Below are 144,179 nucleotides of genomic sequence, written 5' to 3' on the forward strand. Positions count from 1 at the left end.
AAAAACATGTGAGTTTTGCACCATTTGTTTTGAAAAATATCTTCTGTTACACTAAAGGTGTTATTTTTAGGAAACATGAGGTGTCAATATACACAGTTTTGACTAAGCTTTGTCTAGTGACAACTGGATGTTAAAAAGAAAGGTAGTTGAAGTGGGATATAAAATGATGAGGTTAAAATGATGCAGTACAATAAAACCACAGTTTTTTTTATTGCAAAAGTCACTTTTGACTTTGAGTTGAATTTTAGTTGACAATTATATTTATTGGGAAGGAATTGTGTGCTTTTATAAATGGATCCATATATTGGCACAATGGAACTTTCTGTATATTTGTCTACACTGAAAGATGAACTTAAGACTGCCATGTTTGTTTAGCAGTCATAAAGTGACAGAGCATATGTGGTTCAGTCAATCATACTGTATGAATGGTTCAGAAAAATAAGTGTACTTCAACATGATTAAGTGTCTTTCAGAAAAAAAATATTTAGGAAAGCCCAACCTAAATTAATGTTCTTTTGCAAAATTAAAGTGTTTATAATTAAAAATGTGGTAAAAGAAAAATACAATAATCTGGTAAGATTATTACTTTTACAAAATTTAATTAGTCACAGGATAAAGAGGGGAACAATGAAAATGTTGTCCTATTTAGAATCAATACAGACTAATAATGGAGATAAAATTAATTGAAAAAATAATTGATTCCAAAAGTAATGGATGGAATTATTTTTAAGTGAAAATACTTATGTTAGCATATCCAGGTACCTGACAGATTGACTAATTAATTGATCAATTGATTTGTTTTGTTTATAGAGCAATTCAAAAGGGAAAGAGTAACCTGATACTAAAAAGTATTGAGAGATTTGGCAATCTATGTAGATTGATTATATTAGTTTTTTCACCTGCTAAAGGAGGATACAAGAATGTTTTTTCCTTTAGTTAATTTTTTGATAAATTAATTGAGGTAATTCTAGAAAAATGTATATATTTTTAATGAAAGCTAAGTTGTGAACTTTGTCATATTCCATTGGGGTTGGATTTCAAACCATGGAATCAGATAATGATTTTTTTCATTTTTATAGGACAGGTAATGAAGCACATGTATGCAATTTTAGTTATTTGAATTTTTTTTTTCAACTCAGAGAACACAAACCGGAGACATAATCAATTTTGCGTTCATACGCTGTCTCCATCCTGGTTCACATCATGGTAGGAAGTTGCTTTTTTCTCTTTTTTTATTCTTTTTATTTTTTTGCTTTGTTTGTTATATCCATATATAGGTATAGGCAAACTGAGCCTATATGGCCATAGAATAGAAAAATACAAATAATGCTAGAGTTCACATGGTGATAAAAAAAAGAGAGAGTGCCCCTACCCAAATCATCAAACCCAAGCCCCCCCGTCCCTCCCCCCATATCTGAGCCCGCCCCACCCCCACCCCCTTACCCAAACCCACCCTCTTCTCTCCGAACTTCAGTCTCTTAACTTATCAACTTTTACTAAAAATGCGCTTCCTGCTCTATACCATCTTAACTAGGTAACTCTGTGGTGCCTTTTAATCGAGGCACAACAAAAAGAAGGTGCCCTAGGGAGACCCCCAGAGGGGAGGTATCCCAAGAGCAAGAGGGCTACTACAGGTAATGGCAGGCTAAACTCAAGACACAATAATTTACAAAAAATATATATTTTAATTGAGAAAAAGTCGCTACAAAATGTGGGTAAATTAGCAGTAAAAATTGCAAGTGCAACTAATTGAGCAAGCAATTGATCCAATTAGATGAGCAGCATGCACCAGCTAGGTAGCTGTGTGCTGTGTAAACAACAAACATGAAGGACAATAACGAACATAAAACAAGTATAGACAAACAGTCTGGACGCACAGAAAATCACCCTTGCTGTGTTCTCCAATCGGAAATATCCGAATATGATGAGTAAAAAACCTGAACAAAGTAAGGAGGTATGATTACTGTAGCGCAAGACAGCAGAGGTGACCCCACGGGGGGTTGGAAAAGATGTGGCACTACAAAAATTAGGGAAAGGGGATGTCTATATATATTGAAGGTCAGATAGGTCAGATGAAAGAGCCCGCCCCTTAGGGTGAATTATGCTCTGAGCTTCTAACTGAACCTTATACCTGTTGCAGGCAGTAGGGTATACCCTGATAAAATTGGAAATGACACGACTGTAGACATGGGTTAATCAAAATAGAAATGTCAATTCAGATGATCAATTCCAGCACATGATGGTTTGATAGGTCTATTTAGTGTCACTGACAGCCGCGGCCATGAATAGTTGTAACTAGACAGTTCCCATAAACTTTGATTGATTAGTATGTCCTCTTCACTGATATGAAGGTGCAAAGTCAAATAAAGGAATGGGCGTCAAGTCATCAAAACAATTGTAGGTAATGGTCTTACCAGCTCCTCAGTTGAAATCACAGCCGCATCAATGTAAAGCGGGTGTGGCGAATCTGGGGTAAGACCCACCTGTTGCTCTCCTGGTGTGGAAGAAGCATCGGCGACCCTCTAATCCTCGGGCACGTAGTGCCAATAGTGTACACGGAATAGCGTGCGTGGATACATACGCGCTGTTTAGGAGTCAATCGGTGATTGTAGCAGTGATTCGAGGCTGTTTCAAAACTGGCGCCGTACCATCACATCGTATCTCCAGCCCAGAATAGCGGGGGGTGTGACCAGCGTCCGGAGGCTGTGACGTCAACGCGTTTCGCAACGGAGTCACGTAGCTTCGTCTGGATGGAATTATTTTTAAGTGAAAATACTTATTTTAGCATATCCAGGTACCTGACAGATTGACTAATTAATTGATCAATTGATTTGTTTTGTTTATAGAGCAATTCAAAAGGGAAAGAGTAACCTGATACTACAAAGCAGCCCTCAAAATTTTCACTCGCCTACTAGCATTTGGCGAGTGGATTTAAGCTGGGGGCGAGTGATGACAGGGCTGCATGACCAATCTCCCTCCAATCTGTGCCTACACTTAGAGTCCCGATAAGATTGGCGGCCGAAGAGGAAAGGTGCATGCTCGAGAAAAGTAGTCTGGTGAGCCGCGCACAGGCAGAGCAGTACACAGGTGCTCTCCTTACAATTCTCATTAAGCCATGGGACCCAACAGTATGACCTCTCTGAGCCTGCCCCCCTCCCCCGGGCCCTGACCAATGTAGCTGGAGAGCAGAAAGTAATGAGTGAGGTGGAGGATTGGAAAAATTACCACTCCGGTGCAGCGCTCACTGAAAGTTGCCCTGACATGAGAGCAGCAACCTTCTAGTTTGTGCAGTTTTCTTCTCCTTGTGCTCTATGTAAGTGTCCAACAGTTTAGCCTGAGCACTGTGAACAGACTGGTCTCAATGTGTGCTATGCGCTGTCAGTGTGCGATGTGCTATGGTGTCAATGGCTGTGCAGTTGTGTGGATCTCAGCGCTGGATTGTACTCCCTCCCGCTGTGCTGCAGCTCCTCTCCTCTCTGCCAGCCTGAATAAAAGGGGGAAGTGGGGACATGCAAGCGTGGAGCCGCACACACAGGCTCCTGATGATGAGATGAATGGGAGAGAGAGGATGGATGGGAGTTGCAGAGGAGACAGGAAGAGAATGGGGAAGAGACCCAGTTCTAGTGCCCTGTCCCTCTGGTCTGCCCCCAGTGCCCTGTCCCTCTGGTCTGCCCCCAGTGCCCTGTCCCTCTGGTCTGCCCCCAGTGCCCTGTCCCTCTGGTCTGCCCCCAGTGCCCTGTCCCATTTTGTTAAAGTTGTTGTTGGTAATATTTAATTTTGTAACTTGATTCTGCATAAAACATTGTCATTCCATGAGATAATCTACGAGGGCGTGTTAACGGGTGCAATTAGGCGCAGGGCAGTGTATGAATTAGGTGGGGCAACTGGTGGCGAGTAACTCTTGAGGCCTGGCTAGTAGCTCAGGACTTGAAATTTTGAGCCCTGCTACAAAGTATTGAGAGATTTGGCAATCTATGTAGATTGATTATATTAGTTTTTTCACCTGCTAAAGGAGGATACAAGGATGTTTTTTCCTTTAGTTAATTTTTTGATAAATTAATTGAGGTAATTCTAGAAAAATGTATATATTTTTAATGAAAGCTAAGTTGTGAACTTTGTCATATTCCATTGGGGTTGGATTTCAAACCATGGAATCAGATAATGATTTTTTTCATTTTTATAGGACAGGTAATGAAGGACATGTATGCAATTTTAGTTATTTGATTATTTTTTTTTTAACTCAGAGAACACAAACCGGAGACATAATCAATTTTGCGTTCATACGCTGTCTCCATCCTGGTTCACATCATGGTAGGAAGTTGCTTTTCTCTTTTTTTATTCTTTTTTTTTTTTTGCTTTGTTTGTTATATCCATATATAGGTATAGGCAAACTGAGCCCATATGGCCATAGAATAGAAAAATACAAATAATGCTAGAGTTTACATAGTGATAAAAAAAAAGAGAGTGCCCCTACCCAAATCATCAAACCCAAGCCCCCCCCGTCCCTCCCCCCATACCCGAGCCTGCCCCACCCCCTTACCCAAACCCACCCTCTTCTCTCCGAACTTCAGTCTCTTAACTTATCAACTTTTACTAAAAATGCGCTTCCTGCTCTATACCATCTTAACTAGGTAACTCTGTGGTGACTTATAATCGACCCAATCCTGCCATTTCAGTTCAAATCCCCCTTCACCTTCCTCCCCCATAAACCTGAGCTGTTCAATATAACAGATGTCATTTATTTTGCCTAGACAATTCCTCATTGTTGGGCTCTCGGGATCTTTGCACTGTTTGGGGATCAGGCTCTTCGCAGCATTCAAGATATGGGGGAGCAAAGTTCTCATTTACTGTTTACTAGTCATGTTTGTCCCATGGAACAAGCACACCCAAGGGTCGACTGCTATTTTAATTCCAGTGATTTCCTTAATTACTGATACAACTTTGTGCCAATATATATTGATTTTGGGGCACGTCCACCAAAGGTGTGACATGGTTCCAGGTTCCATACAACCACTCCAACAGAACCCGGAAGTCTCCCCTTGGAATCGGTGTGCAATATCCGGGGTGATATACCATCGTGATAGACATTTAAAATTAATTTCTATCAACCCACAGTTAGTTGATGTAATGTGCACCATCTTCAATATTTTCCCAAAGTCTTTCTCTGTATCCCCAGTTGCCAGCTCCTCATCCCATTTTTTAATATACGGAGGTGACCCTTTACTTTTTAATCCTATCAGTATTTTATAGATCTGTGAGATCCCACCTCTTCCGTTCGGCGCAATGCACAAATACGCTCTAGTGGGAGCAGATTTCCCTCTAGCCTGATCGGATGAGGGAGGGAGTCCACAAAATGTTTCAGCTGTAGATATCTCAACCAATTCAACTCGAACATTTCTATGTCTGCCCTAAGTTCCAGATAAGTACAAATTTTACCGTCTTTCAGTATATCCCTTAATTTTACGTTGATTTTTTTAATCCAACTCCCAGACACACTTACTTTCCCTGGTGCAAAATAATTAGTATCATATAGTGGAATTAGTGGGGAATTATATCCCCATTTTTCATTTTTGTGTACCCTATCCCATATAGACATGGATGTCCGTGTAATCATGTACATGTGCTCTTTTGACTGTCTAAATTGTGCCGGAATCCAAATCTCCTTCCCTAACCTAGATTTATTTAAACTACTTTCCAATTGAACCCACAGTTTTTCTTTATTTTCTCTAACCCATTCAACCACCCGTGTCATGTGAATGGCCGTATAGTATGCCTTGATGTCTGGTAACCCCTGATTAATATAGACATACTTATACGCGCTTTCATTTAACATTTTAAAGTATGCTTCTGGTATTGCAATCGGCAACATTTGTAATTTATATAGGATCTTGGGCAAAGTTAACATTTTAAAACTATTTATTCTTCCTAATATATACCTCTGTCTAGAAGCAATTTTGTTTAAATCCGTTTTGATATCATTCAGTAATGGGATAAAATTATGTTGATAAATTGACTCGAGAGATGCTGTTATATTGACTCCTAGATATTTTAATTCCATGTCTCTCCAAATAAATGGGAAGTCTTGTTTATATCTGCTTAAATCCTGTGATTTCACACTAATATTCAAGATTTCAGGTTTTAAGGGATTAATTTTGAAATTAGATACTTCTCCGTAAACTTTAAGAGTAGGGTTGAGCGAACCCGAACTGTAAAGTTCGGGTTCGGTACGGACTTTGGTTTTTTTTTGCTCCCGAACCCGAATAATTGGAAAAAGTTTGGGTTCGGAGTTCGGCTATTTTATGGCGCGCTGCACGGCAGCCAATCGCCATTTGTTATACTAGAGTTACTAGGAAGCCATCACAGCCATGCCTACTAATAGCATGGCTGTGATTGGCCAGTGCAGCATGTGACCCAGCATGTGACCAGCCTCTATATTAGATAGAGGCACACAGCACAGGTCGTCACTCTGCATTAGCTAGTGTAGGGAGAGGCTGCTGCTGGTTGAGGGACAGTGTCAGAGAGGTGTATCCTGCTTCAGAAATCTACACAAGCACTCTTTATTTCTGTGAGATCTGCATCATCTTATGGTTTATGGCTCGTCACTCTGATGTAGCTATGGTAGGGACAGGCTGCTGTTTATTGAGGGACAGTGTCAGAGAGGTGTATCCTGCTTCAGAAATCTAAACAAGCACTCTTTATTTCTGTGACATCTGCTTCATATAGCTTAGGAATTTTGTTCAGCTATTTGCTATAGGCACAGGTTGCTGTTTATTGAGGGACAGTGTCAGAGAGGTGTATCTTGCTTCAGAAATCTAAACAAGCACTCTTTATTACTGTGACATCTGCTTCATATAGTTTAGGAATTTTGTTCAGCTATTTGCTATAGGGACAGCAATCTATAGGTGACTCTGTATATTTCAACAGCACTGCACCTGCCACCACCTGTGCACCTGTGATATACTGTGTGTGTCCAGTACATAGTTGAGGGAGAGGTTCCAGCTATTTCCTATAGTGACAGCAATCTATAGGTGACTTTGTATATTTCAACAGCACTGCACCTGTCACCACCTGTGCACCTGTGATATACTGTGTGTGTCCAGTACATAGTTGAGGGAGAGGTTCCATCTATTTCCTATAGGGACAGCAATCTATAGGTGACTCTGTATATTTCAACAGCACTGCACCTGCCACCACCTGTGCACCTGTGATATACGGTGTGTGTCCAGTACATAGTTGAGGGAGAGGTTCCAGCTATTTCCTATAGGGGCAGCAATCTATAGGTGACTCTGTATATTTCAACAGCACTGCACCTGTCACCACCTGTGCACCTGTGATATACTGTGTGTGTCCAGTACATAGTTGAGGGAGAGGTTCCAGCTATTTCCTATAGGGGCAGCAATCTATAGGTGACTCTGTATATTTCAACAGCACTGCACCTGTCACCACCTGTGCACCTGTGATATACTATGTGTGTCCAGTACATAGTTGAGGGAGAGGTTCCAGCTATTTCCTATAGGGACAGCAATCTATAGGTGACTCTGTATATGTTAACAGCACTGCACCTGCCACCACCTGTGCACCTGTGATATACTGTATGTGTCCAGTACATCGTTGAGGGAGAGGTTCCAGCTATTTCCTATAGGGACAGCAATCTATAGGTGACTCTGTATATTTCAACAGCACTGCACCTGTCACCACCTGTGCACCTGTGATATACTGTGTGTGTCCAGTACATAGTTGAGGGAGAGGTTCCAGCTATTTCCTATAGGGACAGCAATTTATAGGTGACTCTGTATATTTCAACAGCACTGCACCTGCCACCACCTGTGCACCTGTGATATACCGTGTGTGTCCAGTACATAGTTGAGGGAGAGGTTCCAGCTATTTCCTATAGAGACAGCAATCTATAGGTGACTCTCTGTATATTTCAACAGCACTGCACCTGCCACCACCTGTGCACCTGTGATATACTGTGTGTGTCCAGTACATAGTTGAGGGAGAGGTTCCAGCTGTTTCCTATAGGGACAGCAATCTATAGGTCACTCTCTGTATATTTCACCAGCACTGCACCTGCCACCACCTGTGATATACTGTGTGTGTCCAGTACATAGTTGAGGGAGAGGTTCCAGCTATTTGCTATAGGGACAGCAATCTGTAGGTGACTCTCTGCATATTTCACCAGCACTCCACCTGTCCCCTGTGATATACTGTATGTGCAGTACATTGTTTAGGGCTAGGTTCCTGCTTCTTGCTATAGGTAGAGAAATATATAGGTGAATCTCTGCCTATTTCACCAGCACTCCACCTGTCCCCTGTGATATACTGTCTGTGCAGTACATTGTTTAGGGCTATGTTCCTGCTTCTTGCTATAGGTAGAGAAATATATAGGTGAATCTCTGCCTATTTCACCAGCACTCTACCTGTCCCCTGTGATATACTGTCTGTGCACTACATTGTTTAGGGCTAGGTTCCTGCTTCTTGCCATAGGTAGAGAAATATATAGGTGAATCTCTGCAAATTTCACCAGCACTCTACATGTCCCCTGTGACATACTGTCTGTGCAGTACATTGTTTAGGGATAGGTTCCTGCTTCTTGCTATAGGTAGAGAAATATATAGGTGAATCTCTGCCTATTTCACCAGCACTCCACCTGTCCCCTGTGATATACTGTCTGTGCAGTACATTGTTTAGGGCTAGGTTCCTGCTTCTTGCTATAGGTAGAGAAATATATAGGTGAATCTCTGCCTATTTCACCAGCACTCTACCTGTCCCCTGTGATATACTGTCTGTGCACTACATTGTTTAGGGCTAGGTTCCTGCTTCTTGCCATAGGTAGAGAATCATATAGGTGAATCTCTGCAAATTTCACCAGCACTCTACCTGTCCCCTGTGACATACTGTCTGTGCAGTACATTGTTTAGGGCTAGGTTCCTGCTTCTTGCTATAGGTAGAGAAATATATAGGTGAATCTCTGCCTATTTCACCATATTACACTATTGTTGTATTTAAAAAACACCCATTTAGGGCAAGATCCATATTTTGAGAAATATGAGGAAAATGTCAAATAAGGGACCTGGCCGCGGTCGTGGTGCTGCTGGTGGAGCTCCTGTTACAGGGAGAGGACGTGGTCGATCTGTGCCAGCTACACGCACAAGTGAAACACCTTTCTCAGGTGCGAGTAGCCGACAGAGCCTGCAGCGGTATTTGGTTGGGCCTAATCCAGCTCTACGAATGTTGAGGCCAGGAGCAGAACAGGCGGTAGTAGATTGGGTTGCTGACAGTGCCTCCAGTTCCTTCACATTGTTTTCCAACCAGTCTTGTGCTGAAAGTTCAGAGTTGGTGCCTGCAGCCGATGTCCACCATCAGTCTTTCACCTCACCCCCTTGCAAATCAGCCAAGCAGTCTGAGCCCCAAATCATGCAGCAGTCTCTTCTTCTTTTTGATGAGTCTGTTAGCATGTGTTCCCAGGGCCATCCACCTAGCCCAGCCCCAGAAGTGGAAGAGATTGAGTGCACCGATGCCCAACCACTTATATTTCAAGATGAGTACATGGGGGGACCATCACAGCACGTCTTGGATGATGATGAAACACAGTTGCCAACTGCTGGTGCTTTTGCAATTGTGCAGACCGACAAGGAGGGCAGTGGTGAAGACTGGGTGGAAGATGATGTGGAGGACGATGAGGTCCTCGACACGACATGGAATCAACCTCATGCTGGTGACCCATGTAGTTCGGAGGAAGAGGCGGTGGTCGCACAGAGCCACCAGCACAGCAGAAGAGGGAGCAGGGTGCCAAAGCAGAGCGTCCGTCCCCTAGACAGTACGCCTGCTACTGCCCAACAAAGCAAGGGACCGAGCACACCAAAGCCAGGTCCAAGGAGTTCCCTAGCGTGGCAGTTCTTCACACAATGTGCTGATGACAAGACACGCGTGGTTTGCACGTTGTGCAATCAGAGCCTGAAGCGAGGCATAAACGTTCTCAACCTGAGCACAACCTGCATGACCAGGCATCTAAGTGCAAAGCACGAGCTGCAGTGGAGTAGACACCTCAAAAACCAAGAAAGGTCTCTGGCTCCTCCTGCTTCCTCTTCTGCATCAGTCTCGGGCCTCTCGGCCTCTTAATCCACCTCTGTAGTGACAGTGCCACCTGCCACCCCTCAATTAGAGGACCGGCAAGCAATACTACCACCTGGGTCCCCAAACATCTCCACAATGTCCCATGGAAGCATTCAGCTCTCTATCTCCCAAACACTGGAGCGGAAGAGGAAGTACCCCCCTACCCACCCGCGATCCCTGGCCCTGAATGCCAGCATTTCAAAATTACTGGCCTTTGAAATGCTGTCATTCCGTCTGGTGGAGACGCAGAGTTTTAAAAGCCTGATGGCATTGGCTGCCCCACAGTACGTCGTGCCCAGCCGCCACTACTTTTCCAGGCAAGCCATCCCTTCCCTGCACAACCAAGTGGGTGACAAAATCAGGTGTGCACTGCGCAACGCCATCTGTGCCAAGGTCCACCTAACTACGGATACGTGGACCAGTAAGCACGGTCAGGGACATTATATCTCCCTAACAGCGCACTGGGTAAATGCAGTGGCGGCTGGGCCTGAGGCGGATTGCAGTTTGGCGCATGTCCTTCCACCACCGAGGATTGCAGGGCGCTTCAGTTTGCCTCCTGTTCCTAACTCCTCCTACTCCGCTTCCTCATCCTCTACCGCCTCCTCATCCAGTCAGCGTAACAAATTCACCACCAACTTCAGCACAGCCATGGTTAAACGCCAGCAGGCAGTTTTAAAACTTTCCTGTTTGGGGGAAAAACCACACACCGCGCAGGAGTTGTGGAGGGACATGGAACAACAGACCGATGAGTGGTTGGCGTCAGTGAGCCTCAAGCCGGGCCTGGTGGTGTGCGATAACGGGCGAAATCTCGTAGCAGCTCTGGGCCTAGCCGGTTTGACGCACATCCCTTGCCTGGCGCATGTGCTGAATTTGGTGGTGCAGAGTTTCCTGAAAACTTACCCCGATATGCCACAGCTGCTGCAGAAAGTGTGGTCCGTCTGTGCGCACTTTCGGCGTTCTCACCCTGTTGCTGCTCGCCTGGCAGCGCTGCAGCGTAACTTCTGCCTTCCCGCTTACCCCCTAATATGTGATGTGCCCACAAGGTGGAACTCCACCTTGCACATGCTGGCCAGACTGTGCGAGCAGCAGGCGATAGTGGAGTTTCAGCTGCAGCACGCACGTGTGAGTCGCTCTGCGGAACAGAACCACTTCACCACCAATAACTGGGCCTCCATGCGAGACCTGTGTGCCTTGTTGCGCTGTTTCGAGTACTCCACCAACATGACCAGTGCCGATGACGCCGCTCTCAGCGTGACTATCCCAGTTCTATGCCTCCTTGAAAAAACGCTACGGGCGATGATGGAAGAGGATGTGGCACAGGAGGAGGAGGAGGAGGAATCGGGATCATTTCCAAGGCTTTCAGGGCAGTCATTCAAAAGTGGCTCCGAGGGTGGGTTCGTGCACCAACAAAGGCCAGGTACACAATTGTCCAGCAAGGGCACAGTTCTGGAGGATGACGCGGTGGAGGATGAGGAGGAGGAAGACATGGAGGAGGAGGAGGAACCATGTTCACAGCAGGATGGCATCCAGACCAGCTCATGGCCATTACTGGTGCGTGGCTGGGGGGATACAGAGGACACAGATGATACACCTCCCACAGAGGACAGCTTTTCGTTGCCTCTGGGCAGCCTGGCACACATGAGCAATTACATGCTGCAGTGTCTCCGCAACGGCATGTTTCGCACATTATAACAGGTGCTGATTACTGGGTGGCCACGCTGCTGGATCCCCGTTACAAGGACAATGTACCGTCCTCAATTCCCTCACTGGAGCTTGAACGCAAGATGCGTGAGTACAAGCGCACGCTGGTAGACGCGCTGCTGGTGCAATTCCCACCTGGCAGCGGGGGCACAGTGGAAGCAGAAGGCGAAGGCAGAGGAGGAGGAAGAGGTCGCCAACGCAGGGGCACCACCAGCACCTCAGAAGGCAGGGTTAGCATGGTCGAAATGTGGAAAAGCTTTGTCAGCACGCCACAACAAACTGCACCACCAGCTGATATGGAACGTTTTAGCAGGAGGCAGCATTTCAGCAACATGGTGGAGCAGTATGTGTGCACACGCCTACACGTACTGAATGACGGCTATGCCCCCTTAAACTTCTGGGTCTCCAAATTGGGCACATGGCCTGAGCTTGCCCTTTACGCCTTGGAGGTGCTGGCCTGCCCTGCGGCCAGTGTATTGTCTGATTGTGTATTTAGCACGGCAGGGGACGTTATCACAGACAAGCGCAGCTGCCTGTCCAGAGCCAATGTGGACAAGCTCACGTTCATTAAAATGAACCAGGCATGGATCCCAGAGGACTTGTCCGTACCTTGTGCAGAATAGACACCGGGCCGGCCTTACCCAGCCATTGTTTTTTTTCTGATCTTTCTAGGGTTACCATCTCATCCCTTTAAAAGCAAAAACATATTAATTACACAGGTTCTCTGGCTGATTAAGGTGCTGCTAATTAAACACACTTGGTGCCTTATCGACATTAAATTAGCCCCAGAACCTGTGTAATTACTCTGTGTTCAGGTTTAAAGGGATGAGGTAGCAACCCTAGATCTTTCTCACTGTTTTGATGTTTACCCTAATTTAAAAAATAAATCAATTAAAAACCAAAACCTGCTGTGTTGGCTACCTCCTCCTCCTTCACCGCCGCTTCCACCTTCAGTCACATTCTTAGGCTTGCGCACTGCAACTGCTTTCTTTAAGTCCCACCAGAGGTTCTCAATCGGATTTAAGTCTGGTGACTGCGATGGCCACTCCAAAATGTTCCAGCCTTTAATCTGCAACCATGCTCTAGTGGACTTGGAGGTATGCTTGGGATCATTGTCCTGTTGAAAGGTCCAACGTCTCCCAAGCCTCAGGTTTGTGACGGACTGCATCACATTGTCATCCAATATCTCCTGGTACTGAAGAGAATTGATGGTATCTTGCACACGCTGCTGCTTCCCTGTACCTGCAGAAGCAAAACAGCTCCAAAGCATGATTGACCCCCCGCCATGCTTCACAGTAGGCAAGGTGTTCTTTTCATCATAGGCCTTGTTCTTCCTTCTCCAAACATAGCTTTGATCCATGGGCCCAAACCGTTCTAATTTTGTTTCAGCAGTCCACAGAACACAATCCCAAAACTTCTGTGGTTTGTCCACATGACTTTTGGCATACTGCAGTCGACTCTTCTTATTCTTTGGAGACAGCAAGGGGGTGCGCCTGGGAGTTCTGGCATGGAGGCCTTCATTACGCAGTGTGCGCCGTATTGTCTGAGCAGACACTTCAGTACCCACATCTGACAAATCTTTTCTCAGTTCCTCAGCAGTCACACGGGGACTTTTCTCCACTCTACGCTTCAGGTAGCGCACAGCAGTCGAAGTCAGCATCTTCTTTCTGCCACGACCAGGTAGCGTTTCAACAGTGCCCTTTGCCTTGAATTTGCGAATGATGCTTCCTATGGTGTCTCTTGGTATGTTTAACATCTTTGCAATCTTCTTATAGCCATTGCCCTTCCTGTGAAGAGTAATCACCTATTCTCTTGTCTTCCTGGTGCTTATTAGGCTTTATTGCCGCTCCCTGACATCCACAGTTGTTTTCAATACCTGATTGAAAACACTTCAATGAACCTCTGTTCTTCAGAGTGGTAGTCTTTAAGGGGTTGAATAATTGTGTAAATGAAGAATTCACAAAATAAACATTTACTACTGTATTACAAAACCAATTGATGTCATTTTAGTTGCATATGGTTCTTTAAGAAGTCCTTGTATTATTTCATTCTGAATACAATTACAAATGTACACTAAACTCCCTAAAACCCTTTACAGCATTGGGGGGTTGAATAATTTTGAACAAAACTGTATGGACCTCGTCGTCCTAGGCCAAAATGATTATATATTTATTTTTTAATGTTATTTTAAGTTATTTCCCTATCCACATTTATTTCCAGAGTACTTGCCATGCTCTTCCCGACATTTTGCTGCCATTTGCAGCCCTCCAGTCCTTTCCCTTAGTTTTTTAGAGACATTTTTGTAGTCAAAAGTCCGGGTCCCCATTGACTTCAATGGGGTTCGGGTTTGGGTCGGATTCGGTCCCGAACTAGAACTTTTTTTTCAAAGTCCGGGTTCGGGTCCGAACCCGAACATCCAGGTGTCCGCTCAACTCTATTTAAGAGTTTTTAAAAGGTTAGGGAGAGATGTGGTTGGATTCACTATGTATAACAGAATATCATCGGCATATGCCGCGATTTTGTGTTCCCCGTCATCTGTCTGTATCCCCTCAATGTCGGGGTTGTTTCTAATCCCAGACAGTAAAGGTTCTAGAAACAGGATAAACAATAAGGGTGACAAGGGACAACCCTGTCGGGTCCCGTTAAACATCTCGAAAAGCCCAGATACCGTCCAATTTACCTTAACCCTGGCAGTTGGGTGGTTATAAAGAGCTTTTATCCACCCCAATATCTGGGCCTACCCCATAGAACTCTAGAGTATTCTGAAGAAATCCCCAGTCTACTCTGTCGAAAGCTTTTTCGGCATCTATTGACAGAAGTAGACCTGGGGACTTACCCTCTTTTATTTTCTGTATCAGTAAAAGTGTCTTAATACTGTTATCTCTACTTTCCCTACCTCGGATAAACCCCACTTGATCATTATATACCAGTTTATTCATAATATTCTTCATCCTTCCAGCTAAGATTTTAGCGAACAGCTTTACGTCCGCATTTAATAGAGAGATAGGTCTATAACTGAAACACAATAAGGGATCTTTACCTACTTTGGGGATAATCGTAATCGTGGCCTCCAGTGTCTCGCGGCAGATGTTCCAATTGGTGCCGATGCCGTTCATACTGTATAAGAACACATCCTAGGGACTAAGATGTCACTAAATTTCCTATAATACGTGGTTGTTAACCCATTAGGGCCTGGGCTTTGCCCTGTTGGGGACTCACTTAGATTTTTCCTAATTTCCGTTTCTGTTATAGGATCCTCTAAAAAGTGGAGTTTATCTGCTGGTATTTTTTTTAAACCTGCTTCATTTAGAATTTTTTTGTAATATACTGCTCTCCTTTTCACGTTCTCAGGGGGATTGTTTTGAGATATTGAGTACAGCCTCCCATAGTATTCTTGGAATACTCCCACAATTTCAGGGGTTGTGTATACCTTGTTGCCTTTACTCGTTTGTATACTTTCAATAAAGTTTCCTTTAGATTCGTTTTTTAACATTTTAGCTAGATATTTACTCAACAAATCCCCCCATTGGTACCTCTCTTTCTTAACTCTGTAACAGGCTGTTCTATTTTCTTGTTCATTGAGGTCCCTTAGTTCCTCCCTTTTCAGGATAACCGAGCGTCCAGCTACACAATCACCTGTTTGTTTATGTCTCGATTCGAGGTCAAGAATTGATTTATGTAACTCATCTCGTTTCCTCCTACTTTCTTTTTTTTTAGCTGTTCCAATTGCGATCAAAATGTCCCTGATATAGGCCTTGTGAGCTTCCCATACTAATGCTTCTGACAGATGTTCTGAACTATTTTCTTTAAAATACAGTTCTAATTCCCTTTTAATCTTATCTACAACCTCTTCATCTTGCATTAGATCTTCATTAATTTTTCAATTTTAGTTATTTGATAAAGTTTTTATGTTTCTTATCATCTTTAGTGCCCAGATATAGTAGAATGAATCAATAGTATTTTAAAGTCTAAGATGATTCAAGAAAAAGTAAATACTAGGTGACTTATTTACCTGTTATATTTTTTCGTTTAAAAACTCTTCTAAACATACAGTAGGTGTTTGTGATATTGTGTTTTTAGCACGACAGCATCGCGCTGATTCTCGGCGACATGGGGGCGCTTCGCTATACTGGCGGCGGTCAGTCCGCTCTTCTGTAACGTCATCTTCTTCTCTTCTCGTCTTCCGTCTTCTCCAGATGTTGACACGCCGGCCGGCTCTTCTCGCTGCAATGACGTGTGCCTGGCTTGCGTCGGATTTATATAGGCCTCACAGTCCCATCATGCTCTGTACCTACCCATGTGATACCGTATATAAATCCGACGCAAGCCGGGCACACGTCATTGCAGCGAGAAGAGCCGGCCGGCGTGTCAACATCTGGAGAAGACGGAAGACGAGAAGAGAAGAAGATGACGTTACAGAAGAGCGGACTGACCGCTGCCAGTATAGCGGCGGCCAGCCCTGAAGGAGAAGGAACCGGACAGCGGGAGGAAGAACCGGGGTGCGCCGAGTCAAGAGCGGAGAGCGGCGAATATAGAAGAAGACCCCCCCCAGAGCTGAGAAGACCCCCGGAGCGGAGAAGACGTCACAGAAGAGCTGAAAAGACCCCCGGAGCGGAGAAGACGTCACAGAAGAGCGGTGAAGACCCCGGAGAGCAGGAGAAGACCCCCGGAAATCGGAAGAAGAAGCCTACCCTGGTAAAAGAGCTAAAGAAGACAGGGGAGGCCTCCGGAGCAGACTAATAAAATATTTAAATACCCTGTGTGGTTTATTTGTGTTTTTACCACTTTTCTTGCAGGTGAATGGGTAGGGGTACGATGTACCCCATACTCATTCACTTAGGGTGGGGGGCCGGTATCTGGGGGCCCCCTTATTAAAGGGGGCTCCCAGATTCCGATAAGCCTCCCGCCCGCATACCCCGACAACCAACGGCCAGGGTTGTCGGGAAGGGGCCCTGTCCTCATCAACATGGGGACAGGGTGCTCTGAGGTGGGGGGGCCGCAGTGCGCCCCCCTGCCCCAGAGCACCCAACCCCCCCATGTTGAGGGCATGCAGCCTGGTACGGCTCAGGAGGGGGGGGCGCTCGCTCGTCCCCACTCCCTTCCTGGCTGGCCGGGTAGCGTGCTTTGGATACGGGTCTGGTATGGATTGTAGGGGGACCCCCTACGCTGTTTTTTTTCGGCGTAGGGGGGCTCTCCTTACAACCCATAACAGACCTAAGGGCCCGGTATGCTCCTGAGGGGGAACCCATGCTGGATTTTTATTTAAAATCCGGCGGGGACTTCCCCCTCAGGATTCATAACAAACGCTGCACACGTGTAGAATTGGCGGGAATCCAAGTCGGATCTCCCGTCGCTTCTATGACGGCTCTGTCTCCATCGCGGCAAGCCAGCTCGGCGCTGGCTCCCGCGATGGGGCTCGTAGGTGCTCAATCTCGCCGAGAAGGGGAGCGAGATTGACACAATATCGAGTTCACCTTCTGTAGGGTTTGTTAATTTTTTGGAGTTAATGACAGGATGAAGAATGTCTGTTCTTCTATGTCTTTTGAGATTAGCATACATAGTTATTTGCAATCGGTTGTATAGGACAAAGTACAGGTATAGGAATTTCAGAAGTTTGTTCACAAAACATAGCTAGGCCTTTGCTAAATTTGAATGGAAATTATGTTTTGAATAAGATTTCTACTTCTTATGAGTATGTTTCGTAATTTATTCCAGTAGCTAAAGTTATGGTTAAGAATTATAGATCTGAAGGTACCGAGGATGCCAATAGAAATGCCAACTGAAATTTCAATTGGAATTTCAATTGGGAAGGTTATTTTATTTTTTGGATTTTTCCATGACCATGAAACAAGCTCTAAACTGAAGAAAATAAACTTCTATTTGTTACTACTTGTTTTTTTGATTATGTTATCAAGGATTATCATTTTTGGATGAACTTCAATGATTTATTCATATGGACTTACATCAAAAGTGACATATTGATCGGTCGATCATTATGTGAGGGGGAGTTGGGATGTAATTCTAATATAGGAATTTTTTGAAATATATAAAAAATCTTTGTAATAATAACTAATAGTAATGATACTAGCTTAGTTTACATAATAGTTGTTATATTTTGGTTTCTAAATATTTTATAGGAATACATATTGATACACATAGAATTATTATTTCACATAGAATAATTATTTTTTATTCATTTTTATAGAACACATAACTTGGGAAAGTTGGATGGATAGTTTGTTATTGCAAGAATGTACAATAACATGTACATTTGAGTACATACAGGCTTATGTGGAAGGAAAGGATTTTAATGTGTCTAAACAGAGTTATTGTTGAATTAAAAAATATGGAACATTGAAAAAAATAAAATAAAGAGTTGCTGCAAGGTCATGGATAGATAAACAAATTTAAATGGATAGATAAATAAATTAAATAGATAGAAAAATAAATAGAAAGATAGAATATATCAAATGGGAAAGTTATGTTTTTATGTATCCACAGACGAGTAGATTACGTATTATGTTTATAATTGTTCAGTGTCAAGGATAATGTATAAAAAAACTTATAATGTAGAAATGATTTGGTTATTTAAATTTCAAAAGAATGCAAGAAATTATATTTATTAAATTAATAATTTATATTATAGAGTAATATATTTTGATACATAAAATATATTTATATATACATCAAATATATTTATATTTTCTTCTTTATGTTAAAATAGTTATATGATATGGTTGAAGTTATAAGAAGTAAAATGTATGGAGGCAAAGGAAGAAAAATTTTAATATTACATAATTTAGATGGAGAATAAATAAAAATTAATAAATATAATAATTTATAGTTTCTTGATGGAATGAAATGGTTAAATATTTTACAGGAATATCTCAGAGTTTTAGAAAAAGTTTATCTACAATATCTTAAATGCTAAATTGTATTGTTTGTATTGGAAAAAAGAGGATCAGAAACATTTATTATTTAAGATGAATGCACTTATTTTGTTTGTTAATTATAGTGCATTGAGGGGGAATTGTTAGATTTTGAATTTATTACTATTTTATGTGATAAGAGTTTCTGACATCTTTATTGAAAACATGTTAATTTTGAAGGTTGATGAGGAAAGAGAAAGGTCATCTGTTGTAGGTTACATGTATTTTTGAAGTTCTACGTCAAGACAATGGGTGGAGTTAGGTTACTTAACCACTTAAGCCCCGGACCATATTGCTGGTCAAAGACCAGGCCACTTTTTGCGATTCGGCACTGCGTCGCTTTAACTGACAATTCCGCAGTCATGCGATGTGGCTCCCAAACAAAATTGGCGTCCTTTTTTTCCCCACAAATAGAGCTTTCTTTTGGTGGTAATTGATCACCTCTGCTGTTTTTATTTTTTGCGCTATAAACAAAAATAGAGCAACAATTTTCCAATTTTTTTATATTTTTTACTTTTTGCTATAATAAATATCCCCCAAAAATATCTAAAAAAATATATTTTTTTCCTCAGTTTAGGCCGATACGTATTCTTCTACATATTTTTCATAAAAAAATCGCAATAAGCGTTTATTGATTGGTTTGCGCAAAAGTTATAGCGTTTACAAAATAGGGGATAGTTTTATGGCATTTTAATTAATATTTTTTTTTTACTAGTAATGGCGGCGATCAGCGATTTTTATCGGTCCCGCAACATTATGGCGGACACTTTTGACACATTTTTGGGACCCCTATTGGCTGCTTGGCGAGATGACGTAGATCTACGTGATCTCGCCCAGCAGAGCCGACCTGCCGTATAACTGCGGCGGCTGGTCGGCAAGCGGTTAATATACACAAGTGGGTGTTACTTCTGAGACAGTTAATGCTACATTTTTTGGAGCTATTCTAAAAGCAAAAAATGCTTAGCTTGTCTTTAAGAACAGTATAAGAATCCATGTGGTTTGAGTAGCTAGTTAGGAAATGGGGGTTACCCGACCCTACTGGAAGGGACCCCACCCAGCAGAAAGATGATGTACCATCAAATCATTCCTCCTTCTGAAACCTTCTATATTACAATCTTGCCATGTGTAACCAGCTGTCACTATGTAAGCATTGACTTTTTGCTTGTCTATCTTGAAGAATAAACTTTGTACTTTTGAAGGAAGCCTGAGTCCTGAATATTGGGAGAACGAAACGCCTGGAAGAAGAGACTATTGACATAACACATAACATGTGTAAAAAATGTCCCCTTTTCCACATTCTTCACACAGATAGCGGATATCCCCACCGGTATGTGGCATCTCGTTAGCAGCAGCTTGGCATTGCATGCCATTGCTGAGCCTATCATCTACTAGGACCCCCAGGTCCTTTTCCATCCTAGATTCCCCCAGTGCATAAATTGCATTCATATTTTTGCCACCCAAATGCATTATTTTACATTTTTCTACATTGAACCTCATTAGGTGCCCACCTCATTTATTTCTTCAGATCTTTAGCAAGGTTTCCACATCCTGCAGAGAAGTTATTGCCCTGCTTAGCTTAGTACCATCTGAAAATACAGAGATTGCACTATAAACCCCTTTCTTCAGGTTGTTTATCAACAAATTAAATAGGTTTGGTCCCAGCACAGAACCCTGGGGTACCCCATTATCCACCCCTGACCATTCCGAGTACTCCTCCTTTATATCCACCCACTGAACTCGTCCTTGTAGCCAGTTTTCAATCCATGTACTCACCCTATGGTCCATGCTAATGGACCCTATTTTGTAAAATAAACGTTTGTGTCAAATGCTTTTGCTGCGGGTCTTCCTTTATCTAGATGGCATCTCACCTCCTCATAGAAGGTTAATAGATTGGTTTGGGAAGAAATATTCTTCATAAATCTATGCTGATTACTGCTAATGATACCGTTCTCATCAATAAAATCTTGTATATAGTCCCTTATCATCCCCTTCAAGAGCTTACATAATATTGATGTTAGCCTAATTGGTCTGTAATTCACAGGGATGTATTTTGTGCCCTTTTTAAATATTGGTGCTACATTGTCTTTTCTTCAATCAGCTGGTACCATTCCAGTCAGTAGTTATATCTATGTCCAATAGTCTGTGTGTGTGTGTTACTATCTATATACAGACTCCATACTGCAGTTCAGGGGTCCGTAATCAGAAGGCTTTCTCATTTATTATGCAATATATCAACATCAATATATCAGTATTTCAGAAAAGAAATGGAAGATGTAAGACTCATATGGGTAGGGGGAGTGGAGGAGGATTAACAGTGCAAACAGAGTAATCCAATATATTCTACCCATAAAAACCACCAGCTGGGATAATAACCATGATATGCTCAGCAGTAATAAATCTCATCACTACTGCTGAGATTCAGTGTGTGTGAGTATATGAAGTACAAAAACAGTGCTTACCAGTCAGTAAATAAGATGAAGAACAATATATTATCCAGCCTTGAAATGTGATACGTTATTGTGAATTTTGGGGATAGATTGTTATACAGTACCTGCAGATATATAGGTCAAGTGAGGGCTTATTTTAAGGCTCATTTACTGCTTCTTTAAAAAAAAAAAAAAAATATATATATATATAATGTCAATAGCCAGGCCACACATTCAATATATGGACTGAGGGGGAATGGGGGGGGGGAGCAACTAGTGGAGTTTTTTTAATGTAACTATATATATATATATATATATATATATATATATATACAGTTTAATGTAACTATATATCTCTCTCTCTCTCTATATATATATATATATATATATATATATATATATATACAGTACAGACCAAAAGTTTGGACACACCTTCTCATTCAAAGAGTTTTCTTTATTTTCATGACTATGAAAATTGTAGATTCACACTGAAGGCATCAAAACTATGAATTAACACAATTGGAATTATACATAACAAAAAAGTGTGAAACAACTGAAAATATATTTCATATTCTATGTTCTTCAAAGTAGCCACCTTTTGCAGCAGACACATCTCTAGAACTGTTAAGAGGAGACTGTGTGAATCAAGCCTTCATGGTAGAATATCTGCTAGGAAACCACTACTAAAGAAAGGCAACAAGCAGAAGAGACTTGCTTGGGCTAAAGAACACAAGGAATGGACATTAGACCAGTGGAAATCTGTGCTTTGGTCTGATGAGTCCAAACTTGAGATCTTTGGTTCCAACCCCCGTGTCTTTGTGCGACGCAGAAAAGGTGAACGGATGGACTCTACATGCCTGGTTCCCACCGTGAAGCATGGAGGAGGAGGTGTGATGGTGTGGGGGGGCTTTGCTGGTGACACTGTTGGGGATTTATTCAAAATTGAAGGCATACTGAACCAGCATGGCTACCACAGCATCTTGCAGCGGCATGCTATTCCATCCGGTTTGCGTTTAGTTGGACCATCATTTATTTTTTAACAGGACAATGACCCCAAACACACCTCCAGGCTGTGTAAGGGCTATTTGACCAAGAAGGAGAGTGATGGGGTGTTGCGCCAGGTGACTACCTCTTGAAGCTCATCAAGAGAATGCCAAGAGTGTGTCAAAGCAGTAATCAAAGCAAAAGGTGGCTACTTTGAGGAACCTAGAATATGAAATATATTTTCAGTTGTTTCACACTTTTTTGTTATGTACAATTTCACATGTGTTAATTCATAGTTTTGATGCCTTCAGTGTGAATCTACAATTTTCATAGTCATGAAAATAAAGAAAACTCTTTGAATGAGAAGGTGTGTCCAAACTTTTGGTATGTACTGTATGTATACATATATATATAAATGTCAATAGCCAGGCCACAAATTCAATATATGGACTGGGGGGTGCAACTAGTGGAGTTTTTTTTTACCTTAATGCAGGTAAGGTTTCATGTACACGGGACGTTTTTGCAATTATTATTATTATTATACAGGATTTATATAGCGCCAACAGTTTGCGCAGCGCTTTACATCAGGGAAGACAGTACAGTCACAATACAAAGCAATACAGGAGGGATCAGAGGGCCCTGCTCGTTAGAGCTTACAATCTAGAAATTGCTCCTGAACGATTTAACTTGACAGATAGTAACCCACGTTTAAAACTTCAGTTTTGGCGCGTTTGCATTTCGATTTTTTTTATTAACCAAAATGCAGCTAAAGGCCCAGGCCAGGTTTTGCGATTCAGCACTGCGTCGCTTTAACAGACAATTGCTCGGGCTTCCGACGTGGCTCCCAAAAATTGACGTCCTTTTTTTCCCACAAATAGAGCTTTCTTTTGGTGGTATTTGATCACCTCTGTTGTTTTTATTTTTTGCGCTATAAACAAAAATAGAGCGACAGTTTTGAAAAAAATGCAATATTTTTTACTTTTTTCTATAATAAATATCCCCCAAAAATATATAAAAAAAATTTTTTTCCTCAGTTTAGGCCGATACGTATTCTTCTACATATTTTTGGTAAAAAAATCGCAATAAGCGTTTATCGGTTGGTTTGCGCAAAATTTATAGCGTTTACAAAATAGGGAATAGTTTTATTGCATTTTTATTAATTTTTTTTTTTTACTACTAATGGCGGCGATCAGCGATTTTTTTCGTGACTGCGACATTATGGCGGACTCTTCGGACAATTTTGACACATTTTTGGGACCATTGTCATTTTCACAGCAAAAAATGCATTTAAATTGCATTGTTTATTGTGAAAATGACAGTTGCAGTTTGGGAGTTAACCACAGGGGGCACTGAAGGAGTTATGTTTCACCTAATGTGTGTTTACAACTGTAGGGGGGTGTGGCTGTAGGTCTGACATCATCGATTGTGTCTCCCTATAAAAGGGATGACACGATCGATGCAGCCGCCACAGTGAAGCCCGGGAAAGCCGTGTTTACATATGGCTCTCCCCATTCTTCAGCTTCGGGGAGCGATCGGGAGGGGGTGGCTAGAAACAAATAGCCTCCCCCTCATCCCGGATCACTCCCACGGAAGAACCGACTGCCGCATGTACCGGGGGGGGGGGTCCCGATCGGACCCCCGACCCGCAGAAAGGCAGGGACGTACATGTACGCCCATCTGCCTGTACGTGCCATTCTGTGGACGTATATATACATGCGGCGGTCGTTAAGTGGTTAAACGGCAAAAACGAAAAACAACTATAAACGAAACGCTGCTAAACGCGGGTTACAGCGTTTAGTCGCGTTTGTCGTCTGAAACGTGGAAATCTTCGGTGTCTGAACCCATTTTTTTTTCATTCAAAGAAACGCTGTTAAACGCAACTGCCTAAAAATGGCAATAAACAAGACTGTGTTCATGGTCACATAGGATAACATTGAATGAGTTCAGGGGCAGTTGAAATAAGCATCCAAGTGCCTCTGAACATACGTTTAGCAGAGTCCCGTGTACATGGGGCCTAATGCATTAAAGCGGTTCTTCCATCAATTCTGCAAAAAGTTTAAGTCAGCAGCTGCAAAAACTGCAGCTGCTGACTTTTAATAAATAGACACTCACCAGTCCAATAATTTAGTGCTGCCTGGTTCTTCATTGGTCTTTGGGTCCCCGGCATCAGCATGTTAGCTGTGGACAACCAGCTGTGACTCCTTTCCGCTTCATAGCTGGCTGCCCACAGTGCATGTGTGAGCCACACAGGCCTTTGTTATTGGTCCTGCAGCCTTCTGGGACCTGTGATGTGTCCTAGAAGGCTGCTAATGGGGGGGGGGGGGCAGATTGAAGGTAAATTCCTGCAATCCAAATGGAAGTTAGGAGATGGTACCTGTCAAAAACAAAGTATCCACCCCCCCCCCCCCCAAAGAATAGTTTCAAATATGGCAGGGGAAGGAGGAGTGGAGAGAAGGAGAAAGAGTGAAACGTCCCTTTTTGGATGAAGTTCCACTTTTGACAACCCCATATTCCCACATAGAAATATGCAACATCTTAGATGAAAATTGTATTTAGACTAGACTACGCAATGCAATAATACATAGAAAATATAATTCCAACAGTATCTGCTATGCAATGCTCTAAAAATATATTTTATTTACAGTATAATTTTATTTGAGGCTTTATTAAGATAGATTTATAAACTCACTAGAGATTAAAAATATATCTGTGTTATGTTGGCCAAACATAGGAGAGTTTATTGTAACACCACTCTAGATGATATGCCCACCATATAGTACACTAGTTAGCATGTACTGTACTAGAAACCTGTGAAGAAGGAACATTCTACCATATGACTTTCACTCAAAACAGTGAAAAATAGAAAATCATCTTTACATTTTTCAAAACGTTGGGTAGACTGTTTCCACTGTTCTTTTCAAGAAACATCTAAATTATTTTAATGGGACATTCACCTTAAACTTCAGATTTGACTTGCTTTAACCACTTTACAACCGGAGGCCATCTTTTAACGTCCTCGACTTTGTTCGGTGATATCTGAATGATGCCTGCATCATTCAGATATCACGTCTTCAGCTGCCGATTCTGTGTATAAGAATGATCAAAGTGGCAGTTCCGCCGTTTGATCGTTCTTATAGGCGGCGGGAGGGGACGTCCCCCCCTCCCACCGCCATCCGGTGCCGGCCGGCGCTGTCTGGGAAGCATAGAGATGACTGGTGACCAGATGGTCATCAGTCATCTCTATGACCGTTGGAGGCCCTGGCGCGACGTTATGACGTCACGCCCGGTACCCGCAAGTAAACAAAGCCGCAATTGCAGCTGTCGGCATGTGATCGGTGAATTTTTTTTTCACCGATTTCATGCATGTAAGCCTGGAGGAGAGATGTGGGGTCTTATTGACCCCACATCTTTCCATAAAGAGGACCTGTCACAGTGATTCCTATTACAATGGATGTTTACATTCCTTGTAATAGGAATAAAAGTGATAAAAAAAATGGAAAAAGTGTAAAAATAAAAAAATGAAGTAAAATAAAAATAAAATAATTTTTTTTTTTAAATGCCCCAGTAGCTCTTGCGCAGAAGCGAACACACATGCAGGTCCCACCCACATATGTAAACGCCATTCAAACCCCACATGTGAGGTATCGTCGCGTGCGTTAGAGCGTGTGCAACAGTTCTAGCACTAGACCTCCTCTGTAACTCGATAATAGTAACCTGTAAAAAAATTGAAAGCGTCGCCTATGGAGATTTTTAAGTACCAAAGTTTGGCGCCATTCCATGAGTGTGCGCAATTTTAAAGTGTGACATGTTAGGTATATATTTACTCAGCGAAACATCATCTTTCACATTATACAAAAAAATTGGGCTAACTTTACTGTTTTGTTATTTTTTAATTCATGAAAGGTGTTTGAAAAATTATTGCGCAAATACCGTGCGAGAGATAAAAGTTGCAATGACCGCCATTTTATTCCCTAGGGTGTCTGCTAAAAAATATATATAATGTTTGGGGGTTCTGATTAATTTTCTAGCAAAAAATTGTGATTTTTACATGAAGGAGAGTGCCAAACGAAGTGCCAAAATAGGCCCGGTTGTCAAGTGGTTAAACAATTTTGTTGCAAAAATGAATGCCAGAATTAAAGCTTTACCTGCAAAAAAATGTAAATAAAAATGTTTACCCTTCCCACTGCCTGCACCAACAAACACTGCTTCCAGTTGAAAAAATGCCCATGAAGTCTCTTCAGAAACCGATGTTTCCATGTGAGTTGATCTCCTGTGTTTCCTGCTAGCCTCAGTGTTTCTGACCATCATTACCTATGTCACTGTTTCTTTGCACTAGTACAGTGGAACAGTGGAAATCATCTAATGTTTTCTACCAAGCTTTTCTATCATTCTCTGGTGGTTTCTTGAAGATGTTTGCTTCAGAAGTGTAACAGTATGTGGTAGATTGCCACCATAACACCAGGAACCACTGGCTATCCAATGTACCAGCAATCTCCAAACTGACATTGCTAAAACACCCATCAGTGGTGGAACTACTAGGGCCGCAAAGGTCACACTTGCAACCGGCGCTGGTGTTCCACCACTGTAGGGGGGCCCTGAGACGGCAGGAAATGGGCCACTGCACAACATGTCCCGATGTGGGATCGCAGTAAAGTAGTGCATATTCCCCTTTTTTTTCCGCTGTAACTTGAGTCACACTGGGTCCTGTGATGGGAGTAAAGGGCCCTGGGATAAGTGAGAAGGGCCCCAGGCCCTGAAGGAAGGGCCCAGGGACCGATGCAAAGGGGCTTGTGGTCAGTGGGGCTCTTCAAGGTTTCTTGCACCGAGGCCCTGAAGGTTCTGGATAGGGAAAGGGATATCACCAGTCCAGGTAGGTCAAACAACAGCAAACCTCTCCTTCAGTTTAGAAGCCACAGGTGCTGGCAATGCATGTAGCATGAGATAGGAAGAAGTTCTGGACAGCCGCACTCCAAAAATTGCCTTTTATTTAAAAAATGGTATCAAAAGTACATGCCACAGCAGAACGGACAGAAGAGTGAATAAGTAAAAACTAAAATGTAATACAAGTAAACATCCAAAAGTATGTGTGTGTGCAGGGGCGGACTGACAACTCATGGGGCCCCCGGGCAATAGAAGAGTATGGGGCCCCTCTGGCTTACAGATGGCCACCACGCCAGGAGGCAGAGGCGGGCAGCTAAAATCTTGGGATATTCACAATAAAAGCATGTCATTTTCGGACATATCAGGGACAGATCTAAAAAAACACAGATTTTTACATACTGTCCCTGGTTTTACTGAGCCTGGCAACCCGGATGGGCCCCCTAGTGGCATGGGGCCCTCGGGCAGTGCCCGAGTGACTCAATGGTCAGTCCGCCCCTGTGTGTGTGTGTGTATATATATATATATATATATATATATATATATATATATATATATATATATATATGTATCTGTGTAAACAAAGTGAATAAATAAATAAACTTGTGAATTTATTTAAATGTGTATATAGATATTTGTAAAACTAAATAGATAGGTGGACCTAATTGTTTCCTAATTAATCAATGTATACATATATACATATATATATATATATATGTATATATATATATATATAATCTATGGTTATATTTGTGAATATGTTTGTGAATGTGTGAAACGGGGGGGAGGGGTAGGGGGATCTATATAAACTCATGCAGACAAGGGCAGATAAATAAACATATATATGCGGGACTGCTAATACGCAATCCACACCTGTAAAATCACTCTGCCCTTTTCATGAGCATACAATAACCTTTCTCCACATATGCGTGAGTATAGTGTTTATATGGGTTAAATCAATAGTCTTAAACAAATATATTAAAAAAAATGGTGATGATGTTGGTAATAGTAATGTATAAGCACAGTGACAATAGTAGAAACTATATTAATTTATTGGTATACTGCTAGGCATGATCAAAGCAGAGAGATGTGTGTGCGGGAATGTACATTAATGCTTTGCTTATGCACACCATACAATCACATATGTTAGTTAAGGTTTTGATTGTGTTCACATTGGTTGAGATTTCAGGTGATCCATTAAATTTAATTGGTTCCTTATCTAATTAATTAAGCAATTATCTAGTCACCTGGTCAACAAGAATAAGTATTTATTTGGAATTTATTCTTGTGATTGTTAGCCATGATTAAGCTCTGTTTGATAGTGTGAAACACGTCAGATCTTCTGTCCGTTCTGCTGTGGCATGTACTTTTGATAAAAAAATGTGAATAAAAGGCCATTTTTGGAGTGCAGCTGCCCAGAACTTCTTCCTATCTCATTGCCCTGAAGGTTCTGGTTATGCCTCTGACACCCATCCTGCTGATTCCAACAACAGTAGCATTGTTTGCTACACCTATATTTACAATTTTGATTTGAATTTGCTGCTCAGATTTGTCAAAATTGACAGGTATTAGACAATTGCTATGCAATGGCTTTTGGTACTTTAATTAATTGTCTAATTGTAGCGCCCAACCCAAATCTAGGGGGCGCCATTTCAAATTTAGGGGAAGTCTGGGCCAATACTTGGGCCCAGACCTGGTTGATTAAACACAAATTTGCCTCTGTTCTGGCTGTGGTACTACTTGGTAGTTTGCCTTGTTGCCTGCAGGTGGTGTTGCCATCTTGGCCATATGTTGGAAAGCAGGTGTACCACGGTATGTTATTATTATTATTATACAGGATTTATATAGCGCCAACAGTTTGTTGGGTGTCCCTTCTCGGCAGCGGTGCAGTGGGAGTGTTGACCCCGCTGTGCATGCTGGGAAGGGGTACTTAAGGGGCAGACGCCATTGATAGGGGTTCTTCCTGCACCTCGCAGCCCTCCTGGCACCATGGGTGCGTGCAAGTGCCCAACTTCTGGGCCACGTTGGCCCGAAGTGGTTTCGCTGCTGAGTGGGCCCAGCTATGCTGGCTGGGGCCTGCAATTCTAAAAGGGGATCCCAAGCTGTCTGTCCACAAGAGAGGTGGCTATCTTGATGAAGGAAACCAGGGGAGGACCTGCCCTGGAGGAGACCGGCAAAGTGCTAGCGTCTCGGGTGAGGCCTGGTGACCCACTGGCTTAAAGGCTCTTCTACTGCTCGGCTGGAGGTTCGGGACTTTGAAATCCTGTGGCAGAGGATTCCTGGAGACATCCAAGTTCATACAAAGGTCTGTGGCAGAGACCATCTGGACATTGGTTCGTGCATCATCCCGGCTGCTAGGTCAAGTGAGAGGGGACTATCCGGGTGAGCAATACCCACTCAATAGCTGAGAGTGATTTATTCTGTACCGTGTGCCTGAACCTTACCCAGCCCTTCTCCTCCCACCTACTTTCCCTATTCCAAATTACCATGCAGTAAAAGAAATAAAGCCTAACTGTTGGAGGTTTTACATCTGTCTGGACATTGCATTTATTATGGACTCTCCCATCCTGACAACGAAGCTACAGAGGTAACGTGCAAACCCAAAATTTAACCAGCAGCTCTTCCAGGGGTAGTGCTACATAATAAAATCACATTTCCCTTTACTATGAATTCACCTGTGTTTGGGGTCTATGGCATGAAAACTGGGTATGTGTTTACATTTACCACATTTAGCTGACAATAAAGATAAAGCAGGTCTTTCTGAAACCTGATTGTTTGGATATACTTCCAAGAAGAAAATTGCATGTTTTTGTAAAAATAATATATGTTGGAATTGCACATAAATTGCCTGCGTCATTGCAAAATCTTATCAGCATTATACAGTCCAAGAGTAATATAGTTACAATTGCATACCATCAATTGATGTTTCATCAAAAAGACAACGTAAGGAATGAAAAATGTAAACCACAGAAAAAATGATCTGGGCTTTTTCTGAGACAAATATAATTCCCCCAATATTCTCTTGTGTAGACCAGCGCCTTACACATCCATGTCAGATCTTATCCAAAGCAGATACAATATAAGTGATGTTGAGAGAGGTACGTAAAGAAGCTAGAACATCCTTTAGTCTACAGTCAGACCCTACAATTGTAGATGAATTAGGATCAGCTACCAGCAGAGCTTTGTTAACTCCTTCTGTGATGCTGCTTTGAGACTTCATTTGGTATTCCTTTGTTCTTCGCAAGTCTATGTTGTTTGTGTTGTAAAGCCAACAGCCTTGGGCAACCGTGTTCCCCAGCTTCCACCAACCACCCTGTGACTTGTTGACTCTTCTGAACTAAGACCCTCAATAACTTCATCTCTTGCTACTCTTCCACTTCGTGCAGTATCCTCTTGAACTTGGGTGACCTCTGTGTGTCCAGCATAGAAACCAGCTACAGTATTGGCAGTTTGAACTGCATGAACCTTATTGCGTGCACGTTTCTGAGTCAGCATACATGTAAAAACTTGTTTAAATCTCTTACGAAAGTGCTTAGAGATGAGAGCATACACAATTGGATTAAGGCAAGAATTGGCATAGGACATGCAATGAGATACCAGACGAAAAGCATAGGTGGCTCTATTGAAGGGAAAGTGTCCAAACCAAAAGCAAAGAATGACTAAGTGGTGAGGTAGCCAGCAAATGCAGAACAGCACAGCCACTATGATAATCATTTTGGTTACTTTATGCTTGGCTTTTCTGGATTCAGACACTGTTTTTACAGGGTCCACTGAAGTCCACAGAAAGCAGATGGTTCTAGCATAGGAGAGACCAAGAATAAGCACAGGAAGGAGGTAGCCAAAAACAAAAGTAGACACATCCATTATCTTCCTCTTACGATCCTCCCAGTTAGGAATACAGATAGGTACTTGATTATAGAGAATAATATGGTAGTAGCTCAAGTAAGGCCCAGCAAACAGGATAGAAAGGGCCCATATAACTGCAATAGCTGCAAGGGCATTCCTAGAGGTACGGAGGTCTCTGGATTTGAGTGGGTAGCGGATGGCTAGGTACCTGCAGAAAAAAGGATAAATGAACAGGAATTAGAATAAATATGTAAATATCGGATATATTTACCTGTAAAATCAAAATAATGTCAAGCAACCTGAAATAATTAATGCAATTTAGTAATATGTTTCCTTGATTTGTAGAGCGGTTAACTCAAACTTAAAGTGGTATTAAACCAGTATCAAAAATATAATATATTTTAGCTTACCAATACTTAAATGTGGTGGTTGAATTTGTTTTCCTTTCTTTAGGCTTTTTGCCTTTATTGTCTCCTAGTGATCCTGTAAGTAACACACTTTCTGTCTTTCAGTTGAGGAGTTAAAGAGCCACCTTTGAATAGCAGCAATATCAGTCTGGGGAGAGGGGGGTGTTGGATGCACTAGCAGATTTAGGGCCAGTTCACACTTGATATCTGACTTCCAGGGCACAAGTCGCATGACATGTCAAAATCAATGGTTCCCTATGAGAGCTGTCTTAATTGGTCCAACTTTAAATATGCTCCTTGCACTACTTTGGTACAACTGATTTGAATGTAAGTCGCATCCAAGTTGGATCATCATCTTAAAGCGGAGGTTCACACAAAAAGTGAACCTCTGCTTTTTGGATCCCTCCCCCCCTCCGGTGACACATTTGGCACATTTCAGGGGGGAGGGGGGGTGCAGATACCTGTCTGAGACAGTTATTTGCACCACTTCCGGGTCTGATCCCCGCAGGGAATCCAGCCTGAGACGTTACACCCACCCCCCCCCCGCTGTCTTCTGGGAAACACTGTTCCCAGGAGAGAGCAGGGACCAGTGACGGCAGACCACGATCCTCTAGCATGCGCAGTAGGGAATCAGGCAGTGAAACCGCCAGGCTTCACTTCCTGATTCCCTCAACGAGGATGGCGGCGGAAGCAGCCGAGGACCGAGTGATTGCTCAGCCTCGGCTGCTGACATCGCGGGCACGCTGGACAGGTAAGTGTCCATTTTTTAAAAGTCAGCAGCTGCCATATTTGTAGCTGCTGACTTTAAAAAAAAAAATCGTCAGAACCTCCGCTTTAACTGATCCGACTTGTGGCATTCGACTTGTGCTCTGATAATCTTAAGAGGGAACTCCACGCCAATATTTAAAAAACCTGTGTGGGGGTCCCCCCCGAGACAATGGGCCCTTTGGTCTGGTATGGACTTTTAGGGGAAACCCCACGTCATTTTTTTTTTTTCGGCGTGGGGACCCCCTCAGAATCCATACCAGACCCCAGGGCTGTCTTAATGAGAGGGCACACCTGGGCACTGCCCAGGGGCCCCAGCTGCATGGGGGGCCCCTGCATTTTCCCCAAAGCAGCTAGTCCTTGAGCCCACTCTGCCCCGAAATTGGGGGACCCATGATGGCACTGAGAGTGATGGATACACAGGGGAGGCAGTCTGGCAGTGGTGTGCCATGCTGTGCAGAACGATACCTATTTCACAGCCAGCAGGGAGGGGCAGGGCCAGAGCGCCAGTGATGCTCTGACCCCACCCCCATGCAAGCTTGGGTGCTCAGGACTCGAAGGCTGCGGGGTAGGAGCTGGAGAGGGAGCTGCTAAGTTGGCAGCACTGAGAGCCCACCTGCGGAAGTAGCATTGTGGATGGTGTCATGGTAAGCCCAGCTGTCCAGCACTTTTTTCCCCTGAAAGGCTTGGAATGGCCGGAGGGATGCTCCCTCCTCCACCCCTCTTTCTGCCTGCTTGATTGGTATAGGTGAGTGCAGTGCTGGAGGTGGGCACAGAGCCAAAAGTTTACATGCACTGTATCTCCACTGGAAAAGGGGGTACTACATGGATGGAATAATGGTGCTGGGGGATATCAAGGATGTATAGGGAAAAACAATGCTAAGGGGGGATTTGGGGTGTATAGGGGGTAGCAATTCTTGGGGTGGCTTGGGTGGTTATAGCGCTATAGGTATCAGAGATGTAGAGAGGCCACAGTGTAGGGGGTATCAGGGATGTAGTGGGGTCACAATACAAGGGGTATCTTATGGTATATGGTTACAGTGCTGGGGGGATTATCTAGGGTGTAGAGGGGTCAGAGTGCTGAAGGGATATCTGGGATGTAGAGGGGTCAGAGTTCTGGTGGGGGTATCTGGGGCGTAGAGGGGCCATAGTGCTGGGGAGGCATCAATCTACCAGATATATTATATGCACAGGACAGCTTTGTTACTTTATGTATGTAGTATTTTCCCACTGTTTCTTTGCTGGACAGAATGATTGTTCATGTAGTTAATGTGGAGCTCCACCCACTCCGCTTGTCTGCCTCCTTCCTACTTGATGTCCGTTTACCTGCACTGACTCCATCTCCATCGTAGGGGCCAAAGAGCATTACTTTGCCCAGGGGCCCATGATGCCAGACCCTCCACCACCAGGCCATATGCCCTGAACATGGAGGGTGGGTGCTTTCTGCATCCCCCCAATTTTTTGGAATATGAAAAAATTACTGTATATACTCGAGTATAAGCTGAGGACCAGGGCAGATCCTAGGCAGGTGGGGCGCCGAAGTGCCAGAGTTCTCCCCTCCTTCTGGCAGTGCTTGGGGGAGGGGCCGCTCCTCTTCCTGACACAAGAGTTCTAGGTTTCAGTGGCTGCTGAGTGCAGATGGGCAGGAATAAATTCCTCACACTGGGAGTCTTGGATCCTGCACTGTCTCTACCAGCTCCAGTTGGAATGCCTCTCACTCTGATCTCTATCTCGGGCTGCAGAGAGAACCGAGGTGAGTCACAGTGTTCAGTGTGCTGTATGATGGCATCCCCAGTATCCCTTTACACGTGCTCTGGGTTGCCCCTGCTCTAGATGTTTTATGGCATGATAGGATACACAGCCCCTGTCCCTTCCTGCGCCTCAGTAGTTCATCTACAGATGTGATGTATCATGAGATGTACTAAGAGCCCTTTCACACGGACAGTGGGGGGCAGCGACGATAGTTTTAGCTGTGCTTTACCGTAGTTTTAGAGGTACTTTTAACCCTCACTAGTCGCCAACTCAAAGGATCGGACAAAGGCGGAAATATCGTCATAATGGATAATTCCAGATATGAGGATATGTGCTTGAGGATACTGAAGGACACCAAGTGTTACAAAAAAATCTCCCCCTCTATAGTGGCCAGAATGAATGAGGAATTTTACCAGCTAGTGGACGAATCCTTCAGAGATGGAGCGATCTATCAAGATATCTGGGACTTCATCCGCACCCGATATCCACGCATAACGACAGTGCACAAAAATCTGCACAACCCTCCGGGTAGGCCGATCATTTCAGGGAATGGATCCATCTCTGAAGGAGCAAGTCGCTTCATTGATCAACATCTGAGACCCCATGTCTTAAACCTTCCCTCTTACACAAAAGACACAATTAATTTATTACAGATTCTTGAAGATCTGACTATTCCCCCTACAGCTTTTTTGGTTACAGTAGATGTTGAATCCTTATACCTCATGCTCAAGGTATTCAGGCAGTCCTGAGAACCTTACAACAGAGACCGACAACTGATTGGAAACTAAATAGTTTCATCGTGCAGATGTTGGAATACATCTTGCAACACAATGTTTTTCTTTTTCAGGGCTCCCACTACCTCCAGGTACAGGGTGTGGCTATGGGGACGTGCTGTGCACCCTCATACGCCAACCTGTACCTGGGGGAGTGGGAGAAGGCTTTTCTATCAGGAGATCATGCATCGATGACTGTTTGATGGCACGAGGTTACTCTAAAACAAGCCTTAGAAAGGCTTTCAATAGAGTCTTGGGAATCAAAAGACGTAATTTGATTTTCAAAAAGAAAATAACATCCCTCGTATCATAATGACTTACTCTGATGCACATCTAAAAATCCGGAAGATTGTAAATAAATACTGGTCCATCCTCACTGAGGATCCAAGTCTAAAGGGATACATAACTCCCAAACCCCAAATTACTTTTAGGAAGGCAACATCCATTGGGAATATGCTCGTGCAGAGTGTATATAAGGGTGAAATTAGATGTGATCAATGTAAAACTTTTGGAACCTATTCATGCGGTACATGCACGCAATGCTCAGTCATAGGTGGAGGGCCCACTTTGGCACTCCCCAATGGGGATACCTTCAATTTATGCCAATTGCAAAACACAAGGGGTAGTGTACATCATGATTTGCCAATGGAGCCTTCTACATTGGCAAAACCACACAAAAACTTAAAGCGGAGTTCCACCCAAAAGTGAAACTTCCGCTTAATCCATTCCTCGCCCCCTTACAAGCCACATTTGACAAGTAATTTTTTTTGCGGGGGGAGAGGGGGCTTCAGGAGGAGTGGGACTTCCTGTCCCACTTCCTCCTTCCGCCGAGGGGCTGCAAAGGCGAATAGTCTAATCGCCTTTTGGCAGCCCCTCCCTGTAGGCGATCACCTGGGACACGTGACAGGTCCCAGGCGATCGCCTGTCCAATCAGATGGCACAGCGCCGCTTGCGCATGCGCAGTGAGTGCCCGGCCGTGAACCTGAAAGCTATCATGGCCAGGTGCCCACAGTTAGGATGGAGACGCCGGCGGAGAGGGGGGAGAGGAGCGGAGCTCCGTGTGGCGCGGCGCTGGACAGTGGAGCAGGTAAGTGTATGTTTATTAAAAGCCAGCAGCTACACTTTTTGTAGCTGCTGACTTTTAATAAACATTAAAAATGAGTGGAACACCCCTTTAAGAAACGAGTGGAAAAACATGTATATAGCATGAAAATTGGGAACCTATACCTCCCATTGGGGAGGCATGTAGCAAGACAACATCAGTATAAAATGCCCAAAGTTATGTTTTCAGTTTTAGAACGTATACATATTCCACAGAGCGGTGGAGACTGGAATAAGGCCTTGCTCCAGTGGGAGATGCATTGGATCAGATGCCTTAAAGCCACCACCCCTCCGGGCCTTAATGAGATGGAGAGCTTCAGGCCCTTCTTGGATGGATTCAGCTCAGGGGAATCGGACTAATTCTTCCCTTTTTTCTCTCCTATTGTCCTGGTTTTATTTTCTGTTTTTGTTGGGCTTTTCTCGTTCTTTTTCATCATCCCATTGGCCCCCCACCCCTGACCAGGGTTACCCTACCAACAAGATCTTCGTGAGTTTCTTTCAGTGGAACCCTGGGGGATCTTCTTGAGACACAGTGTACATATTTTTGGGGTTTTATTTATTTCAAGGTTATTGTTTAAATTTAATCAAATTTGATCATAATAATCTGTATATATTTATGAAAATTTGTATGCTCAGTACATTGATATGCCTTGTGCTTGCCTGATCCCGACGATATCACCGTGCTGCCCTTTTCATTTAGTTCCAATTCTGACCACTGGGTGCCTTCCCTATCATCCGGTGCCAGGGAAAGAAGTTTCATGGTTTTTCAGCCACGCTGTTTCCTTGGACTTCATGATCTCCTAAGTTACATTCTGGGGCCGGGATTCAGAAAGAACTTACGCCGACGTATCTATTGATACGCCGCATAAGTTCAAGAATGCGCCGTCGTATCTATGCGCTGTATTCAGTACACAAGGTACGCCTGAATTTTGCCAAGATACGACCGACGTAAGTCTCCTACGCGTCGTATCTTGGGTGCATATTTACACTGGCCGCTAGGGGCGCTTCCGTAGATTTACGCGTCAAATATGTAAATGATCTAGATACGCCGATTCATGTACATACTTGCGCCCGTCGCAGTAAGCTACCCTGTTTGCGTAAGGCGTATGGCCGGCGTAACTTGACCCCTCATAAAGCAGGGGTAAGTCATGTTAAGGTATGGATGTCGAAAAACGTCGGAACAGCCGTCGTATTTTAAGTCGTTTACGTAAGTCGTACGTGAATGGGGCTGGGCGTAGGTTACGTTCACGTCATATGAATGGAGCCGGCGTATCTTAGGGAGTAAATTCGACGTGATTCTGAGCATGCATGCGCCGTTCGTTCAGCCATGCATTTACATGGGGTCACGCTTCATTATAATACTACACGCCCACTGCCTTGCTACTTTGAATTAGGCGGACTTACGCCGGCCATTTTACGTTACGCCGGCGCAAGAAAGGGAGAAAGTGCTTTGTGAATACAGTACAAGCCTCTCCAAGTTACGTCGGCTTAGCGCATATCAGATGCGCTATGCCTATCTAAACATGCGCCAATCTCTCTGAATCCCGGCCTGGGGGTTTAAATTCCTTGGCACTGCCGGTATTTAGTCCTGTATATTATGATCTATAGGGAATGCACACTACCCCTGGACCTAGGTGTTTTGGAGGTGCATCTCTTTGATCTTTCCCCTCTCCATATTTTTTGCCCTTTTTGTATATCCCTGGTGTCCATATTTGCTGTCTATGTACTGATATGTACCTCTTTTCCCACTTCCAATATGGCGGCATCGGCGCTTCCGGTCTGGGCTCGCTGATGCCATTGGGAACTGGAGGAGGGTTTTTTCAGTCATATGTGATCTGTTTGCCTGTGGTTTCCATGGTCGCGGTTTGGGAGTCTTTCTTCCTCCACGTCCATGTACCACGAGGCTCTCCTGCTGCTCATAGGCTTAGAGCGTTACTAATACGCTCGGTGATTGGCGCGGCCCGCAAAGTAGGAGGGACCACACCATTCATGGTCCACCCCTCACAGCGATTAGTGCGACCCACTAAGTAGGAGGGACCGTACTGTGACAAATACATGTGACGCATCCTTCAGCTGATGCAGTCACATGATGGACACAGACCAATTAGGACATCAGAGGGGCTATAAAAGGATGCCTAGGAGACTGAATGGCGTCATTCTCTCTCCCCAGCATGTTAGCTGTGGAGCTCTTCCTGCTCACAAGACTTTCCGTATCCCTGAGGAATTATCGGACTGAGATTCCTACACTTTTTTGGATGTAACTTCCACCTTAGGTAAGCAGTATAGGATAAGCATGCTTTATACTTATAAACATGCTTGCTTTTTAAACTAATGGGCCAATATTATTTTATATTCTGGAGACAGGATCCATGGACATTGGATCCTTGTTCCTAGTCTCTGATGATACAGGTTGGGTGACCCAGTACATGATCAGAGAAGCGGATTGGATTAGGAACTTTTTGACAGCACAGTGATTGCTGGGGAATGGATGCACATGTATAGGCATTTTATGAAGTGAGTTTTTTCTGCCTTTTCTTTTGTTCTTTAAATAACTTTATATCATTGGATATGATTAGTTTCTATTCTATTCAATTTATTTTTCTTTATTTAGATTAAAAAGACACAATATGATATCCCTGAGAAAGATCAAATTGTAATGATTGTTTTGAAACGCATCGGATGAGCCACTCTTCCATTCTACCCCCGTCGGGGAATTTTGTAATGTGGCATTGTGTCATTTTGTTATTTATATGAATCTATTTTTCTCCTATATGATATTGTATTGCAATGAATTTTTCTACTATTTTGTATAATAAATCAACAATTTTTTTTTTATATATTTTTGATTATTATTGTTGCCCACATAATCCCAACCCTAGAGGTTTTCATATTCACAATTTTCAAGGAATGATGGCAACTTCATGGTCCCATGTACAGGCTGTTTTTTTCACAACTAAAGGGTTCAAATCGCTTTAGGAGCAGTGTATACACACACTAACGTGCCTTAAAGAAGCTACTTGCAGGGAATTTTTTGACGTCCTACCAGCACACTGCTCCAGTGTAAAAGCACTCGGGCTCTCATACTGGGATTGCAGATGAGGCTTTTTTCAGGCTCTATTTTTAACGCTAAAGAGGCTGGAAAACGCCTCCAGTGTGAAAGGGGTCTAATGGACCATCTCCTGTACTATTGTCTGCAGTCTCTGATCATCTCCTGTAGTATGTCTGCAGTCTCTGATCTTCTCCTGTACTATGTCTACAGTCTCTGACCATCTCCAGTATCATGTCTGCAGTCTCTGACCATCTCCTGTATCATGTCTGTAGAATGTCTGGGGGTCTAACAGACTCTCTAACAGAAGCTCTCTCTGTGTCCATCAGAGAGGCCTCCCTCCAGATCCCAATAAAGTACTCTGCTTCTCTTCCTGTATTTTATTTATTGTTAAAAGTTCATGTAAGGTTCCCAGGGTAACGAAGACTTTGTGGTGGAGCATTTCTGTGGTAGTTGCCATAGAAACATTTCTAATGGGGAGGCGTTGGTAAAATGACCACGCCCATGTGGGGCGCCAGAAATATTTCTGCACCCAGGTGCCTGTGACCCTAGGATCGGCCCTGGAAATATCAGTTTGTAAATGGTTAGAAAACTGGCTAAAAGACAGAATTCAGAGAGTAGTGGTTAATGATTCATACTCTGAATGGTCTAAGGTTATCAGTGGTGTTCCCCAAGGTTCAGTGCTGGGACCCTTACTTTTTAATACCTTTATAAATGATATTCGGTCTGGGATCAAAAGTAACATTTCTGTCTTTGCAGATACCAAGCTATGCAGTGGAATAACATCCTTACAGGATGTCTCCAATTTACAAGCTCTGACTAAGTGGCAGATGAGGTTTAATGTTGGAGGCTAATGATATGCATGCATCATACATACTAGGGGGAGTACAGCTGGGGGGATCCATAGTGGAGAAGGATCTGGGGGTTTTGGTAGATCATAAGCTCAATAATGGCATGCAATGCCAAGCTGCGGTTTCCAAAGCAAGCAAAGTCCTTTCTTGTATCAAGAGAGGTATGAACTCCAGAGAAAGATATAATTTTGCCCCTGTTCAAATCATTAGTAAGACCTCATCTGGAATATGCAGTTCAGTTTTGGGCACCAGTTCTCAAAAAGGATATCGGGGAACTGGAGAAAGTGCAGAGAAGGGCAACCAAACTGATAAGAGGCATAGAGGAGCTCAGCTATGAGGAAAGATTAGAGGAAATTAAGTCATTCACTCTTGAGAAGAAAATAAGGGGGGATATGATCAACATGTACAAATATATAAGGGGTCCATATAGTGAACTTGCTGTTGAGTTTTTCGCTTTACAGTCAACACAGAGGACACAGGGGCACTCTTTATGTCTAGAGGAAAAGAGATTTCATCTCCAAATACAGAAAAGTTTCTTCACAGTAAGAGCTGTGAAAATGTGGAATAGGCTCCCTCCAGAGGTAGTTCTGGCCAGCTCAGTAGATTGTTTTAAGAAAGGTCTGGATACTTTCCTAAATGTACATAATATATCAGGGTACTAACATTTATAGATAAAGTCTTCCTCTGGATCAACTGTGGGTATAGAATTGTACGATATTTTTTAAAAATTTTTATGGTTGAACTAGATGGACTTGTGTATTTTTTCAACCTGACTAACTATTTAACTATCAGTCCCTGACATGGAGGAGCTTACAATGTAAAGTCCCTACCACCAGTTGCGTCGCTGGGGGGGTGGGGTGCAGTCCGCACCTGGGTGACACCAGGCTGAGACTGGCATCTGTGCCGCGGCTCCCTCTTTCCCTTACAGATCTCCTCAGCTGCATGCAATGTGTGGGGAGAGTGGGGGAGGAGGGAGTGAGGCAGAGACAGAGGTGCCCGGAGTCTGACACTGACTGTTCCACATGCCACAATCATCTCTCTCCCCAGACTATAGCCGCCTCCTCCTCGGCTGAGGAAGAGGGACAGCGAGTTGCAACAGTTGCCCAGGGCCGAGGTATTGCAGAGGAGGGGACATCTATGCTGCCAGGAGTCATTTTAGGGAGGGGGGGGGGTTGAGGGTATGTACTGGGGAATGCTTTGTTTTGGGTAAGAAATTACTAAAATGAGGGGGGGGGGAGATTTGACGTTTAACTCCCCCAGCACAATTTCTCTCCCCTCCCAATGCACCATCTAGCACAAATCCTCTAACCCCAACCCCCAAAATCAAAGATCCCATCCCTGCTCTATCCACCCCCCATCCCAGCTCCATCCACCCCCGCGATCCCATCCCTGCTCCATCCAACCCCCCATCCCAGCTCCATCCATCCCCCGATCCCATTCCGGCTCCATCCACCCCCCCCATCCCATCCCTACTCCATCCTCTCTCTCTGTGTCTTTGCTCTGTAAAATGGTAGCTGCCATGCCACGCTGCAGCTGACTGGAATCTGAAATGCAGGCGCCTCTGGATAACCTGGAACACCAGCCGGTTCGCTACACTCAAGAAGCGATACTGTCCGCAGAGATCCCTCTAGGTATAGCTGTCCGGTTCCCCACTGTGTAGGCCTCAAATCATCAGTAACTCCCTGTCACACAGACCTCCTGCATTTTGAGTCAAAACCAGGGTCGATCCTAGGGTCACAGGCACCTGGGTTCAGAAATATTTCTGGCGCCCCCACATGGGCACATAATTTTACTAACTCCTCTCCTTTAGAAATGTTTCTATGTCAACGACCACAGAAATGCTCCCCCACAAAGTCTTCATTACCCAGGGATCCTTACATGATCTCTTAACAATAAACAAAATACAGGAAGAGAAGCAGAGTACTTTATTGGGACCTGGAGGGAGGCCTCTGTGATTGACATAGAGAGGGCTTCTGTTAGAGAGTCTGTTAAACCCCCAGACATTCTACAGACATGATACAGTAGATGATCAGAGACTGCAGACATGATACTGGAGATGGTCAGAGACTGCAGACATGATACTAGAGTTGGCCGCTAGTGGGGGTTAAAAGTACCTCTAAAACTACGGTAAAGCACAGCTAAAACTATCGGCGCTTTGCAGCCGATGCCCCCCACTGTCAGTGTGAAAGGGCTCTTAGTACATCTCATGATAAATCACATCTGTAGATAGACTACTGAGGCACAGGAAGGGACAGGGGCTGTGTATCCTATGTAATCTATGATGCCATAAAACATCTAGAGCAGGGATAAAGGGGTAAAGGGATGCTGGAGATGCCATCCTCCAGCACACAGCACACTGAACACTGTGACTCACCTCGGTTCGCTCTGCAGCCCGAGATAGAGATCAGAGGGAGAGGCATTCCAACCGGAGTTGGTAGAGACAGTGCGGGATCCCAGACTCCCAGTGTGAGGAATTTATTACTGCCCATCAGCACTCAGCAGCCACTGAAAACTAGAACTCTCGTGTCAGGAAGAGGAGCGGCCCCTCCCCTGAGCACTGCCAGAAGGAGGGGAGAACTCTTGCACTTCGGCGCCCCACCTCTGCAGGTACCTGGGTGCAAAGCACCCTGCGCACCCTGCCTAGGATCGGCTCTGGATATTTCCAAGTTTGTAGACCTTACCTTACACATGAGCAGTGTGTGTGGAACTGTATCGAACGCTTTTTACAGGATGCATAAATTATAGGTGCTTTAAAAATACCTATGATAATATGCAGTGCCTTATGTAGTCTGTCAAATCAGCCCTTCCCTCTTTACAGCCTCTGCCCTTAATCTTTTAATTGGTATTCCAATCCTTTAGGTCTGATTCACACCTATGCATTTTTAGTGCTTTTTGCATTTTGCAGATTTGTACTACAGAACGTGTTAAATAGAGTGTAGTGCAAATCTGAAAAATACAAAAAGGACTAAAAATGCATAGGTGTGAATTAGGCCTTAACTCCTGGTCTAAAAACTAGTTTTGAGGCAGTACAGCCCAACGTATTTAGTTTCACTGTGTATGATATCACTGCCTGCAATGAGAAGGTGGGTCTAATCTAACAGAGGATACTGTTAGATTAAGTAGATTGGTATGGTCCCCATGCAAGCGCTCAATACATAATAAATGTATTGGATTGCACATTTTAATCAATATCAGTACTGTAAAACAAATACAGTTATAAGTCAGATTTGTGACTGTCATGAGGTCAAAAATTTCTGTTATTTGTTCAGTATTCTTAATGCGGTTTATTATATTTTTGACACTTAGGCCTGGTTTACATTAGTGTGATTTATGATGCAACTTAAGTCGCACATACTTGCATAACAATGGAAATAACAATGTTTTTAATGTTTCACATCAATGCAACACAGCTGAGATGTAACTTTGGGGAAGGATCCTGTGCTACTTTGGTGCAATGCAGTGACATTTTGTGGTCAATAGACTTCAATGGAAACGCATCAGAAATGCATGTACCTGTATATGCATTTTTGATGAGGAGGTACTAGTAGCTGCCACCCAAGCTATAAAATCGCAACCATAAATGCACGGCACTAAAATTGCATGACAATCACAAAGCACTTGTATAAATATCACACAGCTCCTGCACTGCATAATTGCACCAAAAATCGCATTCAAAACTCATTGCACTAATGTGAACCAGGTCATTCAACTAGCATGCAAAAAAAACGGACGATCTGTCGTCCGGTTTTTGGATTGTGTGTACGAGTTATTAGCGCCTATCAGCTTGCAGTTCTCAATTTATTTCTCCACAGCACTGTGGTAATTCATTGAGTCTTCCAGTCAGCAAGAATTGGCTTCGGCTTACCCGGAATGTATGGGTAGGCCTAGACACTGACAGTGTGCAGCAGACCTGCATGACATCAACAATCTCCTGATGGCTAGTGCAATGCTTTACAGGCTCCTAATGCAAAAAATAATAAATGCACATTTTTTTTTTACCTGCAAAAAGATGTGCATTCATTATTTTTTGTACAGCGGTGAACTTATCCTTTAATTGCTTCCGGACCGCCCACCGCAGATATACTGCGACAGAGCGGCCCGTCTGCGCAAAATCACACACCTGTATGTGATTTTGTGTACACAGTGTAGGGGACGCGCGTGCACGCCACCAGAGCACCGCTCCTGCTGTGATTGAAAACAGAGGGAGCCAATCGACGTGTCCTGCGGATGCTGTGACCCGCCGATCATTCACAGGCGACACGGTAAACAAGGCACACCACTGATCTGTCAGTGTGGAAAAGAGAGATCTTCTGTTTTAGCTAAGCTAAAACATGACCTCTACTTTCCTCCAGTGTAACACTCCCCCCACAGTTAGAAAGTATTCCCTAGGACACATTTAACCCCTTGATCGCCCTCTAGTGTTAACCCCTTCCCTGCCATTGTCATTTATACAGGGATCAGTGCATTTTTTTAGCACTGATCACTGTATTGGTGTCACTGGTCTCAAAAAAGTGTCACTTAGTGTCAGATTTGTCCGCCACAATATCACAGTCCTGCTAAAAATTGCTGATCGCCGCCATTACTAGTAAAAAAAATGCCATAAATCGAACCCATAGTTTGTAGACACCACAACTTTTGCGCAAACCATTTAAATGCTTATTAGGATTTGTTTTTACCAAAAATATGTAGCAGAATACATATTGACCTAAACTGTTGAAGAAATTGGAAAATTTGGAAATGTTTTATAGCAGAAAGTAAGGAATATAGTTTTTTACTCAAAATTGCTGCTCTTTTTTTGTTTATAGCACAAAAAATAAAAGCCGCAGAGGTAATCAAATACCAATAAATGAAAGCTCCAATTGTGGGGGAAAAAAGGGCATCAATTGTATTTGGGCACAGCATTGCACGTGCAATTGTCAGTTAAAGCAATGCAGTGCTGTATCGCAAAAAATGGCCTGGTCAGGAATTGAGTAAAACCTTCCGGGGCTGAAGTGGTTAAAGGGGTTGTAAAAGCATAAGGTTTATTATCTTAAAGGGTATGTAAAGGTAATTTTTTTTTTAATTAACAAACATTTTATACTTACCTCCACGTTGCAGCTCGTTTTGCACAGAGTGGCCACGAACCTGGTCTTCTGGGGTCCCTCGGCGACTAGCATGGTGAGGAGTTCTTGCGGGCGCGCTCCTGTGATACAGCTGACGGCTATAGCTGCTCACTGTATCACACGGCCCCGCGCGCCACGTCATTGGATGTGATTGACAGCAGCGCCAGCCAATGGCTCTCTGTCCATCGATATCCACGAGATTCTTCCTTCTGATTAGCTGAGACACAGCAGAAGCGCCATTGGCTCCCGCTGCTGTCAATGTCAGCTACCCAATCAGGAGAGAGAAGGGGCGGGGCTCTGTGTCTGAATGGACATAGGGAGCTGTGACTCGGCTTGGGTGTTTGCTGTGGGGTCCCTCAATGGGAGAGAGGGGCCAGGATTACAGAAGGGGGACTCAACAATCGGAGGATCTGGGCTGCTCTGTGCAAATCCACTGCAACAGAACAGGTAAGTATATTATTGTAATTTTTATAGGAAAAAAAACGAGACTTTACAATCACAATCACAAGCTTTGAAAACAAAATGATGAAAGCCAATTGGTGATTATGCACAGCTGTTCCACTTTTGCTAAATGCTCCTCATTGAGGTAGAAAAAGAGTCTGCAGGAGCCTGACACTGCACCTGCGAATCACTGATTGCGGTTGCAATGCTTTGCAAAAAATAATAAATGCACATTTTTTTTCCCTGCAAATATATGTGCATTTATAATTTTTTCTGTAAAAGGTGAACTTAGCCCAAAAATTGTTCCATATATTCTCATAAAACAGAAAAATAAGCATAACAATGCATTCTTTTCACCAAGGGATTGACACCAATCTGTTCAATCCCCTGAAGAATGTATTCCTTAGCAGTGCCATGATCAACCCTGTACTGGGAGAAAGATCTGGATGTACTGTGCTTCCAGTCTCCTGAGGCATCTAGCCTTACAGGTTCTAATCCATTAATTAAAACCACAGCACAATACATGCATATATAACACCTTCTAAGATGCATTTATGGACATTACAGATATCTGGGCCAAGTTGTATTAATTTATCATACTGTATACCTACATATGGAAAGCTGAAGATCTCATTACTGAATTCTAGGAAGCATTTAAATAAATTTGATTAAATTTGTTGAACACATACGCAATCTATATGTGTGTCCTATTCTATGCAAAAAAAAAGATTTTTACTATTTAACCACTTCCCACCCTACGGCCGCAAGGTGGTTCTCATCTGCCAGGAGGCCGTGGCCACTGGGGGGCGCGCGCGCCCGCCGCGTCACAAGGTGCCGATGCGCGTGCCTGTTGGCCGCGATGTCCGCCTGGCACACGCGATCGGCAGTCACAGAGCCAGGGATGTGGCGCTCTGTGTGTAAACAGCTCAGCAGCATTGGGATCATAGATAAGAGAAAAAACAGATCTAAGTGCTCTCTGTTTTAAAAACGGCTTGAATTTATTAAAAAGGCATAACAGGCTACTCACATTAGCCCAAATGGTAACCATTTGTGCTAATGTGAGTAGCCTGTTATGCCTTTTTAATTTCTGCCGGTATGACTGCCTGGTTAAACAGGGGTCCATACTCTAAGGTGAGAGTAGCCATTCTTAACGGTGGAGGGATCACTGTATTTGAAGTTAAAGTCACCGTTTTTCACTTTCTGGACTTTTTATATTTATGCATTATATATGCAATATTATTATCACTAATTTGTTATCGTTATAATTACTGTGTTTATTTTCACTTTAATTTTATTTTTATATTGCACCTTTTGGATTTTGTGATTGTCCTGTCAGTGTTCAGCTTGCAATTGTGAGGGGGAGGTTTATTATTAATATTTTTTTGCGCTGATTGCACTCTTTGGTTTTTCATATTGGGATTTCATATCTGAAAAAAGTCAGAAATGTGAACATGATTTACAACCACAGATTATTTTAGAAAAGTAATGTCATTCATTAGAGCACTGATGGGAATACTGATATAGGACAAGATAAAAGACAAAAATATAAGCTCAGTTTGAAATCTAATATAGAAAGTTTTTTTTCTTTGAAATCAGGCGAGCACAAAAGCGCTTGATTGCTAAATGTGTTCATGAAAAAAATGCATCACTTTTGGGAGAGAAGGAATGCAGAGGAAGAATGAAAGGAAGAGAATTACCAATTTAAGTTAAACTAGGCAACTAAAGAATTGAGAAACAAATCTGAGTAGCAGAAGATGACAAGAAATGTGTGTGTTAGGCTTGATTCACACCTATGCATGTTGCAGTTTGCATATTCCAGGTGAATTTTGCATTTTTTAATACACAGTTTTGATCCAAGTCTATGGAACCAAAAACCAGGAAAAAGTCACTGACCCTCTCCATAAAATGCACAAATGTGAACTACATTCATAGGAAACCATGTTAAATGGACTGTAGTGTGTTTCTGCAAAACTGAAAACGCACCAAAAAATGCATAGGTGTGAACCAGGCCTTAGTGTGCGTGCAAGGGGTGTGGAGGGGAGAGTAGAAATGTATAATAATGCACTTTCATTGGTCTATTGAGACAGTCATGGTTAATAGGGATGAGCCGAACACCCTCCGGTTCGCAGCAGAACATGCGAACAGGCAAAAAATTTGTTCAAACACACGAACACCGTTAAAGTCTATGGGACACGAACATGAAAAATCAAAAGTGCTCATTTTAAAGGTTAATATGCAAGTTATTGTCATAAAAAAAGTGTTTGGGCACCTGGGTCCTGCCCCAGGGGACATGTATCAATGCAAACATTTTTTTTTTTTTAAATGGCCTTTTTTTTCGGGAGCAGTGATTTTAAAAATGCTTAAAGTGAAACAATAAAAGTGAAATATTCCTTTAAATTTCATACCTGTGGGGTGTCTATAGTATGCCTGTAAAGTAGCTCATGTTTCCTGTGTTTATAACAGTCTCTGCACAAAATGACATTTCTAAAGGAAAACAAGTAATTTAAAGCTACTCGCGGCTATAATGAATTGTCGGGTCCCGGCAATACAGATAAAAGTAATTGAAAAAAAAAAAGCATGAAACAAAGTAAAATAAAAAAATGCGTGGGGGGTCCCCCTAAATTCGATATCAGGCCCTTCAGGTCTGGTATGGATATTAAGGGGAACCCTGCGCCAATTTGAGGTGAAAGGGTTCCCCTCAAAATCCATACCAGACCCTTGAGGTCTGTTACCAATTCCCCCCGTTACCAATTCACATAGGGGCGGCCGGCATCTGGGGATCCCCGTTGTTAAAGGGGGCTTCCAGATTCCGATAAGCCCCCTGCCTGCAGACCCCCACAATCACCGGGCAAGGGTTGTGGGGATGAGGCCCTTGTCCCCATCAACATGGGGACATCCTTCCCATGTTGAGGGCATGTGGCCTGGTAAGGTTCAGGAGGGGGGGGCGCTCTCTCGTCCCCATTCTTTTCCTGTGGCCTGCCAGGTTGCGTGCTCAGATAATGGTCTGGTATGGATTTTTTGGGGGAACCCCATGCTATTTTTTTTTAAATTTTGGCACAGGGTTCCCCTTAAAATCCATACCAGACCTGAAGGATCTGGTATGGATTTTGAGGGGGACCCCTAGGCCATTTAAAAAAAAAAATTGGTGCAGGGTTCCCCTTAATATCCATACCAGACCTGAAGGGCCTGATATGGAATTTGGGGAGACCCCCACACATTTTTTTTGTTTTGGGGTTCCCCTTAATATTCATACCAGACCCAAAGGGCCTGGTAATGGACTGAGGGGGGAACCCATGCCGTTTTTTTTATCAATGACTTATCTGTATTGCCGGGACCCGACAAATCATAATAGCCGCAAGTAGTTTTAAATGACTTTTTTCATTTAGAAATTTTGTGCAGAGACTGTTATAATAACGGGAAACATGCGCTACTTTACAGGCATACTAAAGACACCCCCCCAGGTACGAAATTTAAAGGAATATTTCACTTTTATTGTTTCACTTTAAGCATTATTAAAATCACTGCTCACTTGCATTGATACATGTCCCCTGAGGCAGGACCCAGGTCCCCAAACACTTTTTATGACAATAACTTGCATATTAACCTTTAAAATTAGCACTTTTGATTTCTCCCATAGACTTTTAAAAGGTATTCCGCGGTTTTCGAATTTGCGGAGAACACCCCAAATTGTTCGCTATTCGGCAAACGGGCGAACAGCCAACATAAACCTCATCCCTAATGGTTAATAGGCTATATAAGATGTGTAATAGACCTACATATCTAACAAGATATTCAGTATGTTAAGGCAGAAAAGGTGGCTAAAGATGGTGATGGATAAAAATAAAATGCTAGAAATAGGGAAGGAAGTGAGTGATGGATGAGAGAGCGTATACAAATGTAATCAGTGGAACTGTGAAGTAGCAAGATTATGGAAACTGCAGTTTGGGCAGATTCTACTCAAGAAAAGATTTGGAAGTCATGATGATACAGAAATCATGAAGTGATAAAAAAGTATTATGAAACACATAAAGGTAAAATGTAAATATCTATTCACCTGTCAACTGAAACGGCAGCCAGGGTGAAACTGCTGGCATACATTGACAAGTAGATGGAGAAGTGAACAGCTTTACAGAGGAAAGCTCCAAATAACCATCCATCCAGGGTGTATATGGTGGCCTGAAAAGGGACACATAGCAGTATAAAACATAAGTCTGCAACCCCCAGGTTTAGAATAAAGAGGTTGGTTGTATTGTACTTAGTTTGGCCATTCCTCAGGAGCACAACCAAAACTAATCCATTTCCCACTGTGCCTAGAGCAAATATCAGGGAGAAGACTACAGGTACGATGATTCCACCAGGGGGCAGTTCTGATGTAACAGAGGCATTCCAAGCTTGAGACATTGCTCCGCTGCTGTCACCAGCCCTGTGAAGAATACAGAGAAAGTTATTCAGACTGAAAAAAGAAACAAGTCCATCTAATTTAACCAGCAGAAAAAATAAATAAATATAAAACCTCAATATACAGAATTCTATACCCACAGTTGATCCAGAGGAAGGCAAAAAAAAATCTTCCTGATCCCTTTAAGGCTATTGGATATTTCCTGGATCAACAATTCCTGGTGTTATTACCTATAAATGTTAAATAATATATATATATATATATATATATATATATATATATATATATATATATATATATATATATATATATATATATATATATATATATATATATATATATATATATATATATATATATATATATATATATTTTTATGCATTTAGGAATGCATCAATCTCTTAACCACGTCAATACCGGGCACTTGTACACCTTCCTGCCCAAGCCAATTTTCAGCTTTCAGCGCTGTCACAATTTGAATGACAATGCTATAGTGTATCCAAACTAATTTTTATCATTTTGTTCCCACAAATAGAGCTTTCTTTTGGTGGTATTTCATCACCTCTGCGGTTTTCATTTTTTGCGCAAAAAATAAAAAAAGATCATAAATGTTGAAAAAAAAAGTTTTTCTTTTGTTTCTGTAATTTTTTTGTAAAAAGTTTTCTTCTTCAATGACGGGCACTAAAATGGCTGCACTGACGGGCACTGATAAGGCGGCACCAATGAGGTGGCACTGATGGGCACCGATAGGCGGCACTGGTATGCGGCACAGATGAACACTCATAGGCGGCACTGATGGGTACTTATGGGTGGCAATGATGGTCACTGATAGATGGTCACTGATGGCTGGCATTCCTGGGCATCACTGAATTAATTTGTTTCATAATGGTGCCAATCAGTGCCCATGTCTGAGCACTGATTGGCACATATTTGGCAGGTATTTGCATATGTGGATGGCCATGGGGGATGTACCTGGCCATCCACATGCTAGGGGCTTCCCTGGTGATCCAGTGTGGGCATCCGTGGGGAGTACTGCACTGATAAACAATCTGCGCAGACCCCCCATCAGGAGAGCCACCAATATGCTATCCTCTACTTGCGTCTGTCAGATGCGAGTGAGGAAAAGCCGATCAACAGCTCTTCCTGTTTACATCGTGATTGGACACATCTGATCACGTGGTAAAGAGCCTCCATCAGAGGCTCTTTACCGAGATTGGTGTAGCGGTGTGACAGACTGACTCACCGCACCACCGATCGCCACAATGCGCACCCCCACGTGTGCGCGGCAGCTGTTATCTTGCTGGACGTCATATGATAACGCAACCACCGCCCGGCCCTCATTTTGCTATAGGCTGGGCGGTGAGTGGCTAACAATCTATTGAATTTACCATAACTAGTTCTTGAGGAAATCCATTCCACATTTTCACAGCTCTTACTGTGAAGAAGCATTTCCATATGTGGACTAATTTTTCCCAAACATTGAATACGATACGGAAAATGTCAGTTCGCTATCCCTTATGTGATATTTACCTCAAAAATCTAAAACTTTTTGGTAAATATCACATAAACCAGCGTTAAAGCATTAAAGCCATTTTACTAAAGGAAATAATGAAATAAATGCATGCGTTAAATAAGTGGTGGGCCAGTTAAAGAATGTATTTAATTTCATCTGGTTATCAAGGAGCTGGCACCAACCATATTTCTCACTGACAGCAGAATATAAAAAAAAAAAAAAAAAAAAGAAGAGTCAGCATATTTGTATTTGTTTTAAAGCATCATGAGGGTACACCCCATTCCATCCCAGGCCCTTTGGGTCTGGTATAGATTTTTAGGGGGACCCCTAAGCAATTTTTTTTTTTTAAATGGCGTGAGAGTCTCCCCCAAAATCCATATCGGACCCTTACTCGAGCATGCAGTATGACAGGCCAGAAAAGGAGGGGGGATAAGTTACCCCCAAAGCACCCTTTCCATGTTGCAGGCATGTAGGGGGGAGGGGGCGCTCGCTTGTCCCCCCCTTTTTTCCTGGCCTGCTGGACTGAATGCTCGGATAAAGCTCTGGTTTGGATTTTGGTGGATCCTACTCCATTTATTTTTTTACATTTTGGTGACGGGTTCCCCTCAAAATCTATAGCAGACCCAAAGGGCTCTTCTTTTGGGGGAACCCACTGACAGCAAATGAGTCATAGTTGTTAAACTTATATCAAAGTCTCCTTTTTTTTTTGTTTAAAACAACAAACATGTTATAGTTACCTGCTCTGTGCAGTGGTAGTTCAGCAGTCCAGATCCTCCTCTTCTCGGGTCTCTCTCTGGCACTCCTGGCACCCGCTGCTGTGTTTCAGCCAATCAGGAGAGAGAGTCCCAGACAGCCTAGACTTTTGTGAAACATTGCTGGATCCAGATGGGGTTCAGAAGGTTTTGTATAAAATGCATAAAATATATTACAATTAAAAACCTTCTGCCTTTAGAACCACTTTAAGGATGTAGCGGGTGCCGGCTCATTATTAACCAGCTATTCCCTGGTGGTAAAGGATGCTGGTTTTAATATAACACAAGTTTTCACTACTAAAATACTGCATCACTTAAAGTGGTTGTAAACTCAACTGCCCCAAATTCATTTATCCTCTATGTTTGCCTCGTTGTGTAGTGTGTTTTTTCTATTCCTAAATATATTTTTTCTGTGTTTTTCTTTGCTGTCACGTGTTCTTTCCCCATTGTTCATCCCATTCTAAGGAAGCTAAGAGGGAGGTGCCGAGATTCCCTGCTGACATATGTAGTCAAAAAAGGCTGGAGGGGAAGGGCAGGGAGGAGAGGAGATCATGTTCTCACTGAACACTACTGAACTGACAGGAAGAGAGGGAGATGCAGAGATGCACAGGGGAGAGCTGTAATGATGGAGGCATGTAAGCTAACCACGCTGCCATGATAAAACACAAAGGGGAGGTCAGGATCAGGCAGGATCAACCAGGTAAAAGTAGAATATACAAAGGGACAATTTACTAGGCAAAAGCACTATGCTGTAGCACCTGTCTTAAAGGGACACGACCAGGATTTTTTTTTTGGTGGTGGGGGGGGGGTTACAACCACATTAATTAAATATTGCAGTCTATATTTTAGTAGCATTTTTTTGTGAATTGCGAAAAAAAAGGTGAAAAATGCTGTGGGATATTTTACCACTGATCGTAACCAGATCCTTCCCAGTCTATAGCATATTGGTGACTGAGGGTTGGATCTGTTATCCTGATTGAGCATAATATGACATCCAGCAGGAAGCCCCGATAAGGCACGCCCCTGGTGGCACACAACGCAGCGATTGTGGATGACGCATGTCCCTTGGACACAGCCCATCCCCGATCAGAGTAACCAGCCAATGAAATTGTCTGTTTACCACATGATCGGCTGTGTCCAATTACAGCTGGTCACAACAGTAAACAGAAGAGCCGTAAACAACCTTTCCCGGCTTCTTATCCTCACACACCGAACATGTGAGGAGAAGAGCAGGAATCTGTTAGTGATTTATATTTTACTGTTTCTGTTACATATTACTGTGCACCACATGCCCCCTGCCCAATACAGAGAACATGTCACCAGGGATCTGTCACACAGCCCATCTGGATCTGTCAGAAAACCCATCTGGATTTGTTACACAGACCATCTGGATCTGTCACACAGGCCATCAGTAGCGCCATCAGTGACATGTCACATAGGCCATCAGTACCGCCATTAGTGACCTGTCACACAGGCCATCAGTACCGCCATCAGTGGCCTGATGGCAGTCCCTCTTAAAAGAATAAAGAAAACAACCAGATCAAAAGACCTGTTTATTACCAGCAGCACCATACAACCCAACGGCACCAACACAAACAGAGCTAGGCCCCAGGAAGAAGAGCCCGGTACCAGCACTGGAATAACGCACCAAACCCGAAGAAGCCCAAACCTACCTTCCCGATGCCCTGGCAAACCCCTTATGGCTGCCTTTTTAGTGGAAAGTTTGACATTGCAGGGGAAAAATCAGACACCTGACACTTTTGGCACTTTTTGGGGACCAGTGACATTATTACAGTGATCAGTGCTTAAAAAAAACGCACTGTTACTGTACTAATGACACTGGCAGGGAAGGGGTTAAAATCAGGGGCAATCAAAAGGGTTAAGTGTGTCCCTAGGGGGTGCTTTCTAACTGCGGGGGGGGTGTGCTTTGACTAAAGGAAAACAGAGAGCCATGTTTCTGTATAGCAGAAACACAAGATCTCCACTTTCCCCTTTTGTAGAACGGGAATCTGCCTCGTTTACATAGGCAGACTGCCGTTCTGTCTCTCCTCAGAACGATCGGTGGGTCCCGGCACACCGGACTCGCTGATTGGCTTCTGCTGTGTACAATCACTGCGGGAGCGTTGCTCTGGCGGTGCATGCCTCCCCGGAGCAGAAGAAAAGAATTGATAGGGGCAGTCGATGCAATTGATAGGGGCAGTCGATGCAATTGATAGGGGCAGTCTCTGCAATTGATAGGGGCAGTCTCTGCAATTGATAGGGGCAGTCTCTGCAATTGATAGGGGCAGTCTCTGCAATTGATAGGGGCAGTCTCTGCAATTGATAGGGGCAGTCTCTGCAATTGATAGGGGCAGTCTCTGCAATTGATAGGGGCAGAGGCTGCAATTGATAGGGGCAGAGGCTGCAATTGATAGGGGCAGTTGATGCAATTGATAGGGGCAGTTGATGCAATTGATAGGGGCAGAGGCTGCAATTGATGGGGACAGGCGCTGGCTGCAAGTGATAGAGAGAGAGGCTGCATTTGATGTGATACAGGCTGCATTTAATGTGACTCGGGCTACATTTGATGTGACACAGGGCTGCATGTAAGGAGGGACTCCGCTGGGGACACGTGAAGTAAGGAGGGACTCCGCTGGGGACACCTGATGGCATCTGGTGGCAGGCGACGCGCTCTGGGCTCCCACTGATTCGGCATTATGGTGAGTTGGATGATTTCATTTTATATTGCAATGTAATAATAGAAATAATGCGCTTCAATCATCCTGACACCATAACAACCATGGTGCCGTGATGATTGAAGTATCTTTATCTGCGGATTGTTAAACTTTCTAGAATACACATTTCTATTGTTGTGTAGAATCTGGGCCTGCTGTCCCTCTCTCTCCCTCCAACCCTCGTTCATCTCAGATGCTAACCACACCACCTTAGAGCTACGACCACTATTTCGATGAAACCACGCCCATTTCAACCAAGTGGGAGGGGTCAAAAAGGAAGGGCGGGGTCTGGCGCCCCCCCATCCTAAAACGTCACCAGCCGCCACTGGTTTGATGGTACACGAGAGCTGTCAAATGTGCATGCAATGCCCTTTTTCACTGACATGAAGGGGGTGTTGACAGAGATAATCTGACCAAGCAAACAGCTGAGGAGTGGCCATGGGATGTCACTGTTTTTATGACGTATTGTTGCCCTCCCTTGCACACAGTTTTATGCCGATATTATTATCTTCAAATATGTACAGGTTGCATTCTGGAAACCGGTAGATTATCGTATAGCATTGAATTGTGTGTCCAGGGATACCAAACATAATGGCCCGGATTCACAAAGCACTTACGCTGACGTATCTCGAGATACGCGCGGAGGTGTAAATATGCACTGTCGTATCTGTGCGCCGTGCCCACAAAACTAGATACGCCTGAAAATAGGAAAAAAGGAAAATTGCGCTAATCGAATATAAATTAAGTGAATAAATGGGAAGGCTGCAATAGCGTGAACTAACACAAAACAAATATAAAAAGAAAGAAAAATTGCGCCAACCAGTAGTACAATAATATAAACAGTGAAGTCCTTTGTGTCTTCTACACGTGAAACACAGAAAAAATGTGCACCATATAAGTGCATAAATCGTGAACAAATTGTTAAAAAGATCCAATAACAAAGTCCATAAACGAAATTTTCAACCCAGGCAGCACCCAGTGTGAAGATAATTGACAGTCGTGACCCGCCACCATATGGACTGAGGCTTACCACAAGGTAATTTGATAACAGCGTTATTCAAATAACTGTAGGATACTTCTAAACATCGGATAATAGCCAGGAATACACCAGGTCACGGTCCCTTTAAGAAGTCCACGATGGGGTGCAGCAGCGTATAATAGCGATTTACGTCCTCATAGCATGTCACAGCCCAGTCAGTGTCAACATGAAAGGAAGGAGACCGCACATAGGGTAGTATGCACTAACAGTTTTTAATTAAAAAGATTAAAACTACTTACAGGCGAAGGTAAATAGAGAGCGAATAAACATTTGCCGGCCGGCATCTAACAGGAGCCCTTCCTGTACGCGGTGACGTCACTGCACTCCGTCCCAGACGCGTTTCGTCACAATATGACGTTCTCAATGGGAATGATTCCCATTGAGAACGTCATATTGTGACGAAACGCGTCTGGGACGGAGTGCAGTGACGTCACCGCGTACAGGAAGGGCTCCTGTTAGATGCCGGCCGGCAAATGTTTATTCGCTCTCTATTTACCTTCGCCTGTAAGTAGTTTTAATCTTTTTAATTAAAAACTGTTAGTGCATACTACCCTATGTGCGGTCTCCTTCCTTTCATGTTGACACTGACTGGGCTGTGACATGCTATGAGGACGTAAATCGCTATTATACGCTGCTGCACCCCATCGTGGACTTCTTAAAGGGACCGTGACCTGGTGTATTCCTGGCTATTATCCGATGTTTAGAAGTATCCTACAGTTATTTGAATAACGCTGTTATCAAATTACCTTGTGGTAAGCCTCAGTCCATATGGTGGCGGGTCACGACTGTCAATTATCTTCACACTGGGTGCTGCCTGGGTTGAAAATTTCGTTTATGGACTTTGTTATTGGATCTTTTTAACAATTTGTTCACGATTTATGCACTTATATGGTGCACATTTTTTCTGTGTTTCACGTGTAGAAGACACAAAGGACTTCACTGTTTATATTATTGTACTACTGGTTGGCGCAATTTTTCTTTCTTTTTACGCCTGAAAATAGGCTTCATCCGACCGACGTAACTTGTCTACGCCGGGGTACCGTGGTGCATATTTATGCTGAGCGCATTTGCCGCTCCCATTGATTTTCTAGGCACATATGCAAATGAGGGAGATACGCTGATTCATGAACATACTTGCGCCCGGCGCATAATATACGTGGTTTGCGTAAGTCATACGTCCGGCGTAAAGTTATTCCCCATATATAAGGCGCAACCCATGCAAAAAGGTATGGACCAGGGAACACAAGCCGTCGTATTTTACGTTGTTTACGTTGTACGTGAATATGGCTGGGCGTAGGTTACGTTCACGCCGTAGGCAGTGATCCGTCGTATCTTAGGCATTCGTTCCGACGTGATTCTGAGCATGCGCACTGGGATGCGTCCACAGGACGGCGCATGCGCCGTTCGTTATTCGTATCTATCTGGCGCTTGGCCCATCATTTGCATGGGGTCATGCCTCATTAGCATGGCTCACGCCCACTTACGACGACTTATGCCTAAGAAACCCAGCGCAGATTTGGCAGCACTGGCTTTGTGAATCCAGTGCTTGCCTCTCTGCGCTGCGCCGGCATAGCGTAAAAAAGATACGCTACGGCGGCATAAATATGCGCCGATGTATGTGAATCCGGGCCAAAGTCTCTCGAATAAAACTGTCCCCCAGGAGGTAGGAGTCAGCTATCTCACCTCCTGTATACTTTGGCTTAGTCATGTGTAACCTAGATTTGTTTGGTATGATATTCCCTAATCCCCATACTTAAAGCGGGAGTTCACCCATTTATTAAAATTTTCCCCTTTTCCCCTTAGATTCCTGCTCGTTCGGTCTAGGGGAATCGGCTATTTGTATTAAAATATGAGCAGTACTTACCCGTTTTCGAGATGCATCTTCTTCCGTCGCTTCCGGGTATGGGTCTTCGGGAGCGGGCGTTCCTTCTTGATTGACAGTCTTCCGAGAGGCTTCCGACGGTCGCATCCATCGCGTCACTCGTAGCCCGAAAGAAGCCGAACGTCGGTGCGGCTCTATACTGCGCCTGCGCACCGACGTTCGGCTTCTTTCGGAAAATCGTGACGCGATGGATGCGACCGTCGGAAGCCTCTCGGAAGACTGTCAATCAAGAAGGAACGCCCATTCCCGCAGCCCATACCCGGAAGCGACGGAGAGGATGCATCTCGTAAACGGGTAAGTAATGCTCATATTTTAAAACAAATAGCCGATTCCCCTAGTAAAAACGAGCAGGAATCTAAGGGGGAAAAGTGCCCTCTAAGGGTGAACCACCGCTTTAATATTAATGTGTCCAGGGCCGGCCTTTGGGGTTTGCGAGCTGTGCGGCTGCACAGGGCGCCATGGGCAACAGGGGCGCCGTCCGGCCATCACAGCTCGCAGAATGTGAGTCACATCAGGGCCGATCCTAGATGGGGTGCAGTTCACCCAGGCGCTACAGAGGTGGGGGCGCTCAAGAGCCACAGTGCTCCCCTCCCTCCTCCTCCCCCTTGTTGATGTTTCTCTCCGCAGCTTACAGCTGCCGCGCGGTTTCCCAAGTCCGTCCAGTGGTGTGAGGTGTGAGCAGGGCACCAAGCCGTGTGGGGGGGTGCTGCCTGTAACACTCCCCCATCTAATGCTGTCCCTCGGGGATCTTCAATGTCTCCGGAGGCAGCCTGAGTTGGTGGGCATAGCTGGGGGTGTGACTGCCTCCTTTACTCCTCCCACAGACTCCTTCACTCTGGCTGATCCCACAGCTGAATGAGAAAGAAACGAGGACACAGCAGCATCTCCAGGCATGCTGTAAGTTAGTTACTGCACTGCTTCACATGTCTCTACATAGAGTCCTGACCTGGCATCATACCACCCCAGCCTGCCCTATGCCACCTCAGCCTTCCCTATAGCACTTCAGTCTGCCCTATAGCACCCCAACCGGCCCTATACCATCCCAACCTGCCCTCTACCACCCCAGCCTGTCCTTTACCACAGCAACCTGCCCTATGCCACCGCAACCTGCTCTATACCACCCCAACCTGCCCTATGCCACCGCAACCTGCCCTATGCCACCGCAACCTGCTCTATACCACCCCAACTTGCCCTATGCCACCGCAACTTACCCTATGCCACCTCAGCCTGCCCTATGGCACTGCAACCTGCCCTATGCCACATCAGTCTGCCCTATATCACCCCAACTTGCCCTTTGCCACCACAACCTGCCCTATACCACCCCGGCCTGCCCTACACCACCACAAACTGCCCTATACCACCTCAGCCTGCCCTATACCACCCCAGCCTGCCCTATACCACCGCAACCTGCCCAATATCACCCCAGCCTGCCCTATACCACCACAAACTACCCTATACCACCCCAGCCTGCCCTATGCCACTACAACCTGCCCTTTACAACCCCAACCTGCCCTATACCACCCCAGCCTGCTCTATACCACCCCAGCCTGCCCTATGCCACCGCAACCTGCCCTATGCCACCACACCCTGCCCTATATCACCCCAACCTGCCCTTTGCCACCCAGCCTGCCATATACCACCCCAACCTGCCCTATTCACCCCATCCTGCCCTATATCACCCTAACCTGCCCTATACCACTGCAACCTGCCTTATATTACCCCAACCTGCCCTATATCGCCCCAGCCGGCCCAATACCACCCTATACTTTAATTTACAGGGGCCATTTGGGGGGGCGGCGCCACAGGATTAGCTCGCACAGGGCGCCTGAACACCTAAGGCCGGCCCTGAATGTGTCGATGGTCCTGTTTGATTTTATGAATCGTGTGTAAAGTCTATTGTAGCGCCCTGCTCCTGATGACCAGGCACTATGTTTAAATTTAGTATGTCTGAGCTGGTAGTTAGCTTAGACTTTGGTATGATTAAGGCTGATACAGCCTCTGTTCCGGCTATGGCTGCGTTTGAAGGACTTCCCACTGTTGCCTGTAGGTGGCGTTACCCCCCCCCAGGCCAATGTTGGAATACAAGCAGGCGTGAGTGTATTTTGTGCTTTTCCCCGGGAAAAGCCCAGTGGGAGTGGTCTCCCCACTGGGCATGCTGGGGAAGGGTACTTTAGGGGCAGATGCCATTTTTAGTTTTTTTTGGCCTTGTGGCCCTCCGAGCTCAGGGTATGTGATGATTGATTTCAGCTGTGGGGCCACATTGGCCCGAGGCTGCATCCCTGCCACGTAGGCCCAGTTGTCCTGACTGGGGGGTGGTCCTGTGCTGTCTGTCCTAAGGGAGGAAGCCACTCAATGGAAGAAACCAGGGCAGAACCTGTCCTGGAGAGGCTGGCATCTCAGGGAAGGCCTGGTGACTTTATTAGAGTAGGCACCATAGCCTATGTTACCTTACAGTGTGCTGGGTTGGCTTAAAGGCTCTAAAAGTGTAAGGCTGAATATTAAATCCTGTGGCAGAGGATTATTGAACAGTTCATCTTTAGTGCACCAAAATCCTGTGGCAGAGGATTATTGAACAGTTCATCTTTATCACACTAAAGTCTGTGGCAAAGACTGTTATTCTTTCTTTCTTTTGTCTGTGCATCGTCCCGGCTGCTAGGCCAGTGAGAGGGGCCTATCCAGGTGAGCAGTACCCACTCGGAGGAAAGTGGTAAGTGTGAGGCCCCGTACACACGTCCGAGGAACTCGACGGGCAAAACACATCGTTTTGCTCGTCAAGTTCCTTGTGAAGCCGCCGAGGATCTCGGCGGGCCAAGTTTCCTCATTGACTAACGAGGAAATAGAGAACATGTTCTCTATTTGGCCTGACGAGATCCTCGTCGGCTTCCTCGGCCAAAAGTGTACACACCACCGGGTTTCTCGGCAGAATACGGCTCCAATCGAGTTTCTGGTTGAATTCTGCCGAGAAACTCGGTCGTGTGTACGGGCCTGACTCTTTTTGAAGTTTAAAAGTTCCCCAGTGATCTGCATCGAGTGCCTGAACCTTCCCCTGACCCTCCATCCCTCTACCTGTACAAGTTTGTGCAAAATAAAGCTTAACCAGAAAGGATTTACAACTTGTGTGGACATTGAGGTTTCTATAGACTCTCATCCCCTAGACAACGAATAGTGAGGTAACGTGTAGGCCCAAATCTAAACCAGCAGCTCCTTCGGGGGTAGTGCTACACTATAAAAATTCAAGTTGGGCAGGGGTCTCAGAAAGGTCACTTGAAGCCTGACTGCTTTACGATACCCAATAGCCCTGGTTAAGACATTTTACTTCATGCAGTGTATCCCTAATGGGTTTGATTACCTTACAAACCATGGGTGACATGACTGGTGTACTGCTAGCTTGGTTGCTGGCCTAACTCCCTTACCACCCCTTGCAAATATTGATACCTAGATTAAACACATAACGCCTTCTGGATTAAATGGCCAACAAAGGCCCCTTTATTAAATCCAAAAGATATAAAAATAACTTATAAAATAACCATTTTATTAAAAATATAAAGGTATATATGTATGTGTATATATCTATATATATATATATATATATATATATATATATATATATATATACACACACACATCTCTTTAATAAATATATATATTAACAGATATACATTTTAACCCAAACAAAATAAACTTTTTTCTGCTGTGTCAGAGGTTCCTGAGAGAAGGTAAGAACAAATGCTATATCATCGGCTGTCCATCATCACCATTGTATCCTGGCTTCTAGCCGTGCTCCCACTAGCTCAGAGACGAATGACTCACTCCTACTTTCTTCATACAGCCTGATGACTAAGGCCGCGTACACACGACCGGTTCATCCGATGAGAATGGTCCGACGGACTGTTTTCATCGGTCCACCGCTGAAGTGGCTTGATGGTCTGATGTGTGTACACACCTTGGCCCAGATCCACGAAGAACTTACGGCGGCGTATCTATTGATACGCCGCATAAGTTCTACGATGCGCCGGCGTATCTTTGTTTTGTATTCACAAAACAAGATACGCCTGCATGTGGGCTAGATCCGACTGACGTACGTCTTAGTACGCCGTCGGATCTTAGGTGCATATTTACGCTGGCCGCTAGGTGGCGCGTAGAGTATGAAAATTAGCTAGATACGCCAATTCTCAAACGTACCTCCGCCCGGTGCATTTTTTTACGTCAGGCTTTTTCCGGCGTAAAGTTACCCCTGCTATATGAGGCGTACGCAATGTTAAGTATGGACGTCGGGGCAGCGTCGAATTTCTTACGTTTTACGTCATTTGCGTAAGTCGTTCCCGAATAGGGCTGTGCGTAAGTTACGTTCACGTCTAAAACATTGACGATTTGCGGCGTAATTTGGAGCATGCGCACTGGGATTCTTTCACGGACGGCGCATGCGCCGTTTGTAAGAAACGTCAAATACGTGGGGTCACGATTAGTTAGCATAGAACACGCCCCCAACCAGCCTCTTTTGAATTAGGCGGGCTTACGCCGCCCGATATATGCTACGCAGCCGTAACTAAAGGCGCAAATCCTTTGTGAATACAGTACTCGCCTTTCTAAGTTACGGCTGCGTAGCGTTTCTGAGATACGCTATGCCCGCCTAAAGATAGGCGCCTGTACGTGGATCTGGACCCATCAGTTCAAAATCCGATCGGGTCAGAACGCGGTGACGTAAAACACATGACGTGCTGAAAAAAACGAAGTTCAATGCTTTCAAGCATGCGTCCACTTGATTCGGAGCACGCGCGGGTTTTGAACCGATGCTTTTGTGTACTAACCATTGGTTTGGACGGATCGGTCAGCGGTCCATCGGTTCGATTTTAAAGCAAGTTTTAACATTTTGGTCCGAAGGACCAAAGACGGATGGGCCGTACACACGGTCGGTTTGGACCGATGAAACTGAACTTCGGTCCATTCTCATCGGTTTTGACCGACCGTGTGTACGCGGCCTAATAGCCCATTTACCCAGATATGGAAGGTGCCTATACCGCTACAGGCCCCAACCCGTACCAACCATATATAATATATCCATATAAATATGTATATATCAACCACTATCCGACCCTCAGGAACCATAGACCCCTGCCACAACGCCCACCCGTGACACCTTACTGATGGGCGGCCCTTCACAGCCTTAAGGCACGTTGCAGGCCGTCCTGGAGCCCCAGGACCCACATATTCGTGCCCACCTCAGACAGATGAACTCCATTGCCCCGTAAATAAAGGCCAAACTCCCCTTCCAGCTCGCAATGGCGAACAGCCAGCCCTCTATTACGTACCACAAACTTGGCAACCGCCTTGTTAACTTTCACCCATGCCTTGTTGATCTTATCAACGGACCGGGCCCCCCGCCATGACAACCTCCCAACAATATCTGACCATACTAAGATGGCCCGTGGAAAAACTACTCTGAGGCGGAGGAATGCCCAAAGACAAAGGTCATTGCCCCCAACATGCAGTAACAGAACATCGGGGGCCTATCCAAACGTGCATAACGCTGGACCACCGCCATAACCCTAGCCCAGAGCATGCCTGGGATCCCGATCCACCTGCCCAAGGCCTCCTCCCGTGAAAAACCCATTTGCCTGCCTCCTGGTCTAGCCAAAGCCCTCCTAGCCCCCCAATGGACATATGAATGGCCTAGGATCCACATCAGGCACACCGGGCCTGAAAGACAAGAAACACAACACATAATGGAGAAACTACAACCAGACATGCTTCCCCATGCTCACCCCAGCAGAAAAACCCAGATAACACACAAACACTGACAGTAACAACAAGGGAAGGGAAAGTACACCACCCCACCAAAGCAATTTCATCGCTCAGCCCCCAACGGACGGCCCCAGTCGCTGCCCCAATCCTAAAGGAATGAGAGGAATATTCCGCAGCATTGAACCCCCCGGCTTCCAGGCAACGTTTAAAAACTGCCACAAATTGATACAGAGACAAGAACGACCCATCCCCGTGCACTAGAAGAGGGCCCGCCCTAGGAGGCCGTATCGCTGACCACTCCCGGAGCACCCCCACCGGGCACAATGCCAGGCCGGGCACCATCCCCAAAACAACACTGTTCCCTTTCCCAATTGATCAGTTTTTGACTTGCGTACTAACAGTTTGACAGCAGCCCCTTCTAACACCATGTTTCAGATATCTAAACCACCAGCCACCGCTTTTGATGGACTAACCAACTCTCCTACCCTTAACGCCCCAAAAAATTCCAAGATAAACACGGTCCTGAACAAACTGATCTCAAACCGTGATTGACACACCTGGGGTAACACCCCCACCAACACATCCAACATATTTAACGACACCAGTCGCCTGGACCAGGCCTGACCCGCCCCTTCCTGTAGCCCCGCAGATCACAAAGGACTTTGTAGCATCAGCAACCCCCCACAATTTAAACAAGGATGCCAAACCTGCCATTTTTACGTTCAACGCTGCCACAGACACACCCTTCTCACAGTTCCGCCCTAGAAAATACAATCAGGCGTGGGAGCCTATCTTCATCAGAGGAGCCCGACCCAAGATTACTCACCAGCTCAAGCCACTCCCACCATACGCGCTCATAAGACCGCCAAGTAGATTCTGCTACCAACCGCCAAACCAAAGACATCACTGTCCCGACACGAGGTCCAATAAGCCACTGGGGCACGGCACCCCCTGCTGCTCTGCCTGCCACCAAAACCTGTCCCACTCTAATAACGCAGCAAACGCACCACAGGCAAGGATGATGCCGTCAAGGAATTGATTGCCTGAACTACCCCCATATTATCACAATGAAATCGAACCCTCCGGTTCCGTAATTCCAACCCCCACAGTTCAACCGCCAGCACTATAGGGAACAATTCTAATAACATCAGATTCCTGATCAACGCCGAACCTGCCAAGGTCTTCGGCCACCGGTCGGCGCACCAACTCCCTTGAAAATAAGCAGCAAAACCAACCGATCCAGTCAGTGAAAAGCTCCAAGTCTCCTACCTGCACCACAGGTTCCAACCAGAATGATTTCCCGTTGTATTGGAACGCAGGTTGCCCGTGACCTGTGTAATAGCTAACTGTGTGCTATCCCTTCTGCTGTTTGTGCCTGAATGGCTAGCTCCGCCCCCTGCAGCTTAAATAACAAACACAGGGTGGGCTGTCTAGCCCCGCCCCCCTGTGCAGAGAAATCAACTATTGGCTAACATCACTTCCTATGTGCACCCTTCACAGCGTCCCCCCCAGTCATGTGGACCCTGCACTTAGGTTCCCTTTGCTCCGGGGCTTTCTGAACTGAAGAATTTTGTGATGGATCAATCCCAATTCCCTCAGGAAAGAGATAGTGTGGAGATATGGATTTCTGACAGACACTGCTAGATCTCTGGCCTAAGTGGAGGCAACAAGTTCTTTGAAGACCCAGACCCTTGTTTACTCAAGCGACATTGCCAGTGAAAATGCTTTTGAAATAAAGCTATGTTCTTTAAGGAGAAAGGGAGGGGTGGATCAGAGCTGCTAGGTCTCAGTTTCAAAACAGAAAAGAAAATGACAAATAAAATGCAATGGCTGAATTCTGAACAACATGGTGTCTTTACTCTTTCACACAGCTTTGTGAGGGCTCAGTACACGTTATCATTATACCTCCCCCTTAGGCCAGTTTAGACCAGTTTCCGTGGACATGTTCGGTCGTGTGTAGGGCCGACCGGACAATTTTCCGGCCGACCGGAGAGGTTTCCAGCGGACAAATGTTTCTTAGCATGCTAAGAAACATGTCCGCTGGAAGCCTGTCCGTCGGACATGTCCGACGGTCAGTACGACTCACCTGACATGTCCGCTGGCCCGAGAACCCGCGCATGGCGTCAAAGTGATTCGACGCATGCGTGGAAGCATTGAACTTCCGGGTTCACGCACGTCGCCGTCACGTCACCGCGCTGTCTGTCCGCGGGGATTTTGGTTTGATGGTGTGTACAACCATCAGATCAAAATCTGCTAGCGGACATGTCCGATGAAAACGGTCCGCAGACCATTTTCATCGGAGATGTCCGCTCGTCTGTACGAGGCCTTAGGGTGGTTGTATGAGAGGAAACTGCAATTTTCCTCCTGACGCAACCAACTGCTGCAGGCCTGGCCTGTCGGAACACAGGTCTGCCTTGTCAAGGCCTTCACCTTTGTGCGGTCTGGTCCAATTGCATTGCTGGAGAACCAGGTTCCCTCTGAGGTGCATGATGTTCTACCTAGCAATTCTGTTGGTCCACAAAGTGGGTAGTGTTGGGTGAGTACCAGTCTGCTGTAAACATCCAGATAATGTGGCAGCTTCATTGGTGCTCACCGAAAGTGTTATTAAAGACATACCTAGTGTATTTGTGCACTGTTTTTATACAATAATAACTGTAAATATATGCATTATGCAGCATACCCAGGAAGGAATTATATACCATTGAGTAAAATATTCTGCTTGGCACTGTAATCTTGTCCTGGAGGGGGCCCAGAGGCAGAGCAGTTGTGATGGGAGAATCATAGCTGCCTGGAAGATGTGGAGACAGATGAACACTGGACTAAAAGCACGGCCAAGTTATCAGCTCTGCATATCCTCCTCCTTCCCCTCCAGTCCCATCTCCTCCATGTCATGTCCTCCTCCTCCTCCATCCGGTCCCATCTCCTCCATGTCATGTCCTACTCCTCCCTCCAGTTCCATCTCTTCCATGTCATGTCCTCCTCCTCCTCCCTCCGGTCCCATCTCCTCCATGTCATGTCCTACTCCTCCCTCCAGTTCCATCTCTTCCATGTCATGTCCTCCTCCTCCTCCCTCCAGTCGCATCTCCTCCATGTTATGTCCTCCTCCTCCTCTCCCAAGTCCCATCTCCTCCATGTCATGTCCTCCTCCAGTCTCATCTCCTCCATGTCATGTCTCCAGCACTATCTCCTCCATACAATGTCCTTCCCATCCCAAGTATTCCCCCCCTCTCCTTCTCCCAGATAGGCCAGTCCTCCGATGATCAGGGTGATATATATTCCGGGCTCACCTCGCTCTCTCCGGACACACCCGAAAAGTACATTTTTAACCTTAGATTGAGGCTCATTTTGTCAAGGGGAATCGGGTAGTTTTTTTAAAATCGAAGCAGTACTTACTGTTTTAGAGAGCGATCTTCTCCGCCGCTTCCGGGTATGGGCTGCGGGACTGGGCATTCCTATTTGATTGACAGGCTTCCGACGGTCGCATACATCGCATCATGATTTTCCGAAAGTAGCCGAACGTCAGTGCGCAGGCGCCGTATAGAGCCGCACCGACGTTCGGCTTCTTTCGGCTACTCGTGACGCGATAGATGCGACCGTCGGAAGCCTGTCGGAAGACTGTCAATCAAATAGGAACGCCCAGTCCCGAAGACCATACCCGGAAGCGGCGGAGAAGATCGCTCTCTAAAACGGTAAGTACTGCTTCGATTTTAAAAAAACTACCAGATTCCCCTTGACAAAATGAGCATGAATCTAAGGTTAAAAAAAAAATTTCGGGTGAACTCCCGCTTTAACCTGCCATTCCCCTCTTTCAATCACAGCCTGGCATTCGAGTATCTGCAGGTAGGCCAAAGAATCCGCCTCCATGATGCTTGTAGTGCTTCTTGTATCTGAGAAGAGTATATGGTGGTTACAGGCAATTAGGTGCTGGGATGCTCATGCTGTGGATTGAAGGTGACTAGACATGTGCAATTCGTATAGTTCCAAATTTGAAAATCCAAAAAGTCGAAGTTTCGAAAAGTCAGAAAATCTGAAAGTCAGAAAATCTGAAAGTCAGAAAATCTGAAAGTCAGAAAATCTGAAAGTCAGAAAATCTGAAAGTCAGAAAATCTGAAAGTCAGAAAATCTGAAAGTCAGAAAATCTGAAAGTCAGAAAATCTGAAAGTCAGAAAATCTGAAAGTCAGAAAATCTGAAAGTCAGAAAATCTGAAAGTCAGAAAATCTGAAAGTCAGAAAATCTGAAAGTCAGAAAATCTGAAAGTCAGAAAATCTGAAAGTGCGAAATTTTGAAAAATTCGAAATTTTGAAAAATTCAAAAATCCAGAAATTCAAAAATCCAGAAATTCAAAAATCCAGAAATTCAAAAATCCAGAAATTCAAAAATCCAGAAATTCAAAAATCCAGAAATTCAAAAATCCAGAAATTCAAAAATCCAGAAATTCAAAAATCCAGAAATTCAAAAATCCAGAAATTCAAAAATCCAGAAATTCAAAATCCCAAAATAGGAATGAAAATCCGGAAATTCAAAAGACTTTCGAATTTTCGAATCTCCGAATTTACGAATTTTAAAAACAAAGGAATGAAACAAAAACGGTCACATTTTTCGGCAGTGCACATGTCTAGGAGGTGACATTCATTGATACTCCAGTTAGTCTTTGTTTGTCCATCCAGGGAGGCTGTAACTGAAGCACTGGACTGAAGCACTGGACTCGAATGCCGCATACACACGATCATTTTTCAGCATTAAAGAAAACTTTTCAGCATGTCTAAAAAACTACGTTTTCCCAACTTCATAATGAAAAACGACATGGCCTACACACCATCGTTTTAAGAAAATGGTCTAGCAAAGCGCAGTGACGTACAACACGTACGACGGCACTTTAAAGGGGAAGTTTCATTCGCCTTTGGGCTGCTTTAGCTGATTCCGTGTTAGTAAAAGACGATTTGCGCTTTTTTGTCTGTTACAGCGTGATGAATGTGCTTACTCCATTATGAACGGTAGTTTTACCAGAACAAGCGCTCCCGTCTCATAGCTTGCTTCTGAGCATGCGCGTTTTTTTTCAAAACCTGAAAAATGATGTGGAGCCCACACATGATAATTTTAAATGACGTTTTTGAAAAACAACGTTTTTTACATGCTGAAAAATGATTGTGTGTACGCGGCATAAGTGTACCTTCAGTTCCAGGTACCCTTGTGTTCTGGTCTGCCTGGATATCATCCTCCTGTAGGGCATGAATAATGTGTCCCCACATCTGCTGAGAGACATCAATTCCTCTTGTTTCACACTCAGCACGCAGATCATCTTTGCTAATTTTCTTGTAATCTGCCAAACCATGCATGTTTGCAAAAGTATGGAAATAATAGAAAGTATGAGAGACAAAAGGGACTGTTGCCATATGTCTTTTAAAAAATAATAATATGCACCAACTTATACCTAAGGCCCTGCACTACTCTGGTCCGATTTTGATGCCACTTACACAACCATTCCCTGAAATCGTGGCAAAATTGTGGTAAAAAAAATTAAACTGGCTTAAAAAACGTTTCTTCTACAGGAGTTCTGTGTTCTGCTTGTAGAAGCAGATCAATGTTATTCTATGTGTCCATGCACATTAGGACGTTAAGAGGCATATTTTGTGTTTAACGTTTAGAGACAGAAAAAAAAACCCTTCTCATTCGCGTTTCTGATTGGAGCCTGGGAGGCAGAAAAAACGTAAAACTCTCCTAGATTCGTCTAAACTTTGTACAAACAATTCGTTTTTTTACTCTTGAGAAAACAGACGCTTTTTAAGCCCAGTGAGCATGGAGCCTATGGATTGCTTCCCCAAGGCCTAGAATCCTTGAGAGCAGAGCTAATTCCGAACACTTCACTGAATGCTCTAAGCAGAACTATACCATTACGCTGTCAACCAATATGTGATGCACGTGGGTCAGACCCCTCCTCTTCTCGCCATCTTGTGACAAAGGACTGGTCAACCTCACACCATGCTGTCACTGATACGCAACAAGGACACTCTCAGCCTCACCCTGCACAAAGATTTTCCAGCTTGTGAAACTACACTCTAAGTGCCAAAAGACAGAGCGATTGTCACTGGGTTAAAGGGTCACTAAAGGAATTTTTTTTTAGCTAAATAGCTTCCTTTACCCTAATGCAGTCCTGGTTTCATGTCCTCATTGTTCGTTTTTGCTGTAATCCTTCTCTGTTCTGCACACTTCCTGCTTGTCTGTTTCCTTATGAAAAAAGTACTGGGAGCTTCTCTCTGTGGTCTCTAATCAAGAAGGTGCGATTACTGTGTCTAAAACCCCTCAGAACCAATCACTTTCGTTTTAAAAACAAACACTGCCCTGTATTGGCTCTGTGTCTCGGTCCTTCACACAAGCATGAAACTAGATGAAAAACGAAACTGAAAGTGCAGGCACATTATATGATTGATTTTTATCTATTTTTAATCATTTTTAAAAAGAATCAGTTAACTATTATGTCTCTATACCCTGTAAACAGTAATTTCAGCAAAAAAATGTTTTTCCTTTACAACTCCTTTAAGTTAACTAAGCAATTAATCCTTTAAAGCGGAGTTCCGGCCACAATTTCACTTTTTAAATATAAATACCCCTGTAATACACAAGCTTAATGTATTCTAGTAAAGTTAGTCTGTAAACTAAGGTCCGTTATGTTAGGTTGTTACAGCATTTAGACATTTTAAAAATAGAAATTGACTGGGGCCATCTTAAGTGTGGGCATCATGAAGCCAGACTGTATGACTTCCTGGATTTCAGCCTTGCAGATCTGGCACATGCTCAGTGCTGCACAAGCAGTGTCAGATCAGGTTTCAGCACCTGTGCTGTCCAAGTCACATGATTCTTTGAGACTGGGGAGTGCACAGACTCCTGGAAAGTTACACCCACTACATTCCCAGGAGTCTGTACGGTGTAGGTTAGGAAGCATTAAGCACCTAGGTGCAGGAAGTGGGAAGATTAACTATTCTGCCTAGCAACAACACTTTGAAGGCATCTAAAAAAAAAAAAAAATTCGTAAAGGACTAATGACATTTTTTTAAAACTACTGATGTAATGTTATATTTATGGGTGGAACTCCACTTTAAATTGCCACGATCGACTTTTAACAAAAGAGTCAGAAACGTTCACAAGATTAGCAATACGGTTATGATTTTAAAATAAACGTCTAACATACACTGTCACAACAGACAGGTATATTCAGAGATTTATACTACAGTAGCACTCTTCAAGAGACAGGGATACTTTAAGTATGTGTTAGAACAATAGAGACAGTTTTTTGTTTTTACTATCACTTTATTTAATTTTCCTATACACAAATTATTAAAACATCTCCCTTGCCCACCCTCTCTCTGTCCTCAGGAGTCCTCCACTCTCTCTATTCAACCCAGACATTTCTTTGTTTTCTTGAATTCTGCCCATTTTTCCTAGATGCTGGTAAATCTCTCCATTTGATCCTCTTTACTACACAGATATTCCATTTTATATATATATATACACTCTATTCTCATAGCTCGCAACTGTCCCTGATTTGGAGCAATGTCCCTCATTTTCCTCATTTGTCCCTCATTTTGGTCTGATCTATATAGTTGTATATAAAATGCACTTTTTATCTATCAAAAAGTGTTTTCCAGCCTTAAACCTTTCATCTGATTTTTAAATTGCTGCAACTGTAAATTACAAAAGCCAATATAAAGGAATAGTAGTGGTTAAAAAAAAGCACTTGTGGGTTTAACAAATCTTGTTTTTTTGTACAATTCTCCTTAAAGGAGGCGTGGCAAGGGGTGTGTCCTATGCCTGCAGAAATAACTCAAATCTGTCCAAACAAGAGTCTAGTAAACATCCTGGGTGTGATAAAGTTTGAAATATGAAATTATAAATTATAATATAATAAATAACTATAAATAATTATAAAAAAGAATAATACATTTTATTCAATAATGTAATCAAATCAAAAACACTGCAATGTGTCCAAACAAGGGTGCACTATTACTAGCCACTGTGATACTAGACACTGCATATTGGTTTAGAAGACATCCCGGGTATGAACATTTTTGAAACATGGGACTGCACAAAGTGTGACGTCACAATCAGGACAATGGAGAGCATCCCTTTACGTTAAAAGCGGTTTTAGACCAGCTAGAAAACCGCGACAGTGAATTAGAATCACTTGCAGTATTCAGCAATAGTGATTTGTGGGGAAATTCGTCATCAGACACTGAAAGTGATGACAGCGACAAATCTGCGACTGAGCTCAGTGCTGCGTGATTCATACCACAGTCAATAGAGCACCAAGTTCGCACATCACTGAGCGCAATTGCAGAATTGTTGCTGTTGTCACTTTCAGTGTCTGATAACGAATTCCCCCATGAATCACTATCGCTCAATTCTGCAAGTGATTCTAATTCACTATCGCTGTTTTCTAGCTGGTTTAAAACTGCTTTTAACATAGAGGGGCGCTTTTTGAATGCCCAGGAACAGTCTCAAGTTTCTAGGCAGAAAGGACGGTATATCTATATATATAAAACTCAACGTGTGTGTGTGTATGTATGTATGTATGTTCCAGCATCACGTCCAAACGGCTAAAGATATTAACATGAAACTTGGCACACATGTTACTTATATGTCAGCAACAAACATAGGATAGGTGGTTTAACCCTTACCCACCCCCATTTGCCATGGTCGGGGTTTTTCTTTAAAGTCCCATTCAACTCTATGGGAAATACATGTTACTTCATAACTTCCAAACGGCTGTAGATATTTCGATAACACTTGGTCACATGTTACTTATATGTCCACTTAAACTATAGGATAGTTAATTTATCCCTTAACTACCCCCATTTGTGAGGGTCGGGGTTTTTGTTTAAAGTCCCATGCAAATCAATGGGAAATGTATCTTCCCACATAACTTCTGTACGCCTGGAGATATTTCAATAATACCTGGTACACATATTACTTATATGCCAAATAAAAATATATGACAGTTAAATTAACCCTTACCTACACCCTTATATAAAAGATGGGTATATTTATATTACTATGATTTTCCTCCCCAAAAGGTTAAGATAGGAAGACCGGGCAACGCAGGGTATTCAGCTAGTATAATATAAAAGTGCAGGCAGGGCACTGGACAAAGCACTAGGGACAAAACTGATGTGAAATGATTTGATACAGTAATGTAATCTACAGATTACAATGTAATGTATTGTGTGTGTTATGTTTTTTGTACTTTTTTTTTTTGTGGCCAGGCTCCGCCCCCATACGTCGCAACGCTTGCAGGGAACGGAGCTCGGAACATTAATGCATTGGGCGGAGGATCCGACGGAGGTTGCAGAGCGAGGACATCACAGGATCATAGGGACAAGGACAACTCTAGAATGGCTCGGGATTACCGCTATTGGTACTGAAAATTAACCCAGAGCCACACTCGGGATTACCACTAGGGAGGTTAAACCACTGCCTCAGCATAGGACTCTGCATCTAACCATTTTTTGGGGGATTGCCCCCTTTGCTGCGTTCAATAGATACGGCACTATCGTGTACCTGTATTGTTTTATTGTGCTATTTGTATTATGAAGTAAACATAACCACGGATCATCAGCTGTCTCCACTTTCTCTAGTTCTCCTATGTAATACCTTACTTTTTGCCAATAGTCGCGTAGTCTCCCTCCAGATATGAGTCATGCAACCTATCAGACTACATCCCCTCCGACATAGAGCAGATTTCTCTGTTTGATATTTTTGTACTTCAATGGGAGTTATATGCCATCTAGCAAATTTATATACCATCTAGACTCATTTTAATTATCTACATATTACATCCCATACCCTAAACGCATTCCTTGTCAATAAAACAAAATCACAATAAGCGTTTATCGGTTGGTTTGCGCAAAAGTTATAGCGTCTACAAAATAGGGCATAGATTTATGGCATTTTTATAAAAAAAAATTTTTACTAGTAATGGCGGCGATCTGTGATTTTTATCGGTACTGCGACCTTATGTCGGACACTTTTGACACATTTTTGGGACCATTGGCATTTTTATAGCGATCAGTGCTATAAAAATGCATTGATTACTGTAAAAATGTCACTGGCAGGGAAGGGGTTAACACTAGGGGGCGAGGCAGGGGTTAATTATGTTCCCTCCCTGTGTTTTAACTGAAGGGGGGGTGGGACTGACTAGGGGAAATGACAGATCGCTGTTCATACATTGTATGAACATGTGATCAGTAATTTCTCCCCCTGAAAGGACCGGGAGCTGTGTGTTTATACACACAGCTCCCGGTTCTCGCTCTGTAACGAGCGATCGCGGGTGCCCGGCGGTGATTGCACCCGCTGGGCACTCGCATCGGCACCTGAGGTGGCGTGCGCTTCTATTGGCTGCAATGCAAAATCACGTTATATTATGTGATTTTGCGAAGCCGAGCCGACCTGCCGCAGTAAAACTACGGTGGGCGGTCAGCAAGCGGTTAATAAAAAGGTTAAAAAAATGGTGCAAAATAAGATTTTTTTACAGAAAAGGTGTACAAAGAAAAAAGAAGAGACAATAATGCAACAGAGAAATAGAAAGTAGTGGAAAATTAAAAATACTTAAAAGTCCTAGTTTCAGCAGACTTCAGTCAATGAGCAAGGTGATATATTGGCTCTCATAATTTGACAGATGTTCCTTGCTTTGATGGTACACAAGAGCTGTCAAATGTGCTTGCAATCCCCTTTTTCACTGACAGAGATCTGGCCAAGTAAGCAGCTAAGCGATATCACTGTGTTTATGACTGTGATTTAAATGAGAACCTCTTGGTATGAAAAATAACAAAAAGATAGTAGTACCATCATCCTAAAAGTCAGTTAAAAATAGAATTAGGACTTAAGAGAATCGCAAAGACCCAAAAGCCCAAAAGAGAGGGGTGCAAGAGGACTATATCGGTACTGTATAGACAGATAAACTCAGAGGGTAATAGGATAAAAGATATGTATCAATTTATTAACATGGTATCAAAGAGAACAAGCATAGTCATAAAATACATCAAAACAAAAATACAGGACAATAAACATATAGCGAGGCCAAGGGAAGGGAAAGAAGGAAGGGAAAAAAAGGGGGGGAGGGAAGGGGGGGGCTTGGAAGGTGGAGGGAGGGGAGGAGAAGGGGAAAGAGGGACAAAGGGGGGAAAGGGGGAGGTAGGGGGAGGGGAGGGGGAAGAGGAAAAAGAAAGAAAACAAGGACTAAGACTGAAAAAAGGTAATATTAGAAAATACCTGTGTAATAAGTAAAAACTAAAGTAGGAGGGCCCTAGGACCCAGTTGCAGTGTGACAAATATGCGGTGAGTGGTTATAAGGCCGCACAGTAATACTGTATATAGTGTAAATTCAGAGGTAAGGTCTGATACAGTCTCACTATGGAAGGCAACCCATGGAGAAGAAACAGGCATAGTAAGGGACAAGCAGTATGGCCAGATGTGAGCTCAGTCCTGAAGCCTGCGATATAGCAGACTCAGGTAAGGGTTTCCATCTAAGGTATCTAAGGTATGTAAAGCTATGGACTTGTTGCTGGATAGAGCAGTGGAGAGTCCTAGGGCATGGTGTCCAACACATCCACTGCAGGACTCGGCCTGCTTAAATGTCTCCAACACAGCGACGTCATCGCAAGGCGCCAATACGCGGCGTAATTTTTTTAGACCGCCCGCATTACGTGATCGCGGCAATACGTCGTGATCGCGCATGCGCACAATGCACTTTGGCTCAGCCGTAGCCGTGCCAGTGCAAAGGCAAGTGTGGCCGATCCCCAAGGTGGGGCTACGGTCAGACCAGGGTGGGCACAAGGCCGCCGATTGGAGGGAACCCCGCGGGAGGCCGCCCACCGAGTCGACAGGGGTAGGTAGAAGCAAAACAGCGCTGGCAATCTTCATGAACGAAGAAATAATACAAAAGAGTTATACAAGATACACATTGGTAATAGATGTCATAAGAATTATATGGGCATGTAAGCACCCTACATAAAAATTCATTAACAGGCATTTAACATAGAAATTCCTATAATAATGGGCAGGCAGCAATTCTTAAAAAGACACAGATCTAGGTGTCAAAAATAAAAAACAGCAGGGACAGAAAACAATACATAATGAGAACAGAGAAAGTCAAAAGCTAAAGCTGGTAAGTCATGAAAGAATGTAAATGATTCTGTAAAGACTCAGTACTTAGATTACAGAAATGATTTAAACGAATTGACCTCATTGAGGCCAGGTGTTATCATGGCATTGAGTCGCTCAATCCAGAGCGTCTCTCGTTGCAGTAGCACTCTGTCTCAATATCCCTCCCTTGGGTTAATAGCCAATGCCTCTAGAACCATAAACTGCACCGCTAGGGAATTATATTTGTGGTGAAGGCCTATATGTCGGCCAATGATGGTCAATTTCTCATTGGTCGAACAATAAGGTGATCACCAATGCGTTGTTGAATTTCTCGAATGGTCTTACCCACATAGAACGCATGGCACGTGCATAAAGAAAAGAGAAAATAATGTAGCGCCAAACCTATATAAAAGTAACCACTAATTGGTTATGAGGATGTGACCTCTATAATTAGAGTTGTGTTAAGGTGAACAAACTCCGTGAAAACAATCATATATACATAGCAGAGCTATAATAATAACTCTGAGTGCTAATGGTAAATATACCTGGGTGGTATTATTAACAAACAAAAGAAAAGTCTTAGGTGATATAGAAGCTATAGGTGTGAACCAACACAAAAGTAAAAATGTTCTGAAAAAATGGGAAGGGGAGCACTCCCAAAGCTTCCCAAGAGCTGACTGCTCGTCACTTCAGTTGGAAAGCACCTCTTCCACATCAATGGAGAATCCTTTCCCTCAGAAATTACACATCTTCAAAAGGACATTCCTTGGCATATAAAAATTAAGGTACTCTTACCAGCTTTAGTTGACCCACAGCTCACCATATGGTGGGTAGGTCCTCAGAGCTTGTATATGCTGGCCGTCCTTCAGTTGCACCAATGGGTGGATGGATATCCCAATTTCCGATGCTCCGGATGGATCCCAGAAGGAAAGTTGATAACACCGGCCTCAGGAACGTCACATGAGATGGTAAGGAGGGGAACCCCCAATTTCATGAGGGATATGAGAAAAGAGGGAAAAAACACCTCCTCATAGTGTAGAAATTTATTTAAAATTCTTGATCAAAATATTGACACAACAAAGAGATAGTCCAAATCTCATTAAAATTAATTGCACAGCAAGGAAATCGTCCAATATATAAAAAGTTAGAATATAAAAACCCAAACGATAGAAAAGTTTTTTCCCCACGGCACATCAAAGAAAACCACAGCAGGCAAGTAACTTGAAAATGGCACAATGTTAGTGATATGGGTCAAAAATAACCGACCGGTTTCGTCCTCACAGACATCAACAGGGTTATAGAACTGACCCCCACCTCCACTTGTGCCTTTATATAGCCATATGATTAACTTACCTGTGATCTGCACCTGTTACATCGCTCCCCTCGGGCGTGCGTCTCACCCACTGTTACATCCTCTTCCTGCGTTCCAACCACCGGAAGTGGAATAACAAGTGCGCAGTTGAGGAGACCAATCGCAGTGCTCTAGTGTTTGGTGTCATCTCCTCCCGTCCCACATGACAACCTCTGTCCAATGTGAGGATGTGGGACAGGGGTCGCTCCGCCTCCCACCGCTCAGCGAATCCAAGCCGCAGACTCAACATCCCCGACTCGACCGCCCAGGGGGCGGCAGTAATGTGAGCGCTGTCACATGGCCAACGACGATATGCGTGTCAGCAGACGTCGGGCGTGATGACATATGCGCTCCATCTCGTGCGTCCCACAGGGAATCATTGATGAAACGAGAGGTGTAAGCAGTAGCTTTAGACCTCTATGGTGAAACGAATCCTAAGCTGTGAAAACGATGCATTAGGTCCTCGGGAGCGTGTATACAGAATAAATCAGATACTTTACATCCCCAATTAACTAAGTGATGCAAGAAATCATACTTTTAATAAGTGTATGGTAATTGTACAAAGCCATCCACTATATACAACTAAAAAACAGTGAAAGAAGGAGAATTTTTTTTTTTTCTAGTAAGTAACCAAGATGAGTGTTCAGGACTGGTTTATGAATGAATTCAAGTCCCACTCCACGTTAAGCCTGTGGGGCGTATAACTTTTTAACTGGTATATCCAGTATACCTCTAATTTGGATACACCCCTCATACCTGGTTCACCTCTCCAATGAGGGACAAAGTGGTCTATAATTTGGAACGAGGTCCCCTCGACCTTTTTGTTGTGGTGTTCCAAATAGTGTCTTGGCACTGTGTGCTTGGGGTACCCTGCCAAGATCTTGGCAATATGTTCACCTGCCCTTGTGGAAAAGTTCCGTATGCTACGCCCTACGTACTGTTTTCCACAAGGGCAGGTGAGAAGGTAAACAACATACCGAGTGGCACATGTTGAAAATTGTTTTATGGGGAATTCAACCCCAGTGACCGTGGATCTAAAGTTAATAGATTTCTTCTTGGTGATGTTGTATGCACACACTTTACACCTCCTACATGGGTGATAACCTTTAGAAAGAGGGAAAAAAGTGGGTTTAACTGGGGGGTCAGGGACATTGGGCGCGATCTGATTTCTCATTGACATTGCCCCTCTATAGATTATAGATGCATTATTGGGTAGAGTAGGTCCCAAGGTGGGATCACTTGTTAATACATTCCAATGTTTTTGGATGATTGACTTGATTTGTTTGTATTGCATAGAAAATGAAGTGAAAAAAGAGTTCCTGAACCTATTATCCTGCACCGTTCTGACTTTCTCTCTTGTCAGAGTTGCCCTATCAATCATTGAAATTCGTTCAATTTCTTCCTGGATATGATTCTCAGAGTATCCTTTATCAACAAAGCGATTCTTGAGAATGTTTGCTTGTTCTTTGAAGTCCCCCAAATTAGAACAATTCCGTCTAATTCGCAGAATCTGACTACGTGGGACGGACTTCAACCAGGAGGGATGGTGGCAGCTGTCAACCGGGATAAACCCGTTACGGTCGGTTTGTTTAAAGTAGGTTTTAGTTTGTAGACTATTATTATGCACAAAAATTTCCAGATCCAAAAAGTTGATGTTAGAGGTATTAGCCTCGTATGTTAAACTGATTCCAACTTGGTTATCATTTGGGTATCTAGAAAGAGAGGAAGATCACTTTGATAGACCCCCCTATAATTATAGTCAGGTTCAACCTAATTATACCCAATCGGGGGATTTTCACAAGGGACAGGGCAACCACCCCAAAGGAGGAGAACCAAACGGGGGTCGAGAGGGGGGCGGCGCGCCCGGAAGAAAAAGACCGAGAGTATAACAGGTACTGGGGTGTTTAATTTAAGCACCTCTACCTTTAATGATGCAGAAAGATTAGTTCTAGATAAAGGTCTGAAGTTTGTTCCTCCGAAAGGACTCAACAAGTTTCAGACATTTATAGATGTACAAAAGTTCACGAGAAAATTGAGTATCCAAAGATACTTTATCTCCAATCCCACCAGACCAAACCTCCCGGATGTCACAACGGGTGTTAGACATACGGGCCTTTCAAACCCTTCCCTTTTTAACCCTCCTTGTCCTTTGGCACCGAGTATCAAAGTTTTCAGGGATTTGGTGTTGAAGGACCTAGATGATTTACCTATAAAAAGGTTTCATTCTGACCCCAATATTAGAAATGGCCTGAAATCCCTATGCGAGAGAAAAGACCTTGTTATCCGCCCTGCGAATAAGGGAGGGGGGATAGTGGTTCTTGACAAGTCCGCCTATAATTCAGAAATGTCAAGATTACTGGAGGATGACATGACCTATGTCAAACTACCATCTAATCCCACCAGTAGTTACACCTACTCTTTAAAAAAACTTGTGGAGAAGGGTGTACAGAGAGGCATCCTCAACAACAAGGAACAGTGTTTTTTGGTACCTAGGGTACCTCGTATCCCTGTTATATACTACCTGCCAAAAATTCACAAACATAATACATGCCCTCCAGGGAGGCCAATCATTAGTGGCATCAACTCTGTCACTTCTAGATTGGGGAAATACATTGATTTCCACCTCCAGCCAATAGTGAGAAACATTCCCTCCTACCTCAAGGATACCAGGCATACCATTGCCAAACTTGGGGAAGTGATATACACTAATGACATCATTCTTGTCACAGCTGATGTGGCTTCACTTTACACCAGTATAGCCCATCATCTGGGCTTTCAAGCTGTGGAATGTTTTCTCAATAGGTCACCTGATCTCCCCACCCTTCAAAGACTGTTTATAATGGATCTCCTCAGGTTTGCCACCACGCACAATTATTTTTGGCATGCTGGGGATTTCTATTTACAACACAAGGGAGTTGCGATGGGGGCTAAATTTGCCCCCAGCCTCGCAAATATTTTCATGGCTAAATGGGAGGAGGATGTCGTCTATGCTGCCGCCCGACCGGAGATAGTTCTCTGGGCGCGGTACATAGACGACATCCTCCTCTTATGGCGAGGAGACCGTGGGTCTCTGGAGACTTTCATGAAGTATTTAAATGATAACCAAGTTGGAATCAGTTTAACATACGAGGCTAATACCTCTAACATCAACTTTTTGGATCTGGAAATTTTTGTGCATAATAATAGTCTACAAACTAAAACCTACTTTAAACAAACCGACCGTAACGGGTTTATCCCGGTTGACAGCTGCCACCATCCCTCCTGGTTGAAGTCCGTCCCACGTAGTCAGATTCTGCGAATTAGACGGAATTGTTCTAATTTGGGGGACTTCAAAGAACAAGCAAACATTCTCAAGAATCGCTTTGTTGATAAAGGATACTCTGAGAATCATATCCAGGAAGAAATTGAACGAATTTCAATGATTGATAGGGCAACTCTGACAAGAGAGAAAGTCAGAACGGTGCAGGATAATAGGTTCAGGAACTCTTTTTTCACTTCATTTTCTATGCAATACAAACAAATCAAGTCAATCATCCAAAAACATTGGAATGTATTAACAAGTGATCCCACCTTGGGACCTATTCTACCCAATAATGCATCTATAATCTATAGAGGGGCAATGTCAATGAGAAATCAGATCGCGCCCAATGTCCCTGACCCCCCAGTTAAACCCACCTTTTTCCCTCTTTCTAAAGGTTATCACCCATGTAGGAGGTGTAAAGTGTGTGCATACAACATCACCAAGAAGAAATCTATTAACTTTAGATCCACGGTCACTGGGGTTGAATTCCCCATAAAACAATTTTCAACATGTGCCACTTGGTATGTTGTTTACCTTCTCACCTGCCCTTGTGGAAAACAGTACGTGGGGCGTACCATACGGAACTTTTCCACAAGGGCAGGTGAACATATTGCCAAGATCTTGGCAGGGTACCCCAAGCACACAGTGCCAAGACACTATTTGGAACACCACAACAAAAAGGTCGAGGGGACCTCGTTCCAAATTATAGACCACTTTGTCCCTCATTGGAGAGGTGAACCAGGTATGAGGGGTGTATCCAAATTAGAGGTATACTGGATATACCAGTTAAAAAGTTATACGCCCCACGGGCTTAACGTGGAGTGGGACTTGAATTCATTCATAAACCAGTCCTGAACACTCATCTTGGTTACTTACTAGAAAAAAAAGAAATTTCTCCTTCTTTCACTGTTTTTTAGTTGTATATAGTGGATGGCTTTGTACAATTACCATACACTTATTAAAAGTATGATTTCTTGCATCACTTAGTTAATTGGGGATGTAAAGTATCTGTGATTTATTCTGTATACACGCTCCCGGGGACCTAATGCATCGTTTTCACAGCTTAGGATTTGTTTCACCATAGAGGTCTAAAGCTACTGCTTACACCTCTCGTTTCATCAATGATTCCCTGTGGGACGCACGAGATGGAGCGCATATGTCATCACGCCCGACGTCTGCTGACACGCATATCGTCGTTGGCCATGTGACAGCGCTCACATTACCGCCGCCCCCTGGGCGGTCGAGTCGGGGATGTTGAGTCTGCGGCTTGGATTCGCTGAGCGGTGGGAGGCGGAGCGACCCCTGTTCCACATCCTCACATTGGACAGAGGTTGTCATGTGGGACGGGAGGAGATGACACCAAACACTAGAGCACTGCGATTGGTCTCCTCAACTGCGCTCTTGTTATTCCACTTCCGGTGGTTGGAACGCAGGAAGAGGATGTAACAGTGGGTGAGACGCACGCCCGAGGGGAGCGATGTAACAGGTGCAGATCACAGGTAAGTTAATCATATGGCTATATAAAGGCACAAGTGGAGGTGGGGGGTCAGTTCTATAACCCTGTTGATGTCTGTGAGGACGAAACCGGTCGGTTATTTTTGACCCATATCACTAACATTGTGCCATTTTCAAGTTACTTGCCTGCTGTGGTTTTCTTTGATGTGCCGTGTGGAAAAAACTTTTCTATCGTTTGGGTTTTTATATTCTAACTTTTTATATATTGGACGATTTCCTTGCTGTGCAATTAATTTTAATGAGATTTGGACTATCTCTTTGTTGTGTCAATATTTTGATCAAGAATTTTAAATCAATTTCTACACTATGAGGAGGGGTTTTTTCCCTCTTTTCTCATATCCCTCATGAAATTGGGGGTTCCCCTCCTTACCATCTCATGTGACGTTCCTGAGGCCGGTGTTATCAACTTTCCTTCTGGGATCCATCCGGAGCATCGGAAATTGGGATATCCATCCACCCATTGGTGCAACTGAAGGACGGCCAGCATATACAAGCTCTGAGGACCTACCCACCATATGGTGAGCTGTGGGTCAACTAAAGCTGGTAAGAGTACCTTAATTTTTATATGCCAAGGAATGTCCTTTTGAAGATGTAATTTCTGAGGGAAAGGATTCTCCATTGATGTGGAAGAGGTGCTTTCCAACTGAAGTGACGAGCAGTCAGCTCTTGGGAAGCTTTGGGAGTGCTCCCCTTCCCATTTTTTCAGAACATTTTTACTTTTGTGTTGGTTCACACCTATAGCTACTATATCACCTAAGACTTTTCTTTTGTTTGTTAATAATACCACCCAGGTATATTTACCATTAGCACTCAGAGTTATTATTATAGCTCTGCTATGTATATATGATTGTTTTCACGGAGTTTGTTCACCTTAACACAACTCTAATTATAGAGGTCACATCCTCATAACCAATTAGTGGTTACTTTTATATAGGTTTGGCGCTACATTATTTTCTTTTTGTCTGTTTACATTTATCCACTGGTGTGTTGGCTGCCTATTTACACTATATACACACTTAGATTTGTTTAGCGCAATATATTCTTTTTATATTTTTTATGGCACGTGCATAGCATCAAGTATATGACACCAGTAGTTCCACAATTAGCTGAAAATTGGGGGGAGAAGAAGACTTCTCCATTGGGAAGCCTCTGTGTGTGTCCCTCCAGGATCCATGGGCATCTGGGGCATTGCCCACATCGTGATGTGCCCCTAGGTCCCAGACGGGGGACATCAGTAGCTTTGTAATGACTACTGGTCAGGCGGTCCTTTAGTGATTTAGCACGTCGGAAAACTAGTTCCGGAGTAGTAGAAACGTGTTTGCTCAAGGTATGATGGTCTGACAACAGATGCCAGTGCCTATTCAGGATGCTACGCAATTGGCCATGGTGGGCTGAAAACTTGGTAATGAACTTTGTGGTTGGTTTCTTAGGAGTGTGTGGTGCGGTGTAGAGCAGAGAGGTTTTAGTGCGGGCATTAGCCTTATTGAAAGCTTTCCTTTAAAGCGGAGTTCCAACCACAATTAGCATTTTTTAAATATATGTCCTTTCATCCTGCGTTTTTATAATATAAATCTGGTCACTTACTATTTTACAATCCGCCGCCGATCCGCATAGATATTCAAAAAAGATAGTTTATAAAACTATATCTACACCGTTGCCATTTTGCTTGTGGGCATTGTGAAGCCTACAGGCACTTTCTTCCTGGAAGTCTTGTATGGGGAGTGATAATTGGACAGCGCACTGCATCCTGGGAAATGATGACACACATTTCCCAGGAGCATTAGAGGGAGATGATGTCAGAATCCTAGGTGGTTTCAAAAGGCAGATTTTGTGGGACCGCATAGCAACAGGCATTTTCCAGATGAGTAAAAAAAAAAAAAAAAAAATTCTTTTTCTTTTTTTAGTCGTAAGCTACAGTTTAAAGCAAAATTGTTTTTTTGCTGGAACCTCCACTTTAAGGTAGTTGGGAGTATACCCCCTCAAAAGAAGCCGTTCTCGTTTTCTGTCCCTGCTGTTTTTTTATTTTTGACACCTAGATCCGTGTTTTTTTTAAGAATTGCTGCCTATCTATTACCAATGTGTATCTTGTAAAACTCCTTTGAATTATTTCTTTGTTCATGAAGATTACCAGCACCGTTTTGCTTCTACCTACCCCTGTCGACTCGGTGGGTGGCCTCCTGCAGGCTTCTCTCCAATCGGCGGCCTTGTGCCCGCCCTGGTCTGACCGTAGCCCCACCTTGGGGCTCAGCCTCACTTGCCCTTGCACGGCTACGGCTGAGCCAAAGTGCATTTTGCGCATGCGCGATCGCGACGTATTGCCGCGATCGCGTCATGCGGCGGTCTGACACAGTGAGGCAGCGGCGCTTTGCGATGACGTTGCTGTGTTGGGGACATTTAAGCAGGCCGAGTCCTGTAGTGGATATGTTGGACACCAGGCCCTAGGACTCTCCGCTGCTCTATCCAGCAACAAGTAAGTCCATAGCTTTACATACCTCACTGCCTTAGATGGAAACCCTTACCTGAGCCTGCTATATCACAGGCTTCAGGACTGAGCTCACTTCTGGCCATACTGCTTGTCCCTTACTACGCCTGTTTCTTCTCCATGGGTTGCCCTCCGTAGTGAGACTGTATCAGACCTTACCTCTGAATTTACACTATATACAGTATTACTGTGCGGCCTTTGCAACCACTCGCCACATATTTGTCACACTGCAACTGGGTCCTAGGGCCCTCCTACTTTAGTTTTTACTTATTACACAGGTATTTTTTATTATTACCTTTTCAGTCTTAGTCCTTGTTTTCTTTTTCCTCTTCCCCCTCCCCCTTCGGCTCCCTCCTCTCCACTCACTCCCTTTTCCTACTGCAACAAGTTCCCCTCCCCTCCCCCTCATTCCCATACCTCTTCCTCCCTGCCTCCCCTCCCCCCCACCACTTCTTTCCCCTTTCCTAACCTCCCTTCCCTTTCTCCTCCCCTCCCTCCACCTTCCAAGCCCCCCCTCCCCCCTCTTTTGTTCTTACTGCCACCTCCCCCGTTCTCCCTCTCCCTCTTTTCTCCCCTCACTCCTTCCCCCCCTGCCTCCCCCCCCTTTCACTGCCAACTTTCTTTCCACACTTCCCCTCACCCCCTGGGTTTATGGCTTCACCACCTATTTCACATCATTTTATTCACTCTCACATTTGTCACAATGATACGTCCCCACTATCACTATGTCACAAGATATTCTAGCTAACAGTCTCCACTTATGATGCCCCTATGTATCCAGTCAAACAGGTCCACCTCCTCAGTTGTCCCCCTTGGTCGCCGTGGGAGGCTCTCCGCGGTTGGCTGCGACTTCCGAGCGACTTGGTGTTCTCTCTATAGGTAAGCCACACAGCGCTTGTTCCCCTAAGCAACTTTCTAATGTTTATGTATATATTTTGATACTCCAATACTTGTTTGTTGATACTTGATTGGCCCATGCATGTTCACATATATGTGTGTATAGCCCTATGTGCTAACAACTATGTATCATTTTTAGAATTCTCCTGACAAAGCGACTCAGTTACGAAACTAGTCGAGACTCCGCCTTGCGTGACCTCCTCATTCACCGTGATCCTCCTGGTTGGGGACTACTTTAGCCCAGTGATTTGTATGGTTGGCCTCGCTATATGTTTATTGTCCTGTATCATTATTTTTATGTATTTTATGACTATGCTTGTTCTTTTTGATACCATGTTAATAAATTGATATATATCTTTTATCCTATTACCCTCTGAGTTTATCTGTCTATACAGTACCGATATAGTTCTCTTGCCCCCCTCTCATTTGGGCTTTTGTGTGTTTATGACTGTATCATGGCCCTTCCTTACACACAGTTTTATACCAATATTAATATCTTCAAATATGTACAGGATGCATTCTGGAAACTGGTAGACTATCATTCAGCATTGGATTTTTTGCCCAGGCATAACAAACATGGAGGCTCTGGAATGAGCCTGCCACCCAGGAGGTAGGAGTCAGCTATCTCACATTCTGTATACTATGGCTTAGTCGTGTATTACCTTGATTTGTTCGATATGATATTCCCCATTCAAATATATACTTAATATTAAGGTGTTGTGGTCCTGTTTGATTTTTTTTTAATTGTGTATAGATTTTTTGAAATGGTGAACTAGATAGGGGTCTTGGAAAGGTCACTTCAAGCCTGACTGCTTTACGATACCCATTAGCCCAGGTTAAAACATTGTACTGCACACTGCGTATCCCTAATAGGTTTGATTGCCCTACAAACCATGGGTGACATAACTGAAGAATTTTGTGACTGTTTAGCGATGGGTCAATACCAATTCCCTCAAGAAAGTGATAGTGTGTAGATGTGGATGGCTAGCAGTCATTGCCAGATCTACAGTCTAAGTGGAGATAACAGGTTCTTTGAAGACACAGAACCTAGTTTACTCAAGCCACATGCCAGTGAAGATGCACTTTTGAAATTATAGCTATGTTCTGGAAGGGGGTGGGGGAAATCAGAGCTGCTAGGTTTTAAGTAATGGCTGGATTCTGAACATGGCATTCTTACCCTTTCACACGTTACCTTAACAGTGTGCCTCAACAACCAGATTCACAACCCACTCAGACTGTTTCTTAAAGGCTACTGCCAGTGACTAGATCTCAGTCTTTGTCACCAGACACAGACAAAGTGGAAAGCAATGGAGAAAAATGTCTGCATGGACTCGTTGTGGACACCTATACTCTATGAGGCCATGTCACTCCATTCCTTAGAGGGAAACAGATCCAGAAAATCGAAGTCCTGAGGAGCCAGAATTCATACTTCAAGGTCACTCACTAGAAAGATAAGAAGACCCTCCAACTTGAAAGAATACAAAAAAGAGAGGGTGCACCAGCACCTCTAAAAAATCATGTATTCAAATCATACGAATCTACTCACAGATGTCCAGACTAGCAAAGCATCTCAAGTCATAGTGATCAATGCGTCCACTCCACTTGCTTTAGAGGCTTGGGAGGACTTCACTCAAGATCCTAGTTGCCCTCTTCCTCAGAGCAAAAACCCAAGGCCCATTTGATATAAATCTGACTTCAGACACTTATCTTTCATATCTATAACTGGTAGATAAGTAGTTAGAATTTTACAAGATCAGAGACATTTTCTTCTCTTTACTCTCTGAGTTTACAGGCAGAGACTTTTCCCCAACTCCAGTTTATGTATGGGTCTTAAAGTAGTACTAAAGCCTCACTTCCAAACAGTAAATAAGAACAACATGTAACACAAGTAGCCTAAAGCATTTTGAAATATTACAAAAACTAACCTGCTTCAGTTGATGATGTTAGAATTGACCTACTTGGCACATATACAGTTGTGCTCATAAGTTGGCAAAATGTATGATTTTTTGGCCATTTTTCAGAGAATATGAATGAGAAAAACTTTTTTCACTCATGGTTAGTGTTCGGCTGAAGGCATTTATTGTCAATCAACTGTGTTTACTAATCTTTTTAACTCAATCACAACAAAAACTACCCAAATTACCCTGATCAAAAGTGTACATACCCTGGTGATTTTGGCCTGATAACATGCACACAAGTTGACACAAATGGGTTTGAATGGCTATTAAGAGGTAGCCATCCTCACCTGTGATCAGTTTGCTTGTAATTAGTGTGTGTATAAAAATGTCAATGAGCTTTTGGACTCCTGACAGACCCTGGCAGCTTTAATCCAATGCTGCATTGACGTTTCTGGATTCCGAGTCATGGGGAAAGCAAAAGAATTGTCAAAGTATCTACGGCAAAGGGTAGTTGAACTGTATAAAACAGGAAAGGGATATAAAAAGATATTCAAGGAATTGAGAATGTCAATCAGCAGTGTTCAAACTCTAATCAAGAAGTGGAAAATGAGGCACAACTGTCAGGAAAATTGTTCAGGATGCAAAGAAAAACCCCCAAATAACTTCAGGTGAAATACAGGGCTCTCTGAAAACATATGGTGTGGCTGTTTCAAGATGCACAATAAAGGAGGCACTTGAAGAAAGATGGGCTGCATGGTCGAGTCGCCAGAAGAAAGCCATTACTACGCAAATGCCACAAAGTATTCCACTGACAATACGCCAAACAGCACAGAGACAAGCCTCAAAACCTCTGGCACAAAGTCATTTGGAGTGATGAGACCAAAATTTACCTTTTGGCCACAACCATAAACGCTACATTTGGAGAGGAGTCAACAAGGCCTATGATGAAAGGTACACCATTCCTACTGTGAAACACGGAGGTGGTTTGCTGATGTTTTGGGGATGTGTGAGCTACAAAAGCACAAGAAATTTGGTCAAAGTGTATGGCAAGATGAATGCAGTATGTTATCAAAAGATACTGGAGGAACATTTGCATTCATCAGCCAGGAAGCTGCGCATGGGACGTACGTGGACATTCCAACATGATAATGATCTAAAACACAAGGCAAAGTCGACCTGTTATTGGCTACAGCAGGATAAAGTGAAGGTTCTGGAGTGGCCATCTTAGTCTCCTGACCTCAATATCATTGAGACGCTCTGGGGAGGAGATCTCAAGCGTGCAGTTCATGCAAGACAGCCCAAGAATTTACAGAAACTGGAGGCTTTTTGCCAAGGGGAATGGGCAGCTTTACCATCTAAGAACATAAAGAGCCTCATCTACAAATACCACAAAAGACTTCAAGGCATCATTGATGTTAAAGGGGGCAATACACGGGATTAAGAACTGGGGTATGTAAACTTTTAAACAGGGTCATTTGGGTAGCTTTTGTTGTCATTATGATTTTTTTTTTAAATCAAAGAGTCGTTCATTTGAAAAAACAATAAAACAGAACATACACTGTCATACGTATAACTGTATACCGTCAATAAAATTACAAGCATTCAAAAAGTCCTAGGCATGTAGAGAGAAACAAACGGTATAACATACATTCGTAATGACGTCCCCTTCTGTACATAGAATGTCACCAACCAACAATCAATGTGCATTACAATGCAATGTACAGTGCCATATAATAATTGTAGACAGTGTTAATCTGGGTCGAAAATCACATCTCGACAGGGAGATCTTAGAATTGAAACTACCACCTAAATAATAAAAACCTAAAAATACAGAGGAGAGGAAAGGAAAGGAGAGAGAGAGAGAGAGAGAGAGAGAGAGAGAGAGAGAGAGAGAGAGAGAGAGAGAGAGAGAGAGAGAGAGAGAGAGAGAGAGAGAGAGAGAGAGAGAGAGAGAGAGAGAGAGAGAGAGAGAAAGATAGAGAGAGAAAGAGAGAACGAGAAAGAGAGAAAGAGAGAAAGAGAGAGAAGGTGAGGAGGGGAAAAAAGAAAAAGATAGAGGGGGAGAAGAACAGTCCACCATCTCTTCCATGAGAACTAACAGCATTTTTCCCAAATAGATCAAATATCCTTACAACACAGGGTGACATTGTCTTACATTTGCAGTAGTCCATCTGTAATGAGTTGTGAGGGTCCTAGACCATGAAAATTAAGCCATGGTTGCCACATTGAGTAAAACTTTTTCAGCACATTCCTATTTTAAGTGATTTTTCACGGATCAGTAGTCTGTTGACATCTACCCATTGTCTACCCGTCGGTACCCTGGGAGATATCCAAAGCCTCGCAATCGCCGTCCTGGCAATATATAATAACCGGATTATTGCTGTGTGTTCATTAGGCGAGAGCGAGGGTACCTCCAGTGCCCCGAGCAGACAGACAACGGGATCTTGTGGGATCGGTAATTGATATGCCTGAGAAATGGTAGTAAGAACATAGTTCCAATAGCGAAATAATGTTGGGCATTTCCACATCATATGCAGCAGGTCCCCGTCATGTATGCAACATTTTGGACAGAGTGGTGAGTCTCGATACCCCCAACTATGTAGGCGGACCGGTGTCTTGTATACCCTATGGAGCAAGAATAAATGGGAAAGTCTGCGGGATGCAGATACGGACACCAATGGGGCTGAGGTAAGGCACAATTCCCAGGTTTCACCATCGATGAGGCACAATTCCCAGGTTTCACCATCGATGGGGCCCAAATCTTTCTCCCATCCCCTTCTGCATGGGAGTGAGGAGGCATCATGTGTGGTGCTGAGTAGTTCACTATATATCCTAGATATCATTCCTTTCTTATCCCTTGTCAAAAATACCTCCGTCATCAGAGGGTGCATCTACAGCAAAAACAGTGATAATCTAGATTCGGACTGTACTGCATGCCTCAACTGTAAGTAGCGATAAAATTGGGATCTGTGTAAAGAGAATTCCTCCCTTAGGTCTGTAAAAGATTTAAGTACTGCACCCCTAAACAGTTGAGCTATATAGTGTATGCCTGCCAGTCAGGGCCGGCCCTATGATGGGACCGGGTGGTACCATGGGTACCAGGCGGCACATTTAGGGGGGCGTCATTCTGCCGCCCCTGCCAGCCCGTTCTGCTGCCTGTGAGGAGCACGGCGCCGGGCTGCCTGTGAGGACACTCGCAGCGGAAGCAGTCAGCAAGTGAGAAGGGAAGGCGCCGCTGCCTCTCAGGAGCCCGGCGCCGCTGCTGTAGACACAGGAGCGGGTGGGCCGTAGGTCTTGTCCGGATTTGACACATGTGCGCAGCATGACTGTGGGTGATCGCGGCCACCCGGAGTTTCCCGCCCCCTTGCCTGGCGCGCTCTTTCTTCTGATGCCTGGGATGAGGTCTGTGTCATCCGCTCTTCCACCCGCTCGTCTGTCAGCCTGCCCCTCTCTGTAAGCCTCCCCCTGGCCTGGCTGTCAGCAACACCCGTCAGCAACACCCCCCTGTCAGCAACAACCCCCTGTCAGCCCCTCTCTGTCAGAAACCCCCCCTATCAGCCCCCTCTATTTCAGCAAGCCCCCCTATCTGTTAGCAACCCCCCGTCAGCCCCCCTCCCTTTCAACCCCCCTCCCTGTCATCAACCCCCCTTGTCAGTGCCCCCCTTCTGCCCTTCTCTGTAAGCCATTCCACTCTGTCAGCCCGCCCCTCTCTATAAGCCACCCCCTGTCAGCCCACCCTTCTCTGTAAGCCCCCCTCTGTCAGCAACCCCCTCTCTATCAGCAACCCCCATCAGCCCCCTCTCTGTCAGCAACCCCCGTCAGCCCCCCTCTCTGTCAGCAACACCCCTGTCAGCCCCCCTCTCTGTCAGCAATCCCCCTGTCAGCCCCCTCTCTGTCAGCAACCCCCCTCCATCAGCCCCTTTCTCTGTCAGCAACCCACCGCTGTCAGCCCGCCCCTCTCTATAAGCCACCCCTCTGTAAGCCCGCCCTTCTCTGTAAGCCTCTCCCCGCTGTCAGCCCCCCTCACTGTCAGCAACCCCCGTCAGCCCCCCTCTCTGTCAGCAACCCCACTGTCAGCCCCCTCCCTGTCATCAACCCCCCTTGTCAGTGCCCCACTTCTGTCAGCCTGCCCCTCTCTGTAAGCCATTCCACTCTGTCAGCCGCCCCTCTCTATAAGCCACCCCCCCTGTCAGCCCACCCTTCTCTGTAAGCCACCCCCCTCTGTCAGCAACCCCCTCTCTATCAGCCTCCCTCTGTCAGCAACCCCCATCAGCCCCCTGTCTGTCAGCAACCCGTCAGCCCCTCTCTCTGTCAGCAACCCCCCTGTCAGCCCTCCTCTGTCAGCAACCTCTCTCCATCAGCCCCCATCTCTGTCAGCAACCCACCCCTGTCAGCCCGCCCCTCTCTGTCAGCCCACCCTTCTCTGTAAGCCACTCCCCTCTGTCAGCAACCCCCCCTCTCTGTCAGCAACCCCCCTGTCAGCCCCCTCTCTGTCAGCAACCCCCCTGTCAGCCCCCTCTCTGTCAGCAACCCCCCTGTCAGCCCCCTCTCTGTCAGCAACCCCCCTCCATCAGCCCCTTTCTCTGTCAGCAACCCACCGCTGTCAGCCCACCCCTCTCTATAAGCCACCCCTCTGTAAGCCCGCCCTTCTCTGTAAGCCTCTCCCCGCTGTCAGCCCCCCTCACTGTCAGCAACCCCCGTCAGCCCCCCTCTCTGTCAGCAACCCCCCTGTCAGCCCCCTCCCTGTCATCAACCCCCCTTGTCAGTGCCCCACTTCTGTCAGCCTGCCCCTCTCTGTAAGCCATTCCACTCTGTCAGCCGCCCCTCTCTATAAGCCACCCCCCCTGTCAGCCCACCCTTCTCTGTAAGCCACCCCCCTCTGTCAGCAACCCCCTCTCTATCAGCCTCCCTCTGTCAGCAACCCCCATCAGCCCCCTGTCTGTCAGCAACCCGTCAGCCCCCTCTCTGTCAGCAACCCCCCTGTCAGCCCTCCTCTGTCAGCAACCTCTCTCCATCAGCCCCCTTCTCTGTCAGCAACCCACCCCTGTCAGCCCGCCCCTCTCTGTCAGCCCACCCTTCTCTGTAAGCCACTCCCCTCTGTCAGCAACCCCCCCTCTCTGTCAGCAACCCCCCTGTCAGCCCCCTCTCTGTCAGCAACCCCCCTGTCAGCCCCCTCTCTGTCAGCAACCCCCCTGTCAGCCCCCTCTGTCAGCAACCCACCCCTGTCAGCCCGCCCCTGTCAGCCCACCCTTCTCTGTAAGCCACTCCCCTCTGTCAGCAACCCCCCCTCTCTGTCAGCAGCCCCCTCTCTGTCAGCAGCCCCCCCTCTCTGTCATCAACTGCCCTTCTGTCAGCCTGCCCCTCTCTATAAGCCACCCCCCTCTGTCAGCAACCCCCTCTCTATCAGCCTCCCTCTGTCAGCAACCCCGTCTGTCAGCCCTCTCTCTGTCAACAACCTTTGTTAGGCCCCTCTTTGTCAGCAACCCCCGTCAGCCCCCTCTCTGTCAGCAACCCCCGTCGGCCCCCTCTCTGTCAGCAACCCCCGTCGGCCCCCTCTCTGTCAGCAACCCCCGTCGGCCCCCTCTCTGTCAGCAACCCCCGTCGGCCCCCTCTCTGTCAGCAACCCCCCTGTCAGCCCCCTCTCTGTCAGCAACCCCCCTGTCAGCCCCCTCTCTGTCAGCAACCCCCCTGTCAGCCCCCTCTCTGTCAGCAACCCCCCTGTCAGCCCCCTCTCTGTCAGCAACCCCCCTGTCAGCCCCCTCTCTGTCAGAAACCCCCCTGTCAGCCCCCTCTCTGTCAGAAACCCCCTGTCAGCCCCCTCTCTGTCAGCAACCCCCCTGTCAGCCCCCTCTCTGTCAGCAACCCCCCTGTCAGCCCCCTCTCTGTCAGAAACCCCCCTGTCAGCCCCCTCTCTGTCAGAAACCCCCCTGTCAGCCCCCTCTCTGTCAGAAACCCCCTGTCAGCCCCCTCTCTGTCAGCAACCCCCCTGTCAGCCCCCTCTCTGTCAGCAACCCCCCTGTCAGCCCCCTCTCTGTCAGCAACCCCCCTGTCAGCCCCCTCTCTGTCAGCAACCCCCCTGTCAGCCCCCTCTCTGTCAGCAACCCCCCTGTCAGCCCCCTCTCTGTCAGCAACCCCCCTCCATCAGCCCCCTTCTCTGTCAGCAACCCACCCCTGTCAGCCCGCCCCTGTCAGCCCACCCTTCTCTGTAAGCCACTCCCCTCTGTCAGAAGCCCCCCTCTATGTCAGCAGCCCCCCCTCTCTGTCATCAACTGCCCTTCTGTCAGCCTGCCCCTCTCTGTAAGCCATTCCACTCTGTCAGCCTGCCCCTCTCTATAAGCCACCCCCTGTCAGCCCACCCTTCTCTGTAAGCCACCCCCTCTGTCAGCAACCCCCTCTCTATCTGCCTCCCTCTGTCAGCAACCCCGTCTGTCAGCCCCCTCTCTGTCAACAACCTTTGTTAGCCCCCTCTTTGTCAGCAACCCCCGTCAGCCCCCTCTCTGTCAGCAACCCCCATCAGCCCCCTCTCTGTCAGCAACCCCCATCAGCCCCCTCTCTGTCAGCAACCCCCCTGTCAGCCCCCTCTCTGTCAGTAACCCCCCTCCATCAGCCCCCTCTCTATCAGTAACCCCCCTCCATCAGCCCCCTTCTCTGTCAGCAACCCATCCCTGTCAGCCCGCCCCTCTCTGTCAGCCCACCCTTCTCTGTAAGCCACTCCCCTCTGTCAGCAAGCCCCCTCTCTGTCAGCCCCCTCTCTGTCTCTTTGTCAGCAACCCCCCTGTCAGCCCCCCTCTCTGTCAGCCCCCCCTCTGTCAACCCGCCCCTCTCTGTCAACCCGCCCCTCCCCTCTGTCAACCCGCCCCTCCTCCTCTGTCAGCCACCCCCTTCTATCAGCTACCCCCAAACAGCATGCAAACCCCTCCTTTCTTCCCCCGCTCCAGCAGGGCTAATGTCCTGCAGCCAGGTCACACTGCACTGTCTGTGCACTCCAGAGACAGTGAATGGAGGGCCACATCTTTGCAGCAGCTCCTGGAAGGTAATGTTTTTTTTGTCTTGCTGTAATGGAGGTCTCTATTGGGGGGGGGGGGCAGGCACGGTCTGATATTTAATCTGTTATTTTCTTCTCTATTTGTGGGATGCCTGTGGATTGCTTTGATTTTTTTGTAATTAAAAGGTGCTTGAAAGGGTTGTGGAATGCACAGTGCCACTTTGTGAACAGTTTGTATGGGGTTGGGTTCAGTAGAGCCGATTCAGGTTTTTGGATGGAGGTACAATGCTGCTGACACCGTCCACTGCCCTACCGACACCGTCCACTGCCCTACCGACACCGTCCACTGCCCTACCGACACCGTCCACTGCCCTACCGACACCGTCCACTGCTATATATATATATATATATATATATATAAATTACTTTTTGCTATAATAAAAAAACTAATTTCTTCATCAGTTTAGGCCAATATGTATTCTTCTACATATTTTTAGTACCAAAAAAAAAACACAATTAGCGTACATGGTTAGTTTGCACAAAAGACATCGTGGTCGCTGGCAATGCACAGGTCACTTTATACTCCTGGATACATGTATAGAGCCATGACAGGTCCTCGTTATATGCCTTTATACATGTATAGAGCCATGACAAGTACTCTTTATATTCCTTTACATGTAAAGAGCCATGACAGGTCCTCTTTATATTCCTTTACATGTAAAGAGCCATGACAGGTCCTCTATATACATGTATAGAGCCATGACAGGGCCTCTTTATACTCCTATATACATGTATAGAGCCATGACAGGGCCTCTTTATACTCCTATATACATGTAAAGAGCCATGACAGGTCCTCTTTATACTACTATATACAGGTATAGAGCCATGACATGTCCCCTTTAGCTATAATAATATAAAATAATGAATGTGGGGGCCTTTTGGTGGGCGTGATTTATTTGGGGGGGGGGGGGCAGCATTTCATTCTTGGTCCCAGGCAGCACAATGTCATGGGCCGGCACTGCTGCCAGTTCCCAAGAGCGGAAATCTTTAAGTTTAAGGAGTTCGACAAAGTATTTGTTGCTCTATATTGGGGTGAATTGGCATACCCACCTAATCTTCAGAAGCGATCTAGCGTACGTCCACAGGGTGTTTAACAACTTAATGGTGGGAAGGGAGCCTGAGATGTGCGTCCCGCCTCCAGGTGAGATAATGCGGACATCTCCGAGTCGCAGGGTATTACCAGCGATTGAATAGGATCTTCTGCATCTTTCTCACCCCAGTTACCAAGGTGTTGGAGTTGTGAGGCCACAAAATAGTACCAGGCATGTGGGACGGCCATGCCACCCTGATCCTTGGCCAATTGCAGTGACAAGAGGCTAATACGGGCCACTTTATTGCCCCATATCAAGTTCCTGAATTGGGCATCTATCTGGGTAAACCATGTATGGGGAATCCACAGTGGGGCATTGTAAAATACGTAGAGCAGCTGAGGGGCCCAGATCATTTTGACTAAGTTAGCCCTCCCCGTGACTGAAAGGGGCAGTTTCAGCCATGCCGAACATTTTGCTCGAAATTTGCAAAGCAGTGGTACCAGGTTTAGTGATAGATATTGAGTCGGGTCAGCTGTAACCTGTATACCCAGGTATCTAAATTCCTCCACTATGAGGATGTCCCTAGCGCAGTCAGGGAGCTGATGAGTCAGGGGGACTAGAAGTAAGAGCACCGATTTATTCCAGTTAATGCTGAATCCCGACAGCTTCCCGAAGTCTGCAATTAAAGTCATCGCATTCCGCAGGGAGCCGTCCGCGTCCATGAGATATATCAAGGTGTCATCTGCATACAAAGAGATTACATCTTGTCTGGGACCCCTACAAAAACCTCTAATGTCCTGCGATGCCCTTATGTGTATAGCCAGGGGTTCCAATGCCAAGGCAAACAGCAGGGGTGAAAGAGGGCACCCCCGCCGAGTGCCCCGGAAGAGTCTAAAGGAATCAGACAGATCTCCATTGATACGCATTCTGGCTGACGGGGCGCTATACAGTAATTGGACCAACTTAAGAAATGTAGTGCCCACCCCAAATCTTGTTAACACCTCCCAGAGATAAGGCCACTCAACGCTATCAAACGCTTTGGCTGCGGCTAACGAGAAGATGGCACGATTACCAGGGTTGTCAACCGGGACCTGCAAGTTAAGAAACAGTCTGTGCAGGTTCTGGGAGGTGGATCTTGTCGGGATGAAACCAGATTGGTCCCTATGTACCACGTGATGGATACACTTGGACAATCTGTTTTCCAGTACCCTGGCCAGTAACTTAATATCAAATGTTAGTAGAGAAATAGGCCTGTACGAGTCTGGTAGCATAGCGTCCTTACCCGGCTTCAATAGTACCACTATGAGAGCCTCATTCATAGAGGAGGGGAGATCTCCAGTGTCAAAGGCTTTGTTATAAACCTTCAAAAGTGTAGGTAAGAGTCATTCCGCATATCTCTTAAACACTTCGGCCGGAAGACCATCCGCCCCTGGTGCTTTCCCATTTTGCGCATGTGCCAGGGCTTCTAAGAGTTTATCTTCAGACAACGGGGCGCCCAGAAGTGCCGCATCAGAAGTAGATAATCTAGGGATGGGGTACCTGTCCAAAAAGGATGAGAGTTCCTCTGGGGTAGGCTGAACCTTGGACGTGTATACGTCCCGGAAGAAGTTTGAAAAAGTATCTAAAATGGACTGAGTAGAATAGCATGGGGTGCCGCGTGTATCTTTTACCGCCACTATGTGCAAGGAAGGTTGTTGCAACTTGGCTAGCATTGCTAACATATGACCCGTATTCTCTCCCTCTTCAAAATGTTTTTGCTGCAGAAAAAAGCGTTTATTCTCTGCTAGCTGTAGGGACAGCTGTCCTAGCAGTTATTGGGAGGCCAACCAAGACCTTTTAGTGGACTCATTGGGATCCGCTACATAGGCAGATTCCAAGCGCTGAGCCTCTGCCAGTACAAATGTCTCCCATTCCTTAGTTTTGGTCTTAATCTGAGAAATGACTAATAAATTGACCGCGTAAATATGCTTTGGCTGCATCCCACACCGTGCCCACATCCATTGAGTCCAGATTATGACTAAAGAACTCAGTAAAAAGTGCAGGAATCAGATCAGGGTCCCGTATGAGATACAGCCAAAAAGGATTCAATTTCCAGAGGCAATTTACCCTAACAGCCCCCATTCTAACATCTATTGAGAATGGAGCGTGGTCAGAGACCTGTCTATGGTGGCATTGTGAAGAAGCGACCATGGGCAACAGAAGATCCGTACCCAACCCCATATCAATTCTCGACAAGCCCCCCACCGAAGCTGATTGACAAGAGTACACTCTGGCCTCAGGATTATGTATTCTCCACACATCAGTGAGGCCCATCTCCGCTAGGAGGCGAGTAAAAGGGGTAGGTCCTGGGTTCCTCCCCATAGATACATTAAGACGAGAGCACAGCTTGTCCCGTCCATAGTCTAAATAATTGTTAAACTCCCCCAAGACCAACGTAGGTACAACCGGAAATCGGGACATATATTCAGCTAAAACGTTAAGCAGGCTAGATAAAAACGGAGGGGGAATGTACAACCCAGCCAGTATACATTTTGTCCCAAAGAGGGAGCACAGAAGAAATATAAAACGGCCCTCCGGATCGATTTTTGCATTTAGAGGTGAAAACTGCGTACCTTGTCTGATAAGGACACTCACTCCCCTCGAGTACACCGAGCCAGTGGCATGGTACTGGTGGCAAAACTGCCTTACTGCAAATTGGGGGGGTGGACGTCGGGGAGAAGTGAGTCTCCTGTAGGCAAATCACATCTGCATTGAGCCGCTTGATAGTGCGGAGCACCGCCAAGCGCTTGACCGGGTTATTCAAACCCCTAAAATTCCAAGACAAAAATCTAGTTATCTTAGACATTGGAAAAAAAACGGTTCTAGAAATAGACAAGAATATCACATAGCAAGTATACCCATACAGCGTCCCTTCGGAGGAACAGATCTGGAGAGACCAGGTTCGGTGTCGTATAAAAACGCAGCGGGCATGGAAGTCCTCAGTCTCAATTTGCAGATATGCAGCAGTTCGAGGCATCTGGTGGAGTCATGAAGGTTAAGTGGCACAAAAAAAAAAAGACAAAAGAAAAGAAAGTGCAGGTAGGGCGAATACGGTGGTAGTCTCGAGGTATCTTGAGTAAAGAAAACTGACCAACATGGTCAAACAATCGCAGCAAAAACAGGCTTGAGGCCTATACCAGGCCATCCTGGGGGGCAACAGTGGAAGCGCACTTCAGTGTCTTAATAACTTCTCAACAGCAAGTGCAAAGGAACCGTGACGGTTGTGAAAATTCCAGTGCGGCATCAGAGTACCCCGCCTTGAGGCATTATCGTGGGATTAGGCCAAAACAAGTAAAGAGAGCACCACAGCTTTCATACTGGCGCCGGGCATCTATTGCGCGCCTCGCGGATCGATTGCTCTTCTCTATCCAGCCACTGTGCAGCCGCAGATGGTGAATCAAAGAACTGTACCGCTCCCAGTACTTCAAGTCGCAGGCGGGCAGGGTATAGCATGGCATATTTCAGATCCAGATCTCGGAGCCTGCGCTTGACATCCATAAATTTGGCCCGCTGCTTCTGCAGCTCGGTAGAGAAGTCCGGGAACAGAGGCGGCACGTCCATAGGGGGCGCATGGGCGCCGCCCCCCCCCCCCCCCCCAAAGCTATTGGCTAAAAAAAAAAAAAAAAAAATGAAAAAAAAAATGAAAAAAATATGAAATAAATAAAAAAAAGGTCCCTTTAAAATATTATTTTTTTTAAAGTTCAAGTTTACTCTGCTTGGGCGCCGGCTCCAGTGCACTATGGGAGTGTCATGTCACTTCAATCCCATGATTGCAGGCGAGACGCTGCATTTGTGGGGTTTTGTGATGCTTCGAGGCGCAGAGGTAATAGCCCCAGCATTCTCATTGGTCAGACTTCTGCCTGTCTTTGTATCTGACCATTAGCAATCGCTGTAGGACTTGGGAGGTGCTTTCAACCTGGTAGCCGTGTTACTTTCACTTTATGTTCTAGTGAAGTCAGGAAGACTGTATCTGGAGGGACTATTTTTTTTTTTCCCATTTTTGCTCCTATGGGGATTTACATTGGCTGCATTTGCCTGACTCGGCTCACACTGTCTGCCTCCTTCCTCCATCCATCTCCATGTGACAGCCAGCAGTTCACACTGAAAACAGAGAAGGTACAGTACATGGAGGATCAGGACTGGGGGAGGGGGAGTGGGGGAAGCTATTGTCACTTATGACTCCTGCTAAACATCTTTCACCTCCAACTTTAATCCCCCTCTCTCCTGTACTGCAAGTGTGTAGATCTTCCCTGTCACACTGGTCACACTGATCCCCCCCCTCCTTCACTTTCTGCTGTTTTCTTTCCCTCCCATATATCTTCACTGCTCACATATCCTGCATCCTCTGTGTCAGATCTGACCATGCTGATCACTGCCTGACACACCCTTTCCATTCCAGATTACTTTATATCTATTTTACCTGTTCAGCAGGGGCTCATTCACACAGCTGGGAGGGGCAGTACAAGCAGGCAGTTGAGCTGAAATTTTACCACCCCTGACCACCCCACCTGAAAAGAGATGCAGCCACTCAGTGCTGTTCAATGGCAAAAATTAAATGGCATTTCACCATGAATAGAGTGCACCACAACTACCCTGCAAGTCTGTGCAATGAACATGGCTGGGGCATTGTGGGTCTGCATTTGACGGGCACAGTGAGGCTGTAATTGACTTGCACTGTGGGAGCATTTGATGGGGCACAGAGGGAGCATTTGATGGGGCACAGTGGGAGCATTTGATGGCACAGTGGTGGCAATTGATGGGCACAAGTGGCTGTGTTTGATGGGAACAGTGGCTGTGTTTGATGGGCACAGTGGCTGCGTTTGATGGGCACAAGTGGCTGCGTTTGATGGGCACAAGTGGCTGCGTTTGATGGGCACAAGTGGCTGCGTTTGATGGGCACAAGTGGCTGCGTTTGATGGGCACAGTGGCTGCGTTTGATGGGCACAGTGGCTATGTTTGATGGGCACAAGTGGCTGTGTTTGATAACACAGTGATGCTGCAATTGATGTGTTTTTTCCCCAGAATTTTTCAGTTTGCGCCCCCCCAATAATTTTGAGCACCAGCCGACACTGTCCGGGAACATAGAGACTTTAGCGTTATCAATTTTTAGGGCAGCTGAATTCAGCCTAGCCAGGCGCAGGACGGCATCTCTATCCTTATAGTTAAGGAGTTTAAATAGGAAGGGCCGAGGCGATGCACCAGGGACAGGAAGTCTAGCAGGAACCCTGTGAGCCCTTTCCACAGAGAACATAGTGGAGAACGCTTCTTTACCAAAGGCCGTAAGCAGCCATTGCTCGATAAATTCCACCGGGTTTCTGCCTTCAATCTTTCCAGGGAAACCAATGGCTCTCACATTGTTTCTTCTCATCCTATTTTCCAAATCTTCCAAACGTGAGGAGTGTTGGGAGAGGAGATGGTTGTTATATGTGAGGTCTCGCTGCATAGGCGCCATGTCATCCTCAATGGAGCTCACCCTCTCTTCTAGTGCAGATGTTCTCTCTCTGAGCTTCTGATTGTCCTGTCTCAGGAAAGTGATTTCTGTCTTAACCCCCTTAATCTCAGCTGTGAGTGCTGTTATGGAGAGGTTGCAGGAAGTCACTACTGTGAAAATGTCCCTCAGCGTAGGTTCATTGTCAGCATCGGGGCTCATGGGGCCTTGAGGCCTAGCGAGGACCCCCCCTTGGGGTACTCACTGTGTCCCAAAGATAGCTAGCTCCGGCTGTATCCTCCAGGGGAACAGTGCCATCCGCTTCCGATCCTCCCTCAGGCGAGTTCTCAGGGGTGCTGGCAGAAGCTGTGGGTTTGGAGGAGAGCGCCTTAGAGAAAATGTTTTTCTGCTCTGTGCCTGTCCTTGGCGGTGCGTTGAGCCGCGGCGCCATTTTGCGCCATGAGGTCTGCAGACCGGAGCGAATTCTGCTTCCTTGTGGCCGACATCGGGGGACATAGAAGCATATAAAAGGTAGAGCCGTGTGTCGGGGACTTTCCTACAGCTGTCGTGCTTAGAACGGAGCAATGTAAAGTGTATCCTCAGTATAATATAGCGGAGTTTCGGCGGACCTCTCTGAAAGCACATCCGTCTACATCTGCTGCCTGGTCACGCCCCCTGTCATTATGATTCAAGAAGAGTAAACACAGTCGATTGATAATAAATGGATTCAGCCAAACACTAACCATGAGTAAAAGAAAAGTTTTTGTGTTATCATTCTTACTCTCTGAAAAATGGCAAAGAAATCATAAATTCTGCCAGGGTATTTAAATTTATGAGCACAACTGTATTATGCTTGCACTAACCATTGCAGATACTCTCTGTACCATTTTTAACATATGCTGTATATCCCACTTCCATTTCAAGAAACTGCTTTGAAAACAATAATGCCAAAGTGCTCCAACTCACAAAAGGCCTTATCATAATTGCTGGGGATTTCAAAGCAAAATATGTAGCCAGGGTTTTATATAGCAACAGCTCCTTCAAAATCCTGAGCTGACATTTATAACTTAACAGATATTTGGCAATGGAAACATCCCATCTCTAAAGAGTATTATTGTGCCTCATACTGTATATACTGTACACCACAGCTTGTTTAGGTTTGATTTCACATTGGTCTCCCATGACATACTCGCTGGTACTCAGGATATCAGGTATTTACCTAGAGCAATATCTGATCCTTCACCACTGCTTCTGACCATTTGTATGAGCGAACCTCCCAGGATTGCAGACCACCCCTTCACCGCTGCTTCTGACCATTCGTATGAGCTAACCCCCCCCCCCCCTCCAGGATTGCAAACATAGAAGATGGGCTCTATGGCTGGACATATTATATTATATAACATATAATATATTGCTGCATGAATGTGTTAGATATGTATTGAACAACTAATAGTGCTGATAAAGATACATTTATATTGCATGAATGTTAAGAGTAAAAGATGGCTCTCCACCTTAAGAAAACTCTTCAGGTGAGTTTCTTTCACCCTTTTTAAGGCTTAATCTATGATTGTGATGAAAGTCACTTTGGGCAGGGGGCCCGTGGGAACCCAGCTGTCAGGAAATGGTATAAAATTATATAGGGTTTGAGATTAAAAGTACCATTTCTGTCTTTGCAGATGACACCAAACTATGCAGTGGAATAACGTCCTTACAGGATATCTCCAATTTACAAGCCAACCTCAATACACTGTTTAATTGGGCAACTATGTGACAAATGAGGTTAAATGTTGATAAATGTAAAGTTATGCACTTGGGGGCTAGGAATATGCATGCCTCATGCCAATCTGTGCCCACAAATGATGCCAGTGTCCAACAGTAATTTTCCTGCCAGTGCCTTCTTATCAGTGATGTCCATCAGTGCCATCTATCAGGGTCCATCAGTATTGGGACATTTCTTATGCTGCGATCCCTTGTATATGAGCTACATCAGCTCATATACAAGGGATCGCAGCATAAGAAATGTCCCAATTACTGCTTTGCACTCTGAAGAGGATTTTTACTGCTCTCCAGGATTTTGCCCATCAGGGAAAGCCTTTTTGACCTTTTGTTGATTTAGGGGTCCTATCATTGAGGTGAGTGTCTTATGGTGGCGGTCACACTTCTGGCACTGATTTTCAGTCTTCGTTGATGCACATTGTGACTTTTTGGAATCCTGATTTTATGTACTTTTTATGATTTTTTCCTTTTCAATAACTATATCTTTAATGTATTGATTTATTGGATGAGGAGATGTATTAATTGTGATATTTAGCGCTGCACTATTCTTTATACTATATAATGCAAGGGTCTACCTGATTGTATACAGATTGACTGGATAATTTCGGTAGGTCCTCATATTACATAGTTTTGAAAGATCTAAAGTTGATTGTACAGAGATCTTATGGTCAGATTGTAATGTATGGTGAGCCTTAGCAAGCATAGAAACACCATGGGGGTTATTTACTAAAGGCAAATCCACTTTGCACTACAAGTGCGAATTGCACTGAAAGTACACTTGGAAGTGTAGTCGCTGTAGATCCGAGGGGGGGACATGCAAGGGAAAAAAAAAAAAAATGCATTTTAGCTTGCACATGATTGGATAATAAAATCAGCAGAGCTTCCTCTCATTTCAGATCTTCTCGTCAGCTTTACAGCGACTGCACTTCTAAGTGTACTTTCAGTGCAATTTCAAGTGCACTTTGAACTTGTAGTTTGCACTTGTAGTGCAAAGTGGATTTGCATTTCGTAAATAACCCCCATCCCCCCCCCCCCCCATATCTCTCCCTCCTGTTTTAGATGGCATTATGAAGATGGTGGGTTCCTTCAATCCAGAGGTTGCCTCCCAAATTTTGACCAAACTTAGTCATGTTTTGTAAACCTGCAGAACACACTGGACTCCCTAGACCAGGGGCAGGCAACCTGGGCATTCCAGCTGTGGTGAAACTACAAGTCCCATGAGGCACTGTGAGTCTCTGACAACCAAAAGTATGACTCTCAGAGATAAAGACATCATAGGACTTTATGATAGCAACTTCATGACAGCCGAGATACCAAGGTTGCCCTACCCATGCCCTAACCTCTCCATAGAGTACACTGTTCTAGTATGTGCAACTTATAGATTAGTACCACTGGGATGTATTTGGAATTTAATGGCACAGCACTTAAAATACATTGGTTTTCTGTGTTTGAACCTTTATTGCTTCTGTATAGGGATTATACTTTAATGCATTTTAATGTCGAATAATTGTGTCTTTCTATCTTTGTGATTTCAGTTTGTATTTCTTTATTATACATCCGGCAACCTTTGAAAAAACAATAAAAAGTATCCATTTAAAAAAAAAAAAAAATTCTTCCCATACATATTAACATAGAAGGTCATTTTCTCTAGAAGATGTTAAATGCTTTAATAACTATGGGGAAGATCCACAAAAGCATTACGCCGGCGTATCTATTAATTTCCCGCGTCGTATCTTTGTTTTGTATCCACAAAACAAGATACAGCGGCATCTGGGATCGATCCGACAGGCGTACGTCTTGGTACGCCGTCGGATCTTAGATGCAATATTTCGGCGGCCGCTAGGTGGCGTTTCCGTCGATTTCCGCGTTGAGTATGTAAATTAGCCATTTACGACGATCCACGAATGTACATCCGGCCGGCGCATTTTTTTTATGTCGTTTTCGTTCGGCTTTTTCCGGCGTATAGTTAAAGCTGCTGTTATGAGGCGTACTCAATGTTAAGTATGGCCGTCGTTCGCGCGTGCAATTTTGAAATGTTTACGTTGTTTGCGTAAGTCGTTCGCGAATAGGGATTTGCGTAGAATGACGTCACCGTCGGAAGCATTGTCTGTTTCCGGGTTAATTTCGAGCATGCGCACTGGGATACCCCCACGGACGGCGCATGCGCAGTTAAAAAAAAATGTTGTTTACGTCGGGTCACGACGTATTAACATAAAACACGCCCCCATTACATCCATTTGAATTCTGCGCCCTTACGCCGCCAAAGATACAGTACGCTGCCGTAACTTACGGCGCGCATTCTTTGTGGATTCAAAATAATAAAAATAAGTTGCGCCGGCGTAGTATATCTTCGATACGCTGCGCCCAGCGTATTAATGCGCCTCGCTACTTGGATCTACCCCTATATACCTTTTCAGCACCAATATCATTGTTGTACCAAGTGAAAGCCCTCATGTAACTCTAAAACAAAATATCTTTGAAATTATATTTTAGTACCACAATCTAGATATGCTATCTGAATATTAGTTAAAAAAAAAAATGGAATACTAAATATTACAATATAGATAACATATGATCTACTTGTCTATAGGAAAAAAATAAGTTTGGTCATCACTAGTGAAAGGTAAAACTAAACAACATTATCACCATAGGATTATGGACCTTTTACATATATTAGTCAATATATCACTGCTGCCCTTTGTACAAACCTATATGCACACAACACCTTAATTTACACCTATTATAACACAATCCAATCAAAAATCATATAACAAGCCAAATTTTACATGTATTGTTGCGTTGAAGCATCAGACATGCAGAGGAATCTATTGACTTACACATTTCCTTCATCCCTGCACCTCAGACATTTGTATACACACATTTCTAATCAAACAATATACCCACAGAATGGTCACCACAGCATTCCATTATCACGCAAAGCTGTATAGCTATTCTGCAAAAGCTAATTACATTTTCATTGTCCACGGTCTTTCTATTCAAGTCACTTCTAACAAATTCCTAAATGTCCAGGTAGACAGATTGATTAACTAATCAAGATCTATGGCATGTGTATGTATGATGTAACATTACCTGTTTGATCTTCTGTTTTCCACCAATTGTCATTGTTGCAGAATATGTGCTGCAAGGTCTATGAGATATGTTATGGTAATACTGCATGCCTTCAGGTTTCTCAGATATGTGCCTCTGGATTTCTTCTGGTCAGTTGCATTTATACATACGGTAGGTTCCAAACACCATGTATATGTAAATGAGTTTCTGTAGAAGTATTTAGAAGTCCCCTGTGGCTTTCTGTAAGTATGCTGTGTTGTGTTTGCAGTGTGTGTATAAAATATTTTTCTTTCCTTACCTCCTGTCTTAGCTGCTGTACTTGTTTCATGTCTCTGTATGCAGCTCTCCCTCTATTCTCCCTCCTCCTGTTACACTCATACTATCCCTCCCGCTTTCACAGTCTTATTCCTTCCTTTAGATTGTATCATGGCTTGTCTTCATGCACACTGATTGCCCTACTCAATCTATGTATCTGTTCTAATATCTATATTTACATTATAACACTTTAAATTGCAGATACTTATTTTTTATTTTCTATTTCTTCTTTTTAAAAACCTTTTAATACTTCAGTAATCAAAGACTAAAGATGTGTGTTATTATGGGTCTGTACCTATATATCTTGTCACCATTTATTTTTATGTCCTTCAGTCCATCTCTTATCCATCTAAAGCACACCTTGTATACATACTCTGGGCCGGATTCAGATAGGAGATACGACGGCGTATCTCCAGATACGCCGTCGTATCTCTGAGTGCGGGAGGTCGTATATATGCGCCTGATTCATAGAATCAGTTACGCATAGATTTCCCTAAGATCCGACCGGCGTGTCTTACACCGTCCTATCTTAGGCTGCATATTTATGCTGGCCGCTAGGTGGCGCTTCCGTATAGTTACGCAAGGAATATGCTAATTAGGTATTTACGCCGATTCAGAAACGTACGTCCCGCCGGCGCATTTTTTTTACGTCGTTTACGTTAGGCTTTTTTCGGCGTATAGTTACCCCTGCTATATGAGGCGTAGCTAATGTTAAGTATGGACGTCGTTCCCGCGCCGAGTTTTGAAAATTTTACGTCGTTTGCGTAAGTCGTTCGCGAATAGGGCTGGACGTCATTTACGTTCACGTCGAATCCAATACGTCCTTGCGGCGTACTTTGGAGCAATGCACACTGGGATATTTCACGGACAGCGCATGCGCCGTTCACAAAAAACTTAAAATACGCGGGGTCATCTTAAATTTACATAAAACACGCCCACAACATCCCCATTTGAATAACGCGGGCTTAGCCGCCACACATACGCTACGCCGCCGTAACCAAGGGCGCAAGTTCTTTCTGCATATGGAACTTGCGCCCAAAGTTACAGCGGCGTAACGTATCTGAGATACGTTGCGCCCGCAGATAGACAAATCTATCTGAATCCGGGCCTCTATGTGCAAATATTAATTACGCCTACAAGACGATATCATACAACGTTGTTCAAGAATAAGTGACAGCTGAGCAGTTAGATTGCAATATGTTTTTTTTGCTTGTTTTTTTTTGGGGGGGATATTGAACTGGTAAGGAGTTGACATTAAAGCATGATTGCTAAAGCCGGGGGAAACACCCCGAAAAAAATCCAATGAGATTGAAAGATCTTTCGCCATATCTTTTTTTTGTTTTGTTATTTTTTTATTTTTTTTGAATGGCTGTGTAGCATAAAGCTCACTCACACAGCAATCTGACTGTATAATTCCCAACAATCATGTAGTGCAAGGGCCCACCTGATTGAATAGTTTAGGTAGGTCAACATATTGCATATTTTTGCTAAATCTAAAAGACATTGTACAAAGCTTGTTAAATCAGATTTAAACCAGATTACAACATGTTTTGTATGGTGAGGTTAAAGTGGAGGTCCACCCTCAAGAAAAAAAAAATAGCCAAAAAGGCTAAAAAAAAAATATATATATTTTTTATACTTACCAGAAATGGCTGTTGCTAGGCAGGTCGTCCTGATCTGCCACTTCCTCATCTGTGGTTATGTTCTCTCTTCTCCTCCTCGTGTTCCCTTCTGGGAAATGGGGCACTCTGTCTTCTGAGAACTGTGTCTCCCAGAAGACAGCCGCCCATTCACAAAGCGCCGCGCGACTCGCGCACACGCAGTAGAAAAACAGGCAGTGAAGCCACAAGGCTGTTTCCCTTCGTGAGGATGGTGGCGCCGACACACGATCCAGAGGATGGTGGCTGACATCATGGGCACGCTGGACCGATAAGTGTGCTTATTAAAAGTCAGCAGCTACAGTGTTTGTAGCTGCTGACTTTAAATATTTTTTTTTTCCAGCTGGACCTCCGCTTTAAAGTACAACTAAAGGCTCTGGTATGACAATTTCAAAAATGATTAAATACAGTTACTAGGGTTGTCCTGATACCGATACTAGTATCGGGACCGATTCCGAGTATTCGTACTCCCGCAAATACCCCCGATACCGAAATAGAATACTCCCCCCCGCATCTCCACTGCCGCCGACTGGTTAATACGCGCGGGGAACATTACAGCTTTCATTTGAATAGCTGTAATGATTCGCGCCACGCTGCGTATAGACACTCCCCCTTGCTCGGGATTGGACAGTTCACCCGAGCAAATGAAAGCTGTAATGTTCCCCGCGCGTATTAACCAGTCGGCGGCAGCGGGATGCAGGTAAGGGGGACATGGCTGGATATGGGGGACATGGCTGGATATGGGGGGAGACATGGCTGCATAGGGGGGAGACATGGCTGGATATGGGGGGAGACATGGCTGGATATGGGGGGGAGACATGGCTGCATATGGGGGGGGAGACATGGCTGCATATGGGGGGGGAGACATGGCTGCATATGGGGGGGGAGACATGGCTGCATATGGGGGGGGAGACATGGCTGCATATGGGGGGAGACATGGCTGCATATGGGGGGGGACATGGCTGGATATGGGGGGGACATGGCTGGATATGGGGGGAGACATGGCTGGATATGGGGGGAGACATGGCTGGATATGGGGGGAGACATGGCTGGATATGGGGGGAGACATGGCTGCATCTGTGGGGGGACATGGCTGCATTTGTGGGGGGACATGGCTGCATTTGTGGGGGGACATTTAAAAAAAAGTATCGGTATTCGGTATCGGCGAGTACATAAAAAAAAGTATCGGTACTTGTACTCAGTCCTAAAAAAGTGGTATCGGGACAACCCTAACAGTTACTATGCGATACACAAGTCACTGCAGTCTACAGGGGGAGGGTTTTAGCAACTGAGGCAGTACATTATTCCAGAGAGCAGTGGGAAGGACTAGGTGTGGTCAGGTGCTGATTGACAAGCTACAGGCTTGAGAATCAGCTGTGACATTGCTGAAAGCCACGTCTCCTGCCACGGTATTTCATCCCAGTTTAGTGCAAGCAGGCACAGCCTCCATGAGAATGATAACTGTGTTTTGAATTCAGGAGCAGTTTAGCGTTGTTGCTACCTCATCACAGGAAGCTGCTTTAGGTGGACTTCACTGGTAGGCTCAACTCCTATTTGTGGGACATTCCAAAGGGATTAAGAAAAAACTGTACTTGAAATTAAGTTCTACGGCACTTTCTTTTTTTTAAACCATAGTTCTACTCTCTGGTGATGGGCTACACTTGTATCAGTAATGCATGGCTGATTGTTGCTACATTTATACTGTTATAACAGAAATTTAAATTTATCCATTAATAACTTTATTTTCAAAAGTTTTAATTTTCACATTTGGGATGACAATGCCACATGCCACACTATATTCTACATATACTGTAGCTAATAAAGTAAAAAAAAAAAAACGAAATTCCATCAAGTTCAGCCTCTTGCTTTGATCTAGAGCAGGGGTGTCAAACTCAGATATCAAGAACCCCCCAAAAAAACAGTTCTCCAGCCCCCCGTACAGAAAAGTTCAACCCTTTTACTGGTAAGAAGCTGGGAAGCATGAAGGGCATAGGATCTGTAGGGGAAATTCTGTCCTCATCTCTGCTGCTGACTGCTGAGACGAGGTGTGTGTGTGTGTGTGTGGGGGGGGGGGGGGGGGGGGGACAGATATGAGCCTCTCCTTGGCTGCATGAAAAAGCACAGAATCTGGCGGAGGAATTCCGTCTTCCTCTCTGTGCTGCTGACCGCTGAGACAAGGTGGGAGTGGAGGCGAGGGGGGTGCTGCAGTTGCAGGAGAGGCACAAGGGCCACATGAAAGCCCACGAGCCTTGTGTTTGACACATGTGATCTAGAGACAGGCACAATGGGCCAAATCCTCAAAAGGGATACGCAGGCGGAACTGCTGTTCAGCCTGCGTATCCCTGTGCCTATCTTTGGAACTGATCCTCAGAAGCAGTTTTCCAAAGATAGGCAGAAGATCTGACATCTGTAAGACACTTACACTGTCAGATCTTAGGATGCAGTACCGCATCCGCCGCTGGGGGCATTTCGCGTATGGAAATGAGGACTTACGGAGATCCACAAAGCTTTTCTGCTTTGTTTTTTTCTGCGTAAGTTTACGTTTGCATACGTAAAATTAGGGATGCTTTTACAAAGTGTAAACTAGTTACACCTTGTAAAAACAGACCTTTTTTTCGATCGCCGCTATTTTTTTTAAATTTTGAATTTTATTTTATTTTTCGGCGCGTAACTTTTTTTTTACCCGACGCAACTTTATTGTCCCGTCGCAATCCACAAAGCCCGGCGTAACGTAATTTCGCGCGCTGCCCGTCGGGAAAATGACGTCACGAGCATGCGCAGTACGGCCGGCGTGGGAGCGCGCCTCATTTAAATTGTCATCGCCCCCTGCAGAAGAGGACTGCCTTGCGCCGGAGACATTTAAGTTACACGGCCGAAAATTTCTAGGTAAGTGCTTTGTGGATCGGGCACTTAGGTAGAAATTTTCCTCCAGTGTAACTTAAATGATAAAAGTTGAGTTAGGCTACGTTTTTGTGGATTTGCCCCAATATACTCTTTGGGATACGCCTAACAATTTTTCCAGACAGGAGGCAAAAGCAATTCCTTTGTGAATTCATGGATAGTCATGGGTTAAAATATCAGGTGTTTGTTCGAGCATTGAACCTTTTACTAGTCCGGTGGGGGCCTAACATCATCATATATATTACCGGTATTGTTATCCCTTCAATCAATGACAGCTTCCTGTCAATGGTTGCTAAGGAAGTGGCTGGTGTTGGCACCCTCTGTGTCCTTAGCAATTAGTGATGTCACACAGCCCCATTTATTTACTGGCTAGCAATCCTTAACCATGTAAACAATGTGGCAGAGATAGCTTTGACATCATTGTCAAAATATGGTCATGGCCATATTTGTGCAATAGCTGCACTTGGGAGACCTCCTTTATCAACCCTTCATTTACCTTTAGTGGCAGGGCCTCAGTAATCTGTCATTTGGACTTGTCCACAACTGTGTCTTTTTTTTTACACTTTACCATTTCTTCTTTGAATGAGAAGCGGTACTATGCACCCCTACTCAGTCACATGGGGCCGCTGTATCTGGGGGCCTCTTAAAGAGGAACTGCAGTCTGCTCACATCATTTGTAATAAAAACATCTTTGCCATTCTGAAGCTTCCCTCCAACCACTTTGCATAGTATTTTAAATATACTGTGATTCTGTACTCGCCAAATATGCTGCAGAAATCTCCATCTCCCAAGTCTGGCTTGAACCATTTTAACTGTGGGCAGCTGAAGCTGCTGCCTGTTCACTTCCTGGATTTACACAGACACACACCTCCAGCTCTCATTGGCCCTCTTATGACTCCCCCCCACTCACTTCCTGGCAAACTCTCAGGAGAGTGAAAGAGCTGTGCATGATTTCATAAGCCTAGGCGTTTTACCAGACAAGAAACAGGAAGTGGGCCTTATAAGGTATTTACTGGCAGAAAAAAAAATTACTATCTAAAGTTAAAACAACAAGGGCAGGAGATTTAATATATGAAAAGTAAACACAAATTACTGAAGGTCCACTTTAATGTTAAAGGGGTCTTCTAGATTCCAATGAACCCCTGCCTGCAGACCCCCACATCCAACAGACCAGAGCCCTTGTCCTCATCAACATTGGGATAACCCGTTTTGCCAGGGGAAGGTGTGCTTTACTAGCCTGCTAGGCTGCATGGTCAAATAAGGTCTAGTATGGAATTTGGGTGGACCCCACTTTTTTTTTGCTTGGGCTCCATCTCAACATCCATACCAGATCCTATGGTATGGTATGGATTATTGGAGGAAACCCCACACAATATTTGTGTGTGGGCTCCACTAATAACAGCTATATCAGGTCCCCATCTAGGATTAGGGTCTGGTATAGAAGAATGGAATGGTGCCTACAGCTGTAAATTGCCAGCAATTTAAACTTCATTTTTTTCTTTTGTAAATGTCAGTTTTGCTGCAGTAGGTTGTATATATCTTACAAATGTGCCACTTTACAGGCAGGGTATGGGTATCCTCCAGGCATGTTATTTAACCACTTGCTGCCCGCCCACAGTCAAATGACAGCTGGGCGTTGCGGCTTTCGTTCTGGGTGGATGTCATATGACGGACGTCCAGAACGACCACTCTCACATGCCCCCGGGGGCACGCAGCACAGTGATAATGGCCGCACCGTGTTGCTAGGATACGGCTTGACCCCGATCTGTGTAAAGAGCCACAGCCAATCACAGCCGGTCACATGTAAATACGGATATGCCGGTAATCGGCTCTCCTCTCCTCACACTGACAGAATGTGAGGAGAGCCAATTAGCGGCATCTCCTCACAGGGGACAGCTTTGTATGTAATCAGGGCACTGATCACCAGTGCCAGCAATGATTGCCCACCACTGCCAGCAATCAGTGCCAACCAGTGCCCACAATTGCCACCAATCTGTGCCCAAATGTGCCAGTAACCAGTGCCCAAAAGTGGCAGCAATCAGTGCCCACAAGTGATGCCAGTCAGTGCCGGCTATTAGTGCTGCCCATCAATGCTGCCCATCAGTGCCACCTATCCATGCTGCCTATCTGTGCCCACCAGTGCCACCTATCAGTGCTCACCAATGCCACATATCAGTGCAGCATATTCGTGCCCCCTCATCAGTGACACCTAATCAGCGCCGCCTCATCAGCGCCCATCAGTGAAGGAGAAATATTTCTTATTTGCAAAATTTACTGACAAACTAAGAAAAAACTTTTTTTTCTTTGAAAGTTTTTGGTCTTTTTTTGGGAAAAAATAAAAAACCTAGGAGTGATTAAATACCACCAAAAGAAAGCTCTGTTTGTGTGAAGAAAATTATAAAAAAATTCACATGGTTAAAGTGTAGCATGACCACACAATTGTCATTCAAATTGTGACAGCGCGGAAAGCTGATAAATGGCTTGGGCAGGAAGGGGGTTTAAAGTGGTTGTAAACCCTTTTGGACTACTTTTACCTATATCAAGCCTAGAATAAGGTAGTGTAAATATCTCCTAAACATGCGCCGTTTAGGAGATATTTCACTTGTATTCCCCCGAAAATCCCAACAAAACAAAGTGCTGTTTCTTCCCCAGTCTGTGCCATGAATTGTGGCTACCGTGTGTATGCTCGGGAGTGATGTCACACCGCTTCGGTGAATCACAGAGCCGGAGTCCTCAGCCCAGAAGGAAGAGGAGACAGAAGATGAGACGCTGCCTACTCTGGGGACATCGCTGTATTCTTTTGCAGGTAAGTGAAACATAATGGGATAGTATTTTATGCATACTAGCCCATTATGCTTTTCATTTGCAGGCTGCAACAGCGGGCTAAAGAGGAAGTAAACCCCATTAGGGTGTATTTCCTTTTTAAGTGCCCTGTATTGAGGTGGTTAAAGAACTTTTACATTGTTAATGTTGCCCTTAAAGCAGGGCTGGACAAATCCCAGGCGCCAGGTCACCATGTCAACTAGAAATTGCGTCCTGGCACCTGGGCTTTTGCCAGCCTAGCTGAGAGGTTTCATCGGGCTGGACTGATTCTTTCACAAACTGATCTGAGCTGCATTCACAGAAAACCGCCAAACTCGCACACCATAGGCTTCTTAGTGTCACAGTGAGCCTGCCTTGCAGATGATCGCAGGGGTGGGACAGGATCCGTTCCCCCAGCTGGGGATTCAGCCTAGCCCGGCTGCTCAGTGTCATAGTGAGCAAGCCTTGCCACTGATCACAGAGGGGTGTCGGTGTTCTGTCGAAGTGCCCAGCTTATGGAATAGTGCCCGGGTGGAACTGTGCATGCGCCGCACGGAGCTGCAGAACAGCTGAGTTTATGATCAGCTGTTGTCTCGCATTGCCAAGGCACATTCATGTAGGTGAGGGGGGAAATGTACACTATTGGGGCGGATTTTTCAATGATAGGCAGTGCTGGTGGCGGAATTGTTATCGATGGGCAAACAAATCTGCAAAATAAATATTTATGTAATATAGAAGAAGCCAACCTTCAATTGACTAAACACGTCCCACAAGTTTTCAGAAAGAATAGCAGATAAAGATTTATTTTGCAGTCGATAAAAATTCCGCTCCCAGCACTTCCCGTCATTGAAAAATCTACCCCCCTTCATGTAAATATCTGCCCCTCACCTACATGAATGTACCTCAGCAACGCAAGACAACAGCTGATCGTAAACTCAGCTGTTTTGCGGCTCCGTACTGCGCATGTGTTGCACATTTGCTGAAGTATGGCCAATAATTCCAATGTGCGAAGGGAGCGGGCCGGGTGAAACCAGAAGTGTTTTTGCAATGACACAAACACATGAATTTCAGACTGATAGACTGGGTGGCAACTGCTATTGTGTTCATACAAAATAATACACATCTATATCTATAATAACATTCACATATACAGGAATAACGTCTTCATAGAAAATAATAAACAATTGCATATGTGTTGATATGTTAATTAATCACACAGCAGCTTTTACTTATCACAGGGATGTAAATTAAATCACTTTCACCCTGTTTATAACCTTAAATATGCTCCCTCTTACCTGCAATGACACAAACACATGACCTTCAAACTGATAGACTAGGTAGCAACTGCGATTGTGTTCCCACCAGAAACAAAGGTCAGTCTTTTGGTTCCCCTGCCATTAGCAATGGTTTCATTAGAATTTGCTCTATGTCTTTCAAGCTTTTCACTCTATGCTGCCATCTACTGGTGATTTAATAGAAATTCCCTAAGTTTTACTTTCTTCATTAGCAGAACTATAATCCTTTTTTTTACGGGGTACCTGATTTTGACATCCCTTACACTTGCGTGGCGCATACGCAGTTCCACCTGGGCATTTCTTGATAGCGGGCACTTCGACAGGACACCTGGATCTGCACCCCGGCCGGTGCGAGCCTTCACTGTCATGCTGCTGATCACAGGGGAGGGGAGCCAGGATCTGGACCCAGCTGAGGATTTAGCCTGCTTGCTGCCTTACTAAAGAGATCCAGCTGAGATCTTTTTCGGGAGCGAGTTATGCATACGACCATTTTTAATGTCATGGAAAAGATTAAGTTTTTCTCGACGTGATTCTTGTCAAGCCTGCCTTGCATACACACGATCGTGAAAAAAAATGCTTGCGCAAAGCGCGGTGACATACAACACGTACGACGGCACTATAAAGGGGAAGTTCCAGTTTTCAGTTTTCGTGCTTTTCAGTCTGTTACAGCTTGACGAATGTGCTATCTCCATTACAAAGGCTAGTTTTACCAGAACGAGTGCTCCCGTCTCATAACTTGCTTCTGAGCATGCACGTTTTTTTCCCGTCGTTAAAGCCTACACACGACCGTTTTTCACAACGTGAAAAATGACGACGTGAAAAATGACGCCAAAAATTAGAGCATGTTCTCAATTTTTAACGCCCATTTTTCATGGCGAGAAAAATGCTCTGGAGCCTACACACAGTCATTTTTAATGACCAATTTAAAAAATTGCATTTTTCTCGTCATGAAAAACGGTCGTGTGTACGCGGCATCAGAGTCAGCTTTGCTAAAGGGAGCCAGTAGTACCTGGCCGGTGTGTCAATCTTGAAGGTATCCGGACCCCAAGGTGGGATCTGCTGCCCAGGGAGATCAGCTCTTCAGTAATCCAGAGCTTCTGACCTGCAAACTGGGGAAGGAAAGCTGCACAGGGTAAAGGAGCGCACAAAGAGGAGGGTCAGGGGGAAACTGCACAAGGTGAGGTGGAAAGAGAAAGGCAAGGTGAGGGGGGACGTCAGGGGGTGCACAAATGGGGGAGAGGAGGAGGAAGCTGCAAAAAGTTGTGGGGGGGAGGGGTAGCTGCTCAAGGTGAGGAGGGTAGGGGAGAACAAGGTGGGTGGGTGCACAAGGAGGGGCATGGGGAAGCTGCACAAGGTGGGGGAGGAGAAAGTGCACAAGGTGAGGTGGGAGGAGGACAATCAGGAGGGATATTATTGGGTGTGCAAGATGAGGGGGAGGGGGGGGATGCAGAAACTGGGGGGGGGGGAATGCTGCAGCGATGGCTCCTGCACAATGTCAGCTAGGTGAGCCGCCTATCAGTGCTGCTTAATCGGCACCCATCAGTGGGGCCATTCAGTACCCATCAGTGCAGCCTCATCGGTGCACATCAGCGAAGAAGAAACATTTTCTAACAGAAGTTAAGAATATAAAAAAAAATCACATGTTTCTGTTTTTTTTTGTTTGTTTAGAAAAAACACAGTGGCAATTATACCACCAAAAGAAAGCTCTTTCTGTTTCAAAAAATAATAACAATTTCATATGGGTACAGTGTTGCATGACCGTGCAATTGTCATTCAAAGTGTAACAGCGCTGAAAGCTGAAAATTAGCCTGGGCAGGAAGGGGGTCAAAGTGCCTGGTAGGCAAGTGGTTAATATCTAAAAAGAAACCGTCCTTATCTTAGAGAAAACCCAGAATTCGATAAGCCCCCACACGCAGACCCCCACAACCACCAGGCAAGGGTTGTGGGGATGAGGCCCTTGTCCCCATCAACATGGGGACATCCTCCCCATGTTGAGGGCATGTGACCTGGTACAGTTCAGGAGGGGGGGCGCTCTCTCGTCCTTTCCTGCAGCCTGCCAGGTTGCATGCTCGGATAAGGGTCTGGTGTGGCCTTTTGGGAGGACCCCTCGCCATTAAAAAAAAAAATTGGTGCGGGGTTCCCCTTAATATCCATATCAAAACCTGAATAGCCTGATATGGAATTCTTTTTCTTAATATTCATGCCAGACCCAAAGGGCCTGGTTATGGACTGGGGGGGGACCCCTGACGTTTTTTTCAATGATGTTGATCTGTATTGCCGGGACCCTACAATTCATGAATAGCCGCGAGTAGTTTTAGATTTTTACCTTTTTTTCCTTTAGAAATGACATTTTGTGCAGGGACAGTTCTAAACACGGGAAACATGTGCTACTTTACAGGCATACTATAGACACCCCCAGGTACGAAATTTAAAGGAATATTTCACTTTTATTGTTTCACTTTAAGCATTATTAAAATCACTGCTCCCGAAAAAATGACAGTTTTTAAAACTTTTTTTGCATTGATACATGTCCCCTGGGGCAGGACCCAGGTCCCCAAACACTTTTTATGACAATAACTTGCATATTAACCTTTAAAATTAGCACTTTTGATTTCTCCCATAGACTTGTAACGGTGTTCCGCGGCTTTTCAAATGGCCGCGAACACCCCAAATTGTTCGCTGCTCCCCGAACGGGCGAACAGCCAATGTTCGAGTCGAACTCATGTTCGACCTGAACATAAAGCTCATCCCTATTAGTGAGTCACTTCTCAGACATACAGTGAAACCTCGGATTGCGAGTAACGCAGTTAACGAGCGTTTCGCAATACAAGCACTGTTTTTTTTTTAAATCCTGGCTCGGTTTGCGAGTGTTGTCTCGCAAAACAAGTAGGATTCAGGCCACAGCGATGTGCAGTACCGCGTTTGGCCTGAGGTGGGGGATGCCAGAGCCGAGTGGAGCTCCGAAATACTCCGAGCCTTTCCGAGTTTTTCCAAGGCTCTCCAGCGCCCCCCACCTCTGGCCACATGCGGTATTGTATGCCATAGTAGTCAATGCGGAACAAATTATTTTCATTTCCATTGACTTCTATGAGGAAACACGCTTTGATATGCGAGTGCTTTGGATTACAAGCATTCTCCTGGAATGGATTAAGCTCGTAATCCAAGGTTCCACTGTATATAAAATGTCAGAACATTTATTTACATGCATTAAAAAACAACATATAATACATTAATTGATAATAGAGAATACATATTTGATACTACACGTGGTTCAATAAAGAAACCTTTCACATGGAACCTAGACAGTCCATATTAATGTCCCCCATCAACCTGAAAAATCTGTGCTGACATTCTCAACGCATTTTGCAAGGAAAACCTTGCTTCTTCAGGAGAAGCACAGGAGAGTATCTGGAGATAAAGAATAAAAATAAAAAATAATTATAATTTTTTTAAACTGATATATAAATGGATACATATGAGACCTCACGCAAACGACTTACAATTTGTAGAAAGTAGTAGTCAGCCTTTCACCTCAATAGTGGTATAGCAGACAGATTGGTTAGAATCAAATAGTTTCCAAATATATGTTGTAGCAGAGGCCAGAATGGATGGATGGGTATATGTTCAAGTGTATTTTAGGTCATCAATATACATATATTTTTTACATCAATAAGATAGTTGATGATTTATTTTCATTCACCGCCCCCATTCATTCAACAATTTGTGCTGTTTTTTTTTAGCTCTTTCAGCTTTGTTATTCAACAATTAGCTTAGTCTATTGCACACTAATTGTCCTTTGTAGTCAGCATTGATTACACCTTATACGTTTGATATCAAACACACTCATGATTAATGCTCCCTAAATATATCACTTTCTTATTTTATTACACAGGCATCTAGCTTTGTTAATTAATATATATATATATATATATATATATATATATATATATATATATATATATATACACTCAACACAAACCAATATTGTATGCTCCAATCCAATAATCTAATAGCTAGTTTCACTCACCTAATTATTGGTCTCTCACGCTGGGTTTTTTCAGCTTTGTTATTCAACGACTAGTTTCATTTTGTGCACATTAATCACTCTTTGCAGTGAGTATGGATTTTTTCTCATGTCCTTGATATCACACCCATTCACAATTCAATGTCTTCTATGTCCTCTATAGAGTAATTTAATCACACTCATCTTGCCTTATAGCACTTACAGGTGAAACTCGAAAAATTTGAATATCGTGCAAAAGTTTGTTTATTTCACTAATGCAAATTAAAATGTGAAACTAATATATGAGATAGACTCATTACATGCAAAGCAAGATAGTTCAAGTCGTGATTTATCATAATTGTGATGATTATGGCTTACAGCTCATGAAAACCCCAAATCCACAATCTCAGAAAATTTGAATATTGTGAAAAGGTGCAATATTCTAGGCTCAAAGGGCCAGATTCAAAGAAGAAGTACGCCGGAGTATCTACTGATACTCCGGCGTACTTTCAAATTTGCCGCGTTGTATCTTTAGTTTGAATCCTCAAACCAAGATACGACGGCTTCTGGCTTCACTTCAACAGGCGTATGGCTTCGTACGCCTTCGGATCGTAGGTGCAATACTTTGGCGCCCGCTGGGTGGAGTTTGCGTAGTTTTCCCCCTCGGGTATGCTAATTAGCTTTTTCCGGCGATCCACGAAGGTACGCGCGGCCGTCGCATTCTCTTACGTCGTCGCTAGTCGGCTTTTCCCGGCGTATAGTTAAAGCTGCTATTTTGTGGCGTATAGATAGACGTGCCATGTTAAAGTATGGCCGTCGTTCCCGCGTCAAATTATTATTATTTTTTTTGCGCAAGTCGTCCGTGAATAGGAAAGGACGTAACTCACGTCTACGTTCAAAAAATGACGTCGGTGCGATGTCATTTCACGCAAAGCACGGCGGGAAATTTCAAAACAGAGCATGCACAGTTCATTCGGCGCGGGGACTCGCTTCATTTAAATGAAGCACGCCTCCAACCCGCCCAATTTCAAATACGCTGCCAGAAAAACATTACGCCGCCGTAACTTACGGCGCGATTTCGCTGTGGATTCGAAATTCCGCCAGGTAAGATACGGCGGCGTGGCGTATCAATGATACGCGGCGCAAGTGCAAATGTATGTGAATCTGGCCCAAAGTGTCCCACTCTAATCGGCTAATTAAGCCATAACACCTGCAAAGGGTTCCTGAGCCTTTAAATGGTCTCTCAGTCTAGTTCAGTAGGAATCACATCAGTGGGAAAGACCATCCCATGATGGTGCAGAAAACCATCATTGACACCCTCCATCAGGCCCGGACTGGCACAAAAAATAGGCCCGGGCATTTTGGAATGAGCAGCCCATGACATCTTAACCGGCTCCTTCTCCACTTTTCATCCTGAGGGATCCCCCGGGAGAGGGGAGGGGGAAACCCTGCAAAGGTGCAGGGGGCAAGGGGACAGGGAAAGAGCAGGGGGGGCAGAGAGCACCGGTAAGAACCTTGAGAACATGGGGTGGGGTGAGAGCACGGGGGAGAGGCAGAGAACACAGGGAGGAAGAGGAGAGCACAAGGGGGCTGGAGAGCATGGGGGCCTGGAGAGCACAGGGAGTGGGGGGTTGGAGAGCACAGGGGGAAGCAAAAACACAGGGTGGGGCAGAGAGTACAGGGAGGGCAGGAGAGCACGGGGGCGAAGAGCACATGGGGGAGGCGGAGATCATTGGGGGAGGCGAAGATCACTGGGGGAAGCGAAGATCACTGGGGGGAGGCGAAGGGCACAGGGGGGGCAGCAGAGAGCACGGGAGGAGGTGGAGATCAATGGGGGGCTGGAGAGTACTGGGGGAGAGGCGTAGGGCACAGGGGGGCAACGTAGAGCATGGGAGGAGGTGGAGAGCACTGGGGGGGCTAGAGAGCACTGGGGGAAAGGCAGAGGGTACAGGGGGCAGCGTAGAGCATGGGGGAGGTGGAGAGCACAGGGGGGGCTAAAAAGCACTGGGGGAGAGGCAGAGGGCACAGGGGGCAGCATAGAGCATGGGGGGAGGTGGAGAGCACTGGGGTGGCTGGAAAGCACGGGGGGGGGGGTTGGAGAGAATTAGGGGGAATTGAAAAGAGCACAGGGGGAGGTGGAGAGCACAGGGGGAGAGGCAGAGGGCACAGGGGGCAGTGTAGAGCATGGGGGAGGTGGAGAGCACAGGGGGCAGTGAAAAGCACAGGGGGAGAGGCGGAGGGCACAGGGGGGGCAGCGTAGAGCATTGGGAAAGCGGAGAGCACAGGGGGAGAGACGGAGGGCACAGGGGGGGAGCGTAGAGCATGTGGGAGGTGGAAAGCACTGGGCTGGGGTGTTAAAGAGCACTGGGGGGCTGGAGAGCACAGGGGAGGCTAGAGAGCACAGGGGAGGCTAGAGGGCACTGGGGGGCTAGAAAGCACTGGGGGAGAGGCAGAGGGCACAGGGGGGGGGCAGCGTAGAGCATTGGGAAGGTGGAGAGCACAGGGGGAAATATGGAGGTCATAGGGGGCAGCCTAGAGCATGGGGGGAGGTGGAGAGCACAGGAAGGAGGTGGAGAGAAGAGGGGGGCTGGAGAGCACTGGGGGGGATAGAGAGCACTGGGGGGGCTGGAGAGCACTGGGGGGGGACTGGAGAGAATTAGGGGGAATTGAAAAGAGCACAGGGGGAGGTGGAGAGCACAGGGGGAGAGGCAGAGGGTACAGGGGGCAGTGTAGAGCATGGGGGAGGTAGAGAGCACAGGGGGCAGTGAAAAGCACAGGGCGAGAGGCGGAGGGCACAGAGGGGGGCAGCGTAGAGCATTGGGAAGGTGGAGAGCACAGGGAGAGAGATGGAGGAGGGGGAATTCTGTAGAGAATTAGGGGGAATTGAAAAGAGCACAGGGGGAGGTGGAGAGCACAGGGGGAGAGGTGGAGAGCACAGGGGGAGAGGTGGAGGGCACAGGGGGCAGCGTAGAGCATGGGGGGGGTTGAGAGCACAGGGGGAGAGGCGGAGGGCACAGGGGGCAGCGTAGAGCATGGGGGGAGGTGGAGAGCACAGGGGGAGAGACGGAGGGCACAGGGGGCAGCGTAGAGCATGGGGGAGGTGGAGAGCACAGGGGGAGAGACGGAGGGCACAGGGGGGAGCGTAGAGCATGGGGGAGGTGGAGAGCACAGGGGGAGAGATAAAGGGCACAGGGAGAGAGATGGGGGGCACAGGGGGGCAGCATAGAGCATGGGGGGAGGTGGAGAGCACAGGGGGAGAGGTGGAGGGCACAGGGGGCAGCGTAGAGCATGGGGGGAGGTGGAGAGCACAGGGGGAGAGACAGAGGGCACAGGGGGCAGCGTAGAGCATGGGGGGAGGTGGAGAGCACAGGGGGAGAGGCGGAGGGCACAGGGGGCAGCGTAGAGCATGGGGGGAGGTGGAGAGCACAGGGGGAGAGACGGAGGGCACAGGGGGCAGCGTAGAGCATGGGGGGAGGTGGAGAGCACAGGGGGAGAGGCAGAGGGCACAGGGGGCAGCGTAGAGCATGGGGGGAGGTGGAGAGCACAGGGGGAGAGACGGAGGGCACAGGGGGCAGCGCAGAGCATGGGGGGAGGTGGAGAGCACAGGGGGAGAGACGGAGGGCACAGGGGGCAGCGCAGAGCATGGGGGAGGTGGAGAGCATAGGGGGAGAGACGGAGGGCACAGGGGAAGAGACGGAGGGCACAGGGGGGGAGGTGGAGAGCACAGGGGGAGAGATAAAGGGCACAGGGAGAGAGATGGAGGGCACAGGGGGGCAGCATAGAGCATGGGGGGAGGTGGAGAACACAGGACGGAGGTGGAGAGAAGGTGAGGCTGGAGAGCACTGGGGGGGGGGGGTAGAGACTAGAGAGCACTGGGGGGGCAGCAGAGATAAGCAGGATAGGAGGAGCGGTGGCTGCATATAGAAGAATCATTCTCTCCATCTTCTTCCCGCAGTACCTGAATGCCTGCGAGAGGGAGAGGAGCAGAAGCAGGCATTCAGAGACCGCGGGGGGACGATGGAGAGAATTATTCTTCTATATGCAGCCACCGCTCCTCCTATTCAGGTTACAGGCAGGGGCTGCACTTACGTTTTTGCTGAGAGATCCCATCGGCAGAACACATGCTGTAGCAGGCTCCTCTCCCTTCCTGGTCACGCCCCCGGCACCAACGGCTGAACTTCATTGGCGGCCGTTGAGCGGTGTCTCCTCTAGTCCCTCCCCCTTCAGGAGCTGCTGATGCCGACGCCGAAGGCTGAGCCTGAGGCTGAACTGGCAGCCGGGCGGCCGCGGAAAGGTCGGAGGACCGGCGCGGGCTTAAAGAGCAGCCTGCCTTGGCCCCGCAAGTCAGAACAGTGGCCCGGCGGCCGCGGCCCACCGGGCAAATGCCCGGTTTGCCCTATGGCCAATCCGGGCCTGCCCTCCATAAGGGAAAGCCTCAAAAGGTAATTGCAAAAGAAGTTGGATGTTCTCAAAGTGCTGTATCAAAGCACAAAGTTATGTGGAAGGGGAAAGTGTTGAAGAAAAATGTGCACAAGCAGCAGGGATGACCGCAGTCTGAAGAGGATTGTCAGGAAAAGGCCATTCAAAAGTGTTGGGGACTTTCACAAGGAGGGACTGAGGCTGGTGCATCAAAAAGCCACCACACACAGACGGATCCTGGACATGGGCTTCAAATGTCGTATTCAAGCCACTACTGAACAACAAACAATGTCAGAAGCGTCTTACCTGGACTAAAGAAAAAGAGACCCGGTCTGTTGCTCAGTGGTCCAAAGTCCAGGGTCAAAGAGGCCGTCTACCAGGAGATTTTGGAGTACTTTAATGCTTCCTTCCACAGACGAGCTCTATGGGGATGCTGACTTCATTTTCCAGCAGGACTTGGCACCAAAACCTGGTTCAATGACTGTGGGATTACTGTACTTGATTGGCCAGCAAACTCGCCTGACCTGAACCCCAAAGAGAATCTATGGGGCATTGCCAAGAGAAAGATAAGAGACATAAGAACGAACAATGCAGAAGAGCTGAAGGCCTCTATTGAAGTATTCTGGTCTTCCATAACATCTCAGCAGTGCCACAGGCTGATGGCTTCCATGCCACGCCGCATTGAGGCAGTAATTGCTGCAAAAGGGGCTCAAACCAAGTACTGAGTATCGCAGAGGTCCGATATTGTTCTATGTACAATCCTTGTTTTATTGATTGCATGTAATATTCTAATTTCCTGAGATTGTGGATTTAGGGTTCTCATGAGCTGTAAGCCATAATCATCACAATTATGAAAAATCAGGGTTTGAAATATCTTGCATGTAATGAGTCTATCTCATATATTAGTTTCACCTTTTAAGTTGCATTAGTAAAATAAATGCCCTTTTGCACAATATTTGAATTTTGAGTTTCACCTGTATATTCAGTTTTGAACATGTATACAAATTCTTTCTCATTAGGGTATTTTTAGATTTTTCGAGGATTGGGGTGTTTTCTCTTTCTCCATTGGATCTGACACCCATGTTTGGGGTCCCATGTTGAGAGTGGAGTCATCTTTCTCTCACCCCCTGCCTTTCCACAGCTACCTGGTAGAAAATTGTGGACACCTGGGCTGCTTCATTTTGGCCTCTGTTACCACATATATTTGGAAAATATTTGATTGTAACCAATCTGTCTGCTGTACCACTATTGGGGTGGAAGCTGACTACTACTTTCTACAAATTGTAATTTGATTATGTGAGGTCTGATATGCATCCATTTATATATATATATATATATATATATATATATATATATATATATAAATTAATCATGTGTGTTTTTTATCACCAGATACCTTCCTGAAGAAGCAAGATTTTACTCACGAAACGCGTTGAAAATGTCAGCACAGATTTTTCAGTTTGATGGGGGACATTAATATGGCCTGTCTAGGTTTCATGTGAAAGGTTTCTTTATGGAACCACATGTAGTATCAAATATGTATTTTCTATTATCAATTCATGTATTATATGTTGTTTTTAAATGCATGTAAATTAATTTTCTTACATTTTATATGTGTCTAAGGTGTGACTCACTATAAGTTCTGCAGGCCCAAGATTGTTGTATGAATACTAATTTGGACCGAGACATAACATCCACCCACCTCACACCAGCTTCTCTTCTATGTTGGGCCCGATCCTCCTCTTCTGGGGTCCCCCAGCGGCGCTCCTGGCTCCTCGTCTTCTCGAGTGCCCCACATAGATCCTGTATTCCCTGGGGCACTTGTGCGGGAGTGCTCTTGAGTCCTGCTGCTGCAACCATTGACACAAACAGCAGTACTCGCCCCCCCCCCCCTCCTGGCTCCTGTGTCACTGGCTTTGATTGTAAGCAGTGGGAGCCAATGCTCCTGCTGCTATCAATCCAGCCAATAAGGACCAGAGACAGTGGCTTAAGCTGCTCTGCTCGTTCCCGTTGCTTGAACGATCAGGTTCAGGTAAGTAAAAGGGGGCTCGGGGGGGGGGGGAGTGCTACACTAGCAAAGGGTTTTCACCTTAATGCATATAATGCATTAAGGTGAAAAACCTTGATGGTTTACAACCCCTTTAAGCTGCCCCACAAGACATGAAGGACACATTGGTAAGCAACAAGACAGCTATAAGATTTCAGCTTAACTAATATATTTCTCTCTCCACTACAACAATATAAACATGCCACGACCACTACGCACTTGTGTGTGTGTTTTGAGTAAAAAAAGAATAATCTACGTGCTAAACCAGTCACTAATATGGGTAAAATCACTTCAAGCATCACTGACATTTGAAAATGCAATAAGATAAACCAAGATCTCCAGTGCAGGGGTTGAACATACACATAACTTGTTCAGTTTCTTTAAAGGGGTTGTAAAGGTTTGTTTATTTTATATATAAAAATAACAAACATGTCATACTTACCTGCTCTGTAAAAGGGTTTTTCACAGAGTGGCCCGATCCTCCTCTTCTGGGGTCCCCCACCGGCGTTCCTTCCCTTCATCAGGTGCCCCCACGGAAAGCCGCTTTCCACGGGGGCATCTGTGCGGGCTCGCTCCAGAGTCCCGCTGCTACGTCCATTGACAGACAGTGGGACTCCACTCCTCTCCCATGTTACTGGATTTGATTGACAGCCCTGGACAGCGGTGGGAGCTGCTGGGCTCATGCACATCGCTGGATCAGATGGGCTCAGGTAAGAAAAAGGGGGAGCTCTAGGGGCAGTTGCAGCAAAGAAGTTTTTTTACCTTAATGCATAGAATGCATTAAGATGAACAACCTTGAGACTTTACAATCACTTTAACCTGCTAATGTTGGTTGCTTTGTTGATATGCAGTTGGATTCACAATATGCAGTTGGATTCACAATAGGAATCCAAGAGCCTGCCACATTCCTAGAAACTTGGGCAAAGGGCATAGTGAATGCACTGGTATGCCAGTGACTGCACCACCACTATCTTAGCTATTAGGGATGAGCCCACAGTTTGAGTCAAAACGTCCAAAATGGTCTCCTATAATTTTTACTTTTTTTTTTACACTTTTTTTTGGTGAATGGGTAGGGGTACAATGCACCCCATACCTATTCACATGGAGAGCAGGATCTGGGGGGCCCCCTTGTTAAAGGAAGCTTCCAGAATCCGATAAGCCCCTCCGCCCACAGACCCCCACAACCACCGGGCAAGTGTTGTGGGGATGAGGCCCTTGTCCCCATCAACATGGTCTGTGGGTGGGGGCCCCCTCCCCATGTTGAGGGCATGCGGCTTGGTACAGTTCAGGAGGGGGTTGCTCTCTCATCCCCCCTCTTCCTGCGGCCTGCCAGGTTGTGTGCTTGGATAATGGTCTGGTATGGATTTTGAGGGGGACCCCCACGCCATTATTTTTTTAATTTTTGTGCAGGGTTCCCCTTAAAATCCATACCAGACCTGAAGGGTCTGGTATGGATTTTGGGGGGGACCCCCATGCCATTTTTTTTTTCATTTTGGCACGGAACTGTTTTTTTTATGTATATTGCCAGGATCCGGCAATACATTACAGCTGCAAGCAATTTTAAATGACATTTTTTCCCTTTAGAAATGTAATTTTGCTGCGGGACTATTATGAACATGTGTGCTACTTTACAGGCAGGCTAAGGTGACCCCCCAGGCACCATATTTAAGGAAATATTTTATTTTTATTGTTTCACTTTAAGCATTATTAAAATCACTGCTCCTGAAAATACGTCAGTTTTTAAAACTTTTTTTGTCATTGGATTCATGTCCCCTGAGGCAGTACCCAGGTCCCCATACACTTTTGTATGGCAGTTAATTGCATATAAGCCTTTAAAATTAGCAGACAAAGAAAAAAACATTTAGAAGGGAAATAGAAGAAAAAGGTAAGTGAACCAACAATGCACTAGTTTAAAAGGAACCTATTTAGAAAATAAAAAAACATAAGGCTCGATTCACACCTATGCATGTTGCTTTTGAGGGTTTTTGCAGTGCTTTTTGCGGTGCTTGCTGCGTTTTGACACATTTTTACCGGGATTTTACCACAATTTTACCGCGATTTGTGTTTTGCATTTTTTTTTTATTATTTTTTTTTTCATTTCCTTTAACAACCAGCCATAAATAGGTTAAAAAAAACGCAAAACCTGGAAATCGCATCAAAATTGGATGTGGGTCCATTGAATTATATTACATGCAAAACGCTGCTTTTTGCGGGGAAAAAAGTCCCTGACCCTTTCCAAAAACGCAGAGGCACAAAAAAGCATTGATGTGAACATGTTCCATAGGAAACCATGTTAAAAAAATTCCCTGCATTTCTGCAAAATGCATCAAAAACGCATTAGTGTGAATGGAGCCCAACAACCTCTTTTAAGATGACAGTATCTTGTGTCCACTACAGATAAGGGCATAGCACCTCACCACCCTAGACACTGATATTATCCTATCACCTTGTGTGCAGGCGTTCACAATAAGATCAGTGTGTGCTTGACTTTTATTACATCCAATCACACAAAAAATGTGTGAACTCCAGGAATTAAACAAACATCTTCAACTTACAATTTACAGGGGTCACTTAGGTCAGTGTTTCTCAACCTTTTACAGTGAAGTACCCCTGCAGTTTTAAAAAAAAATCCCAAATACCACTGTCTTGAGAAAGTAATTTCTATGGTTTGGGTGTCATGGTTTGTGTGTGTGTGTGTGTGTGTGTGTGTGTGTGTGTGTGTAATGTCAGTATGTGTTGTGGTGATTTCTGTGTGTGTTTCTGATGGTTTTTGTTCGTGTGCAAACTCATCATCAAATGCAGCCCCACCAGTGCCCATAAATGCAGCCTAACCCGTGCTCATCAATGCAGCCTAACCAGTGCCCATCAATGCAGCTTGATCAGTGCCCATCAATGCAGCCTAACCCGTGCTCATCAATGCAGCTTGATCAGTGTCCATCAAATGCAGCCTCACCAGTGTCACTCAATGCAGTCTCACCAGTGCCCATCAAATGCAGCCTCATCAGTGCCCATCAATGCAGCCTGATCAGTGCCCATCTATGCACCCTCACCCGTGCCCATCAACGCAGCCTCACAAGTGTCCATCAAATGCAGCCTCACCAGTGCCCATCACAGCAGCCTCACCAGTGCCCATTAATGCAGCCTCACCAGTGCCCATCAATGCAGCCTCACCAGTGCCGATCAATGCAGCCTCACCAGTTCCCATCAATTCAGCCTCACCAGTGCTTATCAAATGCAGCCTCACCAGTGCTCATCTATGCAGCCTCACCAGTATCCATCAATGCAGCCTCACGAGTATCCATCAAATGCAGCCTCACCAGTGCCTATCAATGCAGACTTACCAGTGCTTATCAAATGCAGCCTCATCAATGCAGCCTGATCAGTGCCCATCTATGTACCCTCACCAGTGCCCATCAATGCAGCCTCACCGGTGTTCATCAAATGCACCCTCACCAGTGCCCATCAATGCAGCCTCACCAGTGTCCATCAAATGCAGCCTCACCAGTACCCATCAATGCAGCCTCACCAGTGTCCATCAAATGCAGCCTCACCAGTGCCCATCAAATGCAGCCTCACCAGTGCCCATCAAATTCAGCCTCACCAGTGCTTATCAAATGCAGCCTCACCAGTGCCCATCTATGCAGCCTCACAAGTGTCCATCAATGCAGCCTCACGAGTGTCCATCAATGTAGCCTCACGAGTGTCCATCAAATGCAGCCTCACCAGTTCCCATCAATGCAGCCTCATCAATGCAGCCTGATCAGTGCCCATCTATGTACCCTCACCAGTGCCCATCAATGCAGCCTCACCAGTGTTCATCAAATGCAGCCTCACCAGTGCCCATCATATGCAGCCTCACCAGTGCCCATGAATGCAGCCTCACCAGTTACCATCAATGCAGCCTCACCAGTGTCCATCAATGCAGCCTCACCAGTGTCCATCAATGCAGCCACACGAGTGTCCATCAATGCAGCCTCACGAGTGTCCATCAAATGCAGCCTCACCAGTGCCCATCCAATGCAGCCTCACCAGTGCCCATCAATGCAGCCTCACAGTGCCCATCAATGCAGCCTCACCAGTGCCCATCAATGCAGCTTGATCACTGGGGCAGGGCAAATGGGGTGTATGGGGGAGGAGATGGGACGTGGGGGTTTGTTTGTGGTGTCAGGGTCTCTTACCTGGAAGCTCAGCAGGTTCTTGCACGCTACAGCCTCCTCTGCGCTTAAGTGTGGACTACAACTCCCAGATTGCAACAGTGGCCAGTGTAGCAGTAAGATTGGTATGTTTGAAAATAGGCATCCCTTGCTGCGACTGCGCATGCGCTGGTTTAAGGCAAAGCAAACCGAGCGCAGAGCTGCTGCAGCCAAAGACAACTTATGCGAATTAACCCCTTACTTGCTAAGTGATTGGCTGTCTCATAGTGACACAGGCTAGACCTGCATTACAGCGGGACACGGTGAGGCACAGGCTGGTTGAGAAGAGAGGGCAGCAGCAAGCTGTATCAGCAAGACACAGGATGGATGAGGGGGAACACAGGCTGGATGAGGGGGGGAGGGACAGGCTGGTTGAGAAGGGGTAACACAGGCTGGATGAGGGGGTAACACAAGCTGGTTAAGGGGGGAACACAGGCTGGATGAACATCCAGCCTGTGCCCCCCTCATCCATACTGTGTCCCCCTCATCCAGCCTGATTACCCCCTCATACAGCGGGTGTCCCCCCCTCATCCAGCCTGTGCTCCCCCCCCCTCATCCAGCCTGTGTTCCCCTTCACCCTCATCCAGCCTGTGTCCTTGTCACTCACGTACCTGGTGAAGATCGAGCAGTAGAGGGGGCTTCTGTTGCATCTCCTGTCCAACGCCCCTGGTAGAGATGACAGGGAGTGGAGGACAGAGTGGCACAAGGGCCGATGTAGTAGATGGCTCTTGCTGGGCCTTGGCAGAGACCTGATGGCTGTAGATCACTGGGCAGGTACTGAAGACAGGAACTCCATGTTGCTGGAACAGCAGGCGGAGGCGTAGCTGGAACAGAAGCCAGGGGGTCATCAACAACCGAGCAGAGCAGGTACTGAGACGTGAGGCAGAGATTAAGTCAGGGTACAGGCGGGTCTGGTAAACAGTCGGGCAGCGAGGTACAGGAACATAAGGCAGGAGCAGAGTCAACACAAGCTGAGGTCACAGGTAGGCAGGCGGAGATCCAAGACAGGTACAGATGATCCCGGGTCAAACACAAGGAACCGAAACAGGTCTGGTAATAGGAAACAAGCTGAAATATTACTCAGCAAAGTGTGTATGTCATTGCCTGGTTTAAATAGGTGCACTGGCGCCCTGGCGCATGTGTGCCCGTGCTCACTTATGAACCAGTGCATGCCCTTTCTTGTGCACATCCTGGTATGTCCGTGCGCCAATGCGTGCTTATTACCTGGATTTCTTTTATGCCGCGTACACACGATCGTTTTTCAGCATGAAAAAAACGTTGTTTTTCAAAAACGTCATTTAAAATGATCGTGTGTGGGCTACAGATAATTTTTTTTCAGGTTCTGAAAAACGACAAAAAAAAATTCGAACATGCTGCATTTTTTAACGTAGTTTTAAACAATGTCCTACTCCTTTTTCGGGTTGTAAAAAATGATCGTGTGTGGGCTAAAACGACGTAAAAAAGCTGAGCATGCTCAGAAGCAAGTTATGAGACGGGAGCGCTCGTTCTGGTAAAACTAGCGTTCGGAATGGAGTAAGCACATTCGTTAGGTTTGAAATTATTGCATTGTGTAACACAGCGCATTCTTTTCTTCTTTTTAATGCTACACTAATCCTCATTTTTTTATGCTGATATTTTTACATAGTTATGACAAGCTTGTTACTTTACTATTTATTGTTATCTAATGACTATTTTGTTTTTGTTTTTTAAGCCAGATCTCCATCTAAAAAAAATTCTGCATATTTAAAATATTTTAATGTAGCTCTTCTTTTTTGGTTATTAATTTGATAATATTTTAGACTGCTTTCCATTTTTTTTTTTTTTTATTTGGAGTGTGTCAAGTTACCACAACAACATTATTATTTAGTATCATTTACCCACAAGGAGGTTAGTGTCCCTTGTTAATTAGAAAATGTTATTTTTTGTTGCCTACTCACTACCGATCTCTCTATTTTAAAGAAAAACACATGGTCAAATTTTGTCAGCAAACAAAAAAAACATTTATTCTGGTATAATAAAAGTAATAGAAATTAAAGACGGATGGCAAACTAAAAGCAAACTTAATAAAAACAAAGAAACCAGGAAGGCAGCACTGGGGAGCCTGCTTGCATTTGTAAAGACGCAGATCCCCAAAGCAAACAAACAAGGATGTGACCACAACAATTTCGACCATTAGAGGCATCACATCGCTCATCGCCTAGACTTGCTGGTCTTCTTCCCTGCAGTCTTCCCTGCAGTCTTCCCTGCAGACCGAGTCCTTGGAGGCTGGGTTCCTGGAGGCGAGGTTGTGCCAGAAGCAGGACCCAGAGCAGGCTCAGGAAGAGGAGAAGGAGCAGGACTAGGAGCAGGAGGAGCAGCATAGACAGGAGCAGCGATCCCCACAATGTCTGTGTCGTCATTTAGCTGCCCCAACATGGCCATGTTTACGGCCTTAAAGATGAGGGTTTCACAGCGCACACGCCAGCCCCGCTCCAGATTATGGAGCTTGCTGGCAATGAGCGCTGCAAAACCCTCTTCTTCTCTGGGTTGCTCTCAGAGGGCCGCAGTTGCCTCGCGAATCAGAGCCTTGGTCTCCTCCTCCATTTGAATAAGCCTCCTGGCCCTTTTTGTGGGAGTGCGGAGAGGAGGAATACGTGAGATGGTATCACGTCGTGCCTCCTGTCTCCCACTGGGGCTGCCAGTGGGCTCTGCCACCTCCTGTCTTGCAGTGGGGCTTGCCTCCCCCTGGCTCCCTGTGGGGCCTGCCTCCCCCTGGCTCTGCTCTGTCTGTGTATAAAAATAAAGGTGAAAGAAAAATGTGTATAATGCACAACCTAAAGTCGCATGACTATGCGACTATTGATAATTGGTGTAATATAATTAAACTGTCAACCACAGTGTTTACTATAAGTGAAATAGTTAACCACAAACACCTGACATGTGAAATAATCCTGAAGGATCACATAAATCAATACAATTAAAAATCAAAAAAGGAAAAAAAGTCCAAATAAATGAATGTGACAAAAAAAGTGCAAAAAAGCTAGGAGATAAATTCTGTGATGGATGCACCGCTCTGTCAGCTGGATTGCAGATATTTCATTACAAATCTTCAAGAAACTTGACTCTTTCCCTATACATGTATAAGGTGGCAGCTTACCGCAACTCAGATGAAAATGGGCTCATCACAAAGCAAATGAATCCTCTGGCTCCAACCTCTCCACCAAGATTTCACCCTTAAGCAGTGGCGGCCCGTCCATATGGGGCGCCCGGGCGCCGCCCCCCCCCTCCCCCAGTCAGTAAAAAAAAAAAGTTTTATTTAAACCTGTCCCTTTAAGAAAAAAAAAAATCCCAAAAAAGGTCCTTATGTGCACTGTGTCCGCGCGCCGGGCACAGTGCGGTAGGAGTAGCGCCACGTCTGTGCAATCACGGGATTGCAGACGTGGCGCTACAATGGCAGGCAAAATATGCTTTTGTGGCGCTTCCCATCGCGCCACTGTTTCCGGCGCGCTGTACAGTATTGTTATCGCCGAGCGGGAGGAAGTGACGTCGGCACTCTGGAGCTCAGTGCGTCCCGCTGGAACAGGTAAGCTGAGCTATGTCTTCCTCTTCCCCTCACCTTAACTGTGTTGTAATACTGCAGCAGAAACAGCATCGGCGGCCAGCACACCACCCCACCCGCTTATACATGGATCTTATTTTTTTATGTAATGATCGGCGGCCGGCAAAACTGCAACACCCCCCCCCCCCCTTATTAAAAAAAAAAATTTATATCTAATAATCGGTGGCCAGCAAAGCCAATACAAAACCCGGCTTATTGATTTTTTTTTTTTTTATATGTATTATTCGGCGGCCGGCAAACAAACCACCCCCCCACCCCCCGCTTATTAAAAAAAAAGATGTTTTTGTATGTAATATTTGGCGACTGGCATCCACCCCCCCAAGCCCCCACCCCCGCTTAATCCAATTTTTTTTTTAATATTTCATATTAAGCGAAAATAACGCCAGGCACCACCACTTTAATCAATGTTTTTGTTTTATATTTAATATTATTAACAGTTAATTTTTTATATTTAATTTAATTTAGCACTCCATCCCGCCCACCCCGCTTATTCGCTTATTAACAAAATCTCTTTAATACATAAGAATTACTGCACAAATAGCGGGCGTCAAGCCCCCCCCCTCTCCCGGCTAATATAAAAAACTTTTTTTATACTTGATTTACCCACTTATTACCAACATTTATTTTCTATGTAAAAATTAATTACAGCACAAATAGCGGCCAGTTATTAAAAAAACGTTTTTTTTATACTTAATGTGCGGGGAAAATATTGGCCGTCAACACCAAACCACCCCCCCCCCCCGCTTGCAAATTGTCCTGCGACTTGGGACTGGAAAGTTGTAAGATAAGTCGGACCCAATAATTTCCAATGAGAACTGTTCATATCTGTGCAACTTTGAAGTAGTCCCTGCAGTACTTTTGTCCCACTTTGATGTGACTTGAGGTCCATAGACCTCCAGAATACATAGGCATTGCTTCAAGTCGCTGCAAAATCGCAGCAAAAAATTGTGGCAAAATCTTGCAACTTTCATGTTAACGCAGTCTGAAAGTTGCACAATTCTACCGCAATTTTGATGCGACTTAAAGCAATGCCTGTGTATTCTGGAGGTCTATGGACCTCAAGTTGCATCAAAGTAATGCAGGCACTACTTTGAAGTCGCTGTGACTTTAAGTTCTCATTGGAAATCATGGGGTACGACTTGTCATGCAACGTTGAAGTCCCAAGTCCCAGGACAAGTAATGCAGTATGTCCGCAGTCTCTGGTAATCTTGTGCAGTATGTCCGCAGTCTCTGGTAATCTTGTGCAGTATGTCCGCAGTCTCTGGTAATCTTGTGCAGTATGTCCGCAGTCTCTGCTAATCTCGTGCAGTATGGTAATCTCTGATAATCTTGTGCAGTCTCTGGTAATCTTGTGCAGTATGTCCGCAGTCTCTGGTAATCTTGTGCAGTATGTCTGCAGTCTCTGGTAATCTTGTGCAGTATGTCCGCAGTCTCTGGTAATCTCCTGCCCATTTCGAGTCCTTCATTACTAGCAGTGTCATTTTTTACTTTGTTTGCACCGATCTGTAAGGCTGCGCTATATACCATGATTTTTGATGCTGGGGCTGTAAACTCTGTGCTGTGATGCTGAGCTGTATACTCCTGACAATGTGGAATACAGGGGATGGAGTGGGTGGATTATATAAGGGGTGTGGCTTATGAGAAGTGGGAGGGGCCAAATGTAGAAGGGCAGGGTCTTGCGCCCCCCCCCCATCCTAAAACTTCACCAGCCGCCAGTGCCCTTAAAGATTGATCACCGGGATCCTGCAGCCCTGGATGTCCACTCACCTCTCGATAGAGGGATTTCTCAGTAAGCAATAAATGTAATGTTGCAAAAAAAGAAAAAAAGCTTCATGGTGTAGTAGAAAAGAACTTGCTCTTTTATTGCTGAGCAGGTAACTTGGCATAAAAAGTTACAAAAACAAATTCAAGGAAACAAACAAGCGAACACACTCTGTCAGTGCCTTGGCTCACGCCAGACTATCAGGTGTGTGTAATGTCTGAGTTCTCAGCTACACCCTATAAAAAAAAGGTACATAGTTTATTTGTTGTCTTCATAAATCACACACATTTTTCAAATCATGACAGATGCAAATTGAATGCTAATATATATTACAGACAGGGCCGCCATCATGAATTATGGGGCCCCTTACACAGTTTCAGGCATTGGGCCCCCTGGAGCAGGGGGGGTGCTGCCGCCTGAAATTGAGAAGTGGGGGGCCTTTACCCAAAAAAAAGATATATATAAAAAAAAAAATTCTTGCAAAAAAGGGGGGTTGCCATCCATGGCCCCTTACAGGAGGTGTACTGCCTGTACCCCCCTGATTGGCGTCCCTGAAATTTTCACACAATCATTCTGACCCCAGCATTTTTCATTCTTGTCCCCATCATGTTTGGCCACTACTGTCTATTGATATGTTCAACACTTTTTGTTCAATCCTTTTAAATTTGGAGCACTAGTAACATCAATTTGACATCATTATTATACTTTGATTCTCAAAAATTGTTAGCAAAATGCAATACCTGGCTCCATGGGTCACAATCTGGCTCCTCCAGGAACTCTGGCTCTTCCTCAGAGGTTGTCTGCTCTTGCCTGCAGGGAAGACTTTAGGATTGACTGCAGGGAAGACTGGAGCTCCCTCTTGGGGGAAGGGTAGAAAGGTATGTCCTGGACTCCAGGTGGTCGTCCAGGAACTGCACCTGACTATAGTACCACAGGTTTGGCCTATAGATACTGTTAGCTGCAGCTCCAGATATCATTGAGGCCAGGACTTGTGAGTGTTGGGTCCTGTAGGTGCCCCTAATGGCATGGGCGTCCGCTCCATAGGGCAAGGGGTTTAATTAACCCCCCTGGAATCGTAAGAAGGTGTTGAATTGTTGTGGCTGAGAAGCTTCATACTGCAGCAGCTCTCGCAGTGATGACTGAACAGTAAACTGAACTTTTCAGACACTCCCTTGCCAACCCCTCCAATATAGGGAGTGTGGCCAGGGAAAGTCTGCTTCAGCAGTGGGGCACTGTGTGGAAAGATATTGTATTTCCATATGTCCCTCCTGCTGGGGGGGGCTGAGGCTAGGAAGAGCTATGCACGGGTCTCATTTGGGTGTGGTGAGGATGATGCTGCTGGCTCAGAGGACGCTGAGTGCTGGAGTGAAGAAAGTGTGATCTTGGGCATGAAACAGGGAAGGTAAGGATAAAGAAAGCAACATGTCCATACATTCTACTCATGGCACTGTGTACTGTGCACTGTGTACATGGCACTACTGCACTGCCACCAACTCCTAATATTATAAATACTTCAAGTTGCTGCTCACCATCAAATGTGTTCCCACATTCCACAACTTAGCCCCAGATTCTCAAAGAAGTTACGCTGGCGTATCTCGAGATGCACGGCGTAAGTGTATATATACGCAGGTGTATCTATGCGCCGTACCCACAGAACCAGATACGCCTGAAAATAGGCTTCTTCCGACCTGCGTACTATTCTACGCCGGCGTAGCGTGGGCGCAAATTTACGCTGGGCGCATCTTGCGCTCCCATTGATTTCCTATTCAAATATGCAAATGAGGGAGATACGCCGATTCCCGAACGTACGTCCGCCCGACGCAGGCTACGCGCGGTGCGCGTAAGCTGTACGTCCGGCCTAAACTTGCCCCTCATAAAGCAGGGGTAACTTTGCACCAGACGTGTGCAGGTCAGCTGGAGAGCAGCTTCAGCAGCACCGTTACGGACGAGCTGAGCAACCACACTTGCAGGACAACACATCTGTATGCCAACATGCCAGGGGCAGGCATGGTCATAGCACTACTAGTGTGTGCCCAGGCGCGTAGAAGGAGGAGGGCACGGGAGAGGATATACCGAACGCGCATGAACGTCTTTGGCATGGGGGATTCGAAGGTGTATCGCATCTTCAGATTCAACACTGATGCCATCCAGGAAATAGCCACAACCCTGCATGATGACATCACCAGCCAGACACCGCTCACATGCAGTGCAGCCACTAGTCAAGGTACTGGCAACACTGCATTTCCTCGCCAGTTGATCTTTTCAGCGTACAAGTGGAGTTGTGGCTGGGATGTCACAAACCAGCATTAGCAGATGTGTGCACCAGGTTGTCCCCGCAATCCTCAGACGCATGTCCCACCACATCATCAGACCCACCCAGGAGCACCTGCGGAATAAGGCAATGGCGGATTTTGTCAGAATTGCAGGATTCCCACGCACCGTGGGGGTCATTGATTGCACACATGTGGCACTACGGCCCCCCCGTGCCACAGAGCACATATACCGTAATCGTAAGCACTGGCATTCCATCAACGTACAGGTGATAGTCGATGCCCAAGGCCTCATATGGCACGTCCGTGCCAAACACCCAGGGTCCAGCCACGACAGCTACATATACCATCAAAGCACCATCCCAACAGAATTCGAACAGAACATGTATAGGGACAGCTGGCTGGTTGGTGAGTGACATGGGAGTCAGGCATGACTGTCCGACCCCATGATGCAGACATCATGAGGGGCACATGCATGACTAACATCCTCCTGTCTTTTCCCTTCCAGGTGACTCTGCATATGCACTTGGGCCCCATCTCATGACTCCATTCCGGGATGCCCAAACCACAGGAGAGAAAAACTACAATGCTGCACACATACGTACCTGTGCAGTGGTGGAGCGCACATTTGGCATCCTGACGTCCCGTTTCCGATGCCTGGATAAGTCTGGGGGGACCCTGTTGTATTCCCCAAACTTTGTGTGCCAGATCATCGGTACATGTTGCATTCTGAACAACTTTGCAGAGAGAAAGGGCCTGGAGATTGACATACGATGATGATCTGACCCCCGAACCAGACATTACCACCCTGTCCGAGGCTACCCCGTCTGCTGAGGGAACAGCAGTCAGGAGTTGTCTTGTGGAACGTATCTTTGCACGTTAAACACACACATTCATCATGGCACAAGGAGAATGCACGCATTCACACCACCGTGGACCCTAGCACACACCCCCACATCCACATCACATTGGATTAGCCCAAGTCCAACATGCAGGACTTGGGAGCAGCAACGCCACGCCAAGGCTCCAATTATGTTGCTGACCATTCATACCACATTCACACGGGTCGTGGGGATAACTTCTCCCCAACGACCGAGGGTGACACCCCTTTGCTGGCAGGAGTGTCACCCCCCCATTCACACACCAGTCACACTATAATCCGCACGCCTCACCGTGTGCAGTAATTGAAACAAAATAAACACGCTCTTAACTAGAGCACAAAATAAATAAAAACGCTCTTAACTAGAGCACAAAATAAATAAAAATGCTCTTAACTAGAGCACAAAATAAGGCAAACCCAAAATAATCAGTTGCCCTGGCTGCTGCCACGGCCACGGCTCCGTAACTGCCTGGTTGAAGGCTCAGGTGGGGGGGGCATCAGGTGGAGGAGCATCCACCGGTCTCTCCATGGCTGGAGTCCTGCCCTCTAATGCCACGGCAATGCGGGTCAGGATGGTGTTAGTCTCTGACTGCACCTGCCGCGACTGTCTTCCCTCTGCCTCAATGGCAGCTGTGTGTCCCTGGACGGCCTCAGTCAGGGACCGCACCTCTACCACGAGGGTAGCTGTTGTGGCCTGCAGCTCACCCAGGCAGGTGATCACAGCTGCAGTGTTGCCAGCCACATCTTGCAGCCCATCATTGATGTGGCCCGTGGAGGCCAGGCTGTCGGCCACTCGCCTCATCTCCTCAGCCATCTCACCCATATGGCGGGTCTGAGAGTCCTGGGCACTGGTAAGATTTTCAGGCAGGAAGTCAGGAACCCCCCTGGTCTTCCTGGTTGCCTTCCTGGGGCCAGGAGAGGCTTGAGGCCTGGCATAGGGGGAGGGGCTTGAGGGAGTGGGTGGATTGGGGATGGATCCAAAGGGGCTGGATGATAGGAGGCTTGACGTCCGGGATGGAGCAGCCGATAGGGAGGACTCCTCAAGATATAGGGACACCTCCTCACCCAGATGTTCCGCATCCTCCTCAATCACCTCTTCAGTGGAGGTCTGGGCAACACTCCCCTCCACCAATACCTCTTGGCTTCCCAGGGGGTCAGGGGCATGATGATCAGGGGATGGTGTGGGACGGGCAGAGGCACCAGATGGCCCAGCTCCCTCCTGGACATCTGCAGATGACACAAAACATTCACATGTTGGTGGACCCACACACTTATCACATGTTCCCTTCCACCCCCTCACATGCTACACACCAGATAGGAGAAAAACACACTTACCTGTCCTCAAGGGTGACTCAACTGAGTCATAGCCCTCAACTCCCTCCACTTGCTCCCTCTCAATGCAGTGGGCAACCACCTGCTCCTCAGGAGTCAGCCGAATACTAGAGGCTGGTCCACCACCAGTGCCCCTGGCATGCCTTCTCATATTGGCCAGCTTATCCTTGACCCTCCTGCATTTTTTTTATATGTCCTGGGGCCTCCTCACCTCATTGCCTAAGGCATTATCCTGGGTGGTGATCCTCATCAGGATCTCATCCCTTTTGCCCTTGCTTGTATCCTTGCTCTGTGCCCCATGGAGGCGAGCGTCATATCTCTCCATGGCCGCTAGTATGATGGCCTTCTCCTCTGGGGAGAAGTTCTTCTTCCTATTCCCACTACGCCGAGCAGACATGGTCAACAGGAAGAGCGCAAAAGTACCTACACCACTAACAATCAGACGGGTGTACTTTTGCACTTGACGGGCGCATGTCTAGGCGTATTTATGCCCTGGGTGTAAACGCTGGGCCGGCGTATCTCAGGATTTATGCCGGGCGTAGTTGTGAGCATGCGCAGAGGGGCGCGGGACATACGATCACGTCACGTCGCATGCGCCGTTCTTTCGGCCCTTCATTTGCATGGGGTCACGGTTGGTTTAAATTGATCACGCCCACTTCCTTCCTACTTTGAATTACGCCGACGATTTTACGTTACGCCGGCGCAAAATTGGACGCATTTGCTTTGAGAATATGGAGCTTGCCTCTCTAAGTTACATTGGACGCATATGAGATGCGCTACGCTGGCATAAAGATGCGCCGATCTACGTGAATCTGGGCCTTAATATATAAAGATTAATAGTGTTGCACTACCCTTTAACCATGTGCAGAAACATATTTTAAATAAATTATATTAAAAAAAGGGATAATTGAATACACAATCCCAGTGCAATAAATCTATAAATACCCCAAAAAATATTCTCCAAAATATTACCACATATGTTGAAATATTATAAAGGAATTACATAAAAAATGGTAATTGAATACACAATACCAATGCTGCAAATCTACTGATTAGAATATACCAATAAGTTGCTTTTAACCCCCGATAGCGGTCGAAGAAAGGGTTAAATGTGACACATGTATCACTGCTGCCGAAGCACCCCCTCCTAAAAAATTTCAGCGGACGCCCATGCCTAATGGTCGAAATTTTTTTGCTCACAGTCTTGATTGTTGTGTTTGGGACCCTTGTCTTTACAAATACAAGCAGGGTCTCCAGTGCTTTCTTCCTGGCCTCTTTGTTTTTAATTAAGTTTGTTTTTAGTTTGCCACAATATAGGGAGATCCCTCCACCTTTGAACAAATTCTGTGAAGAACTCCTGTTCTCTGAAGGCCTCCATTATTTCTGCAAGTAAAAATTAATAAAAAAAAAGCGAATGTCTGTCAAGCCTCTACTACTAAGCTTTCTCCCTATATCTAGCCCACAAGCTCATCCACTGATCACTACTAAAGTCCAAAATCAAGTTACATACCATCGTAGTACATGGTCGTTTCTTCCGCATTCTTCCACAGACTGTGAACGCTGTTTTCACTCACGCGGTATCCCTTTATACACTGCGCATGCGTGAAGCTCCGCACGTTTCCCCCGCCCCTGACGTTCGTTCTAGTACTTTCCCCGCCCCTTCTCGGTCGTTTAATGCAAAACAACATGGAGGACGTGGAGCAAATGGCAACCTCAAGCCAGGAGCGAAGCCAGGCGGTAGCACACACCAGATCCAGGAGCAGGAGGTACAAGGCCACAAATATGGCGTTTGAGGAGATGGTGGAAATGGTGGCAATATTAAGGAGGGAGGATTACGATAGAAAACATGGCCCTTACAAGAATGCAAACAAGGTGAAGGCCCAAATCATGGACAAAGTGGTGAAGAGTCTCCACCATAAATTTGAGGTGCGCAGGTCAAAAGAACAGCTCCGCAAAAGGTGGTCTGACCTAAAATGAAGGGAGCCGGAGCAAATGAAGAAGATTAAAAGACTCATTAGAAGAAGAAGGTAATTTTCATGTGTACTCTGATTAGTTTTTTATTATTGTGCGGCATTTGCTTTTTCTTTCAGGTTGTACATACAGTTCAAGATGTCTCAAGTTTCATGTTTGTGGGCACAAGAATTGGTCGTATGAGTCGTCGTTCATTCGCTCACTAATAATAAAATACGATCTTTTTGTCTGATACAGTGTTTAGGAAATGTCATCATGCCTATTTAGGCATGGACAAATGGGAATAGACAATTGCACCACACTTTATAAAAAGAATGATTCATATTCCTCTTTCAGGCCTCTAATCTTTTTGAATCATGTTTCCCTTTTTTACAAACTTATAGGGCGCGATCAAGCTTCCAGACAGGAGCAGAGAAACCCCACACATCCTACCCAAGCCCCACCCCCGCGGGATGTGGAGGAAGTGGAAACTGCCACCACAACAGGTCAGTGTCATACACCACAGCTTCAGGTAATAGATGTAGGCCTGCATAATTTTAATACATGGTTTGTTTCCAAATTTCAGGAGGTTTTCGTGCTGGTGATGGCTTGGATACATACAGCGCCCAGCTGTTAATTGGAGAGGTGTTGGCCTGCAGGGCTGACATCGAGGACATCCATATATGTTATGGGCAGATGAGAGAAAAAACAAAAAAGGTGGAGTGAAGAATCTCTAGTTTTCTGGCTAAAACGCATGAACAATGACAAATGCTAAAAAGTTGGTCATTGTTCATGCGTTTTAACCAGAATCTAGGAAAAAAAAAAAAAAGATATCTCTAAAAAAATAACAAAAAAAAATATTAAAAAAAAAAAAAAATTATGTTGACAAATATTTCTAGCCAAAAATATATATCTTGATAATAATACAAATAAAAATAAAATTCTAACAAGATATTTTTGGATTAAAAAAAAAATAATGACACATTTTTAAGGCCCCTTTCAAACTGGGGCGGGAGGCGTGGTAGCGGTATAGCGCCGCTCAAAATAGCGGCACTATACCGTCGGATTTGCCGCGGGATTCGGCCGCTAGCGGTGTGGTATTAACCCCCGCTAGCGGCCGATAAAGGGTTAATACCGCCCGCAATGCAGTATTGCCGCGGTTTCCCAGTGTTTTAAATAGGAAGGAGCGGTGAAGGAGCGGTATACACGTCGCTCCTCTCACCGCTCCAAAGATGCTGCTGGCAGGAGATTTTTTTCTCTCCCGCTAGCACATCGCCTTAGTGTGAAAGCCCTAATGTGTATCAATATGTATTCTTTTTTTATTTTTTTTCGCTCAGACTCAACAATCGTGGCGACTTTCTCATGGAAGATGGACCCCCATCGTCTCCGTAAAAGTTTAGCATCATATGCGGAGGGATAATTACCATTTAATGATTTTTTTTTTTTCCTCTTTGCTTCCTTTCCCTTTTCTTTATCCCTTTCACCCTCCTCTTTTGAGGGGTACAAAATCATGAGAGGCAAAAACAGAGTAAGGAAAATGATATCAACATAACGCCCCCCCCCCCTCCCGAAACCTCCCCCTCCCCCCCCTCACCCCGCCATCTCGCGACTCCACATTTGCGAGTTTATTCCCATTGCTGCTGTTACTTTCTTCTTATGCCGCATACACACCATCACTTTATGTGATGAAAAAAAACGAAATTTTCTGTGAAGTAAAAAATGATGTTTTTGAAACTTCAATTTTCAAAGACGAAGTTGCCTACACACCATCGTTTTTCTCACAATGTTCTAGCAAAGCGAGGTTACGTTCACCACGTTTTTCCATTGAAGCTCGCTTCATAAGTAGCTTCTGGGCATGCGCGGATGAAAAAACGTCGTTTTAAATGACGTTTTTGCTACACACGGTCAATTTCTGTGAAGTAAAAGTTGACGTTTTGAAAAACGACACATAAAATTGAAGCATGCTTCAATTTTTTTTGGTCGTTTTTTAGAAGACATAAAATGACGTTTTCCCCCACACACGGTCAATTAAAGTGACGTTTTTAAAAACGTCATTTTTTTTCATCACATAAAGTGATGGTGTGTACGCGGCATTTCTCTCTCAAGTTTTCCGCAAAACTCCAGGATTTTTTTAATTCTCGCCAAATTGCCCAATTGGCCTTGGACCCTGCCTTGTCCTCGTCTACACCGTATTTCAACTCCTCCCTCCTGTATGTGTCCTCAACGGAATCCATCCACTCCCACATTTGTGGACTTTCCGTTTCCCTCCATTTCTTGGGTATCAACCGCTTAGCTGCGTTAAGCAGATGGGGGGGTCAAAGATCCCTTATAGTCATTCAAGGGCTCTTCCCCCCCATGAAAGAGAACTACCCATGGGTCTTCTTCTACCTCTTTCTTGGTTATAACTTTTATCAGGGTCAGGATTTTTTTCCAGTAAGTTTTTATTTTCGGACAATTCCACCATAGGTGGGCCATCGTTCCCCTTAACGCACATCCTCTCCAACATTCCGCTGACTGCCCTTCTCTGAATTTGTTTTATCCGGGGTGGCATACCAGCCCGTTAAACATTTAAAGTTCATCTCGGCGGTTCTTACATCAACCGCCGAGGTGTCAGTCATGTTAAGGATTCTACCAACAGTCGTTTTCCCCCTTGGGACTTCTAGTTCTCTTTCCCATTTTTGGATATATTTTGGTGTGTCCGACTCATCTGCTTTCAGCAAATATCTATATATTTTGGAGATGTTTCCTTTCGAGCTTTCGGTAATGCAAAGTTGTTCCAAAATAGTATACTCCTCTCGTGGGCGCAGAGGATGCGGTAGGCACTTGACAAATGATGACAGTTGTAGGTATCGCCATTCGTCAAGCGTCATGGATTCTATCTTATAATTCGAGATTTTCCTAGCTTGTGACGGAAAATATTAATTATATGAAGACAGGAGGCGAGTATCTTATGCATTATCTTTCTTTAATAATGCCCATAGCAGAAATACAACTTTTTCAGTGATTTCAAGTACAAAAAACGTTTTAACTGAAGAAAAAGAAAAACTACAATACCCAGCAGCCCTCAGGCTGGGTCTGCCAATCATGAGGCAGGACAGCCGGTATATAAGGGGCTGCCCCCTTAGAACCTTCCTCTTTCTTGAGGCGAATCGGCAGGGAACCTGGAACAGCAATCAGTTCGAAACACCGGGGCCTGACAAACTGGAACTTCGGTACAGGATTCAGCCGACGGCATCTCGACTCCGGATCTGGAACGCAGTAGGAGCCTCCATATTTGGTCTGCGGTGAACTAAAACCCGTGGTTCGAAACGGGAACATCAATCCCAATGGGGATTGCGAAAAAACGAAATTCCGGGACGTAACAGCCTCCGACTTGCGGGGTGTGTGGTTCAACAGCCTAGAACAAGAGAGAAACAACATCGTGATAGGGTTGGGTCGGGAGGGAAGATACTCGCCTCCTGTCTTCATATAATTAATATTTTCCGTCACAAGCTAGGAAAATCTCGAATTATATATCAGACAGGAGGCTCATATCTTATGCAAGTTCAAAGCTATAACCATGTATATATATACAGTATATATAAATGATAACGAATGAAACAACTACAAAACTGACATAGATATGTG

General features: G+C 45.3%; 1 protein-coding gene across 1 annotated transcript; it reads right to left on the reverse strand.

The window, feature by feature from the left end:
* Nucleotides 1–29,421: 29,421 nt before the first annotated feature.
* GALR3 (galanin receptor 3) lies at nucleotides 29,422–114,190 on the reverse strand. The gene is made up of 3 exons (XM_040359561.1): nucleotides 114,099–114,190; nucleotides 49,173–49,541; nucleotides 29,422–31,088 (listed from the first exon to the last, which is right to left on the reverse strand). Exons 1-3 carry the CDS (start codon nucleotides 114,116–114,118, stop codon nucleotides 30,281–30,283), a joined length of 1,197 nt encoding a protein of 398 aa, XP_040215495.1. The 5' UTR covers nucleotides 114,119–114,190; the 3' UTR covers nucleotides 29,422–30,280.
* Between the last annotated feature and the right edge of the window lie 29,989 nt (nucleotides 114,191–144,179).

The sequence above is a fragment of the Rana temporaria genome, chromosome 7 (genome assembly GCF_905171775.1).
Source record: "Rana temporaria chromosome 7, aRanTem1.1, whole genome shotgun sequence".
NCBI lineage: Eukaryota > Metazoa > Chordata > Amphibia > Anura > Ranidae > Rana > Rana temporaria.

Excerpts from the sequence above, each read along its gene's own strand:
- GALR3 (XM_040359561.1), bottom strand. The coding sequence starts at position 114,118 with ATGTGTTTGTGTCATTGCAG. Across the intron at positions 49,542-114,098 it reads ATGTGTTTGTGTCATTGCAG|GGCTGGTGACAGCAGCGGAG; the intron begins GTAAGAGGGAGC and ends TATTCTTCACAG. Across the intron at positions 31,089-49,172 it reads GCTGCCGTTTCAGTTGACAG|GTACCTAGCCATCCGCTACC; the intron begins GTGAATAGATAT and ends TTTTTTCTGCAG.